At 36.3% G+C, this 144,179-nt stretch overlaps 6 protein-coding genes and 4 long non-coding RNA genes across 11 annotated transcripts in view; all 10 read left to right on the forward strand.

Moving 5' to 3' along the window:
- The first annotated feature begins 9,282 nt into the window (after positions 1–9,282).
- Positions 9,283–19,779, forward strand: LOC145223715 (NACHT, LRR and PYD domains-containing protein 3-like). The gene is made up of 6 exons (XM_080090108.1): positions 9,283–10,836; positions 11,587–11,748; positions 13,616–13,777; positions 14,663–14,824; positions 15,688–15,789; positions 19,609–19,779. The coding sequence occupies exons 1-6, from the start codon at positions 9,283–9,285 to the stop codon at positions 19,777–19,779; spliced, it is 2,313 nt and encodes a 770-aa protein (XP_079946234.1).
- Positions 19,780–46,344: 26,565 nt separating this feature from the next.
- On the forward strand, positions 46,345–64,642 carry LOC145223716 (uncharacterized). The gene is made up of 5 exons (XM_080090109.1): positions 46,345–46,558; positions 47,078–47,329; positions 47,933–48,041; positions 63,790–63,839; positions 64,206–64,642. The coding sequence occupies exons 1-5, from the start codon at positions 46,345–46,347 to the stop codon at positions 64,640–64,642; spliced, it is 1,062 nt and encodes a 353-aa protein (XP_079946235.1).
- Positions 64,643–76,571: 11,929 nt separating this feature from the next.
- On the forward strand, positions 76,572–77,955 carry LOC145223718 (F-box DNA helicase 1-like). Its single transcript, XM_080090110.1, has 4 exons — positions 76,572–76,759; positions 77,394–77,519; positions 77,662–77,813; positions 77,862–77,955. The coding sequence occupies exons 1-4, from the start codon at positions 76,730–76,732 to the stop codon at positions 77,953–77,955; spliced, it is 402 nt and encodes a 133-aa protein (XP_079946236.1). The 5' UTR covers positions 76,572–76,729.
- A 2,016-nt stretch (positions 77,956–79,971) lies between these two features.
- Positions 79,972–83,025, forward strand: LOC145223361 (uncharacterized). Its single transcript, XR_013859470.1, has 3 exons — positions 79,972–80,175; positions 82,437–82,550; positions 82,981–83,025. It is a non-coding gene; the product is annotated as an uncharacterized LOC145223361 (long non-coding RNA).
- A 5,638-nt stretch (positions 83,026–88,663) lies between these two features.
- Positions 88,664–89,742, forward strand: LOC145223360 (uncharacterized). Its single transcript, XM_080089776.1, has 3 exons — positions 88,664–88,946; positions 89,005–89,389; positions 89,485–89,742. The coding sequence occupies exons 1-3, from the start codon at positions 88,683–88,685 to the stop codon at positions 89,622–89,624; spliced, it is 789 nt and encodes a 262-aa protein (XP_079945902.1). The 5' UTR covers positions 88,664–88,682; the 3' UTR covers positions 89,625–89,742.
- A 22-nt stretch (positions 89,743–89,764) lies between these two features.
- On the forward strand, positions 89,765–92,404 carry LOC145223719 (nucleotide-binding oligomerization domain-containing protein 2-like). The gene is made up of 3 exons (XM_080090111.1): positions 89,765–90,970; positions 91,815–91,976; positions 92,369–92,404. Exons 1-3 carry the CDS (start codon positions 89,792–89,794, stop codon positions 92,402–92,404), a joined length of 1,377 nt encoding a protein of 458 aa, XP_079946237.1. The 5' UTR covers positions 89,765–89,791.
- A 10,689-nt stretch (positions 92,405–103,093) lies between these two features.
- Positions 103,094–107,832, forward strand: LOC145225258 (uncharacterized). The gene is made up of 2 exons (XR_013859837.1): positions 103,094–103,245; positions 107,613–107,832. It is a non-coding gene; the product is annotated as an uncharacterized LOC145225258 (long non-coding RNA).
- Positions 107,833–134,512: 26,680 nt separating this feature from the next.
- LOC145222343 (uncharacterized) lies at positions 134,513–134,856 on the forward strand. Its single transcript, XR_013859317.1, has 2 exons — positions 134,513–134,626; positions 134,747–134,856. It is a non-coding gene; the product is annotated as an uncharacterized LOC145222343 (long non-coding RNA).
- Positions 134,857–138,056: 3,200 nt separating this feature from the next.
- LOC145225033 (uncharacterized) overlaps positions 138,057–144,179 on the forward strand; it is a 7,287-nt gene continuing 1,164 nt past the window's right edge. The window contains exons 1-2 of one of the 2 annotated variants that reach the window (XM_080091679.1): positions 138,057–138,273; positions 143,359–143,610. In XM_080091679.1, coding sequence (XP_079947805.1) covers positions 138,057–138,273; positions 143,359–143,610 — 469 coding nt within the window. Of the gene's footprint in view, positions 138,274–138,714; positions 138,831–143,358; positions 143,611–144,179 lie in introns of those variants that run through there. The other variant, XR_013859789.1, reaches the window with a different exon arrangement.
- On the forward strand, positions 139,252–139,725 carry LOC145222537 (uncharacterized). The gene is made up of 3 exons (XR_013859360.1): positions 139,252–139,335; positions 139,461–139,569; positions 139,711–139,725. It is a non-coding gene; the product is annotated as an uncharacterized LOC145222537 (long non-coding RNA).

A 144,179-nucleotide genomic window follows, 5' to 3' on the forward strand; every position in this document is an offset into this window, starting at 1 on the left:
ATCACGTTTGTTTTGATGTTCATTGTGTTGCCCCGTTGGTGAAAATTCCATGACTCAAGAAATAGTGTTTTCCTGTAGTCAGACTCTCGGGCCACAACAGACGCCGCATTAAAATCAATACGGAGGCCTTGTGATACCGCATGATTGCAAAAGGGCGGACTTATTTGCGTCGCTGTTGGCAAAATCCGTTTGATGTTTTTTTCGGCGGGTGTTGTTGTCCTGGCTGTGAGTTGTCAATTTATGCTTTCGGTTTGCTACATTCAGCGTTGCAATTTATTGATAAAACAATGCCACTGGTTAGAGCTAGATGAGGTTGGCATGATTGTCTACAATGCTGGGTCGGCTTCATTTACCTTCTTTTCGGCTTGGGTTAGCGGTTTAACGCTATTTACCAAATAAATCTCTGTCGCAATTTTTTCGTGCATCGAGCGAGATTTTTCAACGTGTTGGATTGCCTTTAACACCTCAATGGAGCTTAACGATATCGTTGGCACCAAGATTTGATTTTTCAAAACGTGGGGAGTGTTGTAATGGGACTATCGACAAGTTTTCACGCAAATGTTGTGCTCCCACATGATTTATTCGTTACTTGTTCTATTAATATGCTTAGTTTTTCGCTGAAGATCGAAATAGATTTGTTTTTCGGGCAATCTTAGTTTGTATATCCTCCACAATATTTTTTTTCTTCTCCCGAACAGCTACGATATACAAACGCTCAACAACTTTATGTGATGTAAGGTCTTGCGACTAGTTATGTGTAAATATTCGGAACGTACACGAGCCTCCCGCAGTGCCTTGCAATACTTCATTCCAGCATAAGTAACACAAAAGCATTTACGCAAACCCGTGCTTGAATCAATCTTTCAAAACTCAACAAATTCTGCATGTTGACGCAGAAAGTAGGAAAACAACTACATAGCTGTTAATTCAAGCTTTTTTTCTATTTGGTTCATCTTATTATTTGGATTCTAGTCACTTGCTGTTAGTGCGCTTGTGCAATAACTGCTAGGTTTTTTATGGATTGCAGTAAATTACCCGAGGTAAAAATGAAACTGCCATCGGCACAGGCAAATTTTGCCAAAGGTTTTTTTTTTTCATTTACACTTAACAAGTTTTTCAAATCTGTTTGTTTTTGCAACTTATGTATTTGTTGCGTTTGTGAGTTCTGTTTTTATTTTTGTGTGTTGCTTTAAATTTTAAAATCGTTTGGTCGGTATGAATGTGTAAATATGATATGTGGTTCGCTTCAAGAACCGAAACACATAGCCAATTGCTTCTTCTGTTCTCCGATTTGGCCACATATTTGCGGTATTAAAAAAAATCATGCTAAACTCATACTTTTGGAAGATTTGCGCGTATTTGATTGCTTTCAGGCCATATGAAGGTACAAGACAATGTAAAAGAACTCTTAACTAATTATAGTAAATCCAAGCTAAAGCAGTGATGGTCAGTGTGATGATTCGGGAAAGAATTTGGTTTATGAAGTGCTCTAAAACTAACTTAATTGGACTTAATGCCTTGGGGTTTGTTTATATGGGTCAGGCAAAAAGCATTTGCAGATTAGAAGATAGTTGGACAGCCAGGAACTGAAACTGTTTAGCTCAAAACAAACATTCTGACATTACGAGTCCTTCTGACATTATTTTCATTCTTTTGGTTCATGATCCAGTGGTAACCTGTTTGCTATCTGTCTGGGACTTACGTCAGCCCAACCCCCCTGGATCAGGTGTTTCGTTTTCAGCGCTCTGGCAAACATTTTAGTTTTACCTCCCCGTCACACATGACTAGTTTGCCTTGCAAGTCACGATGTGAAACATTCCAACGCTAGTTGTGCATACTGTGCTTCTCACGCAATGAGGTTTCACATCCATGGAAACATAGCATCGTACTTTTTTACTATTTGTTGTACTAAACATAAACATTAGTTGTAAATCCAGCTGTTCTGTTTGTAACGAATGTTTGCCTTAGTATTTTTTACATTACTAAATCAACAAATGTTTTCTCTTTAAGCTAAATTGTAGAATTTAAACAAGTGTATACTGCTTAACCTGTCTGACAAAAACAAACACGTATTTTCACAACCAAACAGAATCAGTTTGTAGTGTTTGACGATTTCATGCAAATTCGTAAAAGTTCAAACAACTTGTAGAATGTGGCATTGTTGAGTGTCGATTAATTGCACATTACCCATTTTTCCCAACTAATTACCCAAGTAGCCTTCTCTAACGGGTAAAATTTTTAAAAATGGTCTAAATTGGTTTTGGACATTTCAAATTTGTATCACCTATTTTGGGTGTGAAATATTTTGTTTCGCACCAAATAAACCTACGTGTCTCTATAAACGTTGAAGTATGCGACCTAAAATAGAATGCAAATAAGAAATGTATGATCTTTGAAAAAACGGGTCGTGACATCCTAAACTGATGAATGTAACAAGAAGACTGGTACAATTGATTATTTAATGTTAAACAGCCAATTAGCGCATGTTTCATGGTGTGCAAAACTGGCGTCTTTAGACCCAAGTTACTTTGCCACAATGCATATGAATAGATCGAAACTTCGGGGTAGCGCTCTACGTCAGTGTTTTTTGTTGAATAAACTTTTGTTTAAGAAGGTGGCCCCAACTCTAATCTTGTTCGCTTCAGAAAGAATTTTTGTTTCCAGCGTAAGTTTGTGTTCGTACCTCGTTTAAGTAATTCCCGACGAATATGTTTAACAGCATAGTTGAGAATTTGATTCAAACAAATTTCGGTAATTAAGCGGTAAAATGCAATTGTTATTACTTGCGAGACAATAAACGGCACCATTTGCTAAATTTGGGTGTTTAAAAACAACAAATTAGTCGGGCAGTTGACAGTTTTGTCAACCAAGAACGGTTTGGTTTCCAAGTTTTTTGTTGTATCAGGTTCGTCTAAACTGCATGGTCCAATAGTTCGAACGTCAACTCCTGGTTACAGCAACACAGCTTTTTTCGTTTTGAAAAATTATTTTGACATCGCGTCACACATGACGTGTTAACTTTGTCATGACTTCAAGTATTCCAATGCAAGTCTTGTCGAGTGTTCTTGGTACGCGATGCGGTTCCACATAAACGGTAAATATTAAACTGACATCTGCTATTTTTAGCTCCAAGTGAGTACGATTTGTTATAGCACTTGTTGTGTGGACCATAAATCTCCGTTTATTTTGCGCAAATAGCGGGATAAGTTTCGCACATTTTTCTTGTCCTTTAAATTTGCATTTTAAAGTGAGGTTAAACGATTTCTACATTGACTAGGTTTTTTATTTGTGCATTGTGGTGAGTCTTATGATTATAATATCAACATATTTTTTCTACCAGGGGTTGAACGACCCTAATTTAATTTGATAATAACTATGATGTTTTTCCCAGCAACCCTAATTCATGGTGTAACTATTGTATTGTGAGTTTCGACATGCTAACGTTTAAGGTGTAGTTTTGCTTCTTGGGTAAACCCAATTTATTTATCCTTGTCCGGTTACAGCACAAAGCTTTCTTGCAGTGCAGCAAACCTAAATTTGTTATTATTTCCGGCCGCTGTTTTTGTATTTTTGCACTTTCCAGAAGCCGTTACATGTTTTCCTTCCGTAGGCCATCTGGTTCAAAGCCGAACAACGGTTCGTCAACTTGCTAGTTGATCACGTTTGCCAAAATAATTTCCAAATGAGATTTGTACGGCTTTAATTTTTTAGTACAGCGAAACAGCGCTGCGCGGTCCTTTTTTAGAGGTCCGTAAACACTTTGGACGGGACCACCAACAGTTTCAAACAGTTGTACAATTTTGTATGATGTCAGATCGTGTGACAAAAGTAGTGTAAGTATATTTAGAATGCATACTATGCCCCAGTCCGGAGAAATACTTCATTATAAGTAACCTAAAGACAATGGTTAATCCGGATGTTTAAGTCTTTATTGCTATGCGTTTTTCTTGCAAGTTAATTGAAATCCCATGCGTTAATGCAGAAAATGGCTCGAAGTTGTTAATTCATGCTTTCGGTCTCCCACATGCAGCGTTACATTTTATTGATAAAAATGCCACTGGTTAGCGCAAGATGAGGTTGGTAAGAACGTCGACAATGCTGGGTCTGTTAACTTCTCTTATCCATTTTGATGTGGGTTACCGTTTTTTTCACCAAATAATCTCTGGATTTTTTTCATGCTCAAAGCGAGAAACTTATTCTCACATATTTTTGCATCATGTTGGTTTGCTTTTCACGCAATAACTCAATGGAGCTAAACGATTTTGGCCAAAATAGATTTGTTTTGGGGGCAATTTTAGTTTGTAAACCAGTGGTTCTTAACCTTTCGTGGATCGTGGGCCCCCTTAAAGTAGCTTTTTGACCTCGTGTCCCCCTTCAAGTAACCCTGTAGGACCTGTGGCCCCGTCAAAAAATGCAAGGGCACACTCGTGTTGAGATTCGGTACTAATTTCGACTTTAAACAGGTCGAATAGAGTAAACACAAATCCGTAATCGTAAAAACCTCAATGTAGACAAATATTATGTAAAATAGTCGAAAAAATTAGGAAACAAAGTTAAAAAGAAAATGGCTGGGGCCCTGTTTTGGTCTCCCGCAGTGACTTGTAATACTTTATTCCATCCTTAGTTACAGAAAAGCAGTTATTTGCCTAAACCCGTGCTTGAAACAATCCTCCAGGACTAAACAAAAACATATTGCAGGTTGCTTTAGGCGCTTTCAAACATTTTGTTTTGTCATCTCATAATATCTGACGCGTGACATGTGTAAGTGCAAAATTGTAACCCTTAATGTATTGTTGCCGCGAGGGTGCCACAAACTCATAAAACTTAGCAATTTCGGTAACGAGGCATGCTAGTATGTGTTCGCGTGAAATTAAAACAATAGCTATTATACTTATTTGACTATTCAGTAAATCACAAACTTCTTACTTTGTATTTTCCGGAGTTTGTCTTCTCTTTTGGACTCATTGGAATTTATCTGATGCGTTAAAGTTTTAAGTACTGAGATATTTCGATAAAATTTGGACTTTTGTGCGCACAATAAATCTGTGTTACACATTGCATGCACAAAAAGCGTTAATTTGAATCGCATGTTTTATTCATTACATTGGTTTGACCAGAGTTTTATATTTGTGCGTTGTAAGGAGTCACGTGATTTTCTTAGACGTTTTCCGACACCCTAATTTAATTCGTTTATGACTGTAATATTTTTCCAAGACAACTTAATGATGTAATTAATAGTTTGGCCATGTTACGTTGATTTTTGCGGGTAAATAATTTTTCTGGAAAGGTGGCTGAAAAGCTACGAACCGAATCTGTTTAGCTCGGAACATACACGTGCTTATGTTGGCGGAATAAAGTGTTTTGGAGCTTGCGAAATAACCTCACTTTTCAATGTATGGTTTTTGGGCCTTTGGACATTTTAGTTCACCAAAAACACGGCTTAGATTTTAAGTAGCCATTTGATCGCTCCTGCCAAGTCCTTGAAAATCCTGAAATTTTTCTCTCATTCCTTTAGTTCATGGTTCAGTGAAAAACAGTAATGCGACTGTCTGTTCTCTGTCTGGGCACCTACATCAGCCCGGTTTACCCCCGCTGGTCAGGAGTTTCGTTTATTTAATAAATAATTCGTTCAACTGGTGTAATGCTGAACAAAATACTAGTTGTTGTTTTCAAGAACTTGTATTTTAGCTGACGTTTCGCCCACTCGCAAACATTTAGTTTTGCCTCTCCGTCACACATGACTAGTTTGCCTTGCAAGTCGCGATGTGAAACATTCAGGTACAAAACTGGTAAGACAAACAGTAACATTGTCGAATGTTGTGTTTTGCCTATAGTCACATCGTTTTTCTTACTGCTCAACTAAACTGGGTGAAATCTAAGTAAATAAAATTTGTATCATCATTTTTGCGAATAAAACCATTCGTTTCCCTCTGTAGCACCACCAAGTTAGCCTAGGTGCCTATAATTTCTCTGAAAACTAAAATGACAACAAAGAATGCATAATCTTTTAAAAACGAGCCATTGTGTATGTGCAATCTTAAAAAGTAGCAAGTCACCATTTGTATTTTTTGCGCGAAGAGTTAGACACAGTTTACGCCCAACAAAGAAGATTGACACTATTGATCATGCAGTATCACACCCGGCACTTTTAGAGACAAACCTACACAACATGAAACAAGAAGCCAAATAGCGCACAGTTTTGTGCCATGTAAAATTGGGGTGTGTAGGCCTAGATTGCATGATAGCAAGCAACATACTGCAAATGAATTGACCCGAACATTAGGGCGAAAGAAACCCCTTCTACGTCAGTGGTTTCTTTTCGATAAACTTTTGTTTGATGGTGGCCGAAACTCGACTCTTGTTCGCTTCGGAAAGAGTTATTGTTTTCGACTTTGTTGATGATTGTTGCCTCGTTTAACAGTTCACGACAAAAAATCAGAGCAAACTTGAGAATTTGACTTAAATCTTGATGCCCGCAGCACAACTTTCTTTTTTCCAATTCGTTTCCATTTATGTTTGATTCGTTTTAATAATTAGATGTCATTTACGCCAAGTGACAGAAAAACGGAGAAATATCATTTTGTTTCAGGGCCTTTATTGGTAAAAAAAGCGCGCTACATCAGAGTGTTATTTTATTTGTCACAAACATTTAACCTTATTGGTTTAGTGTGTCACTGAACTTTCAACCGTAAACCCGGAAATGATTAACCGTTATATGGCAATAATTCGACGTTGTTTTAACAAAGACTTATTCGCTTTATAAGGACCTCAGTGTCTGGAGGGTGCTCTGTTTAGGATATAGGCGCGGCTACATGGTGTACCTCAGTAGTAACAGAAGAGCGTTTATACTTTGTAAGTAATATTTTCGTGCAATGCGGACGTTATGTTTCTTTTGACACTGTTCTTTTAATTTGTTGCGATGGTACCTTGATAACAGATTTTCGATATTAAAATTTGGCTCGTAATTCCGCTCAAGTTAATTAGTTTCTTTCAAAAGTCCAAAAGTATTTGATCTACAATGTATAACTTAGTCTGGACTTCATATGAAGAGCTGTTCTGTTGTCCAAAATTGGTTTTCTATTTACCAACAGAACCTTTCGATATGGTGTCCTCATTGTAGCGGCCGGAATTTATTTAAAAATCTGTGCAGCGTGGATCTGCCCCGACCGCCGCACTAGGGGGTTTCCTAATTTGTTGTGAACGCAACGCTGGCTGTTTGATGGTGCAAATTGCTTCTTGGTTGCACAACAGCATTGGTTCTCTGTTAAACGAACATAAACGTGTCACAAATCGGCAATAATACGCACATTCAATATGGCCGATAAACTTACACTTAGGAATACGTCACGTTAAGAAAGTCAATACTTCCTAAATTATACACAAACAGTATTACGACATTTAACTCATAAAATTTTCACATTCAAATAACGTACCAACTTGTTAGGAGTCCGGGACGGAATAACAGGCACTTTGACGGACTAAGACGTTTCAGCGTTTTAATTACTCTTACTTTCATGTTTTTATAGCTGCACCTAATACACAATATCAGTGGTTCCCAAACTTTTTCATATTTTTTTCAAAACGGTCCCTTCGCCACTATTTCGAGGGCTCGCGGTCTTCCTAAATGTGTATTTCACACAAACGAAAGTTGATTGGAGGATTTTAGCCAGTAATGCAAAATTGCGCATAACAATTATCCAAAGACAGCATGTGACATCACAAACAGGACAAAAACATTACGATTGTGCGCAAACAATTGCATTTTTTGATAGTTGTCATTCAATAAAGGCAATTGTTTAGCAATGGAGACAGTCGATTCTCAATTCTACTTTGATTTAAACTGATTTAGTGGCACAAACTGACGCCAAATAAGAGTATAGACTTACTTCAACCGCTTCGCGATCCCCCCAAAATTGCCTCCACGGATCCCTAAAGGACCGCGGAACCCAGTTTGGGAACCGCTGCACTATATTGTCACACAAATACTTCAAAAAACTAACCACAAACCACGATTACTAAAAAAGCTGCTTACAGCACAGAAAAGAAACTGCAAAACGTGGTCAGCACAAGATTGCAACACTAATGACATCACACGCATTGTTACGTTTATGGATTTCTAACCCACCATGGTAGGCGCTTTGTTACGTCATAGTCAATAAAGTCATATCACTGACATGAACCAGAAACAGTGAAAGAAAGCACATACAAGTAATTTCTCGCTGTAACACTCATTATACATTTTATACAATTATAAGAAGCTCATATCTCGTAATTACTTAATTTACTAATGCAACTTTAAATTCTTTACAAAACGCAGGTTTTTTTTAATAAATTGTTCGATTATTTTGTTTCTAAGAAATTTAGAAAATATGGAAAACCAACCTCGAAATGAAAGTTATAATCCAACTGTTGCTCAAAACTTAAGTGTGCGTCCGAACTTGTCACAAGAATCGGGTGACCGTGAACTTCACACAAGACTGCCACAAGGTTCGCAACAATCTGGTGAAGTTGTCCCTCTACCCGAACAATCAAGAGATGTTGTACCCCAACCACATCCTGCTCAAATTTGTCCACTTGATCAAAAGAACAGAGTTATAAATATTGTAAGAGACAAAGACACCAAGTTTGTGTTGATGTTAAACATTTGTGTGTTTTGCAGGATAAAGCAGATGCGCCACAGTTTGGTGACACAATCACTAACACAACTGGACCAGTGTACAACGCACCAGTAGAATTTCATCAACATTTCTACTCAATACAACAGCAGCAACAAACGGTTCAGCACATACATGAGCAACCTCACACTTCAACACAACCCCCAGCAGAAGTTGATTTGGAGGAAGAAACCTCGCCAAAGTCATTTGTTGAAACCCCGACCACATCACATCAACAACATACATGCCGCAACCAGTCGACTTCATCTCTGGATGCAAAACCAGAAACCGTAGGTCCTACAACAACACAACCTAGGGCAGCGACAAGTCAATCTACAGCAGCCCATGATTTACCTAATGAAAATCAGCAAACAACACAAGCCACTGAAAATGAAAAATGTGAGGAAAGTTTTGTTTGCTATTAATCACAGAACAAAACTAGTAAACGTACCACTCAATAAAATGACGTGATTTAAACTGTAGTGATGCTATTACTGGTTTACAGAAAGTATCTTGTTTAGGTGAACAACTGAAATCTCTACTAAAGAGAGAAGTCAAAGCCATCGCCAGTGAAGAATCGACACTAGCTGAGATTATAGACCGAGCTATAGAACCCGTCCCCGTTGCCATGGTCAACAAACCACAACAAATTGGCGACGAGTTTCTAGCAGAAGGACATTATCACTACAAAAAGGAACTTTACAAAACACCAAAAAGTGACATTACCGGTGAAGAAATGTTCGTTTGTGCAAAACAAACTGCACAACAAGAGGCCGAGAAGAAATTCAAAGCGCATGATATGGAAGCAAAACAAAACTATATTGAAAAACATGGAAATGTAGTTGGTGTGGTTGGACAAGCTGGAATAGGAAAAACCACATCAGCTAAAAAGTGGGCCCTTCAAGCGTTAGATGGACACTTGTGTGGAAGAGTATCATTTATCTTTTACATTGTAATCAGGCTCATTGACTTCCAGGCTAAGATGACGTTCCTCCAGTTCCTTATTACCACTATGTTATCGGATTGGATCTGCACACCTGATGAGGCAACAATTATACTCACTTCAATTTGCAGTGATCCTCACGTTTTGATCATTTTCGATGGTTTAGATGAGGCAGTATTTAAATATTTTTCCACTTCGGTTTCCAAACCACTATTGCACGGAAAGAATACTGCAGAATGTTACTTGAAGCATTTAGCGGGAGGAAACTTGCTTCCGCGTGCTCGAAAGATTTTTACATCACGACCATCTCAACTATATAATCTCCATCCTTCATACAGACCAAAGTTTGTCGTCCAGATACTTGGTTTAACTCCAACTTCACAGAATGAACTCGGACATCAGATATGTGGCGAAAAATATAATGAGATACAACAAAAACTTACCCATAATCCTAATATATTTGCGTACTGCTATGTTCCTGTAAATTTTATATTGACACTCAACTTCCTGATGAATTACGATGGAGATATTCAGTTTGTTTCACTCACACGAGTTTTTGTTTTTACTTGTAGTCAATACGTAACAACAGATCATCTTAAGGGCCAAGATTGCGAATTAGACAGACTGGCCAAAATGGCTTGGGATGCATTTCTCAAAGGCAACTTGGTATTTAAAGACAAGGACTTTAAGAAAGCTAAAATCGAACCTGCCACAACCGACGCCTTTCTGATCACATCAGTAACAAAGCAAGTAAATCTCAAGCTGACGATATTAGACGGACATAAAGTAAGATACTTTTCTCATCTTACCTGGCAAGAATTTTTTGCCGCCTTCTACATGATGATGATCATGCCCTTTAAGGAATTCAAAAAGCAGCAGAAACAACTATCTGAAGACAAATGGGAAGTTGTTTCCAAATTTGTTTTTGGACTTTGTGATTCTAAGATATTTAATCAACTTGAAACCCTTGTCTCCACACATTTCAGTGAAGAATGGTCACTCAAGAAGTTCTGGATGACCAAATTACTTACTGACAAAATGAACCCCAAGAAAATTTCGCTCAAAAAAATCTACAAGAATATTTTTAAAATTTGCACCTGGGCTCATGAGATGAATGATACAGATATTACTTCGTCTGTGGCTTCTCTACTTCCTGATGACCTCCACCTCAGTGATTCATTACTGTTTCCTGATGACGTCGAAAACCTTTCCTTTGTGCTTCAACACAGAACCAACCCGGTATTACTGTGGTTTAAATTCCGCTTGCCAAGTCAGTGTTCTTGTGAGAATAATGTAAAAGTTAACAACATGATTTTGTTCAAACAAAATGAATATTACTATCTAGTTAATTTTAATGCTTAAACAAGTAGTATTTGTAAATAATCAAGGCAATATATCTAATTGTTTATTTTGTTGTGACTGAAAAAGAGAATGTGTGTCGTCACTGGCAACTGTGTTTCGATTTGTTTACAATGACTTTTTGAAACATTCAAAAGTATTTTTCATGACAGCCTGCGTTACGTAGTTTTGCTAATATGTCAACACATGTCAGCACCAGAAAATAAAAGTGTTGGCATTTTACAATGCGAAACCAATTACTACTTTGACATGTACGTAAAGTTATTTTTGTGTAAAACATGACCTTATAGACATCTTACGTTGGCATGAAAACCCAAAATAACATTTTAGTAGCAAAATAATTCTGCTCCGGTTTTACGTTTTACGATGTCTTTTAATTCAACGACTTGAAATGTCACGCTGTGATTTAAATGATTCGCATGCAAGTTTTGGCTTGTGGTATTGCGTTTTATTTGAATAATGCGTGTTGCCTAAGAGAATGTCAGCTATGGCTTGTTAACCACGTTGCTAATAATTTGAAAGATAAATGGATGCACCTAATTTTTAAATGACAGATTTGGTCACTGTAATATTGTGTGATGTTTTTATGCCTGTTGTGTTAACATTTGCTTGTTTTTACTTAAACATTAGCTGAAGACACTCGCCCTCTCCTGCTACATGATCCGCGATGTGGGTGTATCTTCGTTGGCTCCTTGCCTTCACAAAATTGAAAAGCTTGTGCTGTGGAGCTGCGACATCGGAAGGGAAGGATTCAGACAACTCTGCGATTCTGTACTGCAACTGAAAACGCCTGTAAGTAATTTCTTCTATGTATGTGAAAAATTACAAGTAAATGTTAGTTACATTTTTGAGTGATTGCGTAGGTCATAATACTTCTATTACATACAGTATACATATTAAGTGTTTTAGTTTCAATTTTTTCCCTGGGTGCCATTTGTATGTTTAGAAGCGTTGCCAACTATTTTTACAATGTATTATTGATTCGGTTTTGTTGGTCAAGACCAGAGGTCACCAAACTTTTTTCACTGCCGGCCGGATAAGTTTAAAAATAATTCGCGCGGGCAGCATAGTTTACATGACTTAGCGCCGTCCTTCCAAACTTAGTCCACGAGGCAGTTTTTTATATTTGCACCAAGATATGGTCTCTCTACAATCCCATTTAAAATCTGGTGATGCGACTTTTAAATTGCATAGGTCGTCTCTTACGATCCATGCTTGTATATTGCGTCACAAGTAACAAAAAAGGCAATTGTTTGCGCACAGTTGGTCCTTGTTGTCTTGTGTGTGATCTAAAAAACTGGCTGCGGATCAATCCCTCCTTTTTTCTCTCCATCCTGCCTTAACATGTGTAGCTAGAAAGTTAAACTTAAATGTATCAAGCAATCAACCTGCAAATAACCACAAGGTTGCCAAGGTATTTCGAGCAATACTGGAGTGCCGTTCTTGGTCCAACACTGACTTTATCCGAAGTCAGACTTAGTGTGCAGTGCCTGTGCAAATCCCAAGTTCGGAGAGTAAAGTCTTAAATACTATACCGGGCATGTGTTTTGTTCACCTACTTTGCGTTGAGTGTTAAACATATTTGTTCCGTGTTTTTTTAACATAAATTATTTGCATACAGCACACACTACCTCAAATGAGTTTAACATTAAAGTACAATACACCAAAATAGCACCGGTAAACAAAATCTTTACTAGGCGGGGTGGTTTGATTTATGTTGACAAGCGGTGGGGAAATAAACATTATTGCAGAAAAGAATCATCCAAAAAGGCATAAAAAGTCATTTTAACCGGTATTTTCTGCCTCTGTGTTAAACCGTGTCACGTAAAAATTAAAAATGTGAAGAATACAATCCGGTTGCATTTGTTATGTGTAAGGCACGGTCCTTTCTTATCTACTTATGTACTCAGACGCTTGCTTTGGGCGTGTTATGACATGAATATTTTTTTAGTGCATGGTGCCCCTGGTGACCGTCGAGATATAAAAATAAAAAAAAGATTCACCACATTCGAGAGTTTTATTTGATTGCATGGTATGCGCTTCAAAAAGTAAGCTGTTTAACAAATATCGCCCTTTCAGCAGATTTTTATTTTGGAATAAATTTCGACATCCTATACGAGTTTTCTGATGTTAACTCTTCACTGCTCACATGATTATGAAACGTTGCATGTAACATTAAAAAAAGGTTGAGGTTAACGTAATATAGCTATTTAAAACATGGTCCAGAAAATTAGCTCATTCCTTGTCAGAAATATTAGAAACAAAAGTCCAAACGTAATACCGCAACCAATGTTACGTCCGCGAGTCGCATCCGGTTCGTTGACTGTACCTGGAAACAAATATATAGTCTCAGTTTCAAACTGAAGAGCTTAAACTCGAATATGACTGGTCAAATTCTATTAAAATTTCGCATTTTAACATTTCAGTATCTTTCATATTGCATTTAACATTTCATATTGAAAGAAGTGGGTAAAATTAATACTGAGCAGAATTAAGTTCAAGTTTGTGTTTGTACGGCCCTGAAACTCGAGTCAGTTATTTTGGGTGGCATCTTTCAAAAGCTGTTTGCCCATCCCTGGTTTGCAGAAATATTTAGTAACGTAACCTGCATTAAACTGACAAACGTTAATTGATATGTGATAGTTTACTTTAACATCAGCTGAAAAGCCTCAGCCTCTCCTCGAACACGTTCGGAGATGAGAGCGTAGCTTTATTTGCTCGTTGCCTTCACAATATCGAAAAGCTGGACCTGAGCTCGTGTAACATCGGAAGCGAAGGAGTTGGACACCTCTTCGATTCTGTACTGCAACTGGAAAAACCTGTAAGAAACATATAACATATAAATGTAAACAATGATAAGGAACATTTTGTTTATCATTTTTAGTGATTACGTGGGTCAGCGTACCCTGATTCCATAAAGAGCGTATACGCTTCAAAAAAACATTAAGCGACTTAAAATAAGAACAAATGCATTAGCAACTTCACCTTGACCTTGTCAGAAACATTACAAACAAAAGTCATAAACAAACGTAATACCGCAGCAAATTTTACGGCCGGCGGGCCACATCCGGTCCGTTGGCTGTACCTGTTTCCCTCGCGTGAGGTCAAGTAAATAAAAAAATAAATAAAAAAAAGCTTTTTTATGATTTGCATCGAATACGGTAGTGGTGCTTTCACCTTGAAAAGACTGCCATTGCTTTTTATTTTAAAATATATTTACGCAGTCAATCACATGCGTAAGCGAACATCTACATGTGATGCTGGTCAAAGTCTACATAAAACACAAGTTACATAACTAATATTACGGAATAAAACCCATGGAGCCATTTTGTGTCCAAAATAACACAGCAGGTTTAGGAGAAAAAACACATTGATTGTTTGATTTGTACAAACCCGACCGCCTAAACACGAATTTGGTTGTCCAAATTGAATCAAAAATCGGATTTTAGCATTTTAGCGTAATATTGCAAGCAATTAGGGAAATTTCTTTCAAGCAGAATTAAGTTCAAGTTTGTATTGGTTTGGCCTTCCAACTCAAGTCAGTTATTTTGGGTGGCCCCTTTTCAAAATTAATTACCCACCTCTATAGTTTACTGGTATATTTAAAACTTAACCTGCATTAACCATACAAACCTCACATTGTTGATTTCCCACGTTTGTTTTGTTTTGTTATAAATTGAATGTAGATATTTTGCTTTAACATCAGCTGAAGGGACTCGGCCTCTCCGGGAACAATATCGGTAATGTGGGTGCATCTTTGTTGGCTTGCTATCTTCACAATATCGACGAGCTTGTGCTGAGGGGATGTGACATCGGAAACGAAGGGTTGAGACCACTCTGCGATTCTGTGCAGCAACTGGAAAAACCTGTAAGAATTTTTTATTTATGCACGTAAACAACTATAAGGAACGTTTAGTTTGCCATTGGGCCTGATTACGTGGGTAAGGATAAAAGGATTTCACAAAAAAAAGATTGCGCATTAAACGTTAAATAGTAAATAAACCATCATAATAATGAAATCATAAATATCTTCTATTACAATGATTGCATTTGCAACTTCGGAGTTGACCCCAAGTAGTTAAGTGTTTTTCACGTTTGTCAATACACTAGTGTCGTTTATGACATCTTATTTCAGGCTCCATTAAATTCCAAGCAGGATGCAATCCAGTGCATTTAACAAATATACACCTTGTTTATACTGTTCTAGTATTTAGTACATTTATTACACTAATCAACGACAAAAATGAGTAAATCGTATCACTGCCAGGGGCGGCTCGTGCTAGGGTGCTGCGGAGCTGCAGCACCCCCTAGATATTTTTACCTAATACACCTACCATAATATTACAAATAACTTTCATTATTTTCATTCCTTAGCAATATATAATAAGCATAATTTCCGCCCTAATCACTTTTTCATCAAAAAAAATTTTTTTTTGGAAACACTAATGTATATCTATGCTGGAACTGCAGCTCCAGTTTTCTGACGTTTCGTGACGTTTCATGACGTTTTGCGGTTCTGCGCATGCGCACTTTGAAAAGCTACATGCTGGGCGAAATAGGAGCCAGGGTGCTGCGGCTCGCACAGCTCCACCAATCACGTAGCGTGTGACCTGGGCACCCGGAAGTAGTTGTCGTTTCCGCGTTTATTGTGTGCCAAAGCAAATCACGTGTACCATCAGGTTCGACAATGAGTACAGTACGACAGTTATTCTTTTTTAATCATTTTTACAGTTTTTGATTGAAAGGTTAATCATGGCTTTTCAAGATTCTAATTCGGTGACTGTAAGTGAGCTTCAGCAACTCAAGATTTCGCAGTTATCAAGTGCTGAAAAGGTAAGTATAAAGAACAAAAGGGCGTCCAACGCCTGATATTCAACTTTGTCAGCCAGGAATGAGCCACAACAACAAATATATACGCAGTTTTAATTCTGAATGCTATCAAAAGAAAAAATGGTTTGTGGTTGTGAAGTTAGAAATGCACTGTTCTGTTTTCCATGTTTGCTGTTTGGAAGTGATGAAAAATGCTGGACAAAAGATGGTTTTACAAATGTAGCCAAAATAGGTGAGAAAGCAGAAAAACATGAGAAGTCAAAGAAGCATGTGGACAATGATGTCTCACTTTCACTTTGGGAACTGTAAATATTAAGGAAAAACTTAGTGAGGCGCATATAGACTTTCAATTATTGAAAACAACAAAAAACTGGAAAAAAATCGTGAAATTTTGTCCAAAATAATAGACTGCATTTTGTTCTGTGGAAACTTTGAAACTCCCTTACGTGGACATGATGAAAAAGATGAGTATTGATATAATGGATAAGTACTGTTTGTCTAAACAGTAGCTGCTAAATTGCTTCACAGGAAGTGTTTCTTAAGAATGAACATTCTACAGACAAGATAGTAGTGACCACCAAGCACATCCTATTGTTGACAAAGAAATACTAGTTACTGAAATGAAAATGTTTCTGTAGATCTGATGTTCATGATTACTTTGAAAATAATCTAGATGATGTTTTGACAAGTGATGTTACTAGGAATAAAAATCCGTTTTGCTGTTTCCATGAGTCTTTCAAAGGCAAAACAGTTTGGATACAAACCTTTGTTAGGAACACCATTATTTTCAAAAGACTTGCACTTGCAGTGTTAGTAATACTAAATAGAAAAACAGTTTCTCAGTTGTCATTTGGAATCAAGGAAGCTCTCAATTATCATGCTCAAACTATAACTTTATGATTCATTTTTGTTGTAAAAAGGAAGCACAAGGTTTAATAATATGGTACAAATTTAGGTGAGAGTGTTGTAAATTTTAAAACTTAAAGGAGTTTTGCACTTAAAAAAGCAATTATAAGCTATTTGCCAGCAAATAAAGCAGCAATTATAGCAGTTAAAAATCTGAAAGACAAATAATAGTCTGTACACAAAAATTCAAAAAAAGATGTTAAAATAAACAAGTTCTGACACGAATGTAAAGTGGTTGTTAAATTTGTCAGTTATGATACCATTAAACAGCTGTATGGCTAGTTTTTTGTGTGACAATTATAATTATGGTTAATCTGTGAAGTGTCATATATTATGTTGAAAACGCTGACTGTGACAATAAGGTTACTTAAATGAAACATGACCATTTTTTTAAATGTTGTCGAACAGAAATACTTCAACCTTTTTCGAATCATTAGTTCTTTTTCTATATTCTTGTTGTGTTTTTACCGTATTTACAACCGCTTAGTTTCGAGTCTGTGTCACGTGTGTTTTTGTTCCACATTATTACTGCATGTTATGGTGTTTAGGCTAAACAGTTTAGCCGCCGCTGTGCAAGGAAACAAAATACACAAATGATATCGTCTGCTATTTACACTCGTGTACACTATTGCGTAACAAAAATTACGTCACACTGGAGTTTCTAATTAAGATTTGTATTACTTGTTTTTCTACACAAAACTTTGGCTAGAAAGCTATAAATGTAGGTTTTCTATATATTGCCAACTTATATATGTTTAATAAAGGCTAAAATTTTGAGCAGCACCCCCACAAGTGTTGAGCACGAGCCGCCACTGATCACTGCATGCGGATTTGTGAACGATAACCTTTCTTCATTAGAGAATTTTACTTTATTTTACACTGTGACAAATGCTATGCAATGTCATGTAGCAGCCCTTAAGTTGTTTTACCTATCGACGAAAATAGTGTTAATGTGCCTCTAACACTTTTATTTGATCTGTCCATACCTATTAGGAACTAGTTACACTTTTTTTATTTGTTTAACTAAGCTTTATTGTTGGGCAGTGAGTTTTGAACTGAATTAAACCAGGAGCAATTACCCTGGTTTCAGTTTTACTGTAAACAAGCCCGTTTAGCGTAGGGCATTATCGTATAATTTATTGTAAATTTAAAACTATTTTTGCCCTGCGTGGTTAACTGCTCAGCTTGATTAAAAGGGTTTGGTATTTTCTTGTTTGTGACGTATAATAAATTGCCCTTTAAAACATTTTACATCTTAAGAAACTAAACTAAATTCATTCTGCATGTTGTTGTGGGAATACTTCCGAAAAGAATATATTGCTTTTATTACGTAACTCGAAAGTTTGATTTTGCCAAGAAACTTTTAGTTTTATAAATATATTTAACTTGGACCACGGGTGCTCGAAAACATTGCTAAGGGACCGTTATGACAGAAAAATTAAAAAGTTTGAGCACCGCTGTTGTAATGGCTTTGGAACCTCGAGATGACAACATATTTATTCACAGTACATTTTACAAAGGCACATTATGTGTTCTTCACTCCAGAATTTTGCAAATTGAGTAAATTAATAACGTTGCACAGTAAGGCAAATTAAATAACACATGCAGGGAAACAAATGGTATTTATGTTAAAGACTTTGGTTGATCCCAGAAACCTGTGACGCAGTTTAAATCTTGTCACGTGGACAGTGGGACAGTGAACCGAAACATTTCTGTGTAAAGAATTAAAATAGGCTCCAAATGCACATTTTTCTATTTTCAGTCAATTTTTTCCGTTTTTTGATTGTTAGAACAAATTGCGTTACTACAGGGGTCCCCAACACGTGGCACGTGAGGCAATTTTTCGTGTCCCGCGGCGTTATTAGCAAATGAATAAAATAATAATACCATTTTTTTACCCACTCGTCAAGTGTTCAAAGAAAATCAATGAAATTTTAACCGACACCATATCACTAAGTGTAAACTTTAACAAAACAGACGTTTAGATCGAACATAAATACAAGGCCAAAGTCAATAAACACCTTGAGCTGTTTAAGTAATTTATATTTTACCAGTACCGCTTTAGGATTCATTTCACTTAAATATTATTTACTTGGTTAAGCATAACAATGATCTAAGAGCGGTCTGTGACACCACAGATCAAACTAAGATATGAAATTATGCGTAAACAGATGCCTTCATTGTTACTTAAGTAAGATTGTAAAGCCATGAGCTCTTGAAGGTCCAGCGGAAACAGCGCCGTTAACCATTTCTCTATAGAGACCACGAAATCCAGTTTGAAAACAGCTGGCATAGAGTGTTAATTCCATAGTAATGTGATCAGTGATCACATATTATTCTGGGAATGCAGCTTCTAGACAGGTCTAAAAATTGACCCAGGACAAATTTTGAGTTGGAGACTCTTGCGGTAGAACAAGCAATAGCAGCTCAATTAGGTTATTGTAAAACATATAGCCTAAATACGACCTACGTGATAAACACAATTTTCGAACGTATACACGGCGCCCCTAAGCGTCAGTCACGATATATATATGCGAAAAAACACAGCAAAAATTTTTGAAAAATGTTTAAAGGCAAAACACAACAGTAATAACACAAAGCGCAGTTAAATTTGTTGACGTTAACAATAAACAACTGAAAAATATTGTGTTGGTTGTAAAGATGAACCATTACTATGTGTATTCTACGGAATAATACATAGCTTAGTTTGAATGTAAAACAAAGTACATTTTTGTAATTTTTTGCTTATCATCATGTCTTGTCATCATACTGCTACCAAACTGTTAAGTAATAAAATGCCATCATATGTTGGTTTTCGTAAAAATACGTAATAAAATGCCATCATATATTGGTTTTCGTAAAAATACATTAATCAACTTTTCTGAACTCTTCTGAATTCACTTTTGTTTTATTCAGATGAAAATTCTTGACCTGTCTGAAAACAACCTGACAGATGAAAGTGCTGAATCATTGGCTCGATGTGTTCACAATATCAGCGATTTGCGTATGGGGTTAAACAACTTCACAAAAGCAGGAAAGAATCTCATCAGATCAAAGTCGCGAGGAAAAGTTATGTTTAAACCATAAAAACCTTTTTACTTCAAACAAACCCAAACAAAAACATAAATGCTGCGTTAATTTCCGACTCTGATTCTTGTGCCTAAAAGATATGGTTGACGTGCATACAGGACACGATGTTAAACGTTCCTATAAAATAATTTTACCATATTAGTTACAAACAGTTTTACTTCAGTTTCTCTGTATATCCGTCTATATTGCTTTATTGTGGCACTCTCGCTCTTGTAGACCCTACACATTACACGTAACTTTCTCAACACCACAATTTTGTTTATCTAGCGCCACCACTGGTGACATTATTGGTCAGTATGTTGGCTTTGACGTCATCTCATTTTCCTATTTTTATTAGAGATCTTCGTTAAAATGTCGATCTTCATTCGAGTTCCCACTTGATCTGAGCAATTTAAGGTTTATTTGTTTCTTTTCCGCTTTTTCTGACGATTTGTTGTGACGTATCCATTTGTTGTGATTTGTATCTGTTAAACGAACCTTCGAATGTAAATCTTAGTTCAATTCTGTAAATATTTTGCTATGCTTACATTCGTTCGATAGTTTTACTGCTTGAAAACTAATTTTTCTGTGCATTTTTTACTTCTCATTGTCAGCGCTCAGTATCGTGAACATTATATCAGATTTATCAGTCGCTAACATTTAGTTTGTAAGTTCAGATTTATGTTCGGCTTCTTGTATTCTGATTTTAGTTGTTTAGTTTAACTCAAACTTGTATGTGATAATGTGATTGAAACATTACATTTTGCGTTTGTCTGTTGAGGAGGAATTGTTTTTCTGAACGCATGACCGTTTTAAACATAGACTTTTGTTTAAACACAAACTGGCTAAAAAACAAATCGACTAATACTTGCCCAAAACGGGATACGTTATTGAATTCTAATGATATTGGAATTACAAAATCCTGAAAGTTCTAACTGTCAAAATTGTAAAATGTTTCTTTCGTTTTGTAAAAAGATTGCGTATAGAACCCAACACGAATGGCTTTGGCTTTCATCGCCATTTTTGCCCTGAACCTCTGTGTCACAAATGTATTAGACCGGATAGTCTGCGACACACTTCCCGTGTGACGTAATCTCGCAACCACTGGAAGTTCAATGTGTGCGTGAAATCTTTTGTCCGAATCCTATTGTCTTATCTGTAATGTGTCAGTTTTTATCACGTTGTCCCTAAATATTTTTATGTATTTATATTCTATTTGAATAAGGCCATAAAGGTGTAGGAAAGTGTTTATTGCTGATCAGAGTACACGAGCGTTAGTTGTTAAAGAACTTAGTCAGTCCTATCTTTTGCGTACCCGTGAAAACGGAACGTGACACTCTGTATGTATTTGTGCTGTTCTCATCTTGTGTTACTCTCGACCGCCACCCCCTGATTTAAATTAAGTTTATTTTTTCATTTCTCCCTGCACGTGCCGACCGTACGTTTCGCAACATTTAACGGACATTGTCATTCAACGTGGTTGAAAGCAATAGTTTGCCTCAAAAAATCCTTTTGAATAAATTAAATGATCTTAACCATAAGTAGATTCACTGTCGGTTACTGATTAGTGATTAACGATATGGTACTGCTATTACGATTGGTAAGTTCTGGGTTGCTTTTGTAAAACCGTTGGCGGTGCATCGTATATTTAAAAATTGAGCTGTCTCTTAGTGTGTCACTAGGGCGAAAAAAAGCATAGAGACAATATAAGCCGCCACCAGTTTGACAGCGCTGTATTATTAGTTTAACTATATCAGATTTACGTACTTCGGTCACCATTACCGACAGTTGCAAACTCGAATGATCTTAACCATAAGTAGATGTGATCTCAAGTAGTTTTTTGATTTACAGTCGGTTACTGGTTATTTATATAACTCACCTATATGCAGTGGTTGGATTCTAATTTTTTGTCAGCTGGTTCCACCACAAAAGTCATATTTTTCTGCCGGTTCTGTTACATAAACTCCATTGACAGTAACCAGTAACGCTAACCGGTTCGTCGATCTCATAAAATTTCGTGAGCCGGTTCTACGGACCCGGTGCGAACCGGCTGAATCCCACCACTGCCTATACGTTTTACCAGTGCTTTTGTGATTGATGGGATCCGGGTTGCTTTTGTAAAACCATTGGCGGTGCATCGTATATTAAAAAAATGAGCTGCTATTCAATTTATGTCACTAGGTCGAAAAAAACATAGAGACACAATATCAGTCTTCATCAGTTTGCAAAAGACAGCGCTGTATTATTAGTTTGTGAGTGGAAGTAAATGGCGAACTGTTGTGCTTGTGAGTGAGAGCAAGACAAATGAACTATTAAGCTTACAAGATTTGCGTACTTCAGTGAACATTCGAGATACAAGAAGCAGCATTACAGTGACGCGCTTAATAAAAGCATGTGCGCTGAACAATTGTTACCAAAAATAAATTCAAAACATAGAAAAACATATCAAAATTTGTCTGCTGAAGCAAATTGACTGATTGCGACGTTTTAAAAGTAATTAAGTTGGGGACTTAATTCCCACCAAAGTTTAAAAATTAGCAAACGAGCGAGTTTTGATCTCTAATCAAAGAATCAGAAACAGTTCTCGTTACGACATAAGACTTGTTTTTGTATTCGCTTGTGACTATGTAATAACATGCAAGCACAATAATCCAGACAAGGTCAACGCGTGACATGATTTCCCCGTCAACTTCTCACAGCCTTCCATTGTCCAGTACACCGTCCAAAAATAAGTACCTTGTATAATAATGAAGCATCAATTAACAAGGTGAGTGCTCTTTGTATGAAAAGATTTAGGGATATTTTCACCATTTAAAAACAGTTTGTTCCTAATGAAGTGGTTGTTGGAAGTGTAGTGTTACTACAAATTAGAAAGGTATACCACCGTCCTTAACCGAGCTTGTCAGGACCGAGTCCTGGATCTCCACACAAGTGCCTTGCCCTTCGGGTCGTTTGTTTATTGCAGGAGAAGAGACAGAAAGAGAGGCAAGAGAAAGAGATCGAAATGAACGAGTGCGGTTTTATATATACCCCGGGAAAAAGCGTTAAATTGTACACATGTGCTCGTGCGATTGGCTCTTGCACAATTCCCACACAAAGCAGCGTCCAATCACAGCACGAGACAAAACATCGGCTAAAGCACATAAACACCAGATCACAAAGACGAATATGCATCCTAATTAACTGCTACAGGAAATGTTACAAAGTCCGAACATGATTTGTCAATACAGTGGGTTTGGTTAGTATACATTTTAACTTCCCCGCAGCTTTAAGCAAGCGAGTCAAACACGAGCTACTTTGGCAAACAAACATTGCAAAGTTTGCACAAACTATGTCGCAACCGCTACAGAGGTGAAATTGTGAAGTTTGGTCAAATTATTTCAAGTGGCAAAATTGTCATTGTTTATTTGCTGGTACCTTAGATCTGGGGTGTACTAGCTGTAACTGTATATGGTCCAAGGCTGCAAATTTGTGTCGTCATGTTCATTTGTTCAAATATATGTACAGCTGGGCATGCCGCGTGTATTGATAAAATCTCCTATGCTACGTATTTGACTTGTTAGCTAGACTGAAAGGTGATTTTGTGTAAACGGTTAAAATATTTTGTAAGTTACTGGTATGTTTCTAGGCTGTTTATTCAGGTATTGTGGACACACTGGCAATCATTAGGAAAAAGAAAAGCTGTGATGCAGCTGGAGATAAAGAAAAGCTTACCCCTTGCCTTTAAAACTAAAATGAGCAGAGTTTTATTGTTTATTTTCTGCAGGCAGATTCACATAATGAGCATGTAAAGCGATCTCTTGATTATGAAGATGCACATGATGGAGAAGGTATCACAAAACTTTGTAGACCAGGAGTGTGCAACTTTGCAACATTACTGATAACCAAAATGCAATGAACATGATTATATCATAGGCCACACCTTTTAGTAAATTTGCCTTTGTGCTCACCAATTATGCTTTTGTTCGAATAAGTTACTAACAGATACAATTAGCAATGCACCAGACAACCTGCTTTATACCATTCATCAATGAAAAACAGCTGAACCAAAGTTTTGAACTGTTTGATGACAGTAATGATGATTTTGATGATTTTTTATCTACACTTCCTGATTCTGTAATGAATGGAAGTCAGGTTGAGTAAAAACAGTTTTTGTTTAGTGTTTTGAATAGTGTTTGTAGTTTCTTGTTTTTTTGTTTTGTGTGCCAAACTTAACTGTGTGGTTACAAACGTTTTGATCTGACTTTTTTATCCACATGATCTTTTGTTTGTGAAAAATAAAGCTAATTAGCTTTCGAGTTAAGATTTTTGCGTTATGTTATACCGAAGTGAGGTATTTTTACACAGAGGTACCTGCTGTTTTCGGTAAACGTGATATTATTTGGTGTTCACGAGATGTGTGTGGTTGGTGGTAATTGGCTGTTAGTCACGTGACGTTTTCCTGTCTTGACAATTATCGCCTGAGACTAGTTGTGTTGGTTTATTTAAAGTGAGGTGCTTGTGCGGCGCTCTTGCAGTTGCGGACACTTTTCGGCTGGGATTGCCAACAGATCAAATCTAGAATATGCTACATACAAAATATAGTACTGTTTACTGTGTCAAACCACTCGTAATAAACCCTCGAAACTAAACTATGGCCCTTAGCCGGATCTTGCTCTAGGCGTCATTTTATCCTGCCCGCGAAGGTATTTTGGGTTTAACAAAACGTAACTGTTCCAAGGTAATTTCTTAAAAGTTACGCAGTAAGCAGAATCTATTACTAATTTTACCTGGTCTAACATGATTACACAATGTAATCATTGCTTTGCATATTTCCTCTTGACTAAAAAAGATATGTATGAGGTGTATACGCACTACTGCGCTATTTGGATGTGGTTTATGTTAAGTTTTACAAAAAGCTGGTTATATGGTGTCCTAAACATAAGTATTCCATTGAAGGCACTCTATATGTGCTATAAATTGGCCTAAAAGTTTAACGATTACAAGAACATTATAATTTGTCCATGTTTAATCTTATTTAGAAAGTAATTTAAACAGGTTTGTAAACGTAGTTAACAAACATACACATTCAACGTACATAACGCATTATCTCGAGCTATTTAGGCCTTGTGGAAGTTATTTCAAACGTTAAGCTTCATCTGTAAACAAATAAAGTGGTATATGTTCCATAACACAACACAGAATCAGTGTACGCGAATTGTCGAAAGCTACACTAAGTGACGTATTACCGTGTCAGTTGCCTGAGTAAGCCTTAGTTTCCTGTTTGTTTTGTGTTTTCAAACCTAGCTTGAAAAACTTTGCTCATAAGTTTCTTATCCATATGATTTACTGTCTTTGAGAAATGTAGCTTATAAGCTTTCTATTACTTACTGTCTAATTGTGACATACTAAACTATTCGTTTCTAAACGTTTGGTAGGAAAAGCGTCTCACAGTTACAGTTACAACACGGGTATTAATGCGGCAGTTGTCTGACAGTTACATCCTGAGTGTTGATGCGGTTGTTCAGTTTTGATTCTCAATGTGTCGAAGCTGGTGTTAGAGTATGGAGTTGCGCGTTTGTGATCTTAAAAACTAAAAGCTGTGTAAATTTGACCTTTCTGTGTCATCTTTTATTACGGATTAAGGTATGTACATGTCACAGAAATTTGTAGAAAGCTTTCTGTTTCAGCTATTTAAAACTTCGTTCCGACATTCTGTACTGTATTAATTATCCCCAACTCCTTGCATAAGTGGCCGCTTGGCTTTATTCCGCAAAATAGGCGTTATAAATGTGAAATAAACTAATTGCGTTTCAAAATTTAAAAACAAAACAGAGAGCGCAGCAATCTCACAGGGTGACGCACTTTTGTTTTTCGCATCAAACTGTTTTTGACATATTCTTGTAAAGGTGTAAAGCAATGTATACGATTAAGATAGTGTCAATAAGCAATTGTTTAAGATCAGACCACAGCAAAACTAAACAAATAAAAATGATTGCAAACGGTCTCTCATGTTTTGTTTATCACTGAGAGCAAGACAAATAACGCCATTGGCTGATAAACAACAAATGTTGAACTAGGTCAACCATACGTTCTCTTTTTAGATGACATGTCCTCCTTTTTAACTAAAAACAAGTTGTCCCCAAAAGACTATAAAAAATGCCCAAATGTCCTCCTTTTTAAAATTTCTGTAATGACTACTAAGTCTAAATAACAATTGTTTCTTTAAAAACGGCCAAAGAGGGTGGGTTGTGGTCATTGTTAACTCTAATTAACAATTTATAGTAAGTCAAACATCATCCAAATTGGACTATAATAATTGAAATTTGTCAAATATCGCGTGCCTTCATTTTTTTGGGCACAAAGGTAATTGTTAATATTCTTTTTCAGAGATGTGTCATCCTTTTCGGTGATGAAAATATGGTAGGCCTAGTTGAACAGAAGCCCAAACGTTAAATCGAAATCTCATTGATAAAATTACATACATGTGTGTTGCGTTGCATAGATTTGCTTGGGAGAAAGTTCTCACCAAGCATTGAGATAACTAAAGCCACCGCAAAGCTTGTGTCACTGTGTTATGTGTCAACAATGCGGTTTCCTACCCACGTATTCAGGTATCTGATTGTTGCGGTGAGACTTAGTTTCCGGTTAGTGATCTCATCTAACTGTTATGATTCGTTACCATGCGACTGGAAGGCATGGTTTGTTGTTATTTTGAAACAAGTTTACCATGTCCTGAAGATATGCTGCTACCTTATAATGTTATCGCGAAAACAATGATAATATAATACGGTGTGCTGTTGGTTGTTTTGCTAGATATTGTACGTATTTTTTGATACCCTAAAGCAGGGGTTTCCCAGCTTTTTACGATCTCGTACCACTTGGACGCTCTGCACTGCTACGCTTACCACTTCTTGCACAACAACTAATTTGATGCAATCACGGCTGCTTGAAAACTTTGCTTATAAATTCTTTATCCACATGATTTGCTATTTGTGAAAATAGTAGCTGACAAGCTTTCCATTGTATACTGTCTAATTTGCAGCCACAAAACTATGCGCTTCGTTTGGTTCAGTAGGAAAGCGTAAAACTGTGAAGCCCAAGCTTTACTGGGGTCTTTGGCAATTTCAATAGTATTATATTGTCAATGCATATCCCATTCAACGCCAGGAAAGATCCATAGAGATATTAGTGCTTGGGCTGTCCAAAATTGGTTTGCTACTCATCTATAATGAAATACAAGTCATACCTCTTGAATATTTGATTTTATTTGCAGAAGTAACATGTCAAATCTTCACAAAATGCAGGTTTTGTCATTAGGTTTAATAATTTTGTGTTTGTAAGCGTTTTAAAAAACATGGAAAACCAAACTCGAAATGAAAATTCTGATTCAACTGTTGCCCAAAGTTCACGTGACCGTCCAACCTTGACACAAGAATCAGGTGACTGTAAACTTCAAACAAGACTGCCACAAGGTTCGCCACAATCTGGTGAAGTTTTCCCTTTACCCGAAACATCAAGAGATGCTGTACCCCAACCACATCCAGCTCCACAGTGCACAGTCGATCAAGAGAACAAAGTTATAAATATTGTAGGTAATAAGAGCGACAGAGTTTGTGTATAATTTAAACGTGGTTCTATGTTTTGCAGGATAAAGCAGAGGCGCCACAGTTTGGAGACACAATCACTCACACAACTGGACCAGTTTTCAACGCACCAGTAGAACTTCATCAACATTTTTACTCCATACAAACGCAACAAACATACGAACAACCTAACACCTCAACACAACCAGCTGCATCAGTTGGTATGGAGAAAGAAACCTTGCCAAAGTCATTTGATGAAACCCCGCCCACATCGCATCAACCACATACATGCCGTATGCAGGCGACGACATCATCTCTGGATGCAGAACCAGAAACCCTTGACCCTACAGCAACACAACCTAGGACAGCGGCAAGGCAATCTACAGCAGCCAATGGTTTACCAAATAAAAATCAGCAAACAACACAAGCTCCTGAAAATGAAAAATGTGAGGACAGGTTTTGTTTGGTATCTGTTAAAATACAAAATTAGTAAATCTACTACCGAATAAAATTACTTAGTTTAAACTGGCGTATTGCTACTCACTCGTGTTATACAGAAAGTATCTTGTTTAGGTGAACAACTGAAATCTCTACTAAAGAGAGAAGTCAAAGCCATCGCCAGTGAAGAATCGACGCTAGCTGAGTTTTTAGATCGAGCCATTGAACCCGTCCCCATTGCCATGGTCAACAAACCACAACAAATTGACGACGAGTTTCTTGCAGAAGGACATTATCACCGCAGACAGGAACTTTACAAAACACCAGAAAGTGATATTACCAGTGACGAACTGTTCGTTTGTGCAAAACAGATTGCACAACAAGAGGCTGAGAAGAAATTCAATGCGCATAAAATAGAAGCAAAACAAAACTACATTGAAAAACATGGAAATGTAGTTGGTGTGGTTGGACAAGCTGGAATAGGAAAAACAACTTCAGCCAAAAAGTGGGCACTTCAAGCATTAGATGGACAATTGTGTGGAAGAGTATCAGTTTTCTTTTACATTGTAATCAGGCTCATCGACTTTCAGACTAAGATGACGTTACTCCAATTTCTGATTTCTACTATGTTATCTGATTGGAACTGCACACCTGACGAGGCAACCATGATAATTACTGTCATTTGCAATGACCCTGATGTTTTGATCATTTTCGATGGTTTAGATGAGCATCCATTACATCTTTTTCCGATTCAGTTTCAAAACCAGTATTGCATGGAAAAAGTACTGCAGAAAGTTACTTGAAGCATTTAGCGGGAGGAAACTTGCTTCCACATGCACGGAAGATTTTTACATCACGACCAGCTCAACTATATAAGCTCCATCCTTCATACCGACCCAAGTTTGTAGTCCAGATACTTGGTTTAACTCCAACATCACAGAATGAACTCGGACGTCAGCTTTGTGGCGAAAAATACAATGAGATACATCAAAAACTGACCCAAAACCATAATATATTTGCGTACTGTTATGTTCCCGTAAATTTCATATTGACACTCAACTACCTATTGAATTACGATGGAGATATTCAGTTCGTTTCACTCACACGAGTTTTTGCTTTTACTTGTTGCCAATATGTAACAACAGATCATCTTAAGGGCCAAGAATGCGAATTCGACAAACTTGCCAAAATGGCCTGGGATGCATTTCTCAAAGGCAAATTGGTGTTTAAGGACAAGAACTTTAAACAAGCAGGAATTAAACCTTCCACAGCTGACGCCTTCCTTACCACATCAGTAACAAAGCAAGTGAATCTAAAGCTGACGATATTAGACGGACACAAAGTAAGATACTTTTCTCACCTCACCTGGCAGGAGTTTTTTGCCGCTTTCTACCTGATGATGATCATGCCCTTCAAGGAATTTCAGAAGCAACTGAAACAACTAACCGAAGACAAATGGGAAGTTGTTTCCAAGTTTGTATTCGGAATTTGCGATTCTTCGGTTTTCAATAGTCTTAAAAACCTTGTGGATGCGAGTTCAAGTGAAGATTGGTCACAAAAGAAAATTAGGCTCACCGAATTCTTGACTGGAATGAACAGAACAAATATGAAGCGTGTGTGTAGCTGGGCTCATGAGTCAAATGATCCAGATATTACTTCTCTACTTCCTCATGAACTCAACTTGGGAAGTTTATCTATTTTTCCTGACGACGTCGAAAACCTTTCCTTTGTGCTTCAAAACAGAGAGATCCCGGTATTAATGTGGTTTAAATTCTGCTTGCCAGGACAACGTTTATATTGAAAAAGTTAACAACATGATTTTGAGGATATTGTAAAAGTTAACAACATGATTTTGTTCAAACAAAATCAATATGAATATCTGGTTAATTTTAATGTTTAAATAAGAAGTATTTGTAAATAATTACTGAAAATATGCAAAAACAATTTTCGGCAATTGCTAATGAGGCAATTTCTCTAATTGTTCGTTTTGTTGTGACGAAAAAATAACGAGTGAAGTCACAGGTTTCTGTGTTAGGATTTAGTTACAGTAATTTCTTGAAACATTGAAAGCTTTTTTTCTTGGCAGCTTGCGGCACTATTAGTTATATCCAGTATGTAAACACGTGCCACTGTCAGTAAATAAAGTGTGGCATTTCAGAATGCGAAACTAAGTACTACTTTGACATGCGGTTAATATGATTCTCATGCTTTATTTTAAGGAGTAAGTAAAGCTATTTTGTATGTAATGCAGGACCTTATGAACAGCTTATGTTGGCATTAAAACACAAAATATTTTGCTATAGTAACAAAATATTTCTCCTCCCAAGTTTTACCATGTTTTTCAATTCATCGACTTAAAATGTCGAACAATATTGCATAAAGGATGCACATGCAAGTTTTGACTTGTGGTGATGCGTTTTATTTAAATAATGCGACTTGCCTAATAGAATGTCAGCTGTGACTTGTTACTCGTTACAAATTATTTGAAAGATAAATGGAAGCACCTATTGCTAAGGTCAGAAAAGTTCACTGTGGTGTTTATTATCTTTGTATGTTTCGTTATGTGTTAACATCTGCTTTTTTTCATCAGCTGAAGAAACTCAACCTCTCCGACAACAAGATCGGTGATCTGGGTGCATCTTCGTTGTCCCGTTGCCTTCACAAAATCGAAAAGCTTGTGCTACGTGGATGTGACATCGGAAGTGAAGGAGTCAGACAACTCTGCGATTCTGTACTTCAATTAAAAACGCCTGTAAGTAACTTATCCTACGTATGTGAAAAATTTCAAGAAAAAGTTGGTTACAATTTTGAGTGATTGCGTGGGTCATACAGGATTCTCATATAGGAAAGACTGCCATTGTTTTCTTATTTTTATGTATATTTACGCAGTGACTCACATGCGTAATCGAACATCTACTTGTGATGCTGGTCAAAGTCTATATAAAATAGAAGTTGGCCAATTATTACCGGAAAAAGCGTATGAAGCGATGTTGTTTCCAAAATAATACTGCGGCTATTGGCGGAAAAACACATTTATTCTGATTTTTTTACAAACTGGAGAGCTTAAACGCGAATTTGATTCGCCATATTGAATAAAAAACTTAAATGGGTTTTGACATTTAATCGTAATATTGCAAGCAATGGAAAAAATTAATCCTGATCAGAATTGAGTCGTTTTTGTTTCGGCCCTCCAACATAATTTTTTTTGAGTGGCTTCTTTCCAACATTAATTACCCACCCCTGGTTTATAGGAATATTTAGAAACTTAACCTGCATTATTCTAACAAACGTCACATTTGTTGATTTCTAACATTGACTTTGTGGCGAATTGACATTGTGGCGAATTGACATGTTTTATTTTGCTTTAAACATCAGCTGAAGAACCTCGACCTTTCCTGGAACAAGATCGGTGACATGGGTGCATCTTTTTTGGCTCGTTGCCATCACAATATCGAAAAGCTGGATCTGAGGTGGTGTGACATCGGAAGTGAAGGAGTGAGACAACTCTGGAATTCTGTACTGCAACTGGAAACACCTGTGAGAAATTTTTATTCATGCACGTGAACAACTATATAGAATATTTTACTTGCCAGTTTCAGTGATTACGTGGGTCAGAGTACATGATGCTAGAAAGCTTACGCATCAAATTTCCGCTGATGACAGCATTATAATCATCTTCTATAATGCTTACATTTAGAATAACCTTTTATCGTTATCAGCGGTAGCCTACATTTTGCCTCTTTCCACTTTATTTGACTGCAAAAAAGCACTTCACACCATAAAGATCGCGTTTGTCTTCCTAATCACGGATAAACATAACATTACAAATCAAGTAGTACATTAGACAAAGTGGAAGAATTGCTTCATAATTTGCGCAAACCTTTTAGGCGCCACACGAACACAAGAAATTGGACCTGTATTAAACAAAATAACCATTGACTTAATAACTAAGCACCGGTTTTTAGTACTGCGACTAAACAAACATTTCCACATTGCTCAACATACTTCTGAAGGAGCAAAAAATAAATACAAAATCTATCTTCGACCACGAATGACTTCAGGTCCTTAAACGCATTGCGCGCACTACAGGAAAGGCTTAAATGAAAAATTATACATATTCATTTAACTCTTTCAAAAAAATCATTTAAAATTTTCTAACAAAACATTACCTCAAGCTTTGTTTTGCTGAGGTCTACAGACAGCATATACCTTAAATAAGGTACCGTGTATGACGTAACTAACCGTGTGTTGACACTTTGCGTGCGTTATATCAATGCATGAAAAGCAAAAAGCAATTAACACCAACAGTAGTTACACAAAACAGAACAGGAAAACAGACGGGGTGCTTTGATTCATGCTGCCAGGCGAATGGGAAAAAATATTACTGAAAAATATCATCCCAAAGAACATTAAGTAAAAAAAAAACAATGTAAACTGTAAAATAGAACAAAGATCCACCACATACGCGTGATTTTAATTTGATTACATGATATGTGTTCCATCAATTAAGCTGTTTAACAAATATTGCTCTTCTAGAAAACTTTTACTGTTGAATAAATTTCGACGTCCATACGGGTTTTCTGACTCTTCACTGCTCACATGATTATGAAACAACATATGCGACATGACGTTGCATGTAACATTACAAAACTTCTGTTCAAAGTTTACTTAGAATAGCTATTTAAACATTGTCCAGAAAATTAGCACATTCCTTGTCAGACCCAAACAAACGTAATTTCGCAACAAATGTGTACCGAACCAAGTGTCCACCATTGTTATGTTATATCATCATTTCTTGTTATACAATTGGGTAAGCTTTCAAGTGCTACATAAATGCAAGAGCATGAACATGTACGAATGTGAAAAATCAACATCAGTATTTACAGCAGACCTGGGAAGTTTACGGTTGGCTGTACCTGTTTCGCCCGCGTGAGCTCAAGTAAATTAAAACCTAAATAAACTGAAGGCGTACTTATTATGTGCACGAAATACGGCATTGTTGCTTTTATTTTGGAAAGGCTGCCATTGTTTGCTTATTTTTGTATATATTTACGTAGTGACTTACATGCGTAAGCGAGCAGCTGCATGTGATGCTGGTCAAAGTCTATATAAAACACAAGTTGTCCAACCCATCGTTACGCGATAAAGCGGATATAGAAGGAAAAACACATTTATGGTTTGACTTTTACAAACTGGAGAGCTTAAACGCGAATATGACTGGCTATTTTGAATAAAAATTTCGGGTTTTGACATTTCAGCGTAATATTGCAAGCAATGAAGAAAATTATTCCTGGGCAGAATTGAGTTCAAGTTATTGTTGCTTCGGCCCTCCAACACAAGTTAGTCTTTTAGGTGGCTCCTTTCAAATATCAATTGGCAACCCCTGGTTTATAGGAGTAGATAGAAACTTTGCATGCATTAATATAACACACTTCACATTGTTGATTTTACACGTTTGCTATGTTACGAATTGAGATGTGATATTTTGTTTAAACATCAGCTGAAGAAACTCAACCTCTCCTCGAACAAGTTTGGTGATGTGGGTGCAGAATCATTGGCTCGTTGTCTTTACAATATCGAAATGCTGGAGCTGAGGGGATGTGAGATCGGAAGCGAAGGAGTGAGACTGCTCTGCGATTCTGTACTGCAACTGGAAAAACCTGTAAGAAATTTTTACTCGTGCACGTGAACAATTTTAAAAAATATATTTAGTTTGCCATTTTCTGTGAATACTTTGGTTAGAGTACTTTGATACCATATAGCAGGGGTGGCCAAACTGCGGCTCCCGAGCCGCATGTGGCTCTTTGAGCCTTCGATTGCGGCTCTTTAATGTTGCACATGCAATAATTGCAAAGTTTAGCCAGAAAACGTTGTAAGAAATAACTGCAAAAAAGAAAGGAAACAAACACTTTCCCATCATCTCAGCCTAATTTCAAACACCTTGCAGCCCAGGTGGAGACACACAGTATCACCACACAACAATTATCAATATTTGATAGCGTAGACTTCATTCCGAGTGAATAAATTCGTTTTTGTTTTTCTTTGCGTTGCGGCTCTTTTAAGTTTATCCGTCATCAGAATAGACAAACGCGATCTTTATGGTGTAAATGTGTGTTTTTGCACTTTCGACAAATAAATTAGAAAGGAACAAAATCTACGCATTTGCAGAAGAAAAATGTAAGCATTGCAGAAGATGATTATAATCCTGTTATAAGCGAAAAAAATTAATGTTTATTTCAAACTTAACATTAAGGCGTATCCTATATGGCAGGGTTGGCCAGACCTGCTTCATGCTCGAGCCGCATCTCACAAAACTTAGTTTTAACATCACAAGTTAAGCAGTCACTTTACTTCTGGTTTCATTCGTTTTCAGTCGTAAGCTAATTATACTTTAAGGCATAGGCTTAGATAGGAGTGATTATGAGTCAATATGCTGCAGTCAAGAAATGTCAGTAAATGTTTTACCACACATTGTCGGATTGGGTCACCTTGCATGTATCAAACGAGCAACTTAATAATAAACATCAAGCGACTTAAAAAAAAAAGCAAAACTGCATTAGCAACATCACAGTTGACCCCAGGTCGTTGAATTCTATTTGCTTTGCCAATACGCAAGTGTTGTGACATCGCATTTCAGGCTAGATTAAATTCCAAGCGGGATGCAATCAAAAACATTTAACGACTACATTTTGTTTACACTTTGTTCTAACATTTAGTAATTTTTTTACACTAATCAACGATAAAAAAGAGCATTATATTATCACTGCATGCGCAACTTTAGTTTCCTCTTCGGAGGATTTTGCTTTATTTTACACTGTGAAAAATGCTATACAATGTCATGTAGCAGCCCTTAAGTTGTTTTATCTATCGACGAAAATAATGCTGATGTACCTGTAACACTTTTTATTGTTCTGCCCATATGTTTTAATAATTTTTGGTCATCTTCCATGAAGGGGATACATATTGTTTTAGTCGATATTTTTTTTCTTTTTTTGTCTGACGCAAATTTATTTGTTTAAATTTTAAATTTATTTAAATTTGGACAGATGTTAGTTTTTAGTCCGAGTTTGATCCTTTTGAAGTTTGACCCCGAATGACTCAACTATTCACCCATTTGCAATGTAAGGCTTTCTAAAGAATTTTGTAACTTTTAATAGGATTCACCCATTCACCCTTGTGTCCAAAATAGGATTTTTTTACCATTTTTGATTTCTTTTCAACTAAGTGTTTTTCATGATTGTTAGGAAGTGGGTTTACACAGAATTAAACCAGGAGTTGGCAATTAATTGGTTCCGGAATCACTGTAAAAGGGCCGGTTTCAAGGGCATTATCGTAAAATTTGCTGCAAATTTGAAACTGGTATTGCCTTGCGTAATTGACTGCTACGTTTGTCAAACGAAGGTCCGCAAATTGACCCCGATTGGACCCCCTAAAGCCGAGCATTGCTCCTCTTTGTAACATAAGAAATGCTGTTGTTCGTGCACGATCTAATGTCTCATTACGTTTTGCGGGTACGCTAAAAGTGAAACAGACAATCGGAAGCTCCTTCACAGTATCGCACTCGTACTCTGATCAGCAATAAATTGGTTTATTACACTTCAGTCATCCCTTATTCAAAATGAATGGTAATACAAGAAAAATGATTACTTACAGACACAGTAAACGATTGTAAGTTAAAATATTATATCAAATTACATTTGTGGACGAAAACAAAAGAAACTAGAATAGGGGTTTTCTTATATATTGCCAGTTTATATATACTACATCATATTTAACAATGTATCACATATACCATTTACCATATTTATATTTGTCACCCACATTTCATTGCGTCCCTATCTTTTTCTTGAGCACTTAATATATTTGTTTAACATATTTGTTTCTACAAGCATAATCTAATGGGTCCCCACACATGTGCATATGCGATTGGAAACAGACAACATAGGACACAATCATTGTTAAACTGGAATAGTGCGTCGATTTTTCGCGGTTTCATTTCTGTCAGCGATCATTGTCTCGCCGCCTGCGAATGTTTTTCGATAAAGATATGGCGCCGATCGCGACAGGAGGGGCCTGTCGTTAACCGCAAACAGACGCAAAATTGCGCGATACAATTCAATTGCATAACTAACGTTTTTAAGTGATCTACAAACATATCTTAATTGCACAGTGTAAAAAGACTATCTGATAGCACGCCCAGTTATGTGAGAGGCCGAAATATTTGCTTTCAGTAGCCAGGTTTGCGCTTTTCGCGTCCAATTGCTATTTTTTCAATATTGATTTGCGTGTTGTTTTCACGAGGTGGACAATGGATGAGTCCAACTATTTAAACTTTTAACAAAGTTTCAACATTAATAGCCCTTTGTTTGTTGAATTATGATTTTTAATCCGCATATAGCGTTCCCAACAGTACGATTGCTTAGCTGGGCTTTTTATGTCCAAAACCTGTTCTGAAACAGTTTTATGAACGCTTTCAGTTTGAGAAGTCACGTTACACAGGTGTAACAAATCGTGCTGCGTTGTCGCTCTGCGTATATTTTTCACAAATGAGTTGACCTACATTACCTTTTACAGCGCAGTATGACTAACATCATAACATCTTAGTTCAAACCGGTGAGAAAATGGTCGACTGTGTTTATGCGTGAAGCAGAGGCATGTTTTTTCCATGCGCCACTATCCTTAATCACTCCCATAGCGTCAGCTGTGTACCGAGCGAGCACAAATTTGACAAAAGACAGCATGTAAAAACATATTTGGGGCTGTAAGAGTAATTACTGAGTCGATTGCACTGAAATTTTTAACAGCCAACAAGGAGCACCCTATCCACAGCTTTTTAAAGTTACAGCAGGTTAAGTCTTGTATTTCTGACCTCATTAACATGTGAACAAACAAACAAATATTTGGGAGTAGAGGGTTGAAAATGGTCATGTACTATCGGGTGAGCTCGATCTATAGCACATTTGTGACATCTAACAATGCTTTATCTTTATTATGTTGTATTATACTGCCCTAGGACAGTGGTCTTCAACCTTTTTTAAACGCGACCCAAACTGAAGAGAAAATGAAATAAGCATTTACATGCGACCCCATTTTTTTAAAAAAATGTTTAAAGCAATCCCGAAACTGAATGTGAAGTTATATTTTCATTTGTTAACGCTTGCTTCACAATTTGCGCAATCTTTTAAGCGGTACGCAAATGCAAAAGCATTGACCTGTCCGAATCTGAAATATCAACATCAGTATTTACAGCAGAACTGGGAATTTTGCGGCCCGCGGGCCACATCCGGTGTGTTGACTGTACTTGTTTCGCTGCATACGTGAAGTTTCGCTGCACTAAAACAAAATTAAACATGGCGTATTTAGGATGTGCATTTACCATTTGAGTGTAATATTGCAAGCTATGGGGGAAAAATGAGCAGAATTAAGTTCAAGTTATTGTTGGTTCGGTTCTCCCATCCCTGATTTGTTTATTACAACAATAGAAATATTTTGTAACCTAACCTGCATTAACCTGATAAACGTCACATTGTTGATTTCTCACTTTTGCTTTGTTACAAATTGACATGTGACATTTTGCTTTAACATCAGCTGAAGAACCTCGACCTCTCATGGAACAATATCGGTGATCGTGGTGCAGGTTTATTGGCTGGTTGCCTTCACAATTTCGAAATGCTTGTGCTGTTCGATTGTGGGATCGGAAGCGAAGGAGTGAGACACCTAAGCGATTCTGTACTGCAACTGGAAAAACCTGTAAGAAAGTTTTATTTATGCACGTGAACAATTATAAGGAACGTTTAGTTTTCCATTTATGCCCGATTACTTGGGTAAGAATGTATTGATTCTATAAAGGATATGCTATAGCATATATATATAAACAGTAAATTTGAAACATACCATAACTCTTAGTACGCCAGGCCTATAAAAGGCGTTATACCGAATCGTTACAATTCGTGTAGACTACCAAGCGGTTAACACATGCCAAAGCATGAACCTGTACGAATCTGGAAAATCAACTGCAGTATTTACAGAAATATATTATTACTTGGTCTGCAAACGTCACATTGTTGATTTTTTACGTTTAATTTTTTACGAATTGACATGTGTTATTTTTCTTTAACATCAGCTGAATAGCATCAACCTCTCCAAGAACAAGGTCGGTGATCAGGGTGCATCTTTATTGGCTCGTTGTCTTCAGAATACCGAAATATTAAGGCTGAGGTCATGTAACATCGGAAGAGAAGGAGTCAGACAACTGTGCGATTCTGTACTGAACCTGGAAAAACCTGTAAGTCGTTTTGTGTATCCACGTGTACAGCCTTAAGATAAAAATGGATTTATAATTAGCACATTTTGTCGCTGATAACAACAGCATAAAACTGTTCTACAAAGTTTGTTTTCAGATTGGCCTTTAGTGTCAGCAGTAGATGTTGTCCCTTATCGATTATTTTTGTCGGATAAAAGATCGCGTTTGCCTACCCTGATGGCTTTCCAACATCACAAATCAAGCAGTCACATAACTACTTATTTTTTTGTTTCAAGTCTAAGTCGCGCAAACCTTTCTGCTGGAATGGATTTCACAATGATTTGTGTTTAATAGCTGTAGTCAGCCCATGCCAATACAAATTTTTACCACACATTTTTGGATTGGCTCGAATCGCATGCTTTAAACGAACAACTCTAAAAAAACACAAATCTAAAAAAACACAAAAACTTTAAAAAATCTAAATAGTTTTAAAAAAAATAAGGCAAAACAACAACAGCTATAAGATAATGCGCAGCTGGATTTGCAGATGTTAACCATAAACAACTGGAAAATATTAATTTGGTTGTAAAGACATATCATTACATTATTAAGTGTTTTCTGCGAAATAGTTCCTAGCTTAGTTTGATTGACAAGAAAAATACAGTTTTGCAATTCTTATGTCTGGTCATCATGTTGTTTAAGTACGATTACGTAATATAATGACATAATATTTTTAAAATTGATTCTGTAAAAATACATAAATCATACTGATGGAATTTAGCAGTTGTTTTATTTAGATGGAATTTCTTGATCTGTCTAACAACAAGCTGACAGATGAAAGTGCTCAGTCATTGGCTCGATGTGTTCACAACATCAGCGTTTTGTGTGTTTCGTTTAACAACTTCACACGAGCAGGAAAGGATCTCATCAGATCAAAATCGCGAGGAAGAGTTAGGTTCTAAATACGTCATAAAAAATTCATCAGTTTAAACAATTCCAAACAATTATCCGAAATGTTGTTTTGATAACCAACTCTAGTTCTTGTGCGTAACAGATATGGGCGCCGAACAAGGTTATAAAAGACAAGTGTAAAAACGCATTACTTATGTCACACGGTATTTGCTTGCTGTGCGGATAATGCAGTGTTACACTGTTTGTGTTGTACAAACGTTTTTGTAAAAGCATTAAATCATATTTGTTACCAAATAGTAATTACTTTAGTGTTTCAGTAAATCCGTCTATATTGTTTCATTGTGGCACTCTCGCTCTTGTAGGCCTTACACATTACACGTAACTTTCTCAGCACCACAACCCTGTTCGTCTAGCGCCACCACTGTTGACACTACTATTAATCCGTATGTTGGCTTTGACGGCATCTCATGATTTGATGCATTCGTCGCAATGCCGATTATTATTCGAGTTCCTGCTTGGTTTGACAAATCTCAAATTTAAATATAATTTTTTGCACTTTCTGGCCAATTTGTTGTGACGTATTCATTAAGTGCGACTCCATTTAAGGTATTTATTAAAAACAACCTTCGAATGTAAATCTAAATGAAATTATTATGAAATTTTTTTCTGTGCTTGTATTCTTTTCATATTGTCACTTGTTGAAAACTGAAGTGCTGTAAAACTATTTTGTTTAAGGTTCCACTAAATACGTTGCTGTGTGTTTGATTGCTGTGAATTGGTTTCAAGCTTGAGCTTAGCGATGAAGGATTCTATATCGTTTAAAATTGTATTTAATTCTTGTGCTTTTTGACAATTTCGTTATGGTGTTGGGCTTTTTACTATTGCAGAGTCAAAATCTTGTGTCTTAGACTCGAATATACAAAGCTGTAATGTTACACATATTCACTCGTTTTCTGTGCATTTTTTACTTCTTATTGTCAGCGCTCAGTATTCAGTTTGTGGGTTTAGATTTATGGTCGACTTTGTGTATTCGGATTTAACTACTTAGTTTAACACAAAATCGTATATGATTATGTGTGATTGAAACACTAAATATTGCGTTTGTCTGGTCAGGAGAAATGAGTTTCCTAAAAACATGACCGTTTAAACGTAAACTGTACTTCGCGAACCCATGTTCTTTGAACACAAACGGATCGACTAATACTTGCCCAAAAGAGGTATATGCGATTGAATTCTAATGATATTGGAATTACAAAGTCCTGACCATCAAAATTGTAAATTTGTTTTTTGTTTTATAAAATGATTGGGTATAGAACCCAACACGAAAGGCTTTGGCTTTCATCGCCATTTTTTGCCCTGATTTTCTGTATGTATTTGTGCTGACCTTATCTTGTTTTACTCTCGACCGCCCCACCCGATTTAAGTCGTTTTTTATCATTTTCCCTCCACGTGGTGACTGTATGTTTCGCTATCTTTACCAGGCTTTGTCATTCAAGGTGGCTAAAAGCGATAGTTTGTTGTATTTTGTCCCGAATAAATCAAATGTGCTCAAATTTAGATTCCTTAGGCCAGAATCTATTCGATTCAATCACTTACTTTATACGAAATTACTTATGTGAAAATCTTTGTCTCATTTGACCACACCGACAGTTGCAAACTCAAATAATCCTAACCATAAGTAGAAGTGATCTCAAGTAGTCTTTTAATTTATAGTCGGCTACAGGTTATTGATATCGCTCACCGAGACGGTATTCCAGTGCTTTTGTGATTGATGGGTTCTGGGTTGCTTTTGTAAAAAAATGACTGTGCATTGTATTTTTAAAAAATGATCTGCCTTCTAGTTTATATCACTTTGTAAGATACAGCGCTGTATTATTAGTTCGATAGAGAAAGTAAATGGTGATCTGTTGTGAGTGAGAGCAAGACAAATAAACTGTTACAAGATTTTCGTACTTCGGTGAACATTTAAGACGCAAGAAGCTGAATCATTACGGTGACGTTCTTAGTAAAAGCATGTGCACTGAACAATTATTACTAAACAAAATTTGAAACATAGAAAATATATCAAAATTCGTCTGCTAAAGCAAATTGATTTACTGTGACGTTGTGAAAATCATTATGTTGGGGACTTTCCCGTTTCCACCAAACTTTAGCGAATGAGTGAGTTTATATTTCTAAACTGTTGATATCCAGAAAGTAGGAACAGTTCTCGCTACCGGTATAACTTATTTGTTTTTTTGGTCCTCGTTTGTTACGAAGTAATAACATGCAAGCACAATAAACCAAACAAGGTCAACGTGTGACATGATTTCCCCGTCAAATTCTCACAAGAGAAAAGCTGCATCTTCACGCACCCCATTGTCCAATACACCTTCAAAAGTTACCTTGCATAGTAATGAAGCATTAGTCAACACGCTGAGTGCTGTTTGTAATATATAATTTGAGGATTTTGCTGAAACTGTGATGTTTGGTGAAATTATTTCTAGTGGCACAGTTATCATTGTGTATTTGCTGGTACCTGAGATCTGGGCAGTGGCGGAATTCAATTTTTATTTTGCTTGTTCTATCACAAAAGTCTTATTTTTAAGACCCTGTGATGCAGCGGGAAAGAAAAACTAGAGTTAGAGAAAAAAATGACCCTTTCCATAAATACTAAAATTAAAACGAAAATATGTTACAAAAGAGTTTTATTGTTTATTTTCTGCAGCCAGGTAAAGAGCATGCAAAGCGATCTCTTGTTTATGAAGAAGCACATGATGGAGAAGGTATCACAAAACTTTGTAGACCAGGGGTGTGCAACTTATATTACTCAAAACCAATATACAGCTAACATGATTAGATCATAGGTTACACCTAGGAGTAACTTTGCCTTAACTGTTTGATGATAGTAATGATGATTTTGATGACTTTTTATCTTTACTTCCTGATTCTGTAATGAATGGAATCCAACTATGGCCAGGCCGAGTAAAAATAATTTTGTTTTGTGTTTTAAATAGCGTTTATTTATTTTTTGCACCAAGCCTAATTGTGTCAAGCATGATGTGTAGAGCTGGGGTGTCAAACTCAAACAACTTTGAGGGCCAAAAACAAACTTTTAAGTAAGTCGAGGGCCGCACTATCATTTGTTAAAGTGTAATATGACAACAACAAAAGTGCATAATTAAAACATAAAATGTTCATCAAAGTCATTACCTACATTAAAAAACAATCTTGTAATAAATAACAAACAGATATATAGTGTAGTTGAGTTAAAGAACAAACTGTACTTTATTGCTTTGTTTAAAAACAATAGCTTACAACAATGCAACAATCACAATTGCTGATTCTAAAGATGGGCTATTTCTATTGCCCTATCAAAATGTTGCATATACCACTATAGGAAAATGATTGTATTATGTGAAATTTCTGGTCTGACAGAGTATTTCACCTGCTCACAACAACAGAAGAGTTTCTAGTAGTTAGCTATAACCGCGTCTAAACCATGAAGCGTAAAGATGTAAACTGGCGCGCATGTTAACACACAAGCTAACTGTTTCGTTTTGCACTGTGTGTGCGCGTAACAATACCTGTTTGTTACTAGTTGTCTAACAATAGTTGTCTATAAACATCTGTGTCTCAAGAAAACACGACATTCGATGCTACGTGGTAACGTGGGAAGTTTCATTTGCTTTAACTGTGTATCTAATATGTAAGGAACTAACTAACAACAAAAAGTCGAAAGTCGCAGTGGCATTTTATTATAAATGTAAAAAGGTTACGAAGGATCAGAGTATCGTATCTAACGTTTTCTCGTGTCGCCGTCTGTGGGACTTTCGAATGTTCAAAATTTGTTCCGTAATAGTAGTGATTGGATCGCAAAATGATTAACGCAGCGGTTCTCGGATCCGGGGTCCTTTAGGGGTCCGTGAGGCAATTTGGGTACCGCAAAAAGGTGGAAGTAATTCTATATTCCTATTTGCCGTCAGTTTGTGCAACTGAATAAGTGAGAATAGACCGTCTCCATTTCTTAACTAAGCTTTTGTTGCACGCTTAACAGTGATCTCACACAAACATTATGACGTCACAATAGAATAATTCACTATCACGCCAAATAGCCATGAAATTGTTATTGGGAAACAATTTATAGCCTTGAGAAAAAAATAATGTTTCGAAACGTAGATGCTCCAATTGTCACAAAAACTAGCGACCCAACACAATTTACAGGCGACCCAACTTTGGATCGCGACCCATAGGTTGGGAAACACTGCCTTATACCAGTGTTTCTCAACCTTTTTTCTTTTACGGCCCCTTTTACGTGTACGTGATTATAAACGACCCCTCAAAACTGACAAAAATCAAAACGTTATTGCTTCCCGTACAATTTCAATGCGATAATTGAGAGCCGAATGCTTGACAAGATATGTTTTAGCACCGAATCATGAATATTCATGGTTAATTCAACAGGATACCACTACGGTACCTGAAGGTATATAGGCCCGGAAGGTAATAAGGCCCACTGCTAATATTTTTGTGCCAGGAAAATGCTTCCGTTTTGATGTAATTTTAAAATATATTTGTACTCAAAATGATTTACAAAGTTTTGGACCTGAAAGTTATATGTAATTGTTATCATGACCAATCCAAATTAAGAAGTGTTTATTTTTAACTTTTTATTATTTTTTGTTAAAATTGGTAACAAAAATGAAAAGGTTGTGTTGTCGAAATGAAAACTTATTAAGATATATTAGTAATGGGGTCATTTTAGTTTAATTGGAGCATTATCCGATCTGGAAAAAAGAATACTTCAAATAAATTTTATTACGGTTTTGTTTGTCAGCCATTGCTTGCAATAAGGCCCAACGATTTTTTGTCATTTTCTCAAGTGTCTTTTGTAGCGAAGGCGACTGATATGCACAAAATTTGCTTTTTTGCTTTCTTAGGGAGATAAACAGTCCGAATAAGATGTTTGTGGAAGTAGTCTTGGATTTAATATTTTTGGTTATCAAACGTCAAGGGGTCGTTTATTCTTTGTTTTAGTACCTTCAGATTAACAGTTATATGTCTTAGTTAACAGTATATATGTAATGAGTTAATAACGTTGCTTGTTTGAACTTTTATTTGACCGAAGCAAAGTATAAATGAGTTTGATTGGTTTCTAGACTATTTTTAAAAACATGAAAATGTTGGGCTTTATTAACAACATAGGTTTGTATTAAGGCCCAAGTTTTAATTTTTTTTAAACTGTTATCCTACAAAAACAAAACTTGCAAACGTCTTCAAAATTTAATGGATGTTTAATATCAACCTCTGCAACAATCATGCCGAATTTGGCCTGGAACGGTTAAATGGGTTTTCACTTATACGCAATAGCTTTTTAATGGGCCTTGTTAGCTGCAGGTACCTTAAGTGCAGACAGTGCTCATTGCATTTAGCTTGGTACGCACGAATGGCCAAAACTGACATTCCCCATTTCAAGGTTTTTTTTAAAAGCCCCCTTTGTATTCCCAAATACGGCCCGTATTTAAGATGCATATGTTTCTGCATGACATGTAAGGAAAGACAACGCTAAGTGAAACACCAACATTTTTATGAAGCAAACGGCAACTAATTAAAATCACTTTCAGTAAGCGTGTTCCCACTATCTGACGTTTTTGAAACGTTTTAAAAAGTTTTTTTTTCTCGGGGACCCTACTTCTGTACGTCAACAGTAAAAAAGCCACACGTACTCGGGTGCTAGCTAGGTTCGACCAAGCACAAGTCAATTAGTACCTGCAAATTTTGCTTTCAATTTTTTTTGCTTTCAAAAGTTTGCTTTCAGACAAGCTCCGACAAATGACGCATTGTGATTTGTATAAAATGCATTGCCAATCGCCCAATTATTCTCCAGCGCCCTCTTACTGATAGGAAACGCCCCCAGGGGGCGCTGGCGCGCCTGTTACGAACTGCTTAGACTGACTGGAGTGTTTTAACTGCAGTAAACGTGAGCATCATGCAAGGGTCTGTCACATCGAGAGAGCAGGATCTGGTTAAGGTTTGCCTCAACCAAATGTAACCAGATCCAACCAAATGTTTTGCGCCAACCAGAATAAAACTTATTTACTGAGTTTGCAGCTCCAGCGAATGCTATGACACTTTGCAACTATATTAACATGTGAAAGTCCTTAATCAATTTGGAAGCGGCGGCAATCCAACTAATATCTATGATAATACACACGGGGTTAATGACAAATTGGATTCAGTTTACGATAAGGTTCGACGTTACAAATAACCCAAACAAACTGAAATTTGATTTCAAACTGTTGAATAATTAAATCTCATTTTTTGTGACCATCTGCAATCATGAAGTTAATTACGAAAGCATTTTACAATTTTTTTTAACCGTTTTGTACACGAACATATTTTGCAAAAATGAGCGTTTTTTCGGGTTTCCATTCAAGAAAGCCATTGCCAGCAATACAGAACAAGTTTGTCTGCGTATAGGCGACCGAGCGTTTTAGACAACGTTCGTCTTTGGCCCAAAGTGGATATCTATGTTTCATTCTTTTGCTTTCTTCAATTTACACAATAAACCTAATTATTATAAAACCTGTGTTTGCCAGTTTGACAAATCAGCTCAAAAATGAACAGTTGCGTTGTATGTTTATTTACATTTTGTAATCAGCAGCATTGCCAAATAAAGTAAGCGTTAGCTTGTGTTGTAAGTGTAAAGGCAAATGTAAATACAAGTTACATGGATAGAAATTATTTAGCAAAAGTGTCGAATTAATTTTTGTCAGGTATTGTGTTATTCCGATTTGTACATGAAAGGCTTTTCGAACATAAAAATAACACGTAGTGAATGTAACTTTGGGTGTTCCTGGTCCAATAATTGCCCTTCATTACACCAGAGTTCAGGCTAATGTTATAAACTGAGCGGTGATTAGAATATTCAAATTCTATTGAAATTTCACGTCATGAAGTTATTGTATTGATGTCTTTTTTTGTTTGGTATTTTCAAGAATATTCGTTCCGAGAGGCTAATTTCGTGCCCATAAGATAAGTTCTTGATTAATGCGTTAATACAAAGTCGGAAGCATCAAATTGCAATGTAGAAACTTTTAGCAGTAGTCACAGTATACTTATTGCTAAAGAGTTTAGTGGTTAAGGTGAATAGATGTTCTGTTATTATTTTTTTCCATAACTTATTTCACTTTCTTACCAGCCAAAACATTTTGCAAAAGACAATATCTCCAAACCTTTAAGTTTTCAGATTGATATGTTTGTAACTACCACTTACAATCCAGACTTTTTCTTTTTACTTATTTTATAGACTTGAGTGTCAAAGGTATTGAAAAAAATAACGAGGTATAAACAAATATATCCATATAAGCAAGCTCCTGTCTGAGCCTAAGGTTTAGTAAAAGACTGTCTTTGAAGGAAGTTGTTATTGCTAAAAATTTAACAAAGATGGTGTTAGTTTGGTTGTTTATGTTCTGTTTGTCTGTTCCTTCTGAAGGACGAATTTGGCACAACTTCGATGGATTTCAATATTCCGTTGAAATGACTCCAGTCTCTTCATATGCTGAAGCAGAGATGGGTTGTTCTGCGTTGCAAGCTAAAGTAGCTAACGTTAGAACTATAGAAATCTTTGAGTTTTTAAAGAAATTCATAAACCTGACAGGTAACAAATAAACAGTTGCTGCAATGGTATCAATAAGATTTGCTCCTCCTTCAGTTTTTTTTTCTTTTGTAAACATCCTAGGTTACCCATACGATGTCGCTTTGTATCAGTGCTTTTCAACCGGGTGTTTCGTACACCGCAGGGTGTATCATAATTTTTGAAGGGTGTACCACTTTGATGGGGTGTAAATGCTTGTAAAGCAATACTTATCTGACAGACCTTTTATTCATCCACATTACTCTTTTGTTAACCTGTACGAAATATTACATTTTGAACTGATTTAATGCAACATATATTTTCCGTACACGGTATAAGTGATGTTTCGGCGCAAAATGACGTAATACAGCTGTGACGATATTAACCTGACCCTATTGATCACAAAAGTAGCAATACTAGTTTTATTTTTGACTTACGTTTGGTTGAAATTAGACATAATTAGATATTGTTTGCAAGCAAGTAACTTTGTGCTGTTTGCACACTAACAAAAACTGTAATTTGAACTGTTACTGTCCGCTTTAGATGAGCCATTCTCGCTTTACATCGGTGCTAAAAGTGTCGGAAACACACATAAGTTTCGATGGAATGATGGAAGCAATGTTCATCTTACAACATCCATGTGGTCTTCTGGACAACCAGATAACAATAGAAGTGATAATTGCGTCACAATGGGTATTTTTTACGAACGACATGTTGATCGGAAATTATATAGATGGTATGACGTACCATGTACACATTACAATTCGAGATACATTTGTGAGAAAAAGTCAGCAGGTAATCAAGGATTGGTTGCGGCGGTTGGTGTAATGAGTGGTAAAATAGAATCAAACTTAAATGTATCATTAAATCCTATTGTGATAAGAATGTCTCATCAATTTGTTGTTTGTATCGGTAGCAAGTTAGTTTGCAAACTGCTGCTTGTATTAAAATGATGAACTAAATCTGACATAAATCTGCTTTGTCTGTTGCAGCCACATCATTATTACCATCTTTTAAACCACCAACAACTAGTGTGCAAGCATCTACCAAACCAGCTACTACAATGAAATCAACACGATCCATATCAACCACAAAAGTCATTTTATCATCCACCAATTTACCAACAAGTCTACAACCATCTATCAAACCAACTGATTCAACCATATTAACACCATCCACTCAAATAATTGCTACTGAAAGCTCGCATACTGTCAACACTACACAAGGTAACAAGAAAAAAATGTAAATTTTTGTGAAAGCAGAATGGATCGAACAATCACATTACAACATTGAAATCTTAAAACGCCAACACAGGGAACAAAATGTCAGCTTTTTTAGTTGTATTTACAAGCGAATGTGGCTTAGTAAGTATAAGCCTGTTTCTTTGTAATTGTGCAGATAGACCGAAACTCAATACCGCCATCATTGCTTCCACAATTGGCGGATGCGTCATATTGGTCGTAATTTGCATCGCCATTGTCTTTGTTACGTCACGCAAGAAAAGAAGGTAACAATAGGACGTTTGAGTACAATAATGAATCGTGGTGACATTCACTTTCATAAACCTTTAAAAATACTGTAAACATACTGTACGAGACATTATTAAATACCTTTGGTAGATCATTTCGCTTTATACTTTTCGCAGGGGAAACAAACTGGTGAACGAAGCGGTAGTAATTGAATACAACACAGGGGGTAGGAAAACAAATGCTGGTTGTTTATAATAGTTACAGTAACTTAGTTGCCTGACAAAAACACGTAACTTAGTGTGTATACACTGTCTTGAAGTAGTTTTTATTGACACAAGAATGTTATGAAATAAAATGTATTTTGTTAAACAGCTGGAGAGTTCAAACCCGAAGGAACGTACAACATTCCTCAAATTAAAGAAAACAGTTTTGCCATTCAACATTCAACACAATCACCATCACGTCATCAAAGCGATGACGCAATCCAGGGGCCACGTCACGTAGTTGGACAGGCAGCAGCAAGAAGCAGGGATGTCTACGCTCAGGTCAGAAGGTTAAAACAATCAACAAAAAGTTCACCACAATAGACACACGATCCAATGAACCGGATTTACCCTGCGCTGAAATACGTCGGGACAAATAAATCGAGAAATGATTGCAACTAATCATCGACATTTAGCTTATTGTGTCCATCTGTGGAACAACTTGCAAACTCGTCTCATTTTCTGCCCTATATTTTACTAAATCTGACTATATTTTTGCTATACTTTATAAATCTATGTTTTTGTGGTTGAAATCTTGTGTTTAATTCCTATGTTTTCCTACATTTTTTCAGGATTTTCCCGTTTGTTGTTTCTGTAGTTTGTTTAGGACGGTTGCGATGGGGTTATTTGTATATGTTTTGATCATGCGTCTTAGTCTATTCGGCCAAATGCTTACCTTTTTTCTCGGAATTTGTAGCATACATTTACGTTTCAAACTTGTTTAACATACATGGACTCGTTTCGTTTGCATCTACTTGTATTGAGTCACGAGTTTTTGACAATCGTTTATACCAGCGGCCGTCAACTCTCGATATGTGTAAAACCTTTATCGTCATTTTTTGGTTGTCTATTAAATTTTTTTTTACTAGCAACGCGCCAACACCCCTGGCACAAACCATTATTAGACACAAGAATGAATGATATTAAAAAAGCATGTTGTGTTGTGTTTTTATTTACAATCTGTCATTAGACAACGCCAAATGTTGTTCTCCAGAGTGTTTTAAATGTTAAGGTCCAAACCTAAATTTGAATGTTTGGCAAACATGCACCCAGAGATACCTGGAGCTACTTTTAAATGTTTTAGAATAGAGTAGCGACTTGGATACAAACACATAACAAATTTGTTGCAAAACGTTCAGCGTAGTTAAGTCAGGCTGCTTAATTTTAAGTCTATTCAACAGTAATGTTACAACAAAGAATAGAAGGCAGAAACAAAGTTATCAAGACGAAGCACTATAAGTGAAAATAGGTATAAACACCAGCAATTTGTGTAAGCTAAAGTAAGGCTTTGAATATCAACTAATAGTTTATTGACAATGGGAATATTCAAATTTTATTTCAATTTTACGTCGTGCGTCAAAAACACGGTTTTAAAGGGTTTCTATAAGCCTAGCGATTTTCTTGACGTAAGACTTTTTTGAACCACGTACTATTAAAGCGTTCAGTGACATAATAAATTATTTTAATGAGTCAGGTTCGGCTACGAATAATAGAAAGGTTTTGTAAATGCTCTGTTCTCCGAAACAAATGTCTATTATAAATTACTAGAATAGACCAGAATTTATATGTAAGTAACTTGCTACTGGGTGTTTATTATTGCAAAACGGGTGAAAACCGATAAGTTTAAGTGGAATGATGGCGGCTATGTTTTAGTACCAGCGAAAATTTGCCACCAGCCTAATTACTACCAAAACATCACAATCCACCAAACCAACTACTAACACCGTATTAGTATCTACCAGGACTAATTGCCCCATACACCAAACAAACTATTACTGCACTAATATTACTCTCAAGCATATTAACACCATTAGCGTTACCACTTTAATATTCATTAAACAAACCAAAAAACACTCTATTGCCGTTCTCAAAGTTATGAACACGATGGTGTGTGCGGCCACTTGTGAATTGACTGTCACGTTAAGTACTTTAATGCATGCAACAAGCAAGTTTGGAAAGTAAAATGTGCATGTGAAACAAATCTATGGAGGCAGGTGTTGCTTGTTAATTCGTGTGTTGCATTGTTTTTTTCCAATGGAACAAACTGTGCAACAAATTTAGTTCACGCACTAGCGTCCGGCAACAAATAATCCACACAGGTGAATTTGCCAAGTAGAGAAATATATCAAACACGTTTACTTTGTATCAACACATTAGCTGATTTGATCGCGATGAGGTGATTTCTATGGATATCAATCATGTTGTGGGTTTGAATAAAATGCCGCTCAAGAAAACAATTACCTGAATTACGTGCCCGAACCTCAATAGAGTAGCACCAACTTGCGGACTCTGATGGTTCCGGCAATAAATAATAGAGCCTTGCACCTACTCTTGGTTAGGAAATGTTTTCCTGAGTCAGCTGAGCTTCTTGGGCTATGTTCTTCTTTACTTGTTGCTTTCGCTTCTTTTTGTCATTTATTTTTACATTAAAATTTTGCAGCTGCTGTTGCTCCAGCAATAGCCAACACAGTCATCATTGATTTAACAACAGGCGGAAGCGTCATATTAGTTACCATCTGTATTGTATTTTGTTTTTACTATCTCACGAAATAAAAAGAGGTAACTGTGTTTGCAATATCAAAACTAATCGACTCACATTTAGTTATTTGTGCTTTTGCATCTTTTCTCTTTAGGAGAAACAAACCGGTGAATGAAGAAGTGACTTATAACGTTATTTATTGCAACGCAGAGGTAGTTGACAGTTTCGGTTACCATATCATTCATATGAGTAGGAAACAAATCAATTATGTATCCTGAGAGTTATTTGTACAACTTATTTGCCGAATTTATGTTAAGTAGTTTTCTGTTATTTAAACCTAAACGTTTTCCTGACAAAAAAAATCTTTGAAAGAGTCGATAAATTGAAACGCAGGCTATTACAAATATAAGTTACATGGGTGAAAGTTATTGAGCAAAAGTGTCAAATTAATTTCTGGCAGGCTATTAGAACTATTAGAACATGAAAACAACACGCAATAAATGTAACCGTGGGTGTTCCTGGTTTCAACAATTGCCCTCCATTGCACCAAAGTTTAAGCTAATGTCTAACCTGAGCGGTGATTAGAATATTTAAATTCTATTGAAATTTCATGTCATGAAGTTATTGTCCCAACGTCTATTTTGGGTTTGTATTCTCAAGAATATTCGTTCCATTATTCATTCCGTGCCCATTAGATACTTCTTCTTTGTTCTATAAGTTCTTGAATAAACCGTTGATTGTGAACAAAGTCAGAAGCATCAAATATAAATGTAGAAAGGTCTAGCAACAGTCACAGTATACTTATTGCTAAAGAGTTTAGTTGTATAGACGTTCTGTTATCTCTATTTTAGGCTGAATAGACGTTCTGTTATCTTTATTTTGATCTGTAAAGCATTTTTTACCTCATTATTCATAAAACGTCTCAAATCTTGTATTCATCACATTTAACTTTTGTTTTAAATTGTTTGCATGTATATAACAGTCCAATCCACTCACTTTCTGTAACTAATTACAAAACCTTGGAATGTTGTATGTTATTCGCACATTGTGCTTTCCTTTACAACAAAGTTGTTTTAGGCATCAAAAAACAAGTAGGAACTTAGATCAAAACTATATTCGTGGACATATCAACTTTGCAAATTCTGTTTGCAAACTGTAGGTCACGGGGATTTCTCATCTAGGCGAATTAAGTCGTTTGAAAAAGTGACCTTGTCGTAATACGATTTTTTTTTAATCAATCGATGTAGGCAACAAAGTGTTCGAAAATACCTATAGTTTAGTAACTTCGCGACTATGAACATAGGCCTTATCCAGAAAGGCTTTCTATTGCAGTAAGGTTCAAACTAATGTTGTATATTCTGCGGATAATATTTAGATTTTATTCAAATATTACATGACGAACTTTCAAAACACTTTTCTCCTCCACATGAACCTTGAAAGTTGTTAACAGATTGAATCTGATCTTATGCAAGCGCACGCGAGTGTGTTGTTGGTTGCCGTAAATACAGAAGGTTGAAAACGATTGGTTTAGGCTATATGTGTCTAATTGGTATTGCTTATACAATGAGTGGATGCTTTTAGATTTGTAGGACCATAAATATGAGGTGGTTGGTTTTGCTGTTTATGTTGAGTTTGTCAGTTTCTGCTGAAGATCAAAGTTGGCATAACTTTAATGGATTTCAATATTTCATCGACATGACTCCAGTCAATTCATATGCCGAAGCAGAGAGGGGATGTTCTGCGTTGCAAGCTAATGTAGCTGAAGTTAAAACTACGGTTATCAACAACTTTTTAAAAGGATTCCTAAAGCGGCCAGGTAGAATTTGAGTTACTTGATGTTTGTTTAGGTTGTATCGACATGTGCAAAACAGTAACATGTGATTTAACATTTGTAAAACAATACACCTACAACTTTTAATAACTTTTTATTGGAGGTTTATTACGTTTTAGATTTGTATGTAATGTAAGGAACAAATAAAACTAATCCACTCAAAGTTTATTCCTCTTTCAAACTGATATGAATAATGGGTGTTTTTATTTAAATTGAAACGGTAAACTATAAAATGTTTGTTTAGGTGCCATTTATGGGCTGTATATTGGTGCTAAAAGAATCGATAACACAAATACGTTTCGATGGAATGATGGAAGCAATGTTTCTCTTACAACCACTATGTGGGCTACAGGGGAACCAAATAACAAATTCGGAGAAGAAAATTGTGTTGCTATGCTGGTGAAAAAAATTGGCAATTATGAACCTTTCAAATGGTTTGATGTACCCTGTAGATTATTAGGCACAGGATATATTTGCCAAAGAGTTTTTACGTATTTTTGCACTTAGAGAAGTAAAATCTGAAAAATATATGTATTCATCTGCCTCATTAAAACCGAGTAATATTTGCTGTGCAGAAATGAGTTGTCGAGAAATGCAGTTGAAAGTGAATACGTTGACATGAGTAAGTATTTTTGTTTAAACCCTAGTTACGTAGTAGATTTACCACAAGTTGCCAAATATGACTGCCTGTTCATGCTAGGCGTTTGCAAAAAAAGGTTCGGCCTATTAATTAGGCTAGAATTGTTTATGTTCAAGGTAAATTTTATGTAAAGATGCCATCCTCGGTCAAGTTTGGTATTTGTATTTGTCAATGCAATGTTGAGGGTTGCTCATCAAAAATCCTCTCATCGAAATCATCTTTAATATGAATCAATTTTGGAACTTTTTTAGACAGTATTGAGATTTTTATTCGGAATTTCTTTTGTCTGTTTAATTTGTTTTAAAGTGTGTTTGTTGCAAACAGCTATAAATCGCCGGATTACAGAGTCGCACAACCGTGAACCAATCTACATCAACAACTTCCTGCAACTGTCATCGGTAAAACAATCGGATGGCATTAGTCCTTATAACGTCTATCATGCTCATGGTACTAATTGCCTTTCAATATCTAAAGTATGTACTTTGCAGCATGGATTAAAAAATATTTTTATTTTAAATATTTAAAAATGTAGCTTATCATTGATTGGCTCTATGCTTTTATATTTTAAAAATATTTTTTTTAATTCTATCAATCGGTTTTGTTTTGATATTTGTATTGTCCATCAAATCCCTGCAAACGATTCGTTAATCGGTTATGAAACGCATATTATTGCAAAGTAGTTTTATAAAGATGAAATTCACCTAAATTTAGAAACACATTCACCAATCTATGTGAATACTTCGGGACAACCAACCACATACAATCACAAGTTGATGATATCAATCCCTACTGCGTCAGAGAGCGTCGTCCTGATTGCATAACAGTTGATCCTTGGTAAGTATTTTATTTCCGTTTCCATAAATGTTTAGAGAAACCACATTTTAACCCAGTATTCATTGGCCTCGAAAGTTCGACGGGCCTGCAGGCGTCCTTTTTCCACCCTTGCAATTAGCAGTCTAATTCCAGTTGACCTTATTTCTTATCAGTGGTCTGACTGTTTTGAAATGTCGTATACACTAACACGTATAAAAGTTAAAGAGTGTCACAAAAAACGTGAAAATCATTACATTGACATAAACACGTTTGTGCTCATTATGTCTGGTGAAAAGTTGCGTGACCTCATAGGATTATAATTTCTAACAGTTTTATTACATAGTGTTGATACATTTAAACAAACAAATATGCAAACATTTTGGTGTATAGCGACATAAACTGTTTCGCATCTTCCACTTTAACACTATATGTCGCTATTGAGGTAACATAAGCATTTTTTAACGAAGATCAAAGGCCGAATGGTCTGGCGCGCCTGACCCATACACACACATAAAAAATGATCGGGATTCGTCCCCGGGAGTGTCCTGGGTTCGAACCCCGTGAAAAAAGGATCAAACTTAACTTGCAGAGATAACAACCTGATCCCTCACAGAAGCCAAACTGTTTTTCGGCGGTTTAAACATTATATCGTCATTTTATCACGAACGAAAATGTACAGAATGTGTATTAGAGTTTCGCGGTGTGTTTGTTTTTGTTAACGACGTATAAACTATGGTGGCATTCACATTGGATCAAACTTTAAGCATTTCTGTGGTTTGTCTGTGAATTTTTAGGCCGAAAAATCAAAATCTATTTTGCCTGCGACACTTTGATTGTCAACTCTTCAGAAAATCAGAAAAAATCAGAAATGACGATATGTAAATGTTCTTATAGACTTGAGCTTTAATATTTCTATGTTTATCGACATCCTCTTGTGTAAATATCCTCACATTTAACTTCGATTAGATTTGTCAAATTCAATAAAAATAAATGCTAGTAAATATTTTTTTTGAATTTAAATTCATAACAACCATGGTCGGAAAAGGTCCGTTAAAAGGCTTTAGCACTTTGGTTGCAAACACGAAAACCAGTATTGTTGTACTGTAAAAAAGTAATTACAGCAGAACGTTTCTACACTAATTTTTTTAATTAAAAATTAGAAAACGGTGATTTTTCTAAAGAAAATCTGAAATAGCAGTGGTTAATCTGTCTAGTTTCCCGAAAGTTGGTTATCCTATTTACTCAACCAAGATGAAAAATTTAGTTGTTTTACAGATAAAGAAAACCGAAGAAACGTACAACATTCCTCAAATCGAAGAAAACAGTTTCGCCAACCATTTAATACAGAGGTGTCCACCCCGTGGCCCGTCGGAAGGTTCTGAGTGGCCCACGTAGTATTTTTTAAAAAGACCCATATTTGCAACTTATTCGCCTACGTAATTTATGGCGAACTTTCATTCTGAAAAATTGGCATTTATTGTTTGCTTTATTTCTTTGTTATTAGAGTAGTAATACACAACTGTTCAAGTTACTTTTATTGCGTCACAATACGCGTTGTTACGCATCACAATGTTCATATTGTTACGTTACAATCTGACTCGTGCTTCAAGAGTGAGTCAGTAATGTTTCTTGGTTCATTGAGATACATCTGGTATCAGAGACTCGCACAAAACGCATTTAGTAGTAAAAAAACAAAACGCATTTAGCAGTAAAACATCTTATGCACTCTGCAGTGATATACTTTATGCCAAACAGGAAACAAAAAGCAAGTAACGCTAACAGACCTTTCCAGGAAAGGTTGACATGTGACTTTAAATCCCCTGCGAGATCAGAAATTTCTGACAGCCATATGGAAAAAAAAACCGCTTTGCATTGCTCTGTAGCGATTGTGACATAATTTGTGCAAACTTTGCAATATTTGTTTACCAAAATAGCTCGGTTTTGACTCGCTAGCTCAAAGCTTGCGAGGAAATTAAAATGTATAGCAACCAAATTCAACTGTATTGACAAATCATGTTCGGACTTTGTAATATTTCCTGTCGCAGTTAATTAGGATGCAATTACGTCATTGTGATGTGGTGTTTATGTGCTTTAGCCGTATGTTTTGTACTGTGCTGTGATTGGATGCTGTTTTGTGTGGGAATTGTGCAAGAGCCAATCGCAAGAGCACATGTGTACGATTTAACGCCTTTTTCCGGGGTAAATATAAAACCGCACTCGTTCATTTCGATCTTTCTCTTCCTCTTCTTCTGTTTCTCATTCTCTCCAATAAACAAACGAACTGAAGTGCAAGACAACTGTGTGGAGTTTCCAGGACTCTGTCCTGACAAGCCCAGGAGCTTGGGAGATTAAGGACGGTGGTATACCTTTCTAATTTGTAGTGACTCGGTTTTATAGCTTGTACCGAAACACCTTATTAACACTACAGCTCCATCGTCCATGTCAAGCTCACTGACTTTGGTTCATCGAGTTCATTGTTCAATTCCCATGTGTCACATTTGTTTTCCCGTTTCGAGTTTCGTTATTCGTTGTTCACTCAAGATCGCTGGACCTATAAATACCTCGCCACAAACTTTGTATCTCATTCTAGTTCTCATTTATCTCATTAATGCTGATTCTAGTTTTTTAACGGTTAAAATACTGTTCAAAGTGCGAATTTATGTTCTGATAATATTCGCCTCGACATCGTGTCTCTTGTCAATTTGATGTACCGCTGAACTTATAAACTAAGTAATTTCTGTTTGTTTATTTGTGTGTTACTATTAATAAACTCGTGAAGTAGATACCTAAGTCTGGGCTATAGCAGTTATTAATCGGAGTCAGCTTTGCATTCGCTGCATGTCATTATCAGTGCAGGTTAAAACGTCTGCACTAAGAAGTATTCTATATACACATGCTTTCTGACAGTTAAGATTTTAGTTAAATCAAATCACACAACAAAGTCTTGAAGAATTAAGCATAGTACACAAACAAAAATAAATCTTTTTGCAAGTTCAAAACAATATTGGTGTCCAGGGACAGTTTATAAACATTGCCAAGCAAAAATGCCACCTGGCATTACAAAGCAAATACTAAGCTTACATCACCTGATATTACCAAGCAAACACTAAACAGTCGCTAAATAACACTTATTCAAATTCGCGCTACTTCAGTCGGCATCATGCACTTGCAGCCGAATTTATAGCAAACTGCAAACCCCCATTTTGTTCTTCTTGTCAGACTGGTTGCTGAGCAATGCCTTTTTTTTTTCTGCGAAAACAAGTTCCGATCAAGCCACGAGTTGAGAAGAAGTGGAACATTTTCACAAAACTAAAGTGCTCTGACGGAAAATCCTGTTAAAATACGAATTAAAGACAAGTGTAATCATAGAGCACAAATACTAGAGAGGTAACTATTTGTTCACTCAAGCGTGAAATCAATCATAACTTGTCTTGTTTGGCAAATATTTTGATTTTTGAAGCAATAAGGTATTTAACATCTTCTTTCTATGGAATACAGTTTAGACCGATTCATGATGCACAAATGTTTAGCTAAAGTAAAACTGATTGAAGTCTCCATATGTTTGCAGTACAATCATAGCATTAAAATGCAAGCCCATACTAAACAACGTATTTTTCAAGTTGTATAAATGTAAAGCAATGAAAGCGTTACTTGAGTTGCACACCAAAAACGAGCAATTATAGAGTTTGGCTCATTGAAACACCATCTTTTAATTAACGTGATTAAAAAAGAATTTATTTGTTTCGTAGGAACGAGATGTCAACGAGGAATGCAGATGAACCGAAAAACGTTAACACGAGTGAACACTTTTTAACAAAAAACAGGACTTACATAGTAAAGTAAAACAAAAACAGAACCACAAGTTGCCAAATATGAATGTCTCTCCATACTGAGGGTGTGCAAAATGGGTTCGGCGCGCGGGCCTAATGCGACCTATTGAATAAACTTTGTGTGATCCGCGGAGACGTCTTGATTTCAAAGGCAGTGTGGCCACTTAACAATTTAATGTGGACCCTACAACGATTCAATTGTTTTTTCTTTTCTCACTGGAATAATGCGTCTTGGTTGATTCTGCGACCCGACAATGCGGACTCACTTGCAAATATTACTGGGTTGCTGTTAACACTACTGTTTATGTCCGTGTGCTGGTACGGAACACAGTAAAACAAATGTAAGGATGTTGCCAGCGATCCAATTTTGGTAATTGTATTTTGCCCATCAGTGTTGAAGGTTGCACAACCCCTGCTCGAAATCAATGTGAACATAAATCGCTTTTTGTTTTTGTTTACACTTTAATATATTCTGAAATTGTAAAACAGTGTTCTTTTTTAAACAGAAAATAGAATCATAAAAAATCCCACGAACACACCAATCTACGACCATAATGCCTTACAAGTTGCAGTGGCACAAAAACAAGCTGATGACATCAGTCCTTATTGCGTCAGCCACAAGCAAGGTCCTGATTGCATATTTTTATCCTCAATGTGTATTTTACGGTCTATCTGTATTTAGAAATGTTCAAATAAGGCGCATTACAATCATTCTTTTTTCTATTAGTTTGTTTTTACATCTTACATGTAAAAGCGATATTTTATTCAGGTATAAAATACATTTCAATGCAAAGTTGTTTCCAACAGATGGAATTCAACTAAATACAACAATCCACCAACCTATGTCAAAAACTCGTACAATTAACCATCAACCACGTCACAATCACAAGCTGAAGACGTCAATCCCTATTGCGTCAGCCAAGATCGACGTCCTGATTACATAACATTTGATCCTAATTAATTTTAGATACAGTACATTGCGACACTATTTTTTTTGCATTAGCTTTGTTTATATGTTACTGTAAATGGCATTTTATTCCAGTTTAAAATGTAAATATGTGTAGAGCTATTGTTTCTGCGCCTAAAAACCAATGAATAGACCGCGCGCTACCCTTAATGCTTTCGCAACACAGTAACAAATAAGCAATCTGACTTTTGTTCTTGTTATAAATGCGGTCTAAAATACGCACGGTTTTAGACAACAAAATTGGGCTAACGTTGCACTTAAAAACATGATAAAAACCACACAAATCGGTACTAAAAGTTCCCACAAGCAAAGGGCACGTTATTACAAGGCCGACCAACCAAGTCTGCCTGATCGTAGTTTACCGCCCTCACGTCAGGGAGCCACCCTCGAGGAAAAACACAAGTTAATTGAGAAAAGTCCCGACGGCGTGTAAAATTAGGACAACACACTGGAATGCCAAGGCAGCGCGGTGGGTTGCATTCGAAACGCCAAAATGAAAGCAATAAGAAAACGACAAGAAAACAAACAATAAAAACCTATGGTGAAACAAAAACAAAGAAGATGAATAACATACAGTGACGTAGCAACAAACAAACTTAGTGCCGGTATAGTTAACAAATAAACAAAGGTGATATTATTCGCAAAATATATATTATGGGAAACGAACAACATATAGTGACAAAACAACAAACGAAATGAGTGGCACAACAGTGCAATAAATAAAGTAGTAATATTACTCGTTTGTAAATTTTGTTTGTTTTGGAAACGATGAAGATACCATTGAAACCAACTAACACTGTATACTGTACAACTATCCACTAGATACCAAGAACAATAACAACATGAAGATGTCAATCTCTAACAAAGTAGGACATCGGCCCAAATAACCGACATGGTTTATCAAAAGTGGCGGACATGCAGGCGTTTGTTTCCCGTTGTAAAAATTAGCAATCCTAAACCAATTTCATTACTTGATAAACTAGTTGTTCGAAGTGTTGCCCTTCATGGGAGTATAAATTCGTGTTAGTGGCCAGCGTTAATAAAACCAAGTAAGAATCAAACAAATGTATGTACGAATATAACACATTCGGTGAGTGCTAGATGTCAGAAACTGCTTTCAAAGCCATTTAAGCAAGGTGTCGATATTGAGGTAAATATGCATAATTGGGACATTCAACTTCAAACTGCTATTTTAGATTCGTGTTGTTATGTTGTATCGGTTTTAACGTTTGATTTTGTTGTCGAGAAGTGTGTTGTCGTTGTAGCAGTCTCTTTTTATTATTATTATTTTTACATCTTTTATTGCCTAAATACCTTAATTTTATTTTATTTCTTGCTTAGAACTGAGGATGCCATTATATCGGCGAAATCGATATTATTTATTTACAATACATTGCAACACGAAAAACACAGATTGATTTGGGTGTACTGAAAGCTTCAGTTTACTAAGTTATGCTATTTTAGATATTTAAATGGTAAACAGAAAGGAAACGTTATTTCTAGGGTTTGAACCTAAAATCAATTAATTTTTAACGTAAAAAGGAATTTACAAAACGTGCAGTAAGTTTACCTATACGCATATTGTTGTTACGGACGTAATAAAAATATTTGTTCACGTTCTGCGATTCTTACACGACATACAGGTTTGATGACATATATGGGATCATATGGGTAAGCAAAAAAAATCAATTTTACTTTTGTCAAAAAAGTAATCAATTCTCTCCACGCAAAGACAACTTTCTGAAATAAGATGACGTCATTCCAATAAAACTTCCGTGTTACAGTTTCTGTGCATGAGCAAAGGCGTCAGTTGGTCGATTGCTGCTAGTCAGGCTATATATTTAACACTAAAACAAACATGATTTCGTGGTAAATGCACAAGACTGACATAATATATCAAACAAATAATTCAAAAATTTAATATCGGAGTCACGTGGTAGTATTGTCTATTTTTAACGAGAAATAGTCAAAAGATTTCGATCAAATAGCAATGACAATTAAAAACCAATATGCATGCATGTTCACGACCATGGAAGGCAGTTAGCTTGATTTCACTTTTCTTTCACGGATAATCAATTATCTCAATTGAGGATACGGAAAGTGCTGCGACGTCATCATAATAGAATTTCCTTGTTGTAGTTTATGTGTGCATGAAGAAAACAGTCGCGCGGTTCTTTGTTATCTTTGTAGGCAGTTATGTAGGTTATACCCATGTAGCCGCTGCTGCCTCGATAGCGACTTGTTAAAGGCGGCTACAGTGTAAACTATGATGTTCATTGCAAATTGTTTGGTGAGTCTGATCTTTGCATCTCAATTACAGCTGACTGATTACAGCCCCACAGAGTGTTTCTTATTTCTTTGTACTCTTGAGTAAACGTTTAAAGGCGAACGATTAAATCAGCTTCCACATCCCCAAAGGGAGAAAAATAGAAGAAAATAGACTACCAGATGACTAAAAATAGTCCAAGAATAGACCCAGAATTCCCCGGCGACAAAGTCGAAAATAAGCTATATATATAGTAGAGCAAAATATTGGCTATTACGTGAAACCTTTTTTCCTTTAAGTTATAGAATTCATTTTATGGCAAAGGTGCAATTTATAAAGTCATAGCGCCCTCGAACCGAGCTGCTATGCTTCTTCTCAAGTACGAGCGGCTGTGTTCTACTTTAAACTTGAAACGGAAACGACAGTATAAACAAGAGGAAGTATGCGTAATGATGAACAAACACCTGTTTGTGCAGAACATTCTAGAATAACAAAATGACTCAAAATATCTTATGACTTGCATGAGAACGGAAATACCAACACTTGCATCCAGTTAAAAAGAGGTTAAACACTTCCCCTACATGCTGTGCAACATTATTGCAAACAACATGCTAACGTTAAACATAAACTTTGTGCACATTAATATCATGACCGCTACACCCAGAGCACATGCAGGTTTTGCAAGAAAAGCAAATTTGAACTTAAAAACTATTATTTTTGAGCAAAGCCTGATTAGGGTTTATTTATTTGTCAGAAAGCTTGAACAAAGTCCGTTTCGTGGGTTTTGTAATGTTTTAAACACCAGAATGTGTTGCATTTTTATGTGTGCAGTTTGTGCTGAAGAAGCTTAAATTCTTTGAACAAACATGGTGTTGTTAGTTATTTTTTGTATGTTGTATTTATCTGTTTCTGCTGACGGGCGAACTTGGCATAACCTCAATGGATCTCAATATTCCATCGAAATGACTCCAGTCCAATCATATGATGAAGCAAAGAGAAATTGTTCTGCGTTGCAAGCTAATGTAGCTAATGTCAAAACCACCGAAATCTTTAAGTTTTTAAAGACTTATATAAACCTTTCAGGTGACAATATAGCTCGTTGTTTTGTTATTTCGATAGGAATTGTTTTTAGATATGTTTGTACTTCGGTTTCTGCCACTATGTGACACTAGGATCAAATAACAATTTAGATGAACGAGAAAAACGCTTTTCTGAGGACTTAATAGTACATCCAGACGAAAAGGGTTCACAAACATATTACTTCTAATCTGTTTTTATTTTCAAAGATAAACCCCACTCTTTTTACATCGGTGCGAGAAGAGTAAAAGGCACACTTAACTTTCGCTGGAATGATGAAAGTGATGTTACTGTTCCAAGAAGTATGTGGGGTTCAAAACAACCAAATAATCTTGGCGGAATAGAGGATTGCGTCACAATGGGTTATGCATATTATTTTGTTTCATCTTACAAATTTCATGACGTAGTATGCAGAGGACACAGAGCGAGATACATTTGCGAGAAGAAAACTAATGAGAAAAGTGAGCAGAAGTAAAAAAAGTGTCATCGTTTCACAAGTTTCCGCTCAAATAAACAACATATTTTAAATTAGGATGTGCCATTATACACCAAAGGTAAAGAGTAAAATGTGATAAAATAAGTTATTCCACCAAAATGGAAAGCACTTTCGTAGTTTACTTTCTGTTATACTCCTGCTGATAGTATAAATGTAAATAATTTGAATTGTTGCATCCACGACCACGTTATTAGTGCTAAAACTATCTACTACCAATGTATTGAATCAGGCCTTTTACATGGAAAACCAACCGCTTCAACCGTGATGCTATCTACAATGTCAACCAGTTTAACCATGTCTACAGAATCCAGAAGTGCGTTTGTTAACAACACAACACATGGTAAGTAAACTACATTGAAACTTTTGGCGGATAAAGTTTACTAGATAATTAAAAGTTTTGAAAAATATGTCACTCTGTTTAAAATGACAGTCGCATCGTCTCACACAAAACAAACGCGATTGCAAATATTTGATTTATTAGGAAATGAAACTGACATGACGTCATACCTATATAATTTCCGCGTAATAGTTTCTGCTTAAAGCAGCGCAAGTGACTGCAAGTGTGAATTCAAATTTGTAATGCCTTCCTTTTGCCAAACTGGAAAAGAAATACACAACCCATGGCTATTTCATCTGACTACTGAAAGATTAAGCTAAACTTTGTGAAAGCATGTTATATGCAAACAAGGTAATAGTAAAAAAAATATAAATTGATTGATTGTCAACGTTGTGTTGGTGTATTCATGTTTATCCCTGTAAGGATGAACTTGGCACAACTTTAATGCTTTTCAATAATTTCTAAATGCAAACATTCATACTCCAATGTTGCTTTCCTGACTTTGCAGCTCCACCGAAACTCAACACATCCATCATTGCTTCAGCAGTAGGCGGATGCGTCATATTAGTCATAATCTGTATCGTCATTTTCTTTGTTACGTCTTTGAAGAAAAGAAGGTAACAGCAGAACATTTCTGCTCATCAAACATCAGTACTTCTCTTTGATATACTACATGTTTTAGACATACAATAGCAAAGCATCATTTATTACAAGAATGTTCTAACCTAATATACTACTTTGGTACTTTATCAATTTTGTTTGTTTAAGTAATTTTACATTTCCGCAGGAGAAACAAACCAGTAAACGGAGCGGTAGTGATTGAATACAATGCAAGGGGTAGGAAAATATATGGAATTTGCTTATAATAGTTACTGTAATTATTTTTTCTTTAGAAAAGTAAAAATTTTGAATGCTTAATTTTTCCCAATCTGCATAAACTTCTGAAGTATGTGTTACTTCTTATATCTATCATAGTAAGTTTCAAAGCGAAACTATTCTGTTAAAGGCGCAAAATTATTCACTACCGTACATATGTGTTAATATTTAAACATTTTGGTGAGCTCATGTACATAACTCTTTATAATACGGTGTAGCTGAAGCGCGTTTAGTCATGATCCAACAATTGTGCCTTCCACTGTTTTGCGCTCCATATCGTTTCAACCAAGCAAAAAAACTCAACTAAACTTAACTAAACTCAAACAGGTGACGATTTTGAACCTGAAAAAACGTACAACATTCCTCAAATCGAAGAAAACAGTTTCGACCATTCAACACAACCGCCCTCACGTCTTCAAAACGATGACGTCAACCATTACCACGCAATCCTAGAACCACGACACGAAAACATAATTGTTGACGAAGTCGCACACCAACAAGCGGGAAGCAGTGATGTCTATGCTCAGGTCAGAAAGTCAAAACAATCAACAAAGGTTCACGACAATGGAGAACAATCACATGATCGAAAATGCGATCACGATCAATTGGATGAAGTCAGTTACGACACTTTGCAACTATCTCAACATGTGGAAGTCCACAATCAATTTGCAAGCGGCAGCAATCCAACTAATATCTATGACAACAGAAATGGGGCTAATGACGAATCGGATTCAGCCTACGATGAGTTACGCCGTCACATATGAACAAAACAAACTGAAATTTGATTCAAAACTGTAAATTAACATTTTTGATGGAATAGTGATGTCTATTTGTAGTTACTAGCTTCTATCTATTTTTGGAAAGTTCCAAAGTTGTCGCACTGTTTGCATGTATATTTTGTCCAAAAGTAATATTTTTTTTAGTTCGGTGCATTTCGGCCTGTTTCTTACGGTTTAGAATGAGTGTTCTGACATCGAGCGGTCGTACATGTGTTTGAACAAAGTGGAAACGATAAATCTTTTGTAAGCCAATGATTGCCTCATGATTCGCGCAACCCTGTGACACGAACGTCAGGATTTGAGCATGTATAAAACAAAATAACCATTCACAAACGAAGCACTGATTTTCAGTACTGCAACTAAACAAACATTTTCACATTACTCAACATACTTCACAGAAGCGCAAAAAAACATAAACGAAACATTTCTGTAAGAAAAATTGAATTAAGCCGAAAACGCATGTTTAATCATGTACTTTTTCGACTTTGTTTGACACATTGAGTTGGAACAAACCAATCGCAGTCAAAGTGGCCCATGTAAAACCTGAAGCTTAAATCTGACATATACGTGATAAACGCAGTTTACAAACTTATACACAGCGCCTCCTAGTGTCAGACACGACATAAGCATAAGAAAAACAGCAAAAAGTTAAAAAAATGAAGGCAAATAATGCGCAGCTGAATTTGCTGGTGTCGACAATAAACAACTGGAAAATATGATGATTGTAATAACGTACTATTACCATGTTTATTATGTGAAATAATACTTTTGTATAGCCAAATAAAATACATTTCTGTATTCTTTTGTTTTGATTTCCTATCCTCAGCTGTTTACGTACGATTACGTGATAAAAACAATTTAATTGGTTTCCGTTAAAATATATTAATTATAAGTTACTGATTGAATTACCTTAGCAGTTGTTTTTTGAATGGAATTTCTCAATCTGTCTTACAACAACCTGACAGATGAAAGTGCTGAGTCATTGGCTCGATGTGTTCACAACATCAGCGTTTTGTATGTTTAGGGAAACAACTTCACAGAAGCAGGAAAGAATACCATCCGGTCAAAGTCGCGAGAGAGTGTTCTAAACATTAAATGAAAACTTATGTTAAGACAAAATCACATGTCAACAACTTTAATATTACGCTTATAACCATCTCTGATTCTTGTGCGTAGAAAATATGAGTGCCGAACATTGTTATGAAGGACACGATGGTTTACCACACAAAAATATTGACTTGTTCAATATGTCGTAAAAAAGGTTCACTTTAATCAATACGTCGTACAAAATTTACGTGCGATGCTGATAATGTAGTGTTACAATGTTTTTGTTGGCATAAAAGTTCTAATGAAAAATAAATATTGGTTTCAAACCAGTTTTTTTTAATCTTTCTCTATTGTTTTATTTCAATACGCACGGTCCTGTAGAACTTCCACGCGCGTAACTTCATAGCACCACAACCCTGCGTGTCTAGCGTCACCACTGATGATATTATGGTTAGTACGTTAGCCTTGACATATTCTTACCTTGTAGCCTATAATTTGCTTTCTGAGCTTGTGTGCATTTTATATTTTCGCCTATTAAAACTTTCAGTGCTGTAAAAATATCATAATTCTGCTAAATATGTTTCTGTATTTTTTAATTGCTGTTATTTGGGCCTAAACTTGAACTTAGTGATAAACGATTTCGATACCGTAACTGTGTTTAATTCTTGTATTTTTGACAATTTCGTTATTTTTGACAATTTTTGTAAAGACTTTTCATTATTAGAGAGTCATGCTCTTCTATACATAGTTGTAATGTAACGCATATTTGCCTGTTTTCTATGCATTTTTTACTTCTTATTAGTATCGTGAACATTATATCACATGATGTTCGATTTCCTTTTTTCTGATTTATTTGTTTAGTTTGAAAAATCTAAATCTAACTGAAAATCGTATCTAACTGAAATCATATATATGATTCTGTGGATGAAACATCAAATCTTAGATTTTTGCGTGGGGGGTTTGCTTTTGCTAAAACGTGACCGTTTAAACGCATACTGTATGTGCTTGAATTACAGTCATTTACTGGTAAAATATAAAACTGACCGATATAGTTTAGACATAACAGTACTTTTACGATTGATGGGATTTGGATTGCTTCTGTTGAAGTAATGACGCTTCAGCGTATATTTGAAAACAGTTGTCTTTACTGTCTTTTAGTATAAGTTGGGGACTTTCCCACCGAAGTTTTAAAAATTTAGCAAACAAGCGAGTTTTGATTTTTTATCCAAGAAGCAGGGTCAGTTCTTGTTACTGGTATAAGAATTAAAGCATCGTTGTGTGACGATGTAATAACATGCAAGCACAATAAACCACACTAGTTGAACGTGTGACACGATTTCTCCGTCATCTTCTCACAAGAGGAAAGCTGCATCTTCACGAACTCCATTGTCCAGTACACCTTCCAAAATTACAAGAACCTTGTATAGCAATGAAGCATCAGTCAACACGGTGAGTGGTGTTTGTATTATAAAATTTATTTTCCTTAAATTGTGAAGTTTGGTGAAATTATTTCTAGTGGCAAAGTTATCATTGTTTACTTGCTGGCCAGATTGGAAAGAATGGTAAATTCTCCGCGCAATATTTTGGATTTTCCCTCTTAATCCGCGCAGACATAGGCTTTTGACGTGTAATCCGCGCAATAAAATCTTGTCCGAGCAACTTAGCACAGCTTGCATATAACTTCAATAAACTTTCTGTAAAATTTTATATTTATGTTGCACAATGAAGTTCTATGTCGTCACAAGCCTTATTTCGCGAATAATCCACGGAAATCAGTCAAGCGCATCGTTACTTACCGATCGTCAAGCTTGCAATGATATTTCTAATTCGCTAACGTAGTCGTTAAAAGTACATTTTATCAGTGTTTTTAGGACGTAGTTATGACATTAAAGTGACTGTCGGCTAGATCAGTTACAGAAATAATATTTTCTGTTTGACAGTTACTTAAAAGCAGTTTGGCATTCTGAAATTACTTCAAAAGAAAGAAATGTAACAGCAAAAATTGTTTGAATCGTTATCAGTGTTGCCAGGTTGCGCGTTTGTCGCCAAATTGGGCTACTTTTGATATCGGGTTGCGGGGTTGCGCCTTTTTGAGCGGGTTTGCAAATGAAATTTTCTACCGTATGACGAGTAAAGGCCTGTTTACACTATGCTTAGCGACGCCTAACCTAACCTTACCTTGCGACCCCTTCCGTTTACACTGCGATTATCGGTGCGTACCTAAGCTTACTAAATAATATACTATACGTCTTTTTTTAGCTCACGGAAGCTGTCGATGACCATAAATCACGACATAAATTTATTGTTACCTATTTTACATCGATAAAACTTTGTATCAATCTAAATTAAATCATATTTTGTTAGTAAACATGATTTTGCATCTTGGTAATCATGTAGGATTGTTCTGGATGTTGTTCCATAGATTCGAAATTTGAGAGGACTGTCTCAACTGCCAACAGAATCAGTCAGTAAATTAGAAAGTAGGAATATATATTTCGCCTAATAATGGCATCATCAGTTCCTGAAAAACGCAAAATATCAAGAAATGTAAAACAAACACAATGTTCTAAGCAACTCAACAACGCGAGTGTCGCCAAACACAAAATCGTTAAAAACCTTGCAAACCCAGCAACGCCTGGAAAACCTAAAGGTAACACCTGTGAAAACCTGGCAAGACCTACACCATGGACAAATGTAAAGAGAAAAAGGGGGGTGGCAAAAAGAAACCAAGGCGCTCGCAACTAAAAGCCGATAAAACGATAAAAAAGATAAAAAGAAGATAAAATTAAAAAATTAAACTGCCGTAAACCGTACCCAAAGGCCGTGCAATTACTGACCACTGACACACACAAGTCACACACAAGTATGAAACACGATCACGAAAATTATCGAATCTTGGGCAGCAACATATTTTGAATATTAAGCGTTGCGCCAGTAAGTTTCAGCCATTTGGCTTCGCAGTGATTCAAACGATCAACATTGGGTTGCTCCACAAAGGTGACCGTAAAACATTCCGCGATATCTGGTCTCTTCATAAATATATCGTGGTGGTGGATGGCGAAGTGATGGCCCAGCGAGGCGTTGTCATTGTCACCGCTGGTTTTAAACGTGTTCCACACTGTTTTTAGTTTGTTTTAAGGTTTTTAACGATTTTGTGTTTGGCGACACTCGCGTTGTTGAGTTGCTTAGAACATTGTGTTTGTTTTACATTCTTGATATTTTGGTGTTGATCTATTGCGTTTTTCAGGAACTGATGATGCCATTATTAGGCGAAATATATATTCCTACTTTCTAATTTACTGACTGATTCTGTTGGCAGTTGAGACAGTCCTCTCAAATTTCGAGTCTTTTAACAATTTGCACAGTTATCGTCGGTATGCATGGCGGCTGTTGGAGGTTTAGATATTGCCCATCCACGACAATTTCTCTTGTTCCATAGATTTGTGACATATTTATCTTACTTTTATGTTTCTATAACATGTAGTCCCCTGTGATAGGGTAAATGTATATTTTAAATGCACTTAATTACAAAATTTAAACACAATAAAACACAACATGCAATCATAACCATGTAATAAATACTTAAATTGAAGCCAAATAACGTGTCATCATTTATTTTTGGCAAATGAACCAGCTTTTTTAAATCAGAAACCCGTACACAGCGATAACACAAACCGTTTGCGCAGGTTCAAGCAGCTTGATATGCAGAAAAACGCTCGGAAGGCGATCGCTCGCTCATTTCTACCAGACTTGAGCGCCCGAAATCAGTCAAGCGCGAAACCAGACAGAAAAAAGGAAACAAACAAACATACGCACGTTTGAGCGAGCGCGATACGCATAGTGTAAACGGGCCTTAATGATTGCATTATTATTGTGACGTCAAAAACGTTGTAAATTGAATTTTGACAAAAGAACTAATGAAACTGCCCAGAGCGTCGGAGATTTAACATCCAGCAGAGCAAAAGAATGCTTTTAGTCCATGCAATGCAACGTTCATTTCCAAACAAAGAAATTTAATAAACGTTTTCTGGTACCTTAGATCCGGGGTGTACTGCATGTAACTATATGGTCCAAAATTCAACTTTGTGCTTTCATGTACATATGTTGAAATATATGTACTGCCGTGCATGACCTGTGTATTAGTAAAATCTCCTATGTTACATATGTGACGTGTTAACTTGACCAAAGTCTATATAAAACACAAGTTGTCCAACCTATTGTTACGCATTAAAAGCTAAATTGCTTTTTTTCATGAAAATTTTTTTTTTTTTCAAAAAATTTTGCCTCTTATTTTTCATGTAAACTTAAAATATTTGCATTCAGCGTGCGTAATCACGCTCAAATGTTAGAACCCAAAAGTTTTATTTTGATTTTGCCTATTAGTTTCGCGTTAAAGCTCACCAGTTTGTAAAAATCGGACAACTTATGTGTTTTTTTTCTATATACCTGCTGTATTAAGTTGGACACAAAATGGTGTCCATGGAGCTCTATCGTATAACAATGGGTTGGACTACTTGTGTTTTATATATATTCAAGTGGGGTAAAAAAAAACAATTTTTTGAAACTTCGTTGCCAAACTTTTATGTTAGGCAACAAAAGGTCAGTTTTTCTTCCCAACAAAGCTGATGGGGCTACTTTTATAGTTATGTGTTAAGTTTTTAATTTTACTAAAAAACAAAAAATATATTTGACGAAAACTGTTGTTGTTTTTTAACCTGAAAAAGGTACAAAAAAAAACAATGTCGGGGTAAAAAAAACAAGTAGACATTAGGACCAGTTAAAAAAAAATAGGTGGCAGTTGGAACTTTAATTGAATTATATGAACTTAATTAACCATCTTGAAGTCAAAGATAAGACAGAAATTTCATTAATACATTTGTTACAATAAATAAGCCAAAAAAACACAAGCCACATCAATTTTTTTGTTTTCTAAATTCTGCAAACCAAACTTGCAGCAGTTAGCAAACTGTTTGTAAACTAATCACAAACATTACTGCCAAGGTAGAGGTGTATATAGAATACATCGTTCAGACGTTTCGACAATCTCTGTTGTCATCATCAGTGCATGTATTCTATATACACTACTACCTTGGCAGTAATGTTTGTGATTAAACTACTTTTCAAGTCCGTGTATGGTGTTCCTATGTTTGTAAACTAATTAAACACTCTTAAATGGATGCCAAGACTTTCCATGGCTTTATACCTTTATTGCACTGCATTTATTGCCTTTGATTTGTTTTGTTTTTTTCATTTAACTGGGTTTTATTAGTATGCAACTATGTTTAAATAGAGCTCACCCACTTACAGGCCTGCCATGTAAGCCACTTTTTGAAATAAAGTTTTATTTTCTGTCCAAAACTAATTGAATTACCCCAAAATGAATTGATTCCCCCCTTTTCATTACTTTTTGGCATTTTTCATAAGGCCTGGACCCAAATTTGTATTGTCAGCAAGGCAGGTATACTTTTTGGTAAAAAACTTCTTCAAAGGTAGGTCCCAGAAGCAATTTTGTACAGCTTTGGTTTAAATACATGTTTTATAGGCTTACTTTTTTATTTTCTCAACTTCCAGGTGATAAATAAAAAAAATTGGGCAGAAAAAAAATTTGGGGTGTAAAAAATACGTTTTTTTTACCCCATTCCTATAGAACCGTTTGGGGTAAAAATGAACAACAGGATATCTGAAAAAATATAGAAGCTAGCCAAGTGGAGTCTTTTTTGTTTTATAGGTCATAGTTATGTGTCATAACTTATGACACAACACAGACAAAAGGTCATTGACACCAAACTTATAATAAAAAATCTGCAGGTAAGTTTCTAAAGGTTGTTGAAGACTTTTCAACATACGAATTTTACTACCCATGTTTCAATCAGCAGAACATTGCCTAAAAACAAAATCTGAAAATGATTTATGGCTTATTGTTTGGGCACAGGATAAGTACATCTGGTGGCCAAAACATCAGCAAAAATACAAGTTATGGACTGTGGTGAATGTTATTTCTATGTTGTGTTCCTGTTTACCTTGTTTCGTTTTTTCCTTTCCGTTACGTCCCGTTACTTCCTTCCGGTCATTAGTGTTTTGTCTCGTTAGCGGTAGGATGTCTAGTTTTCTCTTGCGTTTGGGCTTATTTGTTTTCTACATTTCCTGAGTCATTTATTGTTTGTGTTGCAGATACATTGCTGTATTTTTACTTTAATAAAGCCAGAGTTAAATTAACTCCTCAATGGTCATCACAATTTATTAAAGTAAATTAAATTTTCATCATGGAAAAGCAGCAACTACCCAGACCGAAGGAACTCACAATAGACACAACGTATCCTGAAGCTTCAAAAATATTTACATATTGGCTAAGGACCGTTAAAGACTATATTGCATATCTTGAAGAAGGCAGAAGTGGTTCCTCTCCGGCCGTTAACAAAACTCGAGTAATTATAAGTTGTCTTTCACCTTCTGTGTACCCACTAGTGGAAGACGTCGAATCTTATGACGATATTGTGGCAACTCTGCAAACCGCGTACGTAAAGAAAAAGAACAACGTGTATGCTCGTCATCTTTTTGTCAGCCGCCATCAACAAATGGATGAGGCCGTAACAGAATTCGCACAAGCTTTAAAATCTTTGGCTAAAGATTGCACTTTTAAAGTTGTATCGGCAAGTGAGTACAGGGATGAATTAACCAGAGATGCATTTATAAATGGTCTCGTTTCGCCGTTTATACGACAACGAATTCTGGAAAAGGACGAGCTGACACTTCTCCAGACCATAGAACTTGCTGATAGCCTCGATCGCACACAGAAGCAGGCGGCAAGCATGGGCAGAAGCCAGTTAGCTGTATCTGCTGTGCCTGGAGCTCAATCAGCTGAACAACACTCACCAGTTTCACGAGATGATAATTTAGTATCGTCAGAACTGTTGGCCGCATTCAAAAGTGGAAAAGCGCGCAAAAGATGTTATTTTTGTGGTGGTGGCTTGCACACCAGCCGACGTTTATGTCCTGCACGCAATGCAATGTACATTGCAACAAACGTGGCCATTTTGCAAAGGCTTGTTTAAAGAAACCACCTGAGGCCGACAGCGCGGTATCAGTAGCTTCTGCTTCAGGCGCCCTTGCTTCTTTGGGCTTGTTTGCCGATAACGCGCACTGTTCATCAAGAATAATTGCGTCTGCCCCAAGCGGGCTCGGTCCCGCAGTTGCCAAAGGAAACGTTAAAGGCCAGATTGTTGACGTGTTGATAGACACAGGTGCATCAGAAAACTTTATCAACAAGAATGCTGCTGGGCGATTGCAACTTACAGGACGCGGGGACTCGGAACAAATTTCGTTGGCAATGCACAAAATGGAGGCCAAAATTGAAGGAAGAACAGAAGCTAATATCACATTGTTGGGTCGAGAATATTCCAATTTGCAACTCGGTGTAATGCCAGATCTCTGCGCTGATGTAATCTTAGGACAGAATTTTCTTAAACTACATTCGGAAGTTGTTTTCCAGTACGGCGGACCTAAACAACCATTAAAAATACCTCTTGTTAAGACTCGCCCAGTGCTTAATGTTTCAGCTGCCAAACTGAAACCTTCGAGAATATTTCAGTTCTTAAGGTACCTGCAGCTAACAAGGCCCATTAAAAAACTATTGCGTATAACTGAAAAACCATTTAACCGTTCCAGGCCAAATTCGGCATGATTGTTGCGGAGGTTGATATTAAACATCCATTAGATTTTGAGGACGTTTGCAAGTTTTGTTTTTGTAGGATAACAGTTTAAAAAAAATTAAAACTTGGGCCTTAATACAAACCTATGCTGTTAATAAAGCCCAACATTTTCATGTTTTTAAAAATAGTCTAGAAACCAATCAGACTCATTTGTACTTTGCTTCGGTCAAATAAAAGTTCAAACAAGCAACGTTATTAACTCATATTACACATATACTGTTAACTAAGACATATATAACTGTTAATCTGAAGGTACTAAAAAAGAATAAACGACCCGTCGACATTTGACAACCTAAAATACTAAATGAAAGATTACTTCCACAAACATCTTATTTGGACTTTTTATCTCCCTAAGAAAGCAAAAAAGCAAATTTTGTGCATATCAGTCGCTTTTACTATAAAAGAAACTTGAGAAAATAACAAATTATCGTTGGGCCTTATTGCAAGCAATGGCTGATAAACAAAACCGTAATAAAATTTATTTGAAGTAATTCTTTTTTCCAGATCGGATAATGCTCCAATTAAACTAAAATGACCCCATTACTAATATATCTCAATAAGTTTTCATTTCGACAACACAACCTTTTCATTTTTGCTACCAATTTTAACAAAAAATAATAAAAAGTTGAAAATAAACCCTTCTTAATTTGGATTGGTCATGATAACAATTACATATAACTTGCAGGTCCAAAACTTTGTAAATCATTTAAAGTACATATATATTTTAAAATTACATCTAAACGAAAGCAATTTTTCTGGCACATAAAAAAATATTAGCAGTGGGCCTTATTACCTTCCGGGCCTACATACCTTCAGGTACCTTAGATCCAAGCTGCAAACCTATTGCCACAAAGTCACGCCGATATAGCTCTGATGATCGCAATTTCATCGAATCGGAATTTAAACGTCTGCTGGCGGCAGGAATCGTAGAACCAGCAAAATCACCTTGGCGAGCCCAAGTGTTGGTAGTGGAACAAAACGGAGGAAAGAAGCGTCTTTGCATCGACTATTCAGTAACTATTAATAAATTCACTTACCTAGATGCTTATCCTTTGCCTCGAATCGAAGAATTAGTGAACAAGATCGCAAATGACACTGTATACAGTTCATTGGATATGAAGTCCGCTTACCATCAAATTCCACTGTTTCCTGAAGAGAGACCAATGACCGCATTTGAAGCCAATGGGAGGCTGTATCAGTATCGCCGACTGCCCTTTGGTGTAACTAATGGAGTTGCAGCGTTTCAGCGAGTTATGGACGAATTTATACAGCGCCATAGATTAACTAAAGTGTATGCGTATCTTGATGACTTGACTGTAACTGGTGCTACCGAAAAAGAGCACAAAGAAAATCTTGACCGTTTGCTGGCGGCTGCCAGAACTGACGGTTTGACTTTTAATGAAGCAAAGTCAAAAATTGGTGTGAGAAGTTTGGACCTACTTGGATATCGTGTGTCCCACGGGGAAGTACGTCCTGATCCAAGCCGTTTGCAACCGTTACTCGATATACGCCCGCCGACTTCTACTAAAGAACTGAAAAGAGTGAATGGATTATTTGCATACTACGCGAAATGGATTGTAGATTTCTCGGAAAAGGCTCTACCCCTATTGTCAGCTACTGAATTTCCTCTGCAAGGTAAGCCTCTTGAAGCTTTTAATGTCTTGAAATCTGATCTTGGAAAAGCAAGCTTAGGGGCAATTAAAGACAACGTTCCGTTTGCATCTGATTATGCCGTAGCAGCGATATTGTCACAAGATGGTCGACCCGTGGCGTGCATGTCCCGTACGCTCAACAAATGCGAGCGAAATTATCCTGCTGTTGAAAAAGAAGCTTCGGCTATCATCGAAGCCTCTCGTAAGTGGTCTCAATTTCTCAAAGGCAGGCATTTTACTTTAATCACCGATCAACGTTCCGTTAGCTTTATGTTCGATCAGAAAAATCGAGGAAAAATTAAGAATACAAAAATACTTGCATGGCGCCTTGAACTTGGTCAGTTTAGTTACTTTATTCGTCACAGACCAGGAATTTAAAACGTTGCACCCGATGCCATGTCTCGCATTTGTGCTTCCGTCACATCACCTAAAACCTTACGTGTGATTCACGAACAGCTGGGTCATCCAGGTTTTGCCAGACTGTATCACTTTATCCGGACCCATAATCTTTCATATACAAGTGAAGAAGCGAAAAGCGTCGGGCAACAGTGTCAGACTTGCGCAGAAATCAAGCCTCGGTTCTTTCAACCTGTTCCCCAATCCCTAGTCCAATCAACTAAACCGTGGGACCGATTGTCAATTGATTTCAAAGGACCTGTGAGAGGACCAAATCCATACTTACTTGTAGTTATTGATGAATATAGCAGATTCCCTTTTGTCTTTCCGTGTTCTGCGATGACATCTAAAACAGTAGTTAGTTGTCTAAATACTCTTTTCTGTCTCTTCGGTTTTCCTGCTTACATACATAGTGACCGAGGTCTGTCGTTTATGAGTCGCGAAGTTAAACAATTTCGTTCAGAACGAGGCATTGCAACAAGCAAATCTTCTCCATACCACCCAACAGGTAATAGCCAATGCGAACGCGCAAATCAAACTATTTGGCGCACCATTAAACTTCTGTTACACAGCAAAGGTTTGTCAGAAGAAAAATGGGAAAGTGTTCTAAATGAAGCTCTCCATGCAATTAGGACATTAGTTTGTACAGCAGTGAATGAAACGCCATATGAAAGAATGTTTCGTTTCCGAAGAAGAGCTATGTTCGGAGCATCGAAAAACAACTAGTATTTTTGTTTAACATTACACCAGTTGAACGACATATTTGTTAAATATGCAACCTGGTGGACGAAAACACCTGTTCAGCATTTTCAACAAAAAATATGTTATAACAGAGTTTTATTGTTTCTTTTCTGCAGCCAGATCCACATAATGAGCATGCAAAGTGATCTCTTGTTTATAAAGAAGCACATAATGGAGAAGGTATCACAAAACTTTGTAGACCAGGGGTGTGCTACTTTCATTACTGATAGCCAAAATGCAATTAACATGATTAGATCATAGGCCACATCCTGAAGTAACTTGCTTTTGTGTTCACCAACCATTCATGCATTTCAATAAGTTACTAACAGAAGCATCTATTACCGAAATAGTTTAGTGGGCTGCATTTGGTTTGCAGGTTGCTCACAACCTGCTCTAGACATTTCAACAATGAAAACTACATTTTTTTATTCACAACAGAATCTGAAAAGCTGAACCAAAGTCTTGAACTGTTTGATGACAGTAATGATGATTTTGATGATTTTTTATCTTCACTTCCTGATTCTGTAATGAATGGAAGCCAACCATTGCCAGGCCGAGTAAAAATAGTCTTTGTTTTGTGTTTTAAATAGTGTTTACTTCTTTTTGCACCAAGCCTAATTGTGTCAAGTGTAGTGTGTAGAGCACGCATGTCAAACTTAAACAACTTTGAGGGCCAAAAGCAAGCTTTTAAGTAAGTTGAGGGCTGCGCTATCGAAACATTTGTTACAATGTAACATCACAACAACAAAATACGTGATTTCAAAGTAAAATGTTCATTATTATCATTACCTACATTAAAAAACAATATTGTAATAAATACGAAAGACATATATAGAGAGTAGCAGAGTGAAAGAACCAACTGTGCTTTATTGCTTTGTGTGAAAACAATGGCATACAATGATGCAGCAATTGCATCCCTGATTCTAAACATGTGCCATTTCGATCATCCTATTAAAACAATGCATGTACCACTAATAGAGAATGATTGTATCATTTAAACTCACTGGGCTGACAGGGTATTCTGCCAAAGTTAAACACATAACTTCTAAAAGTTACTTTGCAGGCCTGCATAAACACTCTTGGAGGCCTGTAACGGGCTGTGTGTTTGACACATCTGGTTTAGAATATGCTCCAAAGAAAAGTGTATGATCAAAAGTATTAGTTTAGCCTGATTTTGTCATTATGTTGCAGTTTAAAGCAAGTGAATTGCCTGATCATGTATTGGAAAACATTTTCTCATGTTTGCCGATCCGAGATATGTTACTGTCCTGTTCGCTTGTTTGTCACAGATGGAAAAATATCATCATGGATGAAAAGGTAATTGAATAACCAAATGATAAAATTAATGTAAAAATGTAAAATAAAAACTTGAGCTTGAAAATGATTTACCTTAGTTTATCATCTTGAAAACAAACTTACAAAAATTATGAGTTGATTGCTGACTGAGCAATTTGTTCAGTTTATGTTGTGGAAAAAGTTTTATCACAAAGTTCGTGATAATGATCAAGAGGCAATAAGTCACATTGAGGGTTTGCTGAAGTCAACTGATTTGCTGATGGAAAGCACAGATAATGATCCTCTTGTGGCATATCGTATTGGAAATATTATCCGGTGTCTACAAAATATAAATTTAAAAATTTATTGTTTTTACTTTTTGAGGAATTACACAAGTCAACAAAAAATACTGAAACCATCTATAGTCACTGAAAAACTTTTGTCACCTAAGGAATCTCCTGCAGACAATAGAATGTAGAAAAGAAAGATTCTTGCTTCTTATCAGTAGTATATTTCGACTGTTTCATGAAGAACAGGTACAAAGCATAAATCATTTCTTTAAAAACAGAAATATATATTTCGCCTTGAATACAGGCATCATCAGTTTCTGTAAAAAAGCAGCAATGTTAAGAAAATGAATCCATTGCATTCCAATCTCCCACAACGCAGGAACTTTTGGCCAACAGTCTTATTTCTTCAAAAAATTGAAAATGTATGCCACAAGACTGAAAAAAAGCAGAGAAGCAATCTGCTTTTTTACACAAACTGATGATGCCTGTATTCAAGGCGAAATATATATTTCTGTTTTTAAAGAAATGATTTATGCTTTGTACCTGTTCTTCATGAAACAGTCTAAATATACCATCTATAGTCAATTGTAATTAAACAAGTGTATGTATGTCATTCAATTAGGGTAAAAACTGCTTTGTGTTGGTTGACATAACTGATTTAGCATTGTTGTTTTGTGTGTTTTATAGATTTGCAAGAGAAACATCCATTAGGGATGTTTGATAGTGATTTAATGAAGGGATTGTTCCGATCATTGAACAAACATCCATTGTACAAACTTTTCCATGACTGTGACTAACAGAAGAGTTCTGTTATTTAGTAACAATGTATGTAGAATCTAACACCATTTTGGTCATGGTGTGCTGTTTAAAATAAAGCATGAAAACCTTAATTTAAAAACATATTCTGTATTAAGTTAGTTTGAAGAAATTTATTTGTTTCAGTTGAAGAATGACTATGATGTCTGGGTTATTTGTACCACAATCTTGCTTCTTTCACCAGATGAAAATCATATGCAACGTTTAAAAAACAAGTTATGTTGCTTCAAACCTTTACCCATGTGATGGATTTCCTTTACATGTTGTCACTATTAATGTGGATGCTACATCGACATCAACTGATGAGTCAAGAGTAAGTTTCTAATTTGAGTTTAACAGTTGAACAAACTACTGACTTCCCAGACTTTGCTTTTTGACCCAACTTTCTTGCCCTTCAGAAGTACATAAATAAATAAGATAACACAATAGATTAGTGACAGGTCTTATGGTTCTAGCTAATTTGATTTAGGTAATAAAAGGTCAAATTTGCCAAGCTTTCACTTGGAGTAAACTGAAATATACAAACCTTATTATGAAAAGATGGTATAAGTTTTTTTAGTTTTAGATGGTAATTTGTTCATCTGTAAAAGTCCAGAAACTGATGACAAGGAACTTCAGTTTTCAAGATCAGTTTTTAAAGGATTTTAACCACCAGTTGATCTCATAGATTGCTAATGAATTAAGGCTTATGTCATTGGTTGTTTTGACTTTGAAAGAATTGCTTTCCTGACCCAACCTTGCCTACACCAACTTGCTTTATTTGTTTCTGTAGATATCATTACAGACTTTACGACTTTACTGCTCAATTTCCCTCCTCTAAAACACTGTAACACCACTGCCAGTGTGGTAACTAAAAACTTTTGATTAAAATTGTTACTGTTTAAAGCTGTATAACTTTTTTAATATATACCAAATATTCAGTCAATTAAAAGAGTCCTGCAACTTCAACTGGACCCACGGCAAGCAAAGAGTCATAGGTCATGAGTTCAAACCAAGTCAACTGGTGTGAGTGATGGCTTATGCTGAATCTGAGAAGATAAGCACATCATGTAAATGCTAATTTACAAAAACGATTTCTCTACACACTTTTAAGCAGGTAAATCTTATTTGTGGTTTGTATCAGACAAATTAAGGTCCAATTTTTCTAAATTATTTAACATTTGTTTATTGATTTTTAGGGTCAATTTTTGATCTTGGTAAGGAGGCATGTTTTAAATATTGTAATAAACTGCGCAACTTTGCACAGTCTTTTTTATATTGCTTTATTATATTTATGCTTCTAGAAAACTGTTTACTTAAAAAACATTTTTTTCTTTAAATGCTTACACTGTATTGCAAATTGACATAACTACGAGTAACTTATCCAGTCATTTGTGCCCCAGGTTTCACTGTAAAATGTCACCTTGTTGCATTGCATAACGTGATATGCGTGAAAAACTGGGCATGGTCTTGATGTTCAAAAAAACCTTGGTATGGAAGTTTGTGAGGCGACCGATGCAGATGAATGTGGTTGCAGCTCAGAGAGTCAATTATGTTGGATGCCGGTCTTCTGTACGACATTTACATTCTTACGAAATCCAAGAAAAGGAATGGTAAGTTTTTTGTACTTTCTTACCAACCCATACTGTGGCATTCAAGCCTATATCCATACCGTGGCATTCAAGCCTATATCCGGCTTCTGAATATCCTTGCAAACCTAAAAAAAGGTTTGAAACATGAACAAAAGCCTAAATTTCGTATGAATGCGAAACGCGTAATTGCGAATTTTCTGTACATTGTCTGGATAAACAACACAGCACCCGAACAAAATGTTGGCCTCACCCTTTGCTTCGTTGCAGAGAATTGCCATGTTGCGTTGTGTAAGCTGGCGTGAAAATGTGGCTTTGTTTCCATGCGTATAATTAGTCATAACTTACTGTATAAGTGCCAGGTTGGTTGCCTTCTTTTTGTTATCAGCTTAAAACCGTTAACACGTGAATTAAACTTTTTAAATTGCAAAACAAGAAATTTTTAGGGTTTAAAATTTATTGGTGGTGCACTTGATTCGTAAGCATCAAAACCAATTTGTCATCTTTTATGTATACAGCAATGAACACAATTAAAATGCTAATAACTCACTGTTAAAGTCCAGGCGACCCTGCAAGGGTGAATGGATGGCATCGGAGCAGGTGGCCGCATCGTTTCGGCCGTTTTGCTTAAATGTACCCGCCTTACAATCATTTGTTCGACATCAGCAAAAGCTGGTCAGAACACCAGTGTCAGCACCGAAAGCAAAATCATCCAAGTCCAAAACACGATGAAAAAACGTTCATTTGTTCCCATTGGGTGTCGCGTCGCATACATTTGCTTTGCAAATTGTTCTAACCATCTCACATAGTTTGTTTCGCCACATATGTGGCGACAAAATGGTTTCCTAACCACGTGTTCAGGTATTTCATGTTTGTGCAAATCTAACTGTTTCATTTTTTTTCTTGCGATCAGAATCCACCAGCTGAATTAAGTTTATAAGGTTTTAAATATAGCACTGACTATATTGCCAATTATATATTATGAGACTTACACCAAAAAATTATCATTCGACTAAAACCGGTTTCCCGATTCAAATATGTTCCTTCTGCAAAGTTTAGCCTCTATTTATCTCTTTTAACACTGTTGTTAGGATATGTGTCTTTTCATCGTCAGCTTTAAAAATTTTTTTTTCACGGGGTTCGAACCCAGGACACTCCCGGGGACGAATCCCGATCAGTTTTTTTATGTCTGTATATGGGTCAGGCGCGCCAGACCATTCGGCCAAGTTCCTGCCCTCGTCAGCTTTAACATATTGTAATGAAATAAATATTCTGTGATTTGGCGCCACCACCTGTCCAGCGCCATTGGTATTTGAATAATTTGTTTGCTTTTCGTGTTTTATTCGCACGAAAAATGAACTGATTTAATCAACATTGGTGACTTTTTTCAGTTTCATCGAAATGTGGATGGAACAAATTTGATCAGTTTTTCGTAATTTTGCTGACCAAGCGTTGTTCTGACCCATGTGAAATTATAACGATGCAAATTTGCCTTCAATGCATGAAACACGTACCTATAATGGGTTTGCATTTGTCACACTGTACTGACTCTTGCGCAGATTTAACTGTTTTTGTGACTTTGTTACTAAATGTTGCGAGAAAACAAGCATGGTATATGTAGAGAGATTACAATTTTACTCCTCCAAATCATATTATTTATTTCAAGATTTTACTGTCTTTATTTGACTAGCTACAAAACAACCAAAACCGTTTTCGTTTGTCGGTTTTAATGTCCCTTATGCTCATATACCACGGGAATGTGAGCCTGGTATAGAACACATTGTCGCTTCATTTTTAAATATCGTTTTCGAAGAAGAAGTGTCAACCTTATTTATTACATTTCTCGCCGCTTTATTTTACTGATCACGATAAAATATTTTCAGGTGCCAAAATCGTCATTGTTTAAAAACTAGCTAAACTGTTTCAATTTGCGCGAAATGTTTAGCACTGTCATTAATTTGTAGAAGCAATTTGTAATATAGTTGTCAGATAACACACTACTGTTACAAATAATAAATGTGGTGCTTTTGAAGTAAAATTATTGTTTTATTTTATTTTGATTGTGATGCGAAACTAGCCATCAGGAAGCACGTATACTACAACTCAAAACTTTTCGCTATCTTTACAAGCGTAAAATTTGTAATAGTTTTCTTGTTTTGCTTTCGTTTTGCCGCCAACAACAGATTTCAATTCGTTTGTGCTCGTATTTCGAAGATTACAGGTCGTGGTGTTGTTGTTGTTAAGGTTTGCAAACGTGCTGGTTAACCCTTCTCCTGTTTTAACAGATACATCCGTTACCACCCGATTCTGCACTGATCCTGTGCATGTATTTATGTTATTGTGGTGCTGATTTTATCTCTGGCTCCACCTGCTGTTCGTATTACCCTAAAGGCCCAAAGGTAAAGTGAAACACAAAGGCGGTTTGATTGTTTTTCATGTGGCACTGAGCTAACTATAATTCTGTTGCGTATCATTGTATTCGTGGTTCGGGTAAGTGTCAGATTTTTACATCCGTTTATTACCTTTTTGTTCAATTTGCTTCTTAACTTGGGTAAAAAGAAAAAAATGCAAATAAACAACTGATACCCAAAGCCGTAGGCTGCCACGCACAAGTACAACGGCCCACAATAAAAAAAATTGATATTTACCTACACATTTTGCTGACATATTTTTGTTGTTGTCACAAATTTTCAACCCCAGTAGATTAAAATATAATGTTCCGCTGTTTGCTGTATGTCTTGTATTACGTAACAGTTGCAAGTATGTGGTATTGTTTTAATTGGAATTGTGATTGTTTTATTTTAATAAGAATATCAATTGCTTTTTCAGTTGCTGGTTAACGTGGTGGAAGTTTGGTTACATCTTGCTCGGTAGCAAACTGTGTGCATTCATGGGACATACACAAACCTACTTGCCGAAGAAAAGTAAACGCAATTACAACTGTCTCCACGATCATTGGTAAGTTCATATTAGGGGTTAAATTTTAGGACAGTAACCATGTTGATGTTTGTTCGAATATTAGTGTGTGCATGTTAATTTAATAGTTTTGTGTCAATAACGGAAAGAGCATTTAGGCGACGGACATGTAGATTGCTATTTTTTGCAAACAGAATGTTATCTTCAAAACAATTTACATTTTTGGACGTAAAATTCTTGCTTTAGCAAAAACAGTCACGTAAAGTACAAATATTTTGCCTTTGCTGTCCACTTTTGTCAATCACACATTTCTGTCGCTTGGTGTCAGTAGGGACATATAAACATGAAGTAGTGCCAGTAACGTCCAGTTACGATATCCAAAGCGATTACAGATCTAGGTTGTCACACAACTTTCTTTGCACTAGACTTGTTCGCACTTCCATGTGCTTGTTTTTGTCTTTCGTTTCCTTAAACTATTATTATTTCATTCAGTGTTGTGCTTGAAATGTATTTTTAAGTTGCTTACATTTACCGTGTGTTTTAAATTGTAAAAAATGTAACAGTTTAATCTGCAATTTTAATAATTAAGCCAAAATGACTGGAAGTTCTTTTAGTTTGCTTCCAAAGGCAAAATCACGATGAGTCTAAAATATAGGCGCTACTTGAAGCGCTTGAGTGCGTTTTCACATCCGCCTACGTCGTGATGCGTAACGACGCCGCCGCGAAGCTTATCACGAGGCGTGACCTCATTTGCATTCAAGTTTTACCGCTTGATGGAACTAAAGCGCAGTCTGCTAAGCTTCTTAACCGTTTTTTCATGTTTAAAATTCGGCAGATTTTAAAGATAAAGTTTATAAGTTTGATAAAACAGTTTCATCGACAACAATTCTACATGTTTGAAACATTTTTGCTTTCTTATATTCACCCCTAAAGCATGTCAGATTCAATTCTTGGTTGGGAACCATTGCAGTACGGCAACAAAATCGAAAATCATATCATGCAATTGGACTTCAACAAGCAGCAAACTGCTGTCAGTCGCCAATCGCGAGTAATAGGCTTTTCGTCAAACATTTCATCAGTTCAAAATATTTATTTTGCTATTTAAACTGAAGACTGCTTAGCAAAAGTGGTGAACAGACCCAAAAAACTTTTTTATTCATTTTTTCCTTAATTAGACTGTTGTCGTTGGGTTTCGTCTACTGCCTTGCATTTTCCTGCAGACCAGATTGCCGCTGTTAAGCTTCGCTATAAATATGATGATATTCACCAACAAGAAAACACTCAAAAATTCTATTTTCTGTGTGCCCAATTAGTTATTGATAGGTAAATGTGTTTGCCCTCTTGTTGCAAAACTTGCCGCGTTTCTTGCAGTCATCTTTTGTCAGCGATTACCAACCTGCCGCCCGGGCACTTACTGCCAAATGCCTTTTTCCCTATAGATGTTTTGGTGCAGGCACTAAAATGGTACAGTAACGTTTGCCCATTTGTGTGCAATTGTTTTAATGGTGGCTGCTGGTGTGAGCTTTTTGTCAGATTTCTAACACAGGTTGTAACTAATTCTTATCAGCGTTTTTAGCACAAATGTTTTGCAGTTCTTTTGTATTTTTGATTTGTTGTATTTAAGTGGAAATGAGTACTTGATACTTCTGTGCTATAGTTGTTTCCTAGCAAGGAAAACTGTCGCGATTTGATAGTTTGATTTACTACTGTTCAAAGATTTACTACTTGTAACAAATATTGGGACCAATGATTTGTTGTTGTTGCAAACCAGTGAAAACATTGAAAAATATTTCTTTACATCGCGGTAAATTCTAATTAAAGTGGCAATTACTTTTTTATAAGGTACTTCCAATGATATACTTCAACTACATCATGCTTAGTTTATCATTTTAACTTCTATTTACTCTGCTTCCATATTACTTTTTTCAACGAATTACAGAATGGTTTTCAGCAACTTGTTCTAATTAGTGATTTGCCCTGTAGCTTAACATAACGCGTTCCTCTTTAATTGCAAATCATTCGTTTGTTCGGTTTTCATGTTGGTACAGAATTTGTGCCAGCTTGGTTGTGTAGTAATTACTACAGTTGAATTTTTCTACAGTTTTGTATACGATGACATAGTCAGCAATAAGGTACGCGTTTTTAGATAGACTACCGTCGCGTATCATTATTATTTTTGTATAATTATAAGATGCTGTAAGTCATTACCAACATTCTGCGACAGTTTGTTTCCAAAGTTAAGTTGGTAAGAATTTTAAAACCAATTCGATTGTTTGACAAGGTTTTTATTGACGTCTGAACTTGCTAGGATGTATTTTGAATCTAGTTTTTACTTCATACTTTGCTTTCCAAAATATAAGTTGATATGTCCGTTCCATAACGAGAGCTGTGTATATGCTGGTTTATTCTATGCTGTTCTAGATTTAATTATTGTCAATACTATTCGGTTCGTGTTCAGTTTTTTATTGTATAACGAGTCGCGATCTAAAGAAGTGCGTCATTTACGAAGACAAGGTAAGCCATTATTATATAACAGTGAATTCCCTTTTGCAGATTTCTATGGTCTTTTTGCAACCACTGGTTACCTGTTGTTTTGTTTGTCAACAAAGGCTTAAAAAGCGACAAAAACATTTTTGATCCACCGTGTTTTTGCCCATGAAATTTTCTTACTAGAGTATCTCTGAGAATCACGAGTTTCATGTAAAGTTTTAATTGGCAAACACTGGCGTGTCATGATGCTTTTACCATGGCGTGTATAAAATCACAAAAGCGATTATTTTGTCCATGTAAGTCAATATATAGCTGAAAATGTATTTTTGTTTTGCCGAGTATTACGCGCTCTGCAATTTTTATGCTGCAGTAGCACTGGAAACCAATATTTTTTGAAACGTCCCTTCAACATCTTTTTAAGTAGAAAAATTTGATACGTTCAAATGGGTTGTTATTTAAATATTTTATTTCTCTATTATGTATTGCCTGAACGCTATTTTTCATTGTTATTGTTTTTGGAACATGTTGTTGCAACTTGTTGTAACTATCAAAACTTATTGCTACATTAGTTCTAATAACTTAGTTGCATGGTATACTATAATAATGATTTATAAAAAAAATATGTGATGTGATTGGCGTCAGTTATAATTAGTTTGCAAATTTCCAGTGAGTCTGTTATAAAGCATAAAAACTTAAGATTTCCTTTTTTGGTACAAAACCGCTCCAATCAAACTAAAACATTCAGGTTGGAGTTAAAAGTCGGGCAGCTTTTTCAGGCCTTTTTGTTTTTGGACTTGAGTTAAATTAAATGGACTTGACATCACACTCGGAATAATGATTGCTTCATTTTCACCCACTTTTGGTCTGAATCGGGCTTACAAAAATAAAACTGGTTTCGGCCGAGTTTTGGACATTCTCGCTAAAAATACTTTCAAAAATCTTAAAGCTTGGCAACCAATTGTATATGACCTTATCTATTAGAATAGTCTCACATGCAAATTTAAACACCAAATACATAAAATATAGTTGTTGTTTCGTTATTTCCATTTAAACATAGCCATAATGGAAACCGTTTAAAAAAGTAATGATACGTATTTTAAAAGTGGATGTGGGTAAATGAAACCTACAAATGACTCAGCACTTGACACTAAACTTTATGTTTTATATGTATTTTACGCAGAAGGTTTTTAAAGTCTTGTTTCTTGGGATTACTCCACGCATACTGTTTGTGTTTGTTTTGTATTACAGCGTTGTGTCGCGCAAAGGGTTGTTGCCGGGACAAACGGGATTCAGCTTGCAAAATATTTTCAAAAAGTCCCTTCGTAGGTTACCGTATTTGTGTTTTCTGGTACGTGGGCGGTTTCTGGTCGACATAATAAGGTGTCGGGTTGCCTTAATAAGCCTTAACTTCCTTCTCTTATGGTTGGAAGGCACGCTGCATAGCAGTTGCTGTTGTTAACGTTGGCGGCATACGAAACAAGAATTTGGCCATTACACCACTATTACCTACCCTACAGCGTGTTTCTTACAATTTCACGTCTCTGGACGTCGATTGTTATCAGGTATTACCTGTACCAACGTAATACTGTTTTACGAGCACGTGACCGCGCAGTACGTGACCTATATGAACGTCAAAACAAATTGACCATCGAAAAACTATTAAATTCTGACGTCCACACAACAACGTCCATAAATGTTCAATCATTTGCAATTTCACTTTGATCTTATTTCGAAGCAATGTACATGTCAAAACAACCTCCAAATTTCACCCGCAAAGTTTAGTCTTAATATTTACTGAAAATCTACGTTCAATAGACGTAGGAAAATTTTAGACCTATATCGACCATATGTCGAAATTCGTTAAATCGACGTCGTAACGACTCAAGATGATTTTAAAAAAAGGCCGTGACCCCCGCCACTGCCTATACCCGGTGTCTGTGCATTGACCCACACGTTAAACATCAAGTTAATCACTTATTACCCGACAGCAAATACCAATCCCTGCATCATTAAGTGACAGAATTGGAGCAAAATCATCAAAAAATCTTTCTAATCAAAATTAAACATATAAAACGTATAGTCAATGTGTGTCGTATCTACGAAAATTTGTTTTGTAAAAGTGTTATGGTAAAAAATTGAGAGTTTTTCCTTTATGGATTTGGTTACAAATTTACCGACTAAACAAAATGACCATGACGCTAAAAAATATACTCTGACGAAGTTTCGTATTGGACCTATAGAAGTTGGAGTTTCAAGGAAATTTGAAGCTTTTAATCATGGTTTGAATGCACGAAAGCAGGAAGTAACGTTCATCAGTCATTTCGCCAACCCAACCTTATACTTCAATAGAATCGATAAAATGCGATACCATGCAGAACGCAGGGAAACTCCGGTGACTATTGATTAAATGGCTAAAACCTTTTCCCACTTCCTTATCGAAAGTTTGCGACTTTCCAAAACAAAGGTTGCTTAACTATACAAAAATGATTAATAAATGACGCATTTCCTGTAAGTAAACCTGGACACAAACTGACGTTGATTTTATCGTGGTGTTAAACTACTCACACAGCACAGCGCAAATGTTGAGCACAAATGAACCACACTGATTAAGTCAGCCCAATTTACATAAAAAGCGATCTCGCAATGTTTGCAATAGAGATGTACCGAATGTTCGGTTGGCGAATTTAATCGATCAAAGATTCGGTTTCGTTCAAATTATTTGTTGGCAACCTTAAATCACGGCGGCGGCAACATTAAACCCCATAGAACTGCATGGCAGAAAAACTTATGATTTTATGTCATACGCGTAGCTTACGACTTCGCATGAAGTCATAAATGATTCGGTTAAATCGGCCGAAACCAAATTAAGCGGAACCTGGCGCTTCTCTAGTTTACATTGACTGATTGCGTTCAGTTTGCCATTGCATAGGCCAGTGGTTCTCAACCTTTAATGCACCATGGCCCCCTAAAAGTAACTTGTTTTTTATTGTTGATCATGTTGTTTGTGATTTTTACTAAAATATGAGGAAAATATTGGTTATTGTTAAGTTTTGTAACCGTTAATGAGTTGTAATGCAACAATACGTGTTACGAACTAGTGTGTAGTTTTGTGAGTCTCTCCATGCATGTTTGAAAATAACATGATCACTCGATTTTTGCCGCATATTTGTGTTTGTCATGCAAGGAATAGGCAACTGTTTTTATTATTTTCAAAAATGGACGAAGATGCGTCAAATACGCCTGAATCTGAAAATGCTGAACCCCTGTCCCCAAGCTTAGGTGAAGTTCTACCCCAATCAAGCGCATTCGAACAATCAAGAGATGTTGTATCCCAAACACGCTCCGCTCAAATGTGTCCAATCGATCAAGAAAACAAAGTCATAAATATTGTAAGAATTAAAAAATCAAAAGTGTCTGTTTATTTTAATTACGTGCGTGAATTTGCAGGATAAAGCAGAAGCGCCTCAGTTTGGAGACACAAACATCCACACTACTGGACCAGTGTACAATGCACCAGTGGAACTTCATCAACACAATTATTATACCCTTGTTCAGCAACAACAAACGGTTCAGCATATACACGAACAACCTCACACTTCAACAAAACCACCTGCACCAGTTTCTTTGGAGGAAGACACCTCGCCAAAATCGTTTGCTGAAAATCCGTCCGAATCATACCAACCGTGTACAAGCCGCAACCAGTCGACTTCTTCACTCGATACGGAACCAGAAAACCTCTGTGCTACTGCAACACAACCTGGGACATGCCAATCTACATCAGCCCAGTCTTCAGCAAGTCAACAAACAGCACAAGTCACAGAAAATGAAATATGTATGAAAAAGTATTGTTTGTTTAATTAAAATACAATTCTACTTAAAGTTGCCACTCAATAACATTGCGTAGTTTATACCGGTTATATTGTTAAGGTGAACAACTGATGTCTCGACTAAAGAGAGAAGTCAAAGCCATCGCCAGTGAAGAATCGTCACTATCTGAGTTTTTAGATCAAGCTATTGAACCCGTCCCCGTTGCCTCGTGCAAAACAAACTGCACAGCAAGAAGCTGAGAAAAAATTCAAAGCTCATGAAATAGAAGCAAAACAAAACTACATCGAAAAACATGGAAATGTAGTCGGTGTAGTAGGACAAGCTGGAATAGGAAGATGGACTACTGTGCGGAAGATTAACGTTTGTATTTTACATAGTGATCAGGCTGCTGGATTTCACGTCAAAGATGACGTTCCTCCAGTTTCTCATTTCAACCATGTTATCGGATTGGAACTGCACACCTGATGAGGCAACAATTATACTCGCTGCCATTTGCAGTGACCCTCATGTTTTAATAATTTTTGATGGTTTAGATGAGGCAGCATTTAGGTCATTTTCCAGTTTGGTTTCAAAACCAACGATACATGGAAAAAATACTGTAGAAAGTTACTTGAAGCATTTAGCTGCAGGAAACTTGCTTCCACGTGCTCGAAAGATTTTTACATCACGACCGTCTCAGCTATACAAGCTCCATCCGTCATACCGACCCAAGTTTATAGTCCAGATACTTGGTTTAACTCCAACATCACAGAATGAACTCGGACGTCAACTATGTGGCGAAAAATATAATATCATACATCAAAAACTTGTTCAAAACCCTAATGTATTTGCTTACTGTTATGTTCCTGTCAATTTCATATTGACACTTAATTACCTGGTGAATTACGATGGAGATATTCAGTTTGTTTCGCTTACCCAAATTCTTGCTTTCACTTGTAGCCAATACGTAACAACAGATCATCTGCAGGGCCAAGAATTCGAATTAGACAAACTGGCTAAAATGGCTTGGAATGCATTTCGAAAGGGTAAGATTCTGTTTGATGCCGAGGACTTTGAAGGAGCTGGAATAAAACCTTCCACAGCCGACGCCTTCCTCACCACATCAATAACAAAGCAAGTAAATCTCAAGCTGACGATATTAGATGGACACAAAGTAAGATACTTTTCTCACCTGACCTGGCAAGAGTTTTTTTCCGCCTTCTACCTGATGATGATCATGCCCAGTGACGAATTTGTGGATGCTTACATGCAATTGTTTGACGATAGATTAGAAATTGTTTCCAAGTTTGCTTTCGGAATTTGCAATCCTCCAATTTTTAATACACTCAAACCGCTTGTTCCAACCAGATTCAGTCAGAATTGGTCACTTAAAAAGTTTTTGATGGCCGAGCTTACTACGTCGAACAAAAATCTTTGCCTAAATGACATTAAGCGAGTTTGCAGCTGGGCTCATGAGTCCAATGATGCAGAAATTGCTTTCTCCGTTGCTCCCCTACTTCCTGATGAGCTACACTGCAGCGATACATTTTTTCTACCCGATGACATCGAGAACCTTTTTTTCGTGCTTCAACACAGAACAAACCCGGTAATGCTGTGGTCAAAATTCCGCTGCCAAAACAATGTTCCTATGAAGATAATATAAAATTTAACAACATGATTTATTCAAACAAAATAAATATAACGTAAAAAATACTGATTATGAACACAAAATTAATAATTAGAACACAATTTTCGGCTGCTGCTAATAAGGCAATATCTCTATTTGTTCGTTTTGTTGTGGCCGAAAAAAGGATGTGTGACGTCACAGGGTACTGTGTTACAATTTTTTACAGTAATGTTTTGAAACATTGGAAAGCTTTTTTTTCCTGGCAGCTTGCGCTACTTTTATTGAAAATGTCAACAACTGCCATTGTCAGTAAATGGCTTTTTGAAGCAACTTAGGCGGTACTATTGGTTTTATCTAGTATAATAAAACCTGCCACAGTCAGCAAATAAAAGTGTTGACATTTTACAGTGCGAAACTAATTATCTACTTTGACATGTGGAGAATTTGATTCTCATGCTTTATTTTAAGGAGTTGGTAAGGTTATGTTGTGTGTAACGCATGACATTATAGGCTGCTTATGCTGGCATCAAAAACCAAATAAATTGCGTATAGTAATAAAATAATTCTGCTCCCAAGTTTTGCGATGTTTTTCAATTTAACAACTCAAATTGTCGACCTGTACTGCATAAAGGATGCACATGCAAGTTTTGACTTGTGGTATAGGTTTAAAAAAGAGAATTTTAGCTGTGGTTTATTATGCATGTTACAAATTAATAAAAAGATAAAGGGAAGCACCTAGTTTAGAATTGTTCACTGTGATGGTGGTGTTTCTATATCTGCTTTGTTATGTGTTAACATTTGTTTGTTTTTATTACAAAATTAGCTGAAAAAACTCGACCTCTCCGACAACAGTATCGGTGATCTGGGTGCATCTTCGTTGGCTTGTTGCCTTCACAAAATCGAGTATCTGGTCCTGTGGAGATGCGACATCGGAAGTGAAGGAGTCAGGCAACTCTGCGAATCCGTACTGGAACTAAAAACGCCTGTAAGTAATATATCCGTGTATACGTGAACAGTTTCTAGAAAGTTATTTTTATTAGTTTACGTAATTTTAAAACCTTTTCTATTTGAGTTGTACTACAAAAACACGACAGAAATGTTTATTGCTATGAAATTAACAAATTATATTAAAAAGCCACAGTGGACCATAGTCGACAGTTACACACTACTGTGTCAGATACTCGCTATATTTAGTTTTTCTTTAAACTGTTTGGTGCACATAAAACATTCATGTTCACCACATTTTCTAAGCACTGGTTTTTGCAAGGTAGTCAGACTGCGATTTTGTACTGCAACTCAAATAAACCTTATGAAAGGTAAACGGAAAGCAAAGCAACAAATTACTCTTATGATTTTTTAACTTTTACACATTCATAGCGGCTTCTGGGTCTGTTTCCTCTTCGATCACTCTAATGCGGCTCAGTTTTTGTCATTCCAACATATTTGCAATATTCAGTTGCGACGAATATGCATATCACAAACATATTGAATATGACAACAAGATCGGTGATCTGGGTGCAGCTTCGTTGGCTCGTTGTCTTCACAAAATCGAAAAGCTTGTGCTGCAAGGATGTGACATCGGAAGTGAAGGAATCAGACAACTCTGTTATCCTGTACTGCAGTTGAAAACACCTGTAAGTAATTTAGGCTTTCGTATGTAGGCGAACAGTGTCTCGAAAGTTTTACTTAGTATTTTACGTGATCACGTGGGTCAGATTATTTATATTTGATACTGGGATACGCAAAGTATTTTTTTTGTTTCTCTCTGGGGTGCCATTTGTTTGTCTTAGGATTGCTGACAACCATTTTTGAAATGTTTCACTACTCCGGTATTGTTTGTTAAGATAATATTTGCCAACATTTTTATCCAATTACCTAAAGGAAAGTAGTAATATCAGGTATTTATTCCATGTCGAGACCCAGCGTACGCTGGGATCGGAATTAGCCACTGGGGTGACGAACGCTTTTAGTCTTTTCTTGATATCCAAAAGCCAAAAAGGTTGTGCAACACTGTTAGAAGGCAGCAATCTGACTATTCAAAGCCTTTGCATGTTGAGTTGTACTACAACAACGCGACACAAATGTTTATTGCTGTGAAATTAGCAAATTATATCAAATAAACTCTAATTAAACCCATACTTGTTAAACTGTTTGATACTCATAATACATTCATGTTTACCACACTTATTTTCTAAGCATTTTTTTTGTGCTAAGTAGTCAGTCAAATCTGCGATTCTGGATCGCAAGTCAAATGCACCTTACGAAAGGTGAACGAAAAGCAAGGCGATTAATACTCAGTTGACAGTTTGGATTTTTAAGTGGTTCAATATTTTTTTACCAAACATTGATTATTAAACTGTGTGTCGGGGCCACGGATGGCAGTACGGTACGGTAAGTTTTGTGTTGACCGTACCACATACCTCGCTACGGAGAGCGTATACCGTACCACCGTACCGCACCTAATGTTAAAAATCGTACAGTACTTGAGGTACGTTACACAAAGTCGTACCGTACCCTCAAATAAACCAATCGGCATCAGATAGCGCTTAAAGGAGGCCTGTTCCATTAAACAAGCTGCCCCACTGCATAACCTGCCCATTTGAAATTAGGGGTTGATGCATTTACGATTGGCTCGTGCAGCGCATGCAGTGTGTAACTTTCAACCGCATATGTTTTAATGCCAAATCAGTGGTGCAAAAAAGACTACGAGATTTACTGTGTTATTGTCATGTGCGCGTTTTAACATTCGACCTACAGTACGTGTAAATCTCCTATTGCATAGCAGTCAGCCCTGTAAAGACAAAATATTATGCAGTGACGTCATCAACTGCTTTAATCCCCTTTTGGTACAGTGACATTGGGATGAAATCATGTCATAAACAATAAAAATTCAACATTCTGGCAATTTCAATATTATCTGCTAATGGTAACGATTGAAAACTAACCTTTTAATCAGCATTTATTATGTGTACCATCACGGTGGTACGGTACGCTTTTGGTACACTGATACGCTCATGGTGAAGGACCTCTTCTTTCTTGCGTACTGTACCTATGATGATATCTGCTGCGTATAGTACCGTACCGTACCGTACCGTACTGACATCTTTGGACGCAGCACATTGGTGCGCCCTGAGAGATTTCCAAATTCGCTAGTTTTGGTGCGCCCTGAGAGATTTCCAAATTCGCTATTCTAAAGTGCAAACATTATCTGGTGTTATATAAGACTTATATTTAAATACAAGCATGCAGTACAACGTTAAAATGCTATTCGTTTTTAGTTGTCATAAAAAGCAATCTTATCTAACACAATAAAGTTGCAAATTGACTTTCTTTTTACACGTTTGTGTTTGTTTACCTGCCAGGTGTGCCACGGAATAAAACTTTTGTCATTGCGTCCCATGCATGAAATTTTGAGAAAGTCTATCATAAAACATAAGTGGCAAGCCGACCGTGCGCAGATAAACACGCAATGCGACTGTTTTTGGTCGCAGTGTGTGTACGGGCGCAGCAAAACCTGTTTGTCAATATTTGTATAACGTTACTTGTTAAACGATAAGACAAAAGTTAGCAAGGCAAAAAAGTTGGCTGCAGTGCCATTTCATTTCAAAAGGGCTTTGTGGCTCCCAGTTTTTATTTTACCATATGAGACGCATCCAAATGGCTCTTTGAAATGGTAAAGGGTAGCGACCCCTGACGTATGCAAACACATTTTCCCGCTAATCATAGCAGGATAAAACTGGTGCAATTTAATAAAAAAATTTAAAAGTATGTCGCATTTTCCGTTTTTTTGGGCCGATATTTTCACGATAAAACGTAATTAACCGTGTTAACACATTTTTTATTTTAATTTTACCTATACCCTCTTAGTTTCTTTCACGTCTAGTCTTAACCCAGGTCGTTAGAACGTTAGTTTATTTACCCCACATTGTCCGATCGCATCAACTTAAATTTAACGAGCGATTAATCTGCAAAGACCACAAGGCTGCATCGCATTTCGACCTATACTGGATTAGCTTTCTGGGCCCATTACTTAGGGTGCAGTGCCTATTTAAGTCCCAGGTACGATTGAAGAGTAATATCCCCAAAAAAATTTCTGGGGATGTGTTTTGTGTTCAGTGTTAAACAAATTTGTTCGACGTATTTTTAACACAAACATTTTTATGCAAAACACTAATGCAAAAAAACAAAAACAAGTCACACAAAAGAAATAGGTTGTATTTGTTATGCATAATGGTATTCAAGCGCTTGCTTTGGGCGTGTTATGGCATGATTTTTTTGTGCGTGGTGTCCCCTTGTGTTCGTCAAGTTGTTAAAATAATAAAAAAATACCACATACCAGTGATTTCAATTTGATCATATAATATGTGTTCCATAAAATAACCTGTTTAGCAAATGTTGCTCGTTCAGCAGAATTTTATTGCAGAATAAATTTTGACGTCATTTTCTGATGTTATCTCTTTACTGCTCACATGATTATTAACAACATATGAGACATAACCTTGTATGTAATATTAAAAAAACTGCTGTTCAAAGTTTACGTAAAATAGCTACTCAAAACATGGTCCACAAACTTAGCACCTTCCTTGTCAGAAATATCAGAAAAAATAGTCCCCAATAAACGAAATTTTGTGTCTACCATTGTGATGCTATGTCATTATTTCTAAGGCTTGCCTTTCAATTCGGGTAAGCTTTTAAGCGCTACACAAATGCAAAAGCATAAACATGCATGAATCTAGAAAATAATCACCAGTATTTACAAAAATTTATTGACCTGCATTACCATAACAAATCTCAGTGATATTTTGCTTTAACATCAGCTGAAGAGCCTATGTCTCTCCAACAACAAGATCGGTGATGTGGGCGTATCTTTATTGACTCGTTGTCTTCACAATATTGAAAATCTGGAGCTGGTTAACTGCCAAATCGGAAGCGAAGGAGTGAGACAACTATGTGATTCTGTACTGCAACTGGAAAAACCTGTAAGAAATTTTGATTCATGCTCATACACAATTATGAGGAAAATTTTGTTTATACTTTTTAGTGATTACGTGGGTAATTGATTCCATAAAGCATAAACGATACCCATCAAACGTTAATTTTAAAACAAACAATATTTCTTTCCGTTGATAACGGCATTTTATTCATTTTCTGCATTTTTTACATTTAAAATGACGTTTAATTGTTATCACCGGTACATTTTGTCTCTTTCTAATTGATTTTTCGAAACTGACACACTTTATACGATAAAGATCGCGTTTGTCTTTCCCGATGACGAATAAATTTATCACCACAAGGGAAGTAGTCACTTAACTACCTGCTTCTTTCGTTTCACACCAAAAGTGCGATATACTTCCAGGCATGGGCTTTGATCTAAATCAGGGGTGTCCAACACGTGGCACGCAGAGCATTTAAAAATGGCACACAAGCTTTTGCAAATTCAGATGGTAAACATTAGGATTTGTCACGCAGTTGAATTTCTTTCTAATGATTCTTCTTGGCCTTTATTCTAACTTCAGTAAGGATTATCGGTAGCAAAGTTACACAACTCACTAATTAAATTGTTCGTTTTTTAACAAAACTTAAGCCCTGTTGCAAACTATTTGTATCTTGTGTCGCATAGACATAATAAAAGGTTTTTTGAAGTATCGTAAATGGGGCCCGTACCGTTAAGACGTTTAGGAAATGGTTTGGAAAAAGTACCAAACGTTGGCACGCGAGTATATTTTAAAAATAAATTTGGTACAGCGGTGTGTTCGAGTTGGACACCCCTGATCTAAATGATTATGTGTGAAAATTCTGTAGTCAACACATGCAAATCTTTTTTTATACTTAGTCAGATTGGGTCAACTCGCATGTACCAAACGAACAAAATAATAATAAACATCCAGCGACTAAAAAAATACAAAAATTGCATTTGCAACTTCTGACAGTTCATCCCATGTTGTTAAGTGTTCTTCGCGTTCGCCAATACGCAAGTGTCGTTTCAGCCATCATTAAATTCTAAGCGACATGCAATCCATTAAATTTAACAACTGTACATCTTGTTTACATGTTGTTCTAGTATTTAAGTCATTTATTACACTAATCAACGACAAAAAAGAACAACATTGTTCACTGCATGCGCTACTCGTAAAAAATAACCTATGCACACGGTTGCACAAGTTTACTTTCCTCATTTTACTTGATTTTACACTATGCCAAATGGCACAAATTCTCATATAGCAGTCTTATGTTGTTTTACCTATCGTTAAAAATAGTGTTAATGTACCTATACGTATTATTAATTTTGCTAAAATTTCTCAATACCTTTTCTTGTTCTCAAAAATAGGAACCAGTAACATTCTTTCGATTTTTTTTTCAGTTAAAGCTTTATTGTTAGTAAGTGAGTGTTAAACGGAATTAAACTAGGAATTGGCAATTAAATTGTTTCCGGTTTCACTGTAAAGAGGGCCCGTTTGGCGGAGGGCATTATCATATAATTTATTGTAAATTTAAAACTGTTTTTTCCCCAGTGAATAACTGATGAGCGTGATTATCGGGCTAACTAAGTTTCTGCAACCAATGAATTTTTCTCGAACTTTGCTTAGTTTACAACTTCTTATACCAGCGGCTGCCATATTAGGGTCAAACTTGCTGCTTTGTTTAATTAAAAATATCCAAACAAGACGTTGGGGTCACTCCCACAAACTGATATAGAGATAAATGTAAACAGTGTCGGAATAGGCTAAAATTTGGGTAGCATGTGGACTATGCTGTTTGTAGGTTTCGATTGATGTGTTTCCCCCAACATTTACTTAACTAGCCCTGTAAAATAGGTGAATTTTTAACAAACGTCCTAACTTTATGAAAATTTGTAAAGTTTACTGAACATACCATGTCCTCACATGTTATGTTTTGCCCTGTAGCACTACAATTTAACCAACTGGTCCCTAAAATGGGTGACCCTTTTAACAATGTTCAAATTGAATGAAAATTGGACACCTTGTAGAATTTGCTATTCATAGGTGTCTTTTGTTTGTTTTACCCCAATATGCCATTATTTACTCTTTCTTTTTTCAAAAAAGAACTTTAAATACGACATACTTTAAACAATATATTATTATTTAGGCCAGTGCCGATTACCTTGCTTTACCATACAACAAACAACTTTCTCATGGTTATCTCTTAGAATGCATTATTTTTAATCTTGTATGTGTGGGGACCCATGAGTTTCTGCCTGCAGAAACAACTAAGGTTATCAAAGACGATGGCTAATATGGCACCCAATACAAAATAAGCATAGGAAATATATTATTGTTTGAAAATAGGTTATAGTATATGTGCAACGACAAAATGTGCTAAGCCACCCTTCTAGTTTGATTAAAGGATATGTGTTCCATCAATAGGCTGCTTAACAAATATCGCTCTTCCAGCAGATTTTTATTTTAGAATAAATTTTGAAGTCCTTACGAGTTTTCCGATGTTAACTTCACACTGATCACACAATTATAAACAACATAAGCGAAATAACGTCGCACGTAACATTACAAAACTGATGTTCAAAGCTTACTTAAAATAGCTATTTTAAACATGGTCTAGAAAATTAGCACATTCCTTGTCAGAAATATTACAAACTATATTTCCAAACAAACGTAATTTCGCAACAAAAATGTAACGATCCAAGTGTCCACCATTGTCATGTTATATTATCAGTTCTAATGCTTTCCTTACAATTCGGGTAAGCTTTCAGGCGCTACACAAATTCAAAAGCATAAAACTGTATGAATCTTGAAAATGAACGTCATTTTTAGACTACATAAATCTTTAACTTGACCTGCATTAACCTAACAAACGTTACATTTTTGATTTCTCACGTTTGCTTTGTTACGAATTGACATGTGATATTTTGCTTTAATATCAGCATAAGAGTCTCGACCTGTCCTACAACGACATCGGTGATCTTGGTGCATCTTTTTTGGCCTGTTGTCTTCACAATATTGAAAGGCTTAAGCTCCAAAGATGCGACATCGGAAGTGAAGGAGTGAGAGAACTCTGCGGTTCTGTCCTGCAACTGAAAAAACCTGTAAGTAAATTTGGTACGTGAAAGGAAAAGATGTTTTGGTGTATTGTATAATTAAGTGGTCGAGAATAATGCAATTGCATGTAGGATACACATTGAGTGTATAAGTTTTTGTGATAAATTGAAATAAATAACACATTTTTTTCGCTGATAACAACATCATTAGTAGATTTTGTCTCCTAACGATTATTTTACATTATTCCATTAAAGATCGCATTTGCTTTTCTTAATGACGGATTAACATCAACATCACAAATCAAACCGCATAAATATTTCTTTCTTTTGTCACCTCTAAAGCGCGTTATGCTTCCAGTCATGGGCTTTGATCAAATTGATTTTGTGTTTAGATGTTGTAGTCAATACATGCCAATATTTTGTCCCGCACACCGTCCGATTGGGACAACACGCATGCAACAACAAATGGCAAAAAAAAACTGCATTAGCAACACAGTTGACGTTGGAGGATTTTGCACTCTGAAAAATGCTAAACAATGTCATGTGGACTTTTAGTTGTTTTACTTATCGACGAAAATAGGAATAGTTACATTTTTTTCATTTTCTGGTAGAGCATTATTGTTAGGAAGTGAGTGTTAAACAGAATTATACCAGGTGTTGGCAATTAAAAGGCTCCGGTTTCACTGCAAAAAAGGCCGGGTTAGCGGATGTTTGTCATCTATTTGCATTGCTTGGTTAACATGACAAAGAGGGTTTTAAATATCAGTATTACATGGAATTCAGACAGTTTAGAGAATGCACCCTTTTAAAGTGTCCATTGTTTTGTTTTACCCTCTAAGTCAGTGGCTCTCAAATTCGTTTTTCGGGGCCGCATGTGGCTCCAACTACTTATTTTGCGGCTCGCACCAGACCTTAGAAAACCACCAAACATTGCTATTTTAGCTTTCAAAGTCATCTTCTTTAGTCATTTTCACCAGGTTTTGTTTTTTTGCGGCTCCCTGCACACTTAAAAAATACAATTTTGCCCCGACAATAAAAAAGTTTGAGAACCACTGCTCTAAGTCCCTCTTTTACCCCATTAACTCCTAAAATGTGCGAAATTTGTAAACATTGACCGAATTGGATAAAATATAGAGTTTTCGACAGTTGATTTGATATGTCATTTTAAGGCAGGTGTCTCCAACACGCGGCCCGCGGGCCACATGTGGACCGCCAGTCTCTTTTCCGTGGCCCGCCGCGTTATTAGCAAATGAAAAAATATTAATATTTTGTAAAATTTAAAGGATGTGTTTGTTTTATTCATCCTTTAAGTATTTCACAATTCAAATTTATATATCACTAAGTTAAAAATACTAAATTTAACCTTTGTGATACATTATTATTATCGTGATGGAATAATGCAATCCTATTCTGATCATTATGGGTCCCCTTCCCTGAAGGGGACACATATTGTTTTTGTCCGTATCTTTTTTCTTCTTTTTTCTTTTTTTTCTTTTTTTCCCGTCTAACACGGATTTGTTCCCACGTTTTGGTCAAGAAAGAATGTTTCAAACTTTTTCAAATTTACACACATTACAGATATTGGTCTAAAGATGGTCCATGTGAATTTTGACCCCGTTTGATCCCTCGGTTCACCCACAGCCCCCCAAAACGTGAAATTTTTAGCGCGGCTATTGTTCCCACGTTTTGGTCAAGAAAGAATGGTTAAAACTTTTTTTCAAATTTACACACATTACAGATATTGGTCTAAAGAAGGTCCATGTGAATTTTTACCCCGTTTGATCCCTCGGTTCACCCACAGTCCCCCAAAACGTGATTTTTTTACGAGATAAACGTCATCGTTCGATTCAGCATTATTAAAAAAGAACTACGGCAATTGCAACCCTAAGATAACATGCGTGGCAATCCAGCAATAGTAAATAAAAACTATATCCCAAATGTATATAAAAGGGACATCATGGTTTGATGCGTTTTCATACAAAGTAACAACTGGTGTGCTTACAAATGAACAAAATCTATCGAAACGATATGGCGATTTTGATTCAATGGCCTAAACCTAACGCAACATCTAAAATCAAGCAGTCATTTACCCACCAGCACTTTGTTTTTATATCAGAAAGGCGTGACAATTTCTGGGATAACGCAGAATCTACTACATTTTCTGCCAAGTTTTAATTGTGACCTGGTCCGGCGGTTTGTAAAAGAACTTACTCAAAGCAACAAATTGCAGAAAACCCCAAAGCTGCAAATTCATTTCGCAAAATACGCGTACTCACATTGAATGGAGTAGACTAGAAAAACGCTTCAGGGCTGATGCCAGTTTTGAATTTATGTTAATCTTAACATATACTTTAATATTTAGATTTATTTAACTCAAGCTCTGTTAAACCTTGCTGTAATGGGTTTTAGATCGCCGGGATAACACATCTATTTACAGTACATTTTACAAAGAGACTGTAATTTTTCAAAAAAGAAAATAACGTAAGGCCTTGCTTAACTGCGGTCTACACTTCAACAGCGTATTAGCATAGACAGCATATCCCCTGAATAAGAAAGTATGTATGACGTAACTAACCCAGTGTTAACACAGTGTGTTATTTTATTGAACGACAAAATGAAGTAAAGTACTGAATCAAGCAGTCACTTACCCACTTTAGTTCTATTAACAACAAGATTAATTACACAAAACAGAACCGTGAGACAGACAGGTGGCTTGATTATTGCTGACAGGTGGTTGCGAAATAAAAATTAATGCAGAAAATATTATTTAAAACAGTTTTAAATAGAGCTGAAACAGTTTTATGAAACAGTCCAATATTATTATTATTACTAGTTTTAAATAGAATAAGAATTGAAACTGTTATTTTCTGCCTCTTTGTTAAACTGTCTTACGTAAAAAAGTAAAAATGTAAAAAATGCATCCGGGTTGCATCGATCCTTCCTTCCTTCCCTATTTATGTATTCAAGCGCTTGCTTTGGGCTTGTTATGACATGAATATTTTTTGCTCATGGTGCCCCCTGGTGTCCGTCGAGATATTAAAATGGAAAAAGATTTACCATATCCGAGTGATTAATTTAAGTATATGATATGTGTTCCATGAAGCAAGCTGTTTAACAAATATTGCTCTTCCACCAGATCTTTGTCATTGAAAAAATTTCGACGTCCCGTACGAATTTTTATTTTGAAACAGCATATGCAAAATAACGTTGCATGTAACATTTTTTAACTCTTGTTCAAGTTTATGTAAAATAGCTACTCAAAACATTGCACAGAAGATTGGCTCTTTCCTTGTCGAGAATATTACAAACAAAAGTTTCCAAAAACGTAATTTCGCAACAAACATGTAGTGACCCAAGTCCACCATTGTGATGTTATTTCATTAATTCTAATACCTGCCTTACAATTCGAGTAAGCTTCCAAGCGCTACACAAATGCAAGAGCATGAACCTGTACGAATCTGGAAAATCATCAATATTTACAGCAGATCTGGGCATTTCAGGGCCTGCGGGCCACATCCGGTCCTTAAATGTACCTGTTTCGCCCACGTGAGATCAAGTAAATTAAATAATAAAAAATAGACGTATTTATATATATACGTATTTATATATTTTACGTAGTGACTCACATGCGGAAGCCAACAGCTATACGTGATGTCAAAGTCTATATGAAACACAAGTTGTCCAACCCATTGTTACGCGATAAAGCCTATAATGCCATTTTTTGTTTAAAATAATACAGCGGGTATAGAAGGAAAAACACTTTTATAGTTTGATTTTTACAAACTGGAAAGCTGAAACGCGGATTTGATTCGCCAAATTGAAGAAAAACTTCGGGTTTTAACATTTCCGCATAATATTGCAAGCATTGGAGAAAATTAATCCTGCAGAATTGAGTTATTGTTGGTTCGGCCTTCCAACATTAGTCAGTTTTTTGGGGGTCGACTCCTTCATTAATTATCCAATCCTGGTTTATACGAATTTTTAGAAACTTAACCTGCATTAATCCAACAAGCATCACATTGTCGATTTCTCACATTTGCTTTATTACGAATTAACATGTGATATTTTTTAACGTCAGCTGAAGAACCTTAACCTCTCCACCAACAATATTGGTGATATGGATGCATCTTTATTGGCTCGTTGCCTTCACAATATCGAAAAGCTGTATATGGGTAGTTGTAACATCGGAATTGAAGGAGTGAGACAACTCTGCAATTCTATCCTGCAACTGGAAAAACCTGTAAGAAACTTTTATTTATGCACGTAAACAAATAATTAATTTGCCCTTTTCAGTGATTACGTGGGCCAGAGTACATGATTCTAGAAAGGTTACGCATCAAATGTTAAATTTGAAATAAACAATAATTCTTTAAGCTGATAACCGCACTATAATCATCTTCTGCAATGCTAACATTTAAAATGACCTTTAATCGTTATCAGTGGTACATTTTATCTCTTTCCTATTTATTTGTCGAGACTGCAAAAAAGAACACTCCACACCATAAAGATCGCGTTTGTCTTTACCGATCACGGATAAACATAACAACACAAATCAAGTAGTCACTTTACTTTTTGTTTTTTCGTTTCACGTTTAAAGCGCGCTATAGGTTCCCACACCGCCTCTGAACAGAATGCTTAAGTCTTCAAATGCTGTTTTCAACACAAAAATGTTTACCACACATCGTCAGATTTGGTCAACTCGCATGCATGAAACGAGTAACTTAAAAATAAACATCAAGCGACTTTCCAAAGGCAAACCTAGCATTAGCAAGTTCGCAGTTGACCCTGGGTGTCTGAGTATTCTTCGCGTTGGCCAATACGCAAATGTTGTCCATTAAATTCCCAGCGGGATGCAATCCAATACATTTGTACATTTGTTAAATGTATGTTTTCACTTTTTTCTAGCATTTAGTACATTTATCACACTAATCAACGACAAAAAATACAATATCTTATCAATGCGTGTGTCATAACTTATGCACACTTTTGGACAAGTTTACTTTTTTTGGAGGATTTTACTTGGTTTTACACTATCACAAATGCTCTACATTGTCATGTAGCAGCCCTTTGTTTTACCTATCGACGAAAATATAGTTAATGTGCCTGATCCAAGTTAGTTACATTTTTAGAGTTTTTTAAATGAATATTATTGTTAGAAAGTGAATGTCAAACGGAGTTGAATCAGTAATTGGCAATTCAATTGGTTTCGGTAACACAGTAAGACTAAAAAATGGTTCTGCCATCGTTTTGGAGAAGCCCGTTTAGGTCCGAAAGATTGATTGACAAGCCTAATAAAGATGACATACACAATAAGCAATATAAGAATGGCTTAAACAAGACGTTTTAGGGCCGTAGGGCATTAGGTTAAGTCCAGCAACCAGCTACTTAGATTGAGCTCGGCCTCCTAAAGTCGAGCAATGCTAAGTAAAAAAGAAAAGAAAAGAGGTTGTTCGCGCACAATCTAACTATGCTTTAATCTTGTCTCTGTTGTGGCACACTGCTCTAGGACAGTGCTCCGCAGCCTTTTTTCACGCACGTCGCACCATACAAGCTTTAAATGTTTGGCAGCACACCCTAAACAAAAATGCGATTTGAAATTTTTCGAAAGACTGAAAAAAGCATTAAGCATTAAGCCAGGGGTCTTAAACTTTTTGAGGGCCAAAAACTGTTTTTTACGTTGCTTTTTTTGTAAAAGTAATATAAACAATATTAGGTGCCTAAAAATGTTGTGCCAGTTAATGTATATAAACAAGAAACAGATATACAGTGTAGTAAACTAAAAAAACAAGTCCAATAAACTACTATGTGTGAAAACAATGACGAAATAATTAAAAAATATGACGCAACAATTGGAATTGTTGATTTTCAACGGGAGGGGCCAGCTGATTTCCATCATGCGATTGAAACGTCGCATTTATTTCTTACCATTACTAATAAAAAATGACTGTTTCCTAAAATCGGTGGTCTGACAGGGTATTCCACCTGAGGTAAACACCTAAAATTTAAAAGTTAGTTCGCGGGCCGCACAAAAACCCTCCTTGGGCCACACCGGGCAGCGTGTTTTGAGACCCCTGCAGCCAATATAAAGTATATTATGACGTAATAAAACATGAATGTGTAGTGAGTAATGTAGGCTAGCTTTAATTTGGTGTTGTGAACTGTATCATTTGCTATAATGATAAAATACACAAAAACAAATTTAAAACAAAAAGTTGCGCTTTTGCGGCGTCACACCCAGCATCGTCTTGCGGCGGCATACCGGTTGCTCTAGGATAACGGTGCGTGGGGCAATCCAGCAATAGTTTTATATTCCAAATGTATATTAGAGGATCATCATGTTTTGATGCATCTTTATCTATTCTAAACAAAGTACTGGTGTGCTTACAGCTAGACAAAATGGTTTGAAACGGTAAGGCGATTTTTGTTTCAACGGGCATATAAACAAAACAACATCTCAAATCAAGTACCTACCCAGTGTTTTATTATTGGTCCACATCTTGATTTCACTTTTTTTCTGCTGTTTTTCGTTTTTTGTCCGCTATTTTTTTTCTTTTTTTTTCTTTTGGCATAAAATATTTGGTGGATTTGGATGAAACTTTTACAGATAGTGGATATAATCAAGTAGATGTGCCATCTGCTTTATTTGAGTTGATAACCAAAATATTTACCCTGTTAAACTCCAACATGAGAAACGTTTTTGTATGTTGATGGGCACCACGAACGAAAGATTTTGGTGTTTGTTAAGCTTCAGTCTATAGTTTCAACATCACTAGCCTACTAAAATGAGTGAGTTTTTATACAGTGTCAGAATTGAATGGAAAAAAATAAAAATTATGCAGCTTGTAGCTTATCAAATTCGCCATTTATAGGTGTCGATTGCTGTGTTTGACATTATTTTGCCATTATTTACGTCTTCTTTTCTACAAAAAAGATAAATAAATAGGACACTCTTCAAATAATGTCTAAATTGAATCAGATTTGCATAGTTTGTAATTATAATAGCATGATTATTTAAGCCCAGAACTGATCTCTATGTTTTACTTTACAACACCAAACTTAGTGAAGGTAATTTCTTGAAATGTATTGGTTTTAACTTTGCATGCGTGGGGACATATGAGTTTCTGCCTGCAGAAACAAATAAGATTTTAAAAGACGGTGGGCAATATGGGGTCCATACAAAATAAGCGTAGGGAGTATATAATTGTTTTAAAATAGGTAACAGTGTGTATGCAAGGGCAAAATGTGCGAAGCCATCGTTCTAGTTGTTTTCTGACATTCATGGGATGCTAGTCTTTACATAAAAAACGCTTAAAACTTGTGACATAGCTCAGAATCTAATAACTTTTATGCAAAGTTTTAACTGTGAGCTGGCTTTGTGTGTTTGTATATGGACTTATTTAGACCACATCGTCACATTGCGTCAACACGAAATGCGTCAAAGGAACAACTAGCACGACTTGCTGCAAATTCATTTCGAACAATAACGGAGTGCCGTTCATTACTTTTCAATTTTAAAGTAGGTGTAAAACGGTGGTAATTCTCGGGCGTAATAAGATGGTCGTGTTTGATAAACTCAAAACTCAAACCTTCTTTCTTCATCTATTCTGTGTTTGAAAGACCTAACTATTTCTTTCTAAAAAAATCTGTGTAGTACATTCTGCACAAAAATGATTCTTACACCAGCAGTATATTGGACAAAGTAGACCCTATAAATAATTTGCACTTCCAAAAATAGCTTTTAATTCAGGCTCAATTACACTTTGAACTTTGATGCAATGCTTTTAGGCCCCCGGGATGTCAGGATTTTTATTTGGAGTACATTTTACTAAGAGACATTGTCTGTACTTGTGTGTAGTTAATCGAATTTATTAAATCATTTAACACTGCTCATTACTATACACTATGACAAAATTAAAATGTTTAACACTCGCAGCGAAATAAATAACCGTACATATCCCTTAAAAGTGGATTTGTGTTAAAGATTTTTGAAAGATTCCATGAACCTGTGACGCAGTGCAAAACTTGTCACGTGGACAGTGGGACAGTGAAATGAAACACTTTAGTGAGAAAATCGAATTAAGCTAAAAATGTTTTCAATTTCCAGTCAATTATTTTCCGACTTGTTTAACACATTGTGTTAGAACAAAACGATTCCAGTTCAATGTGGTCAATGTAAAACCAGCAGCTTAAATATGACTTACGTGATAAACTCAATTCTCAAACGTTTGCACCGTGCCCCCAAATGTTCGTCACGATATAACTTAAGTAAGAAAAACAGGAAAGAAATTTAAAATGATTAAAGGCAAAACACTACATTTATAGAATAATGCGCAGGTGAATTCGCTGTTTTTTTTGTTTTTTTTTTAATAAACAACTGGAAAATATGATGTTGGTTGCAACGACGTACCAATGTGCATTCTGCTGAATATTACCTAACTTATTTTAAATGACAAATAGAATACATGCTTTTCTAATTTTTTGTTTTAATGTCTTGTCATCATGCTGTTTTACGTGATAAAATTACATCATCAATTTTTAATTGGTTTCCGTAAAAACGTCAGTGATGCTGATAGAATTCACTGATCAGTTGTTGTTGTTGTTGTTTAGATGGAACTTCTTGATCTCACATCCAACGACCTGACAGATGAAAGTGCTGAGTCATTGGCTCGATGTGTTCACAACATCACCGATTTGTATGTTTGGGGAAACGACTTTACAATAGCAGGGAAGTACCTCATCAGATCAAAGTCGCGAGGGAGTGTTAAGTGCTAAACATGAAATGAAAACTTACCACTTAAAAACGAATTCAAACCTCAACAACTTAAGTATTGCGTTTAATACCAACTCTGAATATTGTGCGCAACAGATATGGGCGCCACACATTGGTGTACAGGACACGACGCTTAAACAAAATAAAAACATTACCTTTGGTCAAAATGTCGCACTTGTGATGCAGATAAGGCTGTGTTGAACTGCTTTTGTTGGCGTATAAGTTCTTATAAAAGCATTTAAATCTTATTTGTTACAAAACAGTTCTTACTTTAGTGTGTCTGTATATCCGTCCATATTGTATCATTTCCACACGCACAGTTTTGTAGACCTTCGCACGTTGTTCTCAGCATCACAACCCTGTTTATCTATCGCCACCACTGGTGACATTATTGGTCAGTATGTTGACTTTGACGTCATGTCATTTTCCGATTATTATTTGATATATTCGTTATAATGGCTATTATTATTAGAGTTCTTTCTTCGTCCAACCAATTTCAGATTTAATTTTAGATTTTCCGCACATTCTGACTTTGCAGCGTTTCAAAAACGTAACGTTGTTATTATTCTGATAATTCATTTTGTTGCAATTTATTATGAATGAACCTTATTAGTCGAATATTTTCCTTTGTTGGTTTATTATTTGGTTTCTGAGCTTGTGTGCATTTCATATTTTCACCTGTTAAAACTTTTAGTTCTGTAAAAATATCATAGTTCTGCTAAATTCGTTGCTGTGTATTTAATTGCTGTCATATGGTTCCGAACTTGAACTTCGTAATGAATGATTTCCGTAACTGTAACTGTTAAAACTGTGATTATTTTTTTTTTTGACATTTCGTTGCGATCTTAGACGTTTCATTACTACACAGTCAAACTCTTCTTAGAACTCTTCTCTTCTTACGTCGTTACCTCGAATATACAGAATTGTTATGTTACGCATATTTACCCGTTTTCTGTGCACTTGTTCTTTTATATTGTCAGCGCTCAGTTTCGTGAACATTAGATCAGATGGAACGCTAACATTTAGTTTGTGGGTTTAGATTTATGTTCGTTTTTTCGTGGGGTCTTGCTTTTGCCCAAACGTAACCGTTTATAAACAAATCCATGTTTAATTTGAACACAATCCTCTGTTTGTATTTGTGCGAGTCTCATGTTAATTTACTCTCGATCGCCACCACCCGATCCTATCTTTTTTTAACTTTCTGCCAACACGTGTCGACCGCATTGTTGCAACATTTAATGGACTTTTCCATTCAGCTTGATTAAAAGTGAATTTTGTTTATCATCTGGCCCAATTTATTTAAACGTGCTCAAATTTGGATGCACACGCAACAATCTATTACATTTGATCACTTACTTTACGGTAAATTACTTGAGTAAAAATCTTTGTCCTATTTGACCCAGTACAGACGCAAACTCGTTAGATGATTTCAACCACAAGTAGAAGCGGTCTTAAGCAGTATTTTTATTTACAGCTGTTTACTATGGTCACGTTTATAACGCACCGATACGATAGAGCAACGCTGTCACTGTCGAAGAGCTTTGGGTAAATGTATTGGCCGTGTAGCGTATGTTAGAAGAGGGTGGTATTTGAGTTTATGTCACTTTGTGCAAGAAAACACAGCTACACAATCGTGCTTTAAGAAACAGTTAGGTGACCTGTGGTGAGTGGAAGCAAGACGAAAAAAACATGGAAAAATGAAGAACATCAGACTACAGCCGTTATTTTTCGTTTAAACAAAAGCGGTGACGTTCGAAAAACGCAATGTTGAGCTGACTTTCCTAATTTTGTCAAGAAATTTGGTACTGGTAAACATGTAGGCCTACGTTAAACAATTAGTACAAACTGAAATAAAAACTTGAAACATAGAAATCAGAACAATTGATATTTCTGAACCAAATTGAAAATAGAAATATTTATGTGAAAATAGTTATGATAGGGACTTTTCCATCGGCGTTTTTACAAAGTTGCAAAACAAGCCAGTTTTAGTAACTTTTACATGAAAACTCTTTAACTGAAGTGCCGTTGGATGGCTACTACACTAGCCAATACGGACGGTCTATCTCTCATCACCAGCTGCACTGATGAGGCCTTACAGGTTGAAACAGTCCGCACTGTCTGCAGTTTAAACGGTTTAAGTTTTAACATTTAAGACATTTCTTTTCTCAGGGTATGGATTTAAAGATGTTACGCAAACAAGGTCACAGTGTAGCATAGTTTCCCCTCAACTTCTCACAAAACAAAAGTTGCTCTTCACAAACTCTATTGTCCAGTACACCGTCATAAATTACGAGAACCTTGTTATTTAGCAATGAAGTATCAGTCAACGAGGTAAAGGCTGTTTATATTTTAAAGTTAGCTAAATGACTTTTACTGTGATCAATGGACCAAATTGTTCTAAATCAAAAATAAATATTATGTGTACTAAAATGTGTGTTGGAAGACACTTTTATGCGTTGTAAAAATTATTCATGTGTTTCCATTAAAGCTTAGTTGAATGGTACACAACCCCTGGCCTTCTAGACTAGACACCCCTCCCTTTGCTTCATGTATTTTTTCAATCTGTTTCCAAAAGTTGAATTCTGCACCGTGTATAGTCTGTTTTTTGTCAGTCATTTGTACTAACAACCTCTGCCTTAGATGCTAAAATACTAGTGAAAAAAACTGTTACTGCTCCAACAAGGTTTTAGTGTATTTTTCAGCTTGATCTTCACACTAAACATGCAAAGAGATCCCTTGTTTTGTAGTACCACTTTATAATTCTGAAAAAACCAAACTTGAACTCTTTGGTGACAGCAATGTCCATTTTATTGAATTTGCCTCCTCACTTCCATTTGACTTTAAATACCAAAGGGCGTGTTAAGCAATGGATAGAAGGTAAGAAGTGGTCAAAGTTATCAGGTTTTTATCTGTTTACATATCTGCTTTATGTATTCAAAAATAAAACTGCCTTTATATCAATAGCAATTTTGTTTGTAGGTTTATTAAAACACATAAAAAGATTGTTTGTCGGTAACTTTGTTAATACTGTACTATGATTGAATGGTTTGGTGCTTTTATGAAAGATTTTGTTTAAATTATTTCTCACTAAAATAACAGTGAAATGGCACATTATGTATTGAGAAGATTTTTTTTTGGTGCAGTGTATAGTTTTTCTGCAATGTGTATTAGCATATTATGACTTTATTTTCATTATGTTTAGGTAAAAAGACTATCTTATTTTGCACTGGCTGTGTATTTGGCGTAAATGTTATATTTCAATCCAAATTGTTTTTAGTTTTTGTCATGGAAAAGTTACACAACATTTTGGGTTAAGCCAGAAGTTTGTTTGCATAACAACATTAAGCAAATAAATTTATCCTGCAACAATAAAAACAACCGGAAAATCACTACTTTCCATTTCGTGCATCGCAAATGATTTAATTACTGGTAAAATTTAAAAAGTTTTGCTTATCAGCACATAACGTATTGTTTCTGACTCCGACACACTATTTAAGGAAACAAAAACTAAACTTTTGCTACTGCAGGGTGGCGCTCGTAAGCAACAAAACTTATTTAAACCATCAAAACATCAACTTATACAAATTGTGTAAAATCAGATGAGAAAATCAGATGTCACTATAACCTCGAAAAAAGTTCTAAAACGCTACATTCCATGACAATCCGACCCTTTTCGCTTGGTATGTGTGTATTGGAACAACTGGCAGGGGAGATTAAGTTGGGCTAATGGGAACTGTAAGCAACAAGCGGGATAACTAATGTTACTCTATGTCATGTCGCCCTTCTTCAAAGCACACTTGTATCTATCCACGTGTTGATTTTGAGGTTTAATCTCAAACGTCTTCTAAAATGTTTTCTTATCTGGTTTGGAATTAACAGAGTCACCTAGTTTGAACATTGACGTGCAGTAATGTGATGGGAAATGACAATTTGGGTCGAGGTTAAATTTACGACCGCACTAATCTATGCATTCATCTGGACTAGTCAATTTTTTCACTGCAATCACAATGACCCTGTATATTTGTTAAGTTTGTGCAATGTTCCTACAAGTATAACTTTTATTTTTTTAGCAGTCCTTCTTGATTGAACTTGTCTGTATTCGCTCACTTGATGTCAGTAGAACGCAAGTTTCGAATCATTTTTGCAACGATGAAGTTTGACGCCACATTGTATTCTAAATGGAGATTTTAACACAGCTAATGGTAAGTGAAAAAAGCGGTATTTTCTTGCAGGTAAAGATGGTTATTGTAAAGTCGCTGTCTTTTGTGCATTTTTACCACACCTTTTAAACAGTTTATATTTAATCAATCACCTGTGATTTTAATTTTTAAATGAGTTTTTAAGTAGTAAAATGTTCCACGTTTACGTTTAAACTAGACTTTGATTGTTTTCGTATAAATTATGTATTTAGGTAATTGTACGCCTCAAGTGAGCATTTCGGTTAAATGAACAATGTTAAGCTCATAATTTGGAATCCCTAAAACCACCCGAGATTTTTCGCGCTGATGACATGCATGCGTTTTTACTCGCAAACTTCGTAATGCGTGACGACGACTCATCGCCTATAACGAGTTGTGATCACATTTGCATTCAAGTTTTACCGCTGGCGGGACTAAAGCTGAGTTTAATTTGATGAACGTCAGAACTGCGGTCAGAACCGATCATAACACCAGAAATTATATATTAAAATTATATTTGCGCGAAAAGATATTGAAAAGTTTTGTTTTGTACAAACGGCGTTTACTGGCAGCTGAGGAACATACACTTGATATCGCGATTGTACAACTTGTGTGAAATCATGAAGTGGAACTGTGAATGTTTCCGTGTTTCAGCAGGTTAAGTCATTAAAATGTGTTATCAGGTTTACTGTTTATTCAAAGGCATACTTTTTGACAGACTGTTGTTTTCTTGTCAGAATGGCGTCTGGGGTATGCATAACAAAACCGTTTCGTGAATTACTTTGTTTAAACAATTAAGAATAATTTTTTGTATGGTATTTGAGTTAGTTGATATTGTTGTTTCGATAGAGGCGTACGGTAGCCGTGAAGTTTATAGCATGCGTCTAACACTGTAAACGTTTAAATATTTTTACTATGGTTTCCACAGATAACATAATGTTCCCCCCAGGTAGCTGTGTGTTTTCGTACTCGTGATTGCATTGTCCACTTGCTTAGTGATAATTTAGGGAATTTGGTGTTTGGTCTATAATTACAATTGTTGTGTGTAGCTGACTTCGCGCGTTTTTAATTACAAGATTATTGGCTGAAACGGACATGTGAAACATGTTAGTTTTTAGGTGTTTGATCAAAGTTCATGAATCACAAAAAAATTTTTTTTTAAGTTTTGCCTAAAATGATTTTTTTGCCTAAACGCGTATTTTTACGGTTCAGGCTGGTGCAGGTGTATGGCTCAAACCAGCATTTGTGTTTTGGTTATCGCCGTGTACGTTTGTTGTTAAACTCATTCTTTCATCCCACCAAACTATGTTTGTTTCATTTGCGTTACTAATCACAGCTTACTGATATTGGTCGTGGGGATTTTTCGTTGAAACGGGATCAACGTTCACACGATTGGAAGCAAAGCTAACATTGTGCGCTGATAAGTCTGACTGGCAGTGCCATGCAACTTAATGTATGTGCAAATACTTCTTAGTGTTTTGCAACATCGGCAATTTTTCGCGTGATAAGAGGATGGAACAAATATTGGTCGTCGATAACACTGTTTAACAATACTTTGCCGAGTTGCTTCACGTGACAAGGCATTTTGGGCTGGTTGCGCACAATGATTAAAGCCGCCTTCTTGTTTTGCTTGTCTTCTGTCTTGTATCATTTAACACATTTCGAAAACTTACGATTCGATATGCACATAAACATGGTCAAAACAATGTCCTTATTTTAATGTCAAACGCGTTCCTTCTTTAGTTGACCTTAAAAAGAACAAAAATCGTTTAGTGGCGTATTTGACCGGTAAATATCACAAATAATTGGTTGGGGAGGAAGTTTCCAACGTGTAATATTTGTACTGTAATTGTGTTTGAAAAGTGTTCAAAACTTTTAGCTAGGATGCGCGAGTTTATTAATGGCGTGCGATGTGGTAGAGGCTCTAAAAGTTCCGCCCAAAAATCATTAGAACGCTGTGCCCGTCGTTTCTAACGTGGCTTTCTGCTATCACAAGCTTGGTTGGCCACGGTTGGGTGCGGTATTTGCGACACAGGTTATGCGACATCGCAAAACAAGTACCAGGAACCTTTTCCTGTGCGAAGTAAATTTGATTACGTACGCATAACAAATTAATACAAAGTGTACAGTAAACTTCTTGGCTCTCTCCCATCCCTAAAAAGTAACCCAGCAAGTCCTGCAATGTTTTTAAGTTGTTAAATTGGACAACCTTTTGAACTTACAAATACAAGCAGGGAGTCGAACCAGAACTGAATCCCAACAAACTTTATCCAGCGTGTCTTATTATAAACTTGCGACTTTAGGTGGGTAAGCACACAAACAGGCTGAAAACATCCTCCAATTTTCATGACCTAAGTGTAGATTCTAAGATAATTTTCTTTCCAGGATTGGTTTTAATTTAACTTTTGAAAGTTGAAACCACAACAAAATGTCTGGGACGAAGTATACTGCTGTGTGGGCTGTATCTTCACAAATGTTTCATTTGTACATCCAATGTTGATTTTTAAGCCATATTCGATGTTTTTCAAATCGTTTAAATGTAATCAGTAAAACATACAACTGGAAAATTTTGTGTTGACAAAACGGAACAAAATCGTAAAAAAAACGTATATTATGACAAACTAAAGTTCTGGGCACCGTTTTTAATATCTTTTATTCGGAAACCCACAGTTCAATCATTTATTTTGATTTCAACATTTAGGTTTGATAAAGGTTAAAAGTGTGTAAAAATGGACGAAAATACAGGCCTGCATTAATTGTTTGCATCTTGATGTTCGTTTGATAGGAAATAATTTATTGCGCAAAAATGCTTAAACTTGTTTTTAATTAAAGGATGCGCGCAACTGTTTTGTAAAACTTGTAAAGCCAAGTTTTGTAAATGACAATATGGTTTAGTTCGGCTCTGAAAAAAAGTAACTTACTGCTGTCACATTATTGTTTGGCGACTGTTCGACGCGTGATTTGCGGAACAGGCTAGGCTGTCGCTGTGTCAGTAAGTTTGGTCACATAGGCATTACAACTTGATACAAAGTCTACAGCTGAGTTTCTTGTTGTACGACATATTCCTTGCACAAAGTGATTTCAAACAACTTTTAACAGTTTAACCAAACCCGTAACCCTAAAAACAGTATATACAGTGCACGAACCGAGTCTGTACCCCTATGACAAGCGGTTTGACTCCCTGCATATAAATTGTTTTAATTCCAAGTTACTTCGTAATTCATCCGTAATGAGGTAGATTAAAAATCCGTGAAAAATTCGTTTTGTTTGTTAAAAAGTTATCCTGACTAACCTAATCAGAAAATACATCAAAAAAGATTAAATAACTTTTTTTAACAGTGCAAGCACTTAGCAGTTAATCAGACACTACTTTTGTGTTTGTATGTGTTATATTCTGTGGGAAAACATTACTGTGTAGTGTCAAAATTGTATTTTCAATCGGATAAACAAATGTTTAAAATAAATCGAAAATATCTATCTGGTTTTAGCAATCTCTGGAAAACATTAGGGTGTAATTGCACTGTTTAGCAAACTCGCTTGGCATAACATTTTTTTAGTGCTCAATTATGTTAAAATGTTGATGAATGTGCAAAATATATGCGGTATATTTTCGCTCTCAGTTTGGTTTGTTGTTGTTGTTCATTAATTACACAAATTGTTCTGACAATAAGAAGTAGTTTTGTGTCAGCTTTTTCACTTTTTAGTGGCGTAGCGTTGCTTGGTTTTGTCACACAAGCTTACTTCAAGGTTGTCGTTTGTATCATAGCGTCATAAAGAGAACGGATTTCCTTCTATCAAGCAAAAAGTTCAAACTGGTTTTGGCAACGATAACAAACTTGTCGCAAGTGTCTGATCAACGTGTTTTATTATTAGTACTTTTTTATTGTACTTTTGATACAAATAATGTATTAGCCTGTAGTTAACCCAGTTTTTTTGTCATGAAATAACTGCAATTTTTGACTTTAGTTTTTGATGGCCCAGAAGTCGATAAGATGTCGTGTCAGAACTTGAAATAAAATTATGATTTTACAATGTTTTCGTAGCATGGTTAACCACGACTTACTTACTTTTTCATAGTTACTTTTTTGAGATTCCTTTGATTTGATGAAACAATTATGTTTTTCTTTTATCTTGGTTTGAAACCCGATCTTGCATTCAGTTGCGAGCGTCAAACGGAAATTGACGGAAATATTATTTTGCACTATTTACTAGATAAGCTGAAACGACATGCAAAAACTTCTTGGTTTTAACGCGTCTTTGACCATAGGCAAATACTTTCGTATATCGACGCTAGACCCGATGAGTAAGGTTTTGTTAAAAAGGATTGTTTTTCTGCTCGTTAACATATTTTACAGGTTTAGTCTGTTCTCATGATTAAAAGCACCATTTTCGTTTTCCGGTTGACATTTTGCAAACACATCGCTTTGCTGCGTTTGTTCCATAAATGTGGTCAATGACAGCTTAGTGATAAACGTCGACAAAATTTCGTTTAAATGGGACCAACGTTCACATAATCGGAGACAAATCTAACGTTCTATGCCGATCTTGTTGGTAGTGCCACATAACGAAATCTACGTGCAGATACCTGATAAGTGTTTGTTCCAACATTGCCCCTTTGCTTGCTTATCACGAGGAAAAGGGTCCGTTGCGATCAGTAACGCTGGATGAAATTTGCACTCAATTGCGTCGTGACACATTTTTTTTATTTGGGGGGGCATAACAACTTGAAGAAGTTGTTCGAAGAACATGGTGTATTAGGGAAAACACTTGCGGCGATATCGTGAACCACATCGGTACAAGAACCTTATGAGGGTGACCTAAAGTACAATTTGTGTGCAAAAACTATTCGGCTTGCCCAAGTGGTTTACAGCTTCGTACATTTGCGTCCTTGTGCGATGAGCAGTCTCGATGGCTTGTTTAACGAGGGTTTACTTTAACTTTAACACACTTTAGTTTGCTATCAAACAACTCCACTAAGGTTTCGATATAGCATACTGTTCTAGAATTCAACGCAACTCATACCTTGTAATTATTTCATTTCATTTTCTAGTATAACGAAACTTGTTTAAAAATTCAGGTTTTCCATCCAGTTTAATGATTTTGTGCTCGGGGGCATGTCAGAAAATACAGAAATCCAAACGCGAGATACAAGTTCTCATCTAACTGTTCATCAAAACTTAAGTGTTCGACCCAGCTTGCCACAAGAATCGGGTGACTGTGAAGTTGACACAAGACTGTCTCAAGGTTCGCAACAATCTGGTGAAGTTGTCCCTGTACCCGAACAATCAAGAGATGTTGTACCTCAACCACATCCAGCTCAACTGTGTCCAGTCGATCAAGAGAAGAAAATTATAATTATTGTAAGAAATATAGAGACTGAGTTTGTGTAGATGTCAAATATTTCTGTGTTTTGCAGGATAAAGCAGAGGCGCCACAGTTTGGTGACACAAACATCCACACAACTGGACCAGTGTTCAACGCACCAGTTGAACTTCATCAATACAACTATTATACCCTTGTTCAGCAACGGCAAGCGGTTCAGCAAACATACGAACAACCCAACACATCAACACACCCACCTACACCAGTTGGTATGGAGGACGAAACCTCGCCAAAATCATTTGATGAAACCCCGTCTACATCACATCAACCACATACATGCCACAACCAGTCGAATTTATCTCTAAATGCAGAACCAGAAACCCTAGGTCCTACAGCAACACAAACTAGGACAGCGCCAGGCCAATCTACAGCAGCCCTTGCCTTACCAAATGAAAATCAGCAAACAACACAAGCCACTGAAAATGCAATATGTGAGGACAGTTTTTGTTTGGTATGGATTAAAAATACAAAAAAATTGTAAATATACAGCTAAATAATATACCGTAATCTAACATGGCGTGATGCAATTAGTGCTTAAGAGAATGTATCTTGCTTAGGTGAACAACTGAAATCTCTACTAAAGAGAGAAGTCAAAGCCGTCGCCAGTGAAGAATCGTCACTAGCTGAGTTTTTAGACCGAGCTCTTGAACCCGTCCCTGTTGCGATGGCCAACAAACCACAACAAATTGAAGACGAGTTTCTAGCAGAAGGACATTATCACCGCAGAGAGGAACTTTACAAAACACCAGAAAGTGACATTACCGGTGAAGAAATGTTCGTTTGCGCAAAACAGATTGCACAACAAGAGGCGGAGAAGAAGTTTAAAGCGCATGAAGTGGAAGCAAAACAAAACTACATCGAAAAACATGGGAATGTAGTTGGTGTGGTTGGACAAGCTGGAATAGGAAAAACCACATCAGCAAAAAAGTGGGCACTCCATGCATTAGATGGACAATTGTGTGGAAGGGTATCATTTTTCTTTTACATTGTAATCAGGCTCATTGACTTCCAGTCTAAGATGACGTTCCTCCAGTTTCTCATTTCCACCATGCTATCGGATTGGAACTGCACACCTGATGAGGCAGCCATTATACTCGCTGCCATTTGCAGTGATCCTCATGCTTTGATTATTTTTGATGGTTTGGACGAGGCAGCATTTAAATCATTTTCCAGTTCGGTTTCGAAACCACTACTACATGGACAGAATTCTGCAGAAAGTTACTTGAAGCATTTAGCGGGAGGAAACTTGCTTCCACGTGCTCGAAAGATTTTTACATCACGTCCAGCTCAATTATACAAGCTCCATTTATCATACCGACCCAAGTTTGTAGTTCAGATACTAGGTTTAACTCCAACATCACAGAATGAACTCGGACGTCAGATATGTGGAAACAAATATGATATTATACATCAAAAACTGGTCCAAAACTCTAACGTATTTGCATACTGTTATGTGCCTGTCAATTTCATATTGACACTCAACTACTTGGTGAACTACGATGGAGATATTCAGTTTGTTTCACTCACACGAGTTTTTGCATTTACTTGTAGCCAATACGTAACAACAGATCATCTGCAGGGTCAAGATTGCGAATTGGACAAACTGGCCAAAATGGCTTGGGATGCATTTCTCAAAGGCAAATTGGTATTTAAAGACAATGACTTTAAGAAAGCTAAAATCAAACCTGCCACAGCCGACGCCTTCCTTACCACATCAGTAACAAAGCAAGTGAATCTCAAGCTGACGATATTAGACGGACACAAACTAAGATACTTTTCTCACCTTACCTGGCAAGAGTTTTTCACCGCCTTCTACATGATGATGATCATGCCCTTTGAGGAATCTAAAAAGCAACTGAAACAACTAACTGAGGACAAATGGGAAGTTGTTTCCAAGTTTGTATTCGGAATCTGCGATTCTTGGGTTTTTAATCAACTTGAAACCCTTGTCTCTACACATTCCAGTGAAGATTGGTCACTCAAGAAGTTCTGGATGACCGAGTTTCTTACTGAGAATATGAACCCCAAGAAGTCTTGGATGAATAAATTCTTCAACTCCTCCCAAAAACTCAACAACAAAAATCTTTTTAAAGTTTGCACCTGGACCCATGAGATGAATGATCCAGATATTGCTTCGTCTGTTGCTTCTCTACTCCCTGATAAGCTCTACGTCAAAGATTCATCTCTTTTTCCTGATGACGCCGAAAACCTTTCCTTCGTGCTTCAACACAGAGCCTACCCGGTATTACACTGGTTTAAATTCTGCTTGTCAAAACAATGTTCCTATGAGCAGAATGTAAAAGTTAACGACATGATTTTGTTCAAATAAAATGAATATAGTTAGTTTCAATAATCTAACAAAGTTCCTGAGAATAATTTTTAAAAACAAACCCAATTTTCGGCAATTGCTCATGAGGCAATATCTCTAAGTCAGGGGTGTCCAACTCGAAAGCACAGCCGTGCCAATTTGGGTTTTAAAATATTATCGCGTGCCAACGTTTGGTATTTTTTCCAAACTATGTCTTAGGCATCTTAACGGTAGAAAAAATATTTTGTCAAACGCAAGTAATTAAACTTGTTTTTGACACTCCAGACCTTTTATAACATACCATGTCGCTTAAAGCGCAGAATCCAACTTGGAATATAATGCGACAGCATAAATGCCCGGAATTCTACAGTTTCAAGCGACTAAAAGTAAACGTATCGAGTCTAAAAACGACTGATCATCTTTACTGAAGTTAGAATAAAGAATCAAAAGGCCAAACAGATTCAATAGAAAAAACTTAATTGCCTGACAAATCCTAATGTTTACCATCTGAATGTGCAAAAACTTGCCATTTTTAAATGGTCTGCGTGCCACTTTTGGCACGCGTGCCACGTGTTGTACACCCCTGCTCTAAGTGTTCGTTTTGTTGTTACGAAAAAAAGGGTGTGTGACGACATAGGTTATTGTGTTGTTTACAGCGAGTTTTTGAAACATTAAAAAGTTTTTATTTCCTGGCTTTTGGTTTTATCTAGTATGTGAACACCTGCCTCCGGCAGTAAATGACATTTAATAAAGCGAAACTACTTCATATTTTCACATGTGGTGAATATGATTCTCATGCTTTATTTTTAAGGAGTAGGTAAAGTTATTTTGTGTGTAATGCATGACATTATAGGCAGCTTATGTTGGCATCAAAACACAAAATAAGTTTCCATTAGTAAGAAAATAATTCTGCTACCAAGTTTTACGATGTTTATTAATTCAATGACCTAAAATGTCGACCTATGCGCATAAAAGATGCGCATGCAAGTTTTGACTTGTGGTAATGCGTTTTATTTGAAAAATGCGTGTTACCTAAGAAAATGTCAGCCATGGCTTGTTACCCACTTTCAAAATAATTCAACATGGAAGCAACTATTGTTTAAAGGTCAGAACTGGCCACTGTGATACTGTGTGGTGTTTCTATGTGTGCTTTTTTATGTGTTAACATTTGCTTCTTGTTAATTTACCATCAGTGTTAACATTTGCTTCTTGTTAATTTACCATCAGTGTTAACATTTGCTTCTTGTTAATTCACCATCAGCTGCAGATACTCGATCTGACCTTCAACAAGATCGGTGATCTGGGTGCATCTTCGTTGTCCCGTTGCCTTCACAAAATCGAAAAGCTGGTGCTACTGGGATGCGACATCGGAAGTAAAGGAGTCAGACAACTCTGCAAATCCGTACTGCAACTGAAAAAGCCTGTAAGTAATTTATCCTATGTATGTAAAAAATTACAAGAAAATTTTAGTTACAATTTTGAGTGATTGCGTTGGACATAATACTACTATTACATACAGGATACGAATTTAGTGTTGTAATTTTTGTTTCTGGCGTAGCATTTGGATGTTTAGAAGCCCTGCCAACCACTTTAACCCTGTTTATTACTTTGGGATTGTTCGTTAAGACAATGTTCAGCGACAGTTCACTCTAAATTCTTAAATGAAAAAAACAATATCATTTATTTATCCTATGTCTGGATGCAGCGTTTGCTGGGATCGATTGTGTATTAACCACTGGGGAGGCGCATACTTTTTGGTCTTGACATCTATAAGCCAAGAAAGGTTGGGTAACAGTATACTGTAACCCAGCAATCTGATTATTCAAAACCTTTGCTTTTTGAGTTGTACTACAATAACGCGACACAAATGTTTATTGCTGTGAAATTAACAGATTGTATTAAATAACCTTCAAAAACAACCACATTTCGACAACAGTCAACAGTTGTACACTTCTGTTTCAGTTACTCGATATATTTACATTTTCTTTAAACTGTTTGGTACACATAAAACATTGTTGTTTAAAACAAGATATGCGACATGACGTTGCATGTAACAATATTATACTCCTGTTTAGAGTTTACGTAAAATAGCTACTTTAAAACTTGGTACAAAAGATTAACACCTATCTTGCCAGAAACATTACAAACAAAAGTCCCAAACAAACGTAATTTTGCAACAAACATGTAGTGACCCAAGTGTCTACCATTGTGATGCTATTTATTATTTCGAATGCCTGCCTTACAATACGAGTAAGATTTCAAGCGCTACACAAATGCAAAAGAATTAACTTGTACGAATCTGAAAAATCAACGTCAGTATTTACAGAAATATATTGTAACTTAACCTGCATTAACGTAACAACGTCACATTGTTTATTTTCACGTTTGCTTTGTTACGAATTCACATGTAATATTTTGTTTATTATTGGTAATTATTACGATGGTCAGAGTGTTACGTTTTTATTTTGTCACCTACTTATGACGTCATAACATATTTCTTGTAACGAATTGTCGAGGGACGTGGCCCCACGCGGCTGAGAAGCCCGCAGATGGAGTAAGAGTTGGTGTTGAGCGGTGGCTGTTTTGCGACTGTATATCTGCGCTGCTTGCCTTTTTATCGTTTTACTCTTTTAATATTCTAATACAAGTTAATTTGGGTACTGACAGCCCGTTATTGCAGCAGAACCGAAAAAAAGGCGTAACAGAAAATTTGGCGAGCACGCCAGGACTGCTTTGTCAGAAAGATAAATTTCGTTTCACATCCTCCGAAGTTCGAGACAGGAAGCGATATTAAAACTTTTATAAATAACTTTAAATCTTTTTGTGAAAGCGTTGAGGCAAACGAAGCTGCAAAACGACGTGCATTTTTGTTGGCACTACCATCTGCTCTCAGGTTTGACATTCTAGAAAATGAAAATGAAAACCTGTATGGTGTGTTTTATGATGAGCTAAAGAAACGAGTCGTTGCCGCATGCAATTATACAAAGAGTAAGGCAAGGCTAAGGCTGGCGAGACGCACTCAAACAGTGGACGAAACCAACCGAGATTTCGTGTCGGCTCTTGTGGCGCATGGAAACCAAGCATTTCCAGAAGACAACAAACTAAGAAATGCAATGTTGTACACTTCTTTGCTTACCGGCCATAGGGGCACACGCCTCGCAGATACATTACAGCGCGAAAATTGCTCGAAAGAAGAACCAAGCTTCAGAGAAGCGTCGCGTCGAGCAATCAACGCGAACGATTTTATTATGAACAGCCAAAACACGCGGGACTTCGATGTTGCCCTGCTGAAGCCTGAAGTTGACCCAGTCACCGACCAGTTAAAACGCTTGGTTGAGGAAATCAAACAACTGCGATTGGAAATAAACGAGGTGCGAAATGAGAGCAAGAGATTTTCCTCTCGTCGGTGCTATAATTGTAATGGCGAGGGTCATTTTGCGAGAAATTGTAGTCAAAGAAGACACGTATACAGGATTGGAACTTGCAAAGAAGTGCCCAACAAACGACACCGTTCCCTTATCGCTATTAGGAGCCTGAGGTAAAGCGTCAAGATACAATAACGCATAGGATTAACAACAACGAGAGTGGTCTGTGCAAGTATGCCAATGTTAACATTAACGACATTTATGTGTTTGCATTAATTGATACCGGAGCCACAGTCAGCGTGGTGTCAAGTGCTGTAAGTAAGAAGCTTACAAACATTAATATCAAGTCTTGCCGAAGTAATTTGCGCTTTGTTGGTGCCAACGGTAGCCGCATTCGAATGGAAGGACTAATAAATGTTTGTTTAAAAGTCGCCGGTATTAGAACGCCTGCTTCTGTTTATGTGTCACGTGATGTTACAGAGGAGTGCATACTAGGCATGGATTTTCTACAGAACCAAAATTGTGTGGTAAACTACAAGTTGATGACGTTGTCCGGAAACGGCGGGACAGTGCCCTTGTTACCTAAACCAGGAATTTTACATAGTCACAGCGTTAAACTTTTAGAACCAAATGTTGTTCCTCCAAAAACCGAAGTATCAGTTCCGTGCCCGCTACACTCTGACGTTAAGCTTTCCGAATCAACGCAAGTGATCGAGAAAAGCATAAAAGCCTGTTTTAAAGATATTGCAGCAGCCGAGTATATGACAAACACAAGAGTTGAAAACAAACCGTGTTTGGGAAATAATGAACACCAAAAGCTGCTTAGCGAACCTTGGGTTGCCCAGATGACATTGCAGTAGCAAGAAAGAGACGCACTCGAACAAGTAATTGAAAAGGGTACATGACAATCGACTCCTATTTTACAACACCCTGAGCGTTACAGGGCATGGCGGACCTATAAAGAACGCCCACGTCGTCAGACACGACAGCCACAATTTCACCCAGCCCCCGATTAGATACGCAGCCAAAAAACAATTTATTTATGTCGTGTATTAACGACACATACGTAATGATACGTGCTCAATGTTTTGTTGTGTGTTTCACAAAACCGTTGTGTTATCACGTAATATTCACGGGAACGTTATGTTTTGACTTGTTCTGTCCAATGATATATTTGTTATAGATTACATCCTGATGTGTTTCCATTAATGCGTTTAACTTTACATTGTCACCTTAGCTAAGTCACTTCCTTTATGTCGCCTAACATTTAAAGTTCAAAAAAAGTTGTTTGTTTTGTTGCACGTTTGTTTTGTTTTCCTCACGCTTGTTTTGTTTCAATTCGTTATGTAATACGCAATTAGTACATATTCTTCCTTGGTTATTGCTTTACACTCTTTCCTTGTTTGTTTACTATGTACTTAAGTTGCTTTCACTCTTTTTCACTTTATGTCTACGCCTGTATCAAACGTTTATGTCAATTCATTCCGACACAAAACTTCTCGTTATCAGTGTCATGGTTGTAACTACATACCATTATACTGTTGGCTGTTTAGCGTTTTACCAGTGGGCACAACAACATGTAGCGGGAGAAGTTACGTTTTTATTTTGTCACCTATTTATGACGTCATAGCATAATTCTATGTCGTATTCGCTGTAACGAATTGTCGAGGGGATGTGGCCCCACGCGGCTGAGAAGCCCGCAGATGGAGTAAGAGTTGGTGTTGAGCGGTGGCTGTTTTGCGACTGTATATCTGCGCTGCTTGCCTTTTTATCGTTTTACTCTTTTAATATTCTAATACAAGTTAATTTGGGTACTGACAGCCCGTTATTGCAGCAGAACCGAAAAAAGGCGTAACAAGAGTACATTTATTCTATAAAGGATACGCATCAAACGTAAATTTGTAAGAAATAATAATTCTTTCCGCTGATACATCATAAATATCTTCTACAATGGATTGATTAAAAATGTCCTTTATTCGTTATCAGTGGCACATTTTGTCTCTTTCCGATTTATTTGTCGACTGCAAAAATCCACACACCACACAATAAGGATTGCGTTTCAAGTTAAGCAATCACTTACATTTTAAACGCGCTATACTTCCAAGTATGGACGTTGACGCCAGGTTGTTGAGTGTTCTTCGCGTTCGCTAATACGCAAGTGTTGTTTATGACATATTACTTCAGGCTCCATTAAATTCCAAGCGGGATGCAATCCAGTAAATTTAACAACTGTACATCTTGTTTACACTTTGTTCTAGTGTTTAATGCATTTATTACACTAATCAACAATAAGAAATAGCAATATCTTATCACTGCACGCGCATTACACGTGTAACTGTTATTATATTATTGTGCTCAATGTTTATGTTAACTGCTTGTAAAACGTTTCACAGCACGCAGGGGAAGTGTTTACCCTCTTTTTAACGGGATGTAAGTGTTGGTATTTCCGTTCTCATGCAAGTCATAAGATATTTTCAGCCATTTTTTGCCTCCAGGACGCTCTAATGGTAAACAACGTGTTTAATCTCTATGGACACATCAACCGTCATAAATCTGACTATTCCCTTGAATCGACAAACCAACGGCCATAAGCATCAGAGAGGTCTAGTCGTTTCACACGCGTTATCGCATAATTTATTGCAAATTTGAAACTGGTCATGGTGTGCGTGATTAGCGGCCTTTGGTATTTATTCAAACAAACTAAGTTTGTGTAACCAATGAGTTTTCTCGAACTTTGTTTTGTTTACAACTTCTCATACCAGCGACTGCCATACTAAGGTCATGTTTTGCTGTTTTGTTTGATTAAAAGTATCAAAAGAAGACTTTGGGATCACTTCCACAAACCGATCTAAAAACAATTTTATTATAAAAGAACTAGAGCAATTGGAACCAACGGCAATTCCCCCATTTCCTTTTGCTTTCACAACTTTTTACATCTGCGCTTGTCAAACGAACGTCCGCAAATTGACCTTGATTGGACCTCCAGAAGCCCAACAATCTAGAAATGCTTTAATCTTATCTGTGTTGTAATATACTGCCCTAGGATAAAATCAGGTTATTTTTGTCACAAGTGGGAGCTAAAGGACTATAATGTGAAACATCCATTATCGGTTATATGATGTAACTTGGTCGCAAATGAAAGTGACGAATAAAAACCACATACAAGAGCAATATTACAAAACGAACTAGAAGCTTGCTTTTCGAATTGACAAAGCATGGAGCAAACCCAGTAAGTAAGCATAACTCGGAATTTACATTTTTATATCCATTTCGTTTACCACTGTAGTTGTAGGAAATATTGTTCACACAAGTGGAAGCTAAAGGGTAATAACGTACAAATGGGTTTAGCGCCCGAATCATTAAAAATCACAAACGTATTACTATGTTGCTTTGTCGGCTTTGCACACACATGTTTGTTGCATAAATACGGTTTATGCTGACCCTTTTGAAACATTTTGAAAACCTACAGACCAGTGAACAGTGTGATTCTTGAGCCGCGCCAAAGGATACGGGTAGATAGTTTCAGATCTCTTGGCTAGTTCCACCAACGTTCTTTCGCCCTTGTTGAGGAATTGATTTTACGAACACGTTTAATGCGTTAACTTAATGGAAGGCCCAATTTCCCCGTCGGTCACACTATGTGCACACCTCCAGTAGTTGTTGGTATCGTCGTCTTAAATTCCCAGGTGAAAAATATAATTAGATCATTTCATAATGAGTGTGTCAATCAATTTTATTCACAAAAGAATTTCAAAAAACTGCAATTTCAAGCAAGGCGAAATTTAGATTTTAAAAAATGTAAACTGTTTGCATTTTTAAAAATTCGGAACTTAAAAGCAGTCATCACTCCCAGAAAAATATCCATTTCGTGCGCTTAATGCTTTAGTTTGCAGCAAGCAGCCTATTATCAGTCCTTCAACTTTCGTTCTACTTCCCCAACAGTGATGAATACGACGTGCGAGCTGTTTATAGTTCCATGAACTCTTTCCATTGTTACGTATGTTGCATTCATAACTACCCGTCAGGTTTCGAAAGTTGAATAAATTGCAGATTGCGGTCAATTTCCTGACCAAGGCGCTCTCAACTTAGCTGCCACTTTATGATGCATCCTTAGTACTTGTGTGGCTGTTGTATCATGGAAGTATTAAGTATGGAAGTGCTAATAACTTATAAAGTAGCTAGGTAGCAAATCAGTTATGTGACAACAACGTTTAAAAGTATCACATTACTGCTGCTGCGGGAAACTTCCGACGTTTAGCGATGTTGAGTATCTGATTAGAACAAGAGCATTGATGCATGAGAAAGCAAAACAAAAATGTGAAAAGAAAAACGCTACCCTTGCTAATGTCAAAACAGGGGATATCTATAAATTTTTATTGCCTCGTCTTAACCCAACAAGTAAAGCAAAAATTGATATTGAATATTCCTTGTCGTAGTGCATTTATTTGCCACTTTGCAACGTTTATTTGGACCAGTGGTTTTCAACCTGCGCGACCCGTTTTTCATGTTACTACAGGATCTCTTTAATAAACAATATTACTTACATAAGTAAAAATTATCTGTTTGACAAAGGGAAAGTCAAACCATTTGAAGTTATATATGCTTTATTACGTCACTATGCAGAAGATATTTCAATGCAAGTTCCACCGCGAAACCACGCAAACGAGCGTCAAAACTTAAAATTGGATTATGTGTGATTGCATACACCGCGTGCTTAGACCCTTTTCTTTGACCGAGTGAAAGTTTAAGTTTAAGTGATTACAAAAGATAGATATTTTTGGAAGGGGATTCCAAGTTACACTAGGTTGCTGAAATGGGTCACTGGATAAAAAAGTTTGAAAGCCACTGATGTAGATAAACAGACTTAAATATGCTCTTTTGTGGTTGACACATTTTGATAATTATGAGCACCTTTTAAACAAAAGATAAGTTTTAGCTTGTCCGATGTTGTCCGATGGGATTCCTGGAGTAGGATTTTCGATATTATGTTGTTCATGTTAGCTGCTCGATGATGTTAAGCTTACATGAAGTGAGTCTATCCACATGTACCTGCATGATGTTAAAACCAGCTATCATTACAAGGTTTTTAGTGTAGAGGTTGCCCTGCGTTTGACACAAGGCTATTTTGTGGACGGTTCCTCCTGGAACTGTTGTCCTTTTGACAATATTTGTTCGGCATCAGTGATCGGCAAAATATACTTAGGATATACAACTTGTTGAGTAGTTACGTTATTGATGAATGCCATTTAAAAACGTGCGTCTGTTTAAAAAGTTAGCACATACTTTATAAATGATTCCACTGTAATTAAGCCTTTATGGGTACATAGGTTAAAGTAGGATTGTTGATGAATTAAACATGGCGTTGGTAGCTTTGTTTTTTATGCTGTATTTAACTGTATCTGCTGGAGGACGAACTTGGCATAACTTCAATGGATTTCAATATTCAATCGAAATGATTCCAGTCAGTTCATATGCTGAAGCAGAGAAGAATTGTTCTGCAATGCAAGCTAATGTAGCTAACGTCAAAACTCTGGACACCTTTAACTTTTTAAGATCATTTATAAACCTGACAGGTAAGCCTAATGTAAGCTATTTAACGGTAGATATAAAAGTGAGAGATAAAAATTGACATGCATACCTCGATTACACTTTAAGTTTTTAATTATTCTTTGCGTATTAAGCAATCATAGCCAGGAATATTGCGTTATGTTTTGCCACGATACAATAACTCCTGGCAGATGACGCCAAGTTGCTCGAAATCAGGTCCAGATTAAAGCAAAAGCTTTAGATTCTGGCACTATATGCTCTAGCGAATTTGGAGACCTAAAGTATTGCCGCGTCGTTTTCATATTTACTATCATTGAATGCGAATCAACTGCAATGCAATCATGTGTAATAATTCGACTTGGATGTGTTAAGACACCACCGAAAATTGAGTTCATAAATTTTTGTGGTGCTCGACTACCCTTGGCGCCCATGCTTACTTTACCCTGTTTAATCCAGCATCACGCGCAGTTTTTGTTACAAATCGACCGTTTTATTCAGAAATTCCCTTTTCGCTTTACATCGGTGCAAAACGAGTAGGAAACACAAATAAGTTTCAGTGGAGTGATGGAAGCGATGTTTACCTTACAACAACTATGTGGCAAAGTAGTCAACCAAATAACAAAGCCGGAAACGAAGATTGCGTCACAATGGGTTACAGAAACCATCGTGTACAATACACCACTTATCGATGGTATGACGTACCATGCACCAATCACAATGCAAGATACATTTGTGAAAAAATCATGTCAGGTAACCACGTTTCCATTACAGCGATTATTTAAAAAACAAAACGAAAAAAACACATTTAATTGTCATATTTGTTACAGCTACACACCTAATACCATCCTCCAAACCACCAGCAACAAGCCTACAGCCAGCTATTTCAACAACAACCTCAAACGCCATTCTATCATTCACCGAACTGACAATAACAAACATGCAACCATCTGACAAACCAAATACTTTCACCTTATATACCATCCAAAACGACAAGTACAACCAAAAGTTCGCCAACTAACAGTAACACCACTGCACAAGGTGAGAAACAATCACCCAAATACGTTAAAAATTTTACACACAAACGCTTGTAGATAAAAGAAACATCAGCGTTTTAAAAGTAATGTTATAAAGTGCTTGTGGTGCGTTTACGTTTTGTTTCTGATTTTTAGCCCCAATGAACGTCAACACAGCCATTGTTGCTTCAGTAATAGGCGGATCCGTCATATTAGTCATAATCTGCATTGTCATTTTCTTTGTTACGTCACGCAAGAAAAGAAGGTACGTACCTAAACAACGTTCGTTAACAATAGATTATAATACTGTAATTATTGCTTTATCCGCTACAAAACGTATGATGAGATAACTGATCGTTTTTGTCTGCTACACTTCAAGAAAATCAATTCAATTTAACTTTCGCAGGAAAAACAAACCGGTGAACGAAGCTGTGATTGAATACAACGCAGAAGGTAGGAAAACATAAGGCATTTGCTAATAAAAGTTACTGCAATTTGTTTGTAAAAAGTCTTCAAACTTTCCACATGTAGTGTTTACGTGAAATGAATACATTCGCCACAAGAGATGCCTGAAAGTCCTGAAGCACCCATACACAACAGCGATCACGGCATACCCTACCATAAAGCATAGAAAGCCTGGCCCATTAAAGGCGCGATACGTGGTCCCAGAAAGACCCCTGTCGTGGGTTTCGAATTTTCTAGCACCGGCTATTTTCGGCACTTCATTGGGTCTGCCGTATTATGAATTTTTACGTAACTGGGTTTTTGATAATAATTTATAAACATAATTTTCAGTTTAATGCACCAAAATGATCCAAGAAAATGAAATAAATCACCACATAAGCAGCATAACTTGCGAGATTTTTTGCTTCTTATTTCGCAGATATTTTTGTATCAGGTATTAAATACGTACTAATGCACAGTTGTGCTTTATACAGATGGAACTCACCGGTTAGTAGAAACACTTCGCAACTCCCCAACCTACGTCAATAACGCCGTGCAGCTGTCCACCTCACAACAGCAACCTGATGACATCAGTCCTTATTACGTAAACTGTAAACCAGGTACAATAATAATAAAAAATCACAAAATTACATATTCAAACATGAGTTCGTTAAAATAGGTGGAAATCACCAAGTTGTAGAAACACACAAAGACCCACCAACCACGTCACAATTACAAGTTGGTGACGTCAACCCCTACTGCGTCAGTCAAGATCGACGTCCTGATTACATAACATTTGATCCTTGATTTTTCACTCTCCGTATGTATCAATGTACAGATTGTGTGCAATTCTTTCGTTTTTATGTGTTAAGACGAACATTAATTCACAACTGGGATCAGCCTGCAGCGTCTATGCAGATCAGCGATCACGACACACTCATTTGTAAATCACACTACGCCAGGTCCTATAAAGGCGCTTTTGTCTTTTGAATGTGTTAGTTTTTAAAAAAATCAACGATTGAATCGAAAAAGCATCTAACACAAAAATACAATTGGACCGTTTCAATGAAAATTGTACCTGACTATAATGTGTCTTAAATGTCGTTATTTTCATGAAACATATTACAATATTTTGCAAGGTTTGATTTGACAATTGGTATACATCGGCCATTTATCGAAAGTTTAACGGGCCTTTGACGTTCGTTTCCCGGCGTTCAGAATATAAGTTTCAATCCACTCAACAATTGTGGTTAGGGGCTGACCTACTTTAAAACAGTTTTTGAATGCTGTATCCATATTTGCTTTTCCTGTTTGCAATGAAATTGTTTTCCCACGTTCAACTTAACACTGGATATCGCTATTGAGGTAACAAGCATTATTTAGCGAAGAAGTAACTCGCCCGCATTTGTTATCAATGTAAAATGTACAGAATATGCGTTACAGCAGGGGTGGGCAACCTGCGGCCCTTCATTAAAGGTTGTGCGGCCCGCAGAGACGCTTGGATTTCAAAAGTACTGGCAAACGATTCCAATTATTACATATTTTTGAGCTGATTAATGCGCCTGATGCTAGTTTTCTGCGATCTGTCAAAATGTGGTTAGAATCAAATACGAATTATACTTGTAGTTAAGCATATTTGGTAAGAAACAAAGCAGAATCACTTTGTGTTATGCACATGTGCGGCCCTCGATCCAATTTTGACATTTATAATTGGCCCTTCAGTAAAAAAGGTTGCCCACCCCTGCGTTACAGTATTGTGATGTCATTGTAATTGTTAAAAACATATTAAGAATAGCAACATTAACATTTCGTGAAAATGTAAGCATTGCTGTGGTATGTCTGTGAATTTTTGGGCCTGCAAATTAAAATCTGTGTTGTATGAGACAGGGAATTGTCAATTTGCAAAAAAAAAATGAATACAACCGACTCTAAATGAAAGAAAAGCACAAAAAAAATTAAATGCTTTAGAACGCTTGTCCTTTTTTCATGTTTTTTGACATCTTCGTTTCCCAAGTTAGAAGTTACAATAACTTCACAGTTTGGGGAGCGCTGGTATAAGAGGCGTGGCAACGAAATAAGTTGCTAGTTACCGTTGTATTTGAAAGCATTGACCGTCGCTATACATAGCTTTATTTCAAAGTTCCCCGTTAAAATTAATTGCCTAACCCTACACCCAAGATCACAAAGTACACAAACAATCGCCGACAATCAAAACTTATTGTAACAGCAGCATGTTTAAGCTCATGTCCTTTGCCTGATGTTTGTTAGAAAGACAAAACAAATCTGGTAGTAATTAGGTTATAATCAGCTAATTTATATTGCTTATCCCACAGTTCTTGCATGTATATTTATACAAATAGTAATTTTGAAATCGCCATCGTTCGAGGTAAAACCGCCCCCAACTCCAAAAATTTTCACAAAGGTTTCCTCAATTGAAAATCTCCCCCTGGGGTCGATATCTCCCCTGCTGAAGAACCCTGGTGTATAGTTTTGTCTCTCCAAAAAATGTGACAACGAAAATTGGAAACAGAATGTAAATGAACCAGCACGAATTTGAAAGCTGTTAACTTGATTTCATTTTCGTTTCTCTAACAATCAATTCCTTTCACGTGACGATAAAGAAAGTTTCATGACGTTATCTCTATAAAACTTCCGTGTAGTAGTTTCTGTGCATCAAGAAAAGCATCAAAATCGATTTTGTGGCATTTGGAAAATTTAGTATTAGTTAAAAAATAATTTAGGAATTGATTGTCTATTTCGTTGTGCGTATAGTTATATATGTCGGGAAACTTAAAAAACCTTTAAAATTAAAACGACAACATCCATTAAAACCAAAACAATGCAACAGCACGACCTCACACAATATACATCAAGCTGTGAACTTGATTTTATTTGCGCGAGCAATTAATTCATTTCACGTGGTGATAAAAAAAAGTGACGTAACGTAAGCATAATTTGAACTCTAAAGCAATATACATGATTCCACAACAATTAAACAGGCTAAGGTTATATTGTCCCTTTTGAAGTTTGCAAGTACGACATCCAACTAACAATCAGTTTTCGCGATGACAACAAAGGCAGAGTGACGTTATCTGGATAAAACTTCCTTGTTGCAGTTTATGCATGGTAAGCCATTAAAGTTGTTTGTTTTCATTTTATGGACAGAAAGTCAGGTTAATCGCAGACCACAAGTAACAGTGTAGTTTACAAGACTGGACAATGCATGGTAATGATTTATTTACCTGATAGAAAACTTGGACGGGTTATAATTGTTTGAACAAATATGGCAATGGTAGTTTTGTTGTTTATGCTGTGTTTATCTGTTCCTGCTCACGGACGAACTTGGCATAACTTCAATGGATTTCAGTATTCCATCGCCATGACTCCAGTCAGTTCATATGCTGCAGCAGAAAGAAAATGTTCTGCATTGCAAGCCAATGTAGCTAACGTTAAAACTCTGGGTATCTTTAACTTTTTAAAGTCATTTATAAACCTGACAGGTAAGCTCAATCGAAGCTAATTAAAAGCTTGACAACAAGCGTTAAAGTGAGAAATTTAGTTTTACTCTCTGTTTGACTTCATATAATTCTCAAATTGTTTTTCGGTATTGAGCAATCCTTGCCTCAAATATTGTTCACGTTTGTGCCAGGATACGCTGGTAAATAACACCAAGTTGTAAGGAAGTTGGTCCAGTTTAAACCCTTTCATGTCCGAGCACTTGGGACTTTGGTATTCTATGCCGGGAGTCCGCAAGCTAGCTTAAAAATCCAAGTTATTTTACTGTTGTTTCCTTTTCTACATTTAGAGAAGAATACTCAGTATCAACTGTAAAAATTTGATTGGAAAGTGCATTTAAATATTGGAACATCACCGAAAACTCATTTCAGGAAAGTTTTTGTTCTACCTAACTTCCCCTGAAGCACATGCTTACTTTAACTTCTCGTTAATCCAGTTTTGTTTGCAGTTTGTGTTGAAATTGACCGTTTCTTTTCAGACTATCCCTTTTCGCTTTACATCGGTGCCAGAAGAGTCGGAAACACTAAGAAGTTTCGGTGGAATGATGGAAGCGATGTTTCCACTACAACAACCATGTGGGAAAGAAATCAACCAAATAACAATAACGGAAATGATAATTGCGTCACAATGGGTTATAACATCCATTTTGTACAAACAACATTATTTCGATGGTATGACGTACCGTGTACATATCACAATGCTAGATACATTTGTGAAAAGATAATGTCAGGTAAGCATGTCTCCATCGCGGCGATCGTTTGTGAAATTGTGGTTGTGTGTTGAGTCGCTTGGTGAAATAACACATAGTGGCACAATTGCACCAACCAATGGCAGTAAAACGAAACATGCAATTTAAAGTAGAATAAAAAATATTGTTTCTATTATGGCAAGTTAGTAGTTTACAAATTACTGGTTCTAACAAAGTCCGTTTCATAAACGAAACAAAGGATTTCAAATATTTGTCAGTTTTGTATGTTACAGCTACAAGCACATTACCATCCTCCCAACCATCTACAAAACCAACTACTTCAATCATATTAACAGCATCCAATGTAATAAGTACAACCAAAAGTCCGCCAACTAACACCACTGCACAAGGTGAGAAACAAAAATCCGTTAAAAATTGTACACACAAACGCTTATAGACAAACGAAACATCTTCACTTTAAATGTAATGTTATAAAGTGCTTGCGTTTACGTTTCATTTCTGAATTTCAGCCCCAATGAACGTCAACACAGCCATTATTGCTTCAGCAATAGGCGGATCCGTCATATTGGTCATAATCTGCATTGTCATTTTCTTTGTTACGTCACGCAAGAAAAGAAGGTACGTACCTAAACAACGTTCGTGAACTATAGAATATAATACTGCAATTATTGCTTCTGTTACAAAACGTTTGACGAGATTATTGTTCGTTTTTGTCTTTACTTCAAAAAAGTCAATTCACTTTCACTTTCGCAGGAAAAACAAACCGGTGAACGAAGCTGTGATGATTGAATACAACGCAGAAGGTAGGAAAACATCAGGCATTTGCTAATAAAAGTTACTATAATTGTTTGTGGTAAGTCTTTAAACTTTCCTCATGCAGTGTTAACGTGAAATAAATGCATTCGTAACAGGGGTGCATGAAAGCCCTGAAGCGCCCATACACAACAGCGATCACGGCATACCCATCCATAAATCATAGTACCCCTGCCCCATTAAAGGCGTGATACGTAGTCCCAGAAAGACCCCTGTCGTGGGTTTCGGATTTTCTAGTCTGACACCGGCTATATTCGACACTTCAGTGGGTCTGCGGTATTATAAATTTTTACGTAACTGAGTTTTTGATAATAATTTATAAACATAATTTTCAGTTTACTGTACGAAAATGATCCAAGAAGATGAAATAAATCACCACATAAGTAGCATAACTTGCGAGATGTTTTACTTTTTATTTCGCAGTTATATTTGTATCAGGTATTAAATACGTACTAATGTACAGTTGTGCTTTATACAGATGGATCTCACCGGTTAGTAGAAACACTTCGCAACCCACCAACCTACGTCAATAACGCCGTGCAGCTGTCTACCTCACAACAGCAACCTGATGACATCAGTCCTTATTACGTAACCTATAAACCAGGTACAATAATAATAAAAATCACAAAATTACATATTCAAACATGTGTTCGTTAAAATAGGTGGAAATCACCAAGTTGTAGAAACACACAAAGATCCACCAACCACGTCACAATCACAAGCTGGTGACGTCAACCCCTACTGCGTCAGTCAAGATCGACGTCCTGATTACATAACATTTAATCCTTGATGAGTTTTTACTCTCCGTATGTATCAATGTACAGATTGTGCACATTTCTTTCGTTTTTTTGTGTTAAGATGAACATTAATTTACTGGGATCAGCCTGAAGCGTCTATGCAGACCAGCGATCACGGCACACTCATTTGTAAATCACACTACGCCAGGTCCCTTAAAGGCGCTTTTGTCTTTTAAATGTGTTAGTTTTAAAAAAAATCAACGATTGAATCGAAAAAGCACCTAACACAAAAATACAATTGGACCGTTTCAATGAAAATTGTACCTGACTATAATGTGCCTTGAATGTCGTTATTTTCATGAAACGTATTACAATATTTTGCAGAAGGTTTGATAATTGGTATACATCGGCCATTTATCGAAAGTTTACCGGGCCTTTGACGTTCGTTTCCCGGCGTTCAGAATATAAGCTTTAATCAACTCAACAATTTTGGTTAGGGGGCTGACCTACTTTAAAACAGTTTTTGAATGCTATATCCATATTTGCTTTTCCTGTTAGCAATAAAAATGTTTCCCATGTTCAACTTAACACTCGGTGTTGCCATTGAGGTAACAAGCATTATTTAGCGACAAAGTAACTCGCCCGCATTTATTATCAATGTAAAATGTACCGAATATGCGTTACAGTATTGTGATGTCTTTGTTGTTGTTAAAAACCTGTTAAGAATATTAACATTTACATTTCGTAAAACTTTAAGCAATGCTGTGGTATGTCTGTGAATTTTTGGGCCTGCAAATTAAAATCTGTGTTGCATGAGACAGGGAATTGTCAATTTGCAAAAGAACTGAATACAACTCACTCTAAATGAACGAAAAGCACAAAAAAAAATTAAATGCTCTAGTACGCTGGTCCTTTTTTCATGTTTTTTGACATCCTCGTTCACCAAGTTAGAAGTTGCAATAACTTTGAAAAGCGCGGGTATAGGAGGCGTGACAACGAAATAATTTGCTAGTTACCGTTGTATTTCAAAGGCATTGGCCGTCGCTATACATAGCTTTATTTCAAAGTTCCCTGTTAAAATTGATTGCCCAAAGCCACACCCGAGATCACAAAGTACAAACAATCGCCAGCAAACGAAATTTATTCTAACAGCAGCATGTTTAATGCCCTATGCCAGATGTGTGTTAGAAAGACGAATAAAATCTTATAGTAATTAGGTTATAATTAGCCAATTCAGATTGATTATCCCACAGTTCTTGCATGTATATTTATACAAATAGTAATTTTGAAATCGCTATCTTTCGAAGTAAAATCGCCCCCAACTCCAAGAATTTACACAATGGTTCCCTCAGTTGACAAAATTTGTCCCCTGCGGTCGATATCGCCCTGCTGAAGAACCCTGGTGTATAGTATTGTCTCTCCAACAAAATGTGACAACGAAAGTTGAAAACAGAATATAAATGAACCAGCACAAATTTGAAAGCTATTAACTTGATTCCATTTTCGTTTCGCGAACAATCAATTCCTTTCACGTGGTGGTAAGAAGAGTGTAATGACGTCATATCTATAAAACTTCCGTGTAGTAGTTTATGGGCATCAGGAAAAGCGCCAGTTGGTCGATTGTTTTACTGCAGTCAAAGTGTTAGTCAGGTTACCCTTTAAACATAAAAACAAGAATGATTTTGTGGCAATTGTAACAATAGATTAAAAAAAAAAAAAAAAAAATTAGGAGTTGATTGTCTATGTTGCTGTGCGTATGGTATTTCTGACAGAAAACTTAAAAAACCTTTGAAATGAAATTGGGAACAAGCATTGAAAGCAAAACAATGCAACAGCACGACCTTACACAATAAACCTCAAGCTGTAAACTTGATTTTATTTTGCGAGCAATTAATTCATTTTACGCGATGATAAGGAAAGTGAAGTAACGTAAGCATAATTTAAACACAAAAGCAATATACATGATTTCACAACAATTAAACAGGACTAAGGTGATATTTTCTATTTTGCAGTTTACAAATACGATATCAAACTAACAAGCAGTTCTCGCGATGACAACAACGGCATAGTGACGTCATCTTGATAAAACTTCCTTGTTGGTGTTTATGCATGGGAAGCCATTAAGTTTGTTTGTTTTCATTTCATGGACAGAAAGTGAGGTTAATCGCAGACCACAAGTAGCAGTGAAGTTTACAAGACTGGACAATGCTTGGTAGTGATTTATTTACCTGTTAGAAAACTTGGACGGGTTTTAATTGTTTGAACAAATATGGCAATAGTAGTTTTGTTGTTTGTGTTGTGTTTATCTGTTCCTGCTAACGGACAAACTTGGTACAACTACAATGGATTTCAATATTCCATTGAAATGACTCCAGTCAATTCATATGCTGGAGCTGAGAGGGGATGTTCTGCATTGCAAGCCAATGTAGCTAACGTTAAAAATACAGACATCTTCAACTTTTTAAAGTCATTTATAAACCTGACAGGTAAGCTCAATCGAAGCTAATTAAAGGCTTGACAACAAGCGTAAAAGTGAAAAATTTAGTATTTTACTCTCTGTTTGACTTCATATAAATCTCAAATTGTTTTTCGGTATTGAGCAATCCTTGCCTCAAATATTGTTGACGTTTGTGCCAGGATACGACAACTGCTGGTAAATAGCACCAAGTTGTAAGGAATCAGGTTCAGTTTAAACCCTTTCATGTCCGAGCACTTGAGACTTTGGTATTCTATGCCTGAGAAGAATACTCAGTATCAACTGTAAAAATTTGACTGGATGGTTAATTTAAATATTGGAACATCACCGAAAACTCATTTCAGCAAAGTTTTTGTTGTACCTAACTTCCCTTGAAGCACATGCTTACTTTAACTTCTAGTTAATCCAGTTTTGTTTGCAGTTTGTGGTGAAATCGACCGTTTTTATTCAGACGAACCCTTTTCGCTTTACATCGGTGCCAGAAGAGTCGGAAACACAAATAAGTTTCAGTGGAATGACGGAAGCGATGTTTCCCCTACAACAATGATGTGGCGAAGTGGGCAACCAAATAACAATAACGGAAACGATAATTGCGTCACAATGGGTTATAAATTCCAATCTGTACAATCAACATCATATCGATGGTATGACGTACCGTGTACATATCACAATGCGAGATACATTTGTGAAAAAATAATTTTAGGTAAGCATGTCTCCATTACAGCGAACGTTTGTCAAATGGTGACTGGTGTTGAGTCGCTTGGTGAATTAACACATAGTAACACAATAGCACTGACCAATGACAGTAAAACGAAACATGCAAATTAAAGGAGAATAAAAAAATATCGTTTCTACTATGGCAAGTTAGTAATTTACAAATTACTGGTTCTAATAATGTCCGTTTTATAAACAAAGCAAAAGATTTCTAATATTTATTTAGTTTTGTATGTTACAGCTACAAGCACATTACAATCCTCCCGACCATCTACAAAACCAACTACTTCAATCATATTAACAGCATCCAATGTAATCAGTACAACCAAAAGTCCACCAACTAACACCACTGCACAAGGTGAGAAACAAAAATCCGTTAAAAATTTTACACACAAACGCTTATAGACAAACGAAACATCTTCATTTTAAATGTTATGTTATCAAGTGCTTGTGATGCGTTTACGTTTCATTTCTGATTTTCAGCCCCAATGAACGTCAACACAGCCATTCTTGCTTCAGCAATAGGCGGATCCGTCATATTAGTCATAATCTGCATTGTCATTTTCTTGGTTACGTCACGCAAGAAAAGAAGGTACGTACCTAAACAACGTTCGTGAACAATAGAGTATAATACTGCAATTATTGCTTTATCAGTAAGAAAACGTTTGACTAGATTATTGTTCGTTTTTGTCTTTAACACTTTAAGAAAATCAATTTACTTTCACTTTCGCAGGAAAAACAAACCGGCGAACGAAGCAGTGAAGATTGAATACAACGCAGAAGGTAAGAAAACATAAGGCATTTGTTAATATAAGTTACTATAATTTGTTTGTTTAAAGTCTTTAAACTTTCCACATGTAGTGTTTACGTGAAATGAATACATTCGTAACAGGGATGCCTGACAGCCCCGGCGATCAAGGCATACCCATAGGCATACCCATCCAAAAACATACGCCCGGCCCATCCCAGAAAGACCCCTGTCGTGGGTTTCGAATTTTCTAGTCTGACACCGACTATATTCGGCACTTCAGTGGGTCTGCCGTATTATGAATTTTTACGTAACTGGGTTTTTGATAATAATTTACAAACATAATTTTCAGTTTACTGTACCAAAATGTTCCAAGAAGATGAAATAAGTGACCACATAAGTAGCATTTGGCTTGCGAGATTTTTTTACTTTTTATTCCGCAGATATTTTTGTATCAGGTATTAAATACGTACTAATGTACAGTTGTGTTTGATACAGATGGAACTCACCGGATAGTAGAAACACTTAATAACCCATCAACCTACGTCAATAACGCCGTGCTACTGTCTACGTCACAACAACAACCTGATGACATCAGTCCTTATTACGTAACCTATAAACGAGGTGCAGTTATTAAAAAATCTTTCAATTTCATTTTCACATATGTATGTTTGTTAAATTAGATGGAAATCACCAGGTTGTCGACACACACAAAGACCCACCAACCACGTCACAATCACAAGTTGGTGACGTCAACCCCTATTGCGTCTGTCAAGATCGACGTCCTGATTACATAACATTTGATCCTTGATGAGTTTTTACTCTACGTGTTTACTAATGTACAGATTGTGCGCATTTTGTTCCTTTCCATGTGTTCAGACGAACATTATTTCACAACTGGGGTCAGCCCTGAAGCGTCTATGCAGACCAGCGATCACGACACACTCGTGTATAAATCACACTGCGCCAGGTCCCTTTAAAGGCGTTAGACTTTTAATGTGTTAGTTGTTTTTAAATCAACAATTGAATCGAAAAAAAAACACTTAACAAAATAATGCAATGGGACCGTTTGTATGGAAATTGTACCTGACTATAGCATGTCTTAAATGTCGTTATTTTAATGAAACATATTACAATATTTTGCAGAAGGTTTGACAAGTGGTATTCATCGGCCCTTCATCGAAAGTTTAACGGGCCTTTGACGTTCGTTTCCCGGCGTTCAGAATATAAGTTTCAATCCACTCAACAATTGTGGTTAGGGGGCTAACCTACTTTAAAACAGTTTTTGAATGCTATATCCATATTTGCTTTTCCTGTTTGCAATGAAACTGTTTCCCATGTTCAACTTAACACTCGGTGTTGCCATTGAGGTAACAAGTATTATTTAGCGAAAAAGTAACTTGCCCGCATTTATTATCAATGTAAAATGTACAGAATATGCGTTAGAGAATTGTGTAACATTGTTGTTGTTAAAAACATATTTGGAATATTAACATTTACATTTCGTGAAACTTTAAGCATTGCTGTGGTATGTCTGTGAATTTTTGGGCCTGCAAATTAAACTCCGTGTTGCATGAAACAGGGAATTGTCAATTTACAAAAGAACTGAATACAACTGATTCTAAATGAACGAAAACCACAACAAAATTTAAATGCTTTAGAACGCTTGTCCTTTTTCCATGTTTTTTGACATTCTCGTTTACCCAGTTAGAAGTTACAAAAACTTTACAGTTTGGGAAGCACTGGTATAAGAGGCGTGGCAACGAAATAAGTTGCTAGTTACCGTTGTATTTGAAAGCATTGACTGTCGCTATACATAGCTTTATTTCCAAGTTCCCTGTCAAAAATTAATTGCCTAACCCCACACCCAAGATCACAAAGTACCCAAAATAATCGCCCGCGAACAAAACTTATTCTAACAGCAGCATGTTTAAGCTCATATCCTTTGCCTGATGTCTGTTAGAAAGACAAATGAAATCTTATAGTAATTAGGTTATAATCAGCTAATTTATATTGCTTATCCCACAGTTCTTGCATGTATATTTATACAAATAGTAATTTTGAAATCGCTATCTTTCGACGTAAAATCGCCCCCAACTCCAAACAATTTTCACAAAATTTGTCCCCTGGGGTCGATATCGCCCCTGCTGAAAAACCCTGGTGTATAGTTTTGTCCCTCCAACAAAATGTGACAACGAAAGTTGAAAACATAATGAAAATGTACCAACAGGAATTTGAAAGCTGTTAACTTGATTTCATTTTCGTTTCACGAACAATCAATTCCTTTCACGTGATGATAAGGAGAGCGCCATGACGTCATCTCTATAAAACTTCCGTGTGTAGTTTCTGTGCATCAGGAAAAGCTTTAATTGGTCGTTTTTTACTGAAGTCAAGGAGACAGTCAGGTAAAACTATAGACACAAAATCGATTTTGTGGCATTTGGAAAAGACTTTAATAATAGGTAAACAAATAATTTAGGAATTGATTGTCTATTTCGTTGTGCGTATAGCATTATCCCTTTGAACGGGAAACTTAAAATCAAAACAAACAATTAACCCATTTTACGTGATCATAAGGAACTTAAGCATAATTTGAGCAGAAAAGCAATATGCATGATTCCACATCAGTTAAACAGGACTAAGGTGATATTTTCCCTTTTGCAGTTTACAAATACGATATCAAACTAACAAGCAGTTCTCGCGATGACAACAAAGGCGTCGTGACGTCATCTGGATAGAACTTCCTTGTTGGAGTTTATGCATGGGAAGCCATTAAAGTTGTTTGTTTTCATTTCATGGACAGATAGTCGGGTTAATCGCAGACCACAAGTAACAGTGTAGTTTACAAGACTGGACAATGCTTGGTAGTGATTTATTTACCTGATAGAAGACTTGGACGGGTTATGATTGTTTGAACAAATATGACAATAGTAGTTTTGTTGTGTGTTTTGTGTTTATCTGTTTCTGCTAACGGACGAACTTGGCATAACTACAATGGATCTCAATATTCTATCGAAATGACTACAGTTCATATGTTGAAGCAGAGAAGAATTGTTCTGCGTTGCAAGCCAATGTAGCTAACGTTCAAACTACAGACATCTTTAACTATTTAAAGTCATTTATAAACCTGACAGGTAAGCCTAGTCAAAGCTAATTAATGGCTTGACAACAAGCGTAAAAGTGAGAAATTTAGTCCTTTACTCTCTGTTTGACTTCATATAAATCTCAAATTGTTTTTCGGTATTGAGCAATCCTTGCCTCAAATATTGTTGACGTTTGTGCCAGGATACGACAACTGCTGGTAAATAACACGACGTTGTAAGAAATCAGGTCCAGTTTAAACCGTTTAATGTCACTTGAGACTTTGGTATTCTATGCCTGGAGTCCGCAAAGCAAGCTTGAAAATCCAAGTTATTTTTGTGTTATTTCCTTTTCTAAATTTAGGGAAGAATACTCAGTATCAACTGCAAAAATTTGACTGGATGATGCATTTCAATATTGGAACATCACCGAAAACTCACTTCAGAAAAGTTTTTGTTGTACCTATTTTCCCCTGAAGCACATGCTTATTTTAACTTCTCGTTAATACAGTTTGTTTGTGGTTTGTCTTGAGAACCGATTGTTTTATTTCAGACAAACGCTTCTCACTTTATATCGGTGCAAAACGAGTCGGAAACACAAATAAGTTTCAGTGGAATGATGGAAGCGATGTTTCTCTTACAACAACTATGTGGAAAAGTGGTCAACCAAATAACCTCAACGGAAACGATAATTGCGTCACAATGGGTTATAATTACTTGCCTGTACAAATAACATCATATCGATGGTATGACGTACCCTGTACACGACACAGTGCGAGATACATTTGTGAAAAAAAATTGTCTGGTAAGCATGTCTCCATTGCGGCGATCGTTCGTGAAATTGTGGTTGTTCGTTGAGTCGGTAAAATAACACATAGCGACATAATTACATTATGCACTGGCAGTAAAACATAACACGCAATTTAAAGTAGAATGAAAAAATATGGTTTCTATTATGGCTAGTTAGTAGTTTACAAATTACTGGTTCTAATAATGTCCGTTTTATAAACGATACAAAGGAAATCTAATGTATGTCAGTTTTGTATGTTACAGCTACAAGCACATTACCATCCTCCCAACCATCAACAAAACCAACTACTTCAATCATATTAACAGCATCCAATGTAATAAGTACAACCAAAAGTACGCCAGCTAACACCACTACACAAGGTTAGAAACTATCAGCTAATTTCAAAACATTTCACACACAAACTCTGAATAAACAAAATATCAGCATTCAAAATGTTTTGTTGTATTTTGTATACGGTTGATAACTTCATAATTGTTTCTTTTTTTTACCTCTTCTTAAAATTGTTGATTTTGCAGCTCCACCGACACCCAACACAGCCATTATCAGCTAATTTCAAAAAATTT

This window comes from Phallusia mammillata, chromosome 4, assembly GCF_965637545.1.
Source record: "Phallusia mammillata chromosome 4, kaPhaMamm4.hap1.1, whole genome shotgun sequence".
In the NCBI taxonomy this organism is placed as follows: Eukaryota; Metazoa; Chordata; class Ascidiacea; order Phlebobranchia; family Ascidiidae; genus Phallusia; species Phallusia mammillata.

What these genes read in the sequence shown, in the direction of transcription:
- LOC145223715 (XM_080090108.1), top strand. Translation starts at nt 9,283, where the DNA reads ATGGTCAACAAACCACAACAAATTGGCGACGAGTTTCTAGCAGAAGGA. An exon ending in TACTGCAACTGGAAAAACCT is followed by an intron (nt 13,778 to 14,662) that starts GTAAGAAACATA and finishes CTTTAACATCAG; the next exon opens with CTGAAGGGACTCGGCCTCTC. An exon ending in TGCAGCAACTGGAAAAACCT is followed by an intron (nt 14,825 to 15,687) that starts GTAAGAATTTTT and finishes TCATTTTTACAG; the next exon opens with TTTTTGATTGAAAGGTTAAT.
- LOC145223719 (XM_080090111.1), top strand. Translation starts at nt 89,792, where the DNA reads ATGACGTTCCTCCAGTTTCTCATTTCAACCATGTTATCGGATTGGAAC. An exon ending in TTCAACACAGAACAAACCCG is followed by an intron (nt 90,971 to 91,814) that starts GTAATGCTGTGG and finishes TTACAAAATTAG; the next exon opens with CTGAAAAAACTCGACCTCTC. An exon ending in TACTGGAACTAAAAACGCCT is followed by an intron (nt 91,977 to 92,368) that starts GTAAGTAATATA and finishes ACACATTCATAG; the next exon opens with CGGCTTCTGGGTCTGTTTCC.
- LOC145223360 (XM_080089776.1), top strand. Translation starts at nt 88,683, where the DNA reads ATGTTTGAAAATAACATGATCACTCGATTTTTGCCGCATATTTGTGTT. An exon ending in AAAACAAAGTCATAAATATT is followed by an intron (nt 88,947 to 89,004) that starts GTAAGAATTAAA and finishes GTGAATTTGCAG; the next exon opens with GATAAAGCAGAAGCGCCTCA. An exon ending in AGTCACAGAAAATGAAATAT is followed by an intron (nt 89,390 to 89,484) that starts GTATGAAAAAGT and finishes TATATTGTTAAG; the next exon opens with GTGAACAACTGATGTCTCGA.
- LOC145223716 (XM_080090109.1), top strand. Translation starts at nt 46,345, where the DNA reads ATGGTGTTAGTTTGGTTGTTTATGTTCTGTTTGTCTGTTCCTTCTGAA. An exon ending in TTGTGAGAAAAAGTCAGCAG is followed by an intron (nt 47,330 to 47,932) that starts GTAATCAAGGAT and finishes GTAATTGTGCAG; the next exon opens with ATAGACCGAAACTCAATACC. An exon ending in ACGTCACGCAAGAAAAGAAG is followed by an intron (nt 48,042 to 63,789) that starts GTAACAATAGGA and finishes ACATTTCCGCAG; the next exon opens with GAGAAACAAACCAGTAAACG.
- LOC145223718 (XM_080090110.1), top strand. Translation starts at nt 76,730, where the DNA reads ATGAATGGAAGCCAACCATTGCCAGGCCGA. An exon ending in ATATCATCATGGATGAAAAG is followed by an intron (nt 77,520 to 77,661) that starts GTAATTGAATAA and finishes CAATTTGTTCAG; the next exon opens with TTTATGTTGTGGAAAAAGTT. An exon ending in CGTATTGGAAATATTATCCG is followed by an intron (nt 77,814 to 77,861) that starts GTGTCTACAAAA and finishes TTACTTTTTGAG; the next exon opens with GAATTACACAAGTCAACAAA.